Source organism: Scyliorhinus torazame, chromosome 15 (assembly GCF_047496885.1).
Source record: "Scyliorhinus torazame isolate Kashiwa2021f chromosome 15, sScyTor2.1, whole genome shotgun sequence".
Lineage (NCBI taxonomy): Eukaryota > Metazoa > Chordata > Chondrichthyes > Carcharhiniformes > Scyliorhinidae > Scyliorhinus > Scyliorhinus torazame.
Window position 1 is genome coordinate 37,535,366 of NC_092721.1, and position 144,179 is coordinate 37,679,544.

The following is a 144,179-nucleotide window of genomic DNA, read 5'->3' on the forward strand; positions in this document are numbered from 1 at the left end:
ATGTGTTGTGCACTTGCACAAAATAAAAGAGCTGCGTTCAGCTAAAAAAGTCACAATTCTTACCTGAAATGAAGTCCAAGACGAGAAGAGCATAACGACGTCAGAAAACTCAAGAAAGGAACAAAAGAGTACACAGAGATACACATAACCAGTCTCAATGGGGTAAATTTAATCACATTATTATGATATATTCACTTTTACTCCTTGGGCGTCATTCTCCGACCCCCCGCCGGGTCGGAGAATGGCCGTTGGCCGCCGTGAATCCCGCCCCCGCCCCCGCCGAAGTCTCCGAAGGGAGAAAAGTCGGCGGGGCGTTAATGGCGCCGCTGCCGCGGAGAATGTCACGGGTCTGCGCAAGGCAGCCGATTTTCGGCCTGCCGATATTCTCCCTTCCGGATGGGCCGAAGTCCCGTCGACGTGATGACCGTTCACGTCGACGTGAATCAAACCTCCTTTTCATCGGCGTGACCCGGTGCTCCAGGCTCACGCCGACCAGCGAGGAGGTGAGTGACGGCCTGGGGGGTTGGCTCTGGGCAGGAAATGGCGTGGCCGCAGACTGATTGCCTGAGGAGAGGTGTGTCTCGGCTTGTGTGTGTGTGTGTGTGCGGCCGTGGGGGGGGGAGGGGGGAGGGGGGGGGGGGGTGGTTAGAGTAGGTTGGGCTCCGGGGGAGTGCCGGGAGGGGGTCCGTGCCGGGGTGGAGGTTGGGGGGGGGGGGTCCGTGCCGGGGTGGAGGTTGGGGGTTGGGGGGGGGTCCGTGCTGGGGTGGAGGTTGGGGAGGGGGTCCGTGCCGGGATGGAGGTTGGGGGTTGGGGGGGGGGGGTCCGTGCTGGGGTGGAGGTTGGGGAGGGGGTCCGTGCCGGGATGGAGGTTGGGGGTTGGGGGGGGGGGGGTCCGTGCTGGGGTGGAGGTTGGGGAGGGGGTCCGTGCCGGGATGGAGGTTGGGGGTTGGGGGGGGTCCGTGCTGGGGTGGAGGTTGGGGAGGGGGTCCGTGCCGGGGTGGAGGTTGGGGGTTGGGGGGGGGTCCGTGCTGGGGTGGAGGTTGGGGAGGGGGTCCGTGCCGGGATGGAGGTTGGGGGTTGGGGGGGGGGTCCGTGCTGGGGTGGAGTTTGGGGAGGGGGTCCGTGCCGGGGTGGAGGTTGGGGAGGGGGTCCGTGCCGGGGTGGAGGTTGGGGGGGGGGGCGTGCCGGGGTGGAGGTTGGGGAGGGGGTCCGTGCCGGGGTGGAGGTTGGGGGGGGGGTCCGTGCCGGGGTGGAGGTTGGGGGGGGGGGGTCCGTGCCGGGGTGGAGGTTGGGGGGGGGGGGGTCCGTGCCGGGGTGGAGGTTGGGGGGGGGGGTCCGTGCCGGGGTGGAGGTTGGGTGTTGGGGAGGGGGTCCGTGCCGGGGTGGAGGTTGGGGAGGGGGCCCGTGCCGGGGTGGAGGTTGGGGGTTGGGGGGGGTGTCCGTGCTGGGGTGGAGGTTGGGGAGGGGGTCCGTGCCGGGGTGGAGGTTGGGGGTTGGGGGGGGGGGTCCGTACTGGGGTGGAGGTTGGGGAGGGGGTCCGTGCCGGGATGGAGGTTGGGGGTTGGGGGGGTCCGTGCTGGGGGAGGAGGTTGGGGAGGGGGTCCGTGCCGGGGTGGAGGTTGGGGGTTGGTCCGTGCTGGGGTGGGTGATGGGAGGGCAAATGAGTTGGTCCACCTGGCCAGGTGCCAGCCTCCAACAGTTGGACCCATGCGGTCCATGCCACCTGGCTGGGGGGAGGAGGGGATATGGGCAATGATGACATGTCGTCGTTCCCCTCCCCCCCACCAGGCCGTCATGTTTTCAGACCATCCAGCGATGTTGGCCGCCGTGGTGGCAGCCGCTCATGTCTATGTTGCCCTGGATGAGGAGGAGGAGGAGGAGGAGCGTGCCAGAGAGGCGGCGCAGGCTGCCGCATAGGGGCAGGCGGCAGCCGCCCAGGCTGGAGGGAAACGTGACCGACAGGACGAGGAGGGGGAGGAGGACGTCGCGGCCCCACGGCAATGGAGGCACCCGAGGGCGCCCCGTGTGTACCGGCCCCGGCAGTCATACCAGGACCTCACGGACCGGGAATGCAGGAGGAGACTCCGGATGAGCCGGGAAACCGTGGCACACATCTGCCACCTGCTGGCACACCTGTCACCGCGTGGCACTGGCGGGGGACACCCTCTCCCCGTGTCCGTCAAGGTTACGGTGGCCCTGAACTTTTATGCAACGGGGTCATTCCAGGCACCGAGTGGGGACCTGTCCGGCATATCGCAGACATCGGTGCATCGGTGCATCCGGGCAGTGACAGATGCCCTTTATGCCATGGCGCACCGCTACATCCGCTTCCCCGTGGACCGGGCCAGCCAAGATGCCCGGGCCGTGGGCTTCTCTGCCATTGCCGGGTTCCCCATGGTCCAGGGCGCGATCGATGGGATGCACGTCGCCGTGCGGCCACCTGCAGATAACAGGGCCGTGTTCACTAATAGGAAGGGGACCTATTCGATGAACGTACAGGTGGTCTGCGACCACCGCATGATGATCCTGCACGTCTGCGCCCGTCACCCAGGCAGTGTACACGACTCATTCGTGTTGTCGCGGTCATCCATCCCCGGCATGTACGAGGGACGCCATCCCCGGCTGAGGGGCTGGTTGCTGGGCGACAGGGGCTACCCATTGCGATCGTGGCTGATGACGCCTATACGGAGGCCACGCAATGAGGCGGAGAACCGCTACAATGATGCCCATGTAGCGACAAGGGGAGTGATCGAGAGGTGCTTTGGCGTGCTGAAGATGCGTTTCAGGTGCCTGGACCTCTCTGGGGGCGCCCTCCAGTATCGGTCAGATAGGGTCGGCCGCATCATTGTGGTGTGCTGCGTCCTGCACAACATAGCCCAGCAGAGGGGCGATGTGCCGCAGGCAGAGGAGGGCGGAGTGGAGGAGCAGCAGGAAGAGGCCCAGTCCTCCCCAGATGAGGGGGATGGGGGCAATGGTCAGGGCAGACGGGGTAGACACAGGCGGGTGGCTGTCCACCGTTACCGGCTGGCCCAGCGGGCACGGGACAGACTGATAGCCGCCCGCTTCACTGACTAGATGGGCGTGGGAATCGGGTAGTATGGCCACAGACCGCACACCATGACAACAGCCGACCACCCACAACCCCCACCCATCCACCCACCCAGCACCCTCACCCCCCTCCCCTACCCCACACACCCCACCCGCATGCACACCACCCCCCCACCCCCAATTCCCGATCCACCGGCGGCACAACGGGCCGGGCTCACCCAGTTGCGGGTGGACGCGTGTCTATCGCAGGCCATGGAGAATGATGACAACCCGCCTCCGATGAGCTCCTGGCTCTACATCGTTGGACTATGTCTGACCCATGGCCACAGTACCACCATCCACCCGGACCATCCCTGCATGCGGCTGTGACACTGCAGCGCACGGTCCCGTCCTCTGCCCGGGGGATGTTGATGGCGGCCCAGGGGGAAGGGGGCAGACTCACCTGGGGCTGAGGTAAGACCACCCCTCACACACACACTTGCGCTCAACGTACATGACACCCCCCGCACACTTTGGACAGAGCACAAAGGCAGCTTCGGTAGGTGTAACATTGACTTTAATAACCAAAGGAGTTCATGCACGTGCCCTAGCGCCTAAAACTCATCTGTGCCCTGCACCCGTGCCAACTTACTCAGTGTCTAATTGTTTGGCCTTACGGGCCCTTTGACTACGTCTACGTGGTTCCCCAGACGGTACAGCAGAACTGGAGGTGGACTCCTGTGATTCCTGCCCTCTGACACTGGATCCCTTTGGCGGCCGTTTCGTGGGGCGTCCTGGCCTAGATGGGCCAGGCTGCGGCCCGGGCGACTGGGATGGCGAGCTGCCAGCCTGTCCTGGCCGTTGCCCACCCGATGCACCTGGGACGGAAGGGGGGGAGTCCGAGGTGTCGCGGTGTACCGGGACCTCCCCTACAGAGGGAGCCGGGACGGACCACACCACCTCCTCCTCCCTCGGGGTGCCCGATGGCCCCCAGGCCTCTACATGGGTGGGGGATGCGAACGGACTGGCCATCCGACGCGCCCCCGACATCTGGCGCTGCCAGTCCTGGAGGCCCGTGCTGGTATCGACAGGGGTCTGCAGGTTTGCAGCCATGGAGCCCAGGGGGTTGTCGAACCCTGTCTGCGACAGTGCGACGCCAGCTCGCACATGGCCACTAGGGACGATGCCCTCAGCGATGGTCTGCAGACACTGGGCCATGGCCTGCAGAGACTGGGCTATGGCCTGCTGAGACTGGGCCATGGCCTGCTGAGACTGGGCCATGGCCTGCTGAGACTGGGCTATGGCGTGCTGAGACTGGGCTATGGCGTTGAGCGCCTCTGCCATCTGGCGCTGGCACTGGCTCATGGCCTCCTGTGAGAGGGCAGCCATTTCCTGGGCCACAGACGCCGCCTGCACGGAAGGCCCCAGGCCTCGCAAACCGTTCCCCATGTCTGACACCGTCGCACCCATTGCCTCCACCGCGGACGCCACCCGTGCGGTGTCAGCCTGGGTGGCACGCATGACCGGGACCACTCCCAGCTCCTGGACGCGGGTGGACTCCTCCACCTGTGACCGCAGCCGCCGCAAGCCACCCGTCACCCTATTCGCTCGTCTCCGTGTCAGTGGTTGCATCGGATCTATGTGTGGGTGTGGTAACTGCAGGAACCCGGGATCCATCTGGGCGGCAGATGTTCGCTTGGCCTGGGCTGCCCTCCGACCGCCCGGTCCCTCTGCTGCTCCTACCTCCACCTGCTGTACCGGGACGGCTGTGTTGTGCGCACCAGTGAGTGTACCAGACGCCTCATCACTAAAGTGCCCAACCGTGGTGAGTGTTTCTGCGATGGTGGAGGGTGTTGGTGACAGCAGTGGCGTTGTGTCGTGCTCTTCGTCCCACTCTGAGTCCATGGCACTTTGGGGTGGGGGTTCGTCTCCACCCATCCACTCTGAGTCACTGTCCGGTATTTCGTCTTCCCGGGTAGGGGTGTCCTGGGTAGTGCTGTCCCGGGTAGTGCTGTCCCGGGTAGTGCTGTCCCGGGTAGGGGTGTCCTGGGTAGTGGTGTCCCGGGTAGGGGTGTCCTGGATAGTGGTGTCCTGGGTAGTGGTGTCCTAGCTCGGGTGTGACGGGGGCCTGTGGCTGCCCCCCTCATCGCTGGGTGGTCGCTCCCGCACGTGACGGGGGTGTCGTCTCCCTGTTGCTCCAGGTCTCTCCGTCTCCCGTGGTGTGCGAGGGGCATCCTGCGGGCGTCGCATGCTGGAGGGTGCGGGTCTCTACGTCTCCCGTGGTCTCCGAGGGGCATCCTGCGGGCGTCGCATGCTGGAGGGTGCGGGTCTCTCCGTCTCCCGTGGTCTCCGAGGGGCATCCTGCGGGCGTCGCATGCTGGAGGGTGCGGGTCTCTCCGTCTCCTGTGGTCTCCGAGGGGCATCCTGCGGCGGTCTGCATCTGCGGGGATGGGTGCCTGGACGTTTGGTCCTGCGATACACAATGAAGCATGCATCGTTAGACATCAGGCAGTGATCAGGTGATACGGGAGAGGGGGATATAGGGGAGGGGGGATATGGGGACGGGCTGTTGGTGGCTCACTTGCTCGTGGGGCCCCGACCTCTGCATCAGCAACCTCCCGGTCCTCAGGTCCGCCAGCCAGTTCCAGGGCCCTTTCCTCGTGTACGGTCAGTGGCCTCTCATCAGCGGGCCCTCCTCCAGTCCTCACATGCTCCCTATTGTGTGCGCGCTTCTCCTGGGGGGGGGGGGGGGGTGGTGGCAGGGGTAAAAGGCAACAGTGTTAGGCAGGTATATGAATGCACACCATCTGTTGCGCGTGCATTGCAGAGGTTTAGGTTAGGGCTGGATTCACTTGGGGATATGGGGAGGGGGGATATGGGGGAGGGGGGGATATGGGGAGGGGGGATATGGGGGAGGGGGGATATGGGGGATATGGGGGAGGGGGGATATGGGGGAGGGGGGATATGGGGGAGGGGGATATGGGGGGGATATGGGGGATATGGGGGAGGGGGGATATGGGGGTTATGGGGGAGGGGGGATATGGGGGAGGGGGGAATATGGGGGATATGGGGGAGGGGGGATATGGGGGAGGGGGGAATATGGGGGATATGGGTGAGGGGGGATATGGGGGAGGGGGGATATGGGGGAGGGAGGAATATGGGGGATATGGGGAGGGGGGATATGGGGGATATGGGGGAGGGGGGATATGGGGGAGGGGGGATATGGGGGAGGGGGGAATATGGGGGATATGGGGGAGGGGGGATATGGGGGATATGGGGGAGGGGGGATATGGGGGAGGGGGAATATGGGGGATATGGGGGAGGGGGGGTATGGGGGAGGGGGGATATGGGGAGGGGGGATATGGGGGAGGGGGGAATATGGGGGATATGGGGAGGGGGGATTATGGGGGATATGGTGGAGGGGGGATATGGTGGATATGGGGGAGGGGGGATATGGGGGATATGGGGGAGGGGGGGATATGGGGGAGGGGGGATATGGGGAATATGGGGGGGATATGGGGGAGGGGGGATATGGGGGAGGGGGATATGGGGGTTATGGGGGAGGGGGGATATGGGGGAGGGGGGAATATGGGGGATATGGGGAGGGGGGATATGGGGGAGGGGGGAATATGGGGGAGGGGGATATGGGGAGGGGGATATGGGGGAGGGGGGAATATGGGGGATATGGGGGAGGGGGGAATATGGGGGATATGGTGGAGGGGGGATATGGAGGATATGGGGGAGGGGGGATATGGGGGGGGGATATGGGGGAGGGGGGATATGGGGAATATGGGGGAGGGGGATATGGGGGAGGGGGGGATATGGGGGATATGGGGGAGGGGGGATATGGGGGTTATGGGGGAGGGGGGATATGGGGGAGGGGGGAATATGGGGGATATGGGGGAGGGGGGATATGGGGAGGGGGGATATGGGGGAGGGGGGAATATGGGGGATATGGGGAGGGGGGATATGGGAGAGGGGGGATATGGGGGAGGGAGGAATATGGGGGAGATGGGGAGGGGGGATATGGGGGATATGGGGGAGGGGGGATATGGGGGAGGGGGGATATGGGGGAGGGGGGAATATGGGGGCTATGGGGGAGGGGGATATGGGGGATATGGGGGAGGGGGTAATGGGGGAGGGGGAATATGGGGGAGGGGGGATATGGGGGATATGGGGGAGGGGGGATATGGGGGAGGGGGGAATATGGGGGAGGGGGGATATGGGAGATATGGGGAGGGGGATATGGGGGAGGGGGGAATATGGGGGATATGGGGGAGGGGGTTATGGGAGATATGGGGGAGGGGGGATATGGGGGAGGGGGGATATGGGGGATATGGGGGAGGGGGGATATGGGGGAGGGGGGGATATGGGGGAGGGGGGATATGGGGGATATGGGGGAGGGGGGATATGGGAGATATGGGGGAGGGGATATGGGGGAGGGGGGAATATGGGGGATATGGGGGAGGGGGGGTATGGGAGATATGGGGAGGGGGGATATGGGGAGGGGGGGATATGGGGGATATGGGGGAGGGGGGATATGGTGGAGGGGGGGATATGGGGAGGGGGGATTTGGGGGAGAGGGGATATGGGGGATATGGGGAGGCTCACCCTGCCTGCTCTGACGAGGTCGTTCACCTTCTTGTGGCACTGGGTGCCTGTCCGTGGTGTTAGGGCCACAGCGGTGATGGCCTCAGCCACCTCCCTCCACAGACGCCGGCTGTGGCGTGGGGCAACTCTGCGGCCGTGCCCGGGATACAGGGCGTCCCTCCTCTGCTCCACCGCATCCAGGAGCGCCTCCACATCGCGTGACTCGAACCTCGGGGCTGAGCGACGGCCAGCCATCAAGTCGGGTGTTGCGGTCGGCTGTTCCGGTCGGGTGGGGGGGAGCTGCGCGGCCTTATGAGCCGTCACGCCGTGCAGCGCGTATGACGCTGCATGGCGTGAACCACTGCGCAAGCGCGGATCCCGTTACGTCGCTGCTAGCCCATTTCGGGCCGCAGACTATCGGCCCATTTTTATGACGTGACGCAAGTGGGATTTGCGCCGTTTTTTGCGCCGATCGGCGGAGTTTCCGCCGATAACGGAGAATTTCGCCCCTTATTCTGGACACAGAAAAATGTAGCAGATTAAATTTATCAAAGAGAATTTCAATTGATTTGATTGGTTCCAACCATGCAACTTGCTACAATATTGTTTTCCAATGCAGTTGTTGATACAGTGCCATCTAGTTTTGGATGCACCCACAAGAGGAAACATCTTTTCCAGATCCACCTTGTTAAGACTGTTCAGGATCTTGTACACAACAGTGAAGTCATCCTTCAGTCTTATAGCCACCAGTGGAAACAAGCCCAGTCTGTCCAACCTTTCCTCGATGTGGAGATGCCGGCGTTGGACTGGCGTGGGCACAATAAGAAGTCTTACAACACCAGGTGAAAGTCCAACAGGTTCGTTTCGAATCACTAGCTTTCGGAGCTCAGCTGAGTGCACCTGAGGAAGGAGCTGCGCTCCGAAAACTAGTGATTCAAAACAAACCTGTTGGACATTGACCTGGTGTTGTAAGACTTCTTACTGAGCCAACCTTTCCTCATAAGACAACCCATTCATCCCAGGTAACAGTCAAGTAAATCTCCTCTGAACCACCGCCAATGCATTTATAGCCTTCCTTAAAAGAGAAGTACAAGACTGCACACAGTATTCACAAAGTGGGCTGGAATTCTCTGTCTGTTTACGCCAGCAGGATTCTCCGGGCCTTCTGCAGTGAATGGAGTTTTGAATGAATGCAAAATTCTCCGTTCTCGTTGGCAGCGGTGGCAGGGACATCTCGGATTGGAGAATCCTAGCCGTGGACTCCCAGTGGTTTGTACAACTGAAGCATAACGGGAGCGATTCTCCAATAAGGACCCCAAGTGTTCGTGCCGTCGTAAACGCTGTCGCATTTCACGACGGCGTGAACCGGGCCCGGGTACGACTGATTCTGGCCCACAGGGGGCCAGCACGGTGCTGGAGCGGTTCACGACTCAACATGGGGTCGGTGTTCAGGGGCCGGCCGCGCCAGGAAGTAGGCCTGGGGGGAGAGGCCGGCCCGCCAATCGGTGGGCCCCGATCGCGGGCCAGACCCCATCGGAGGCCCCCACGGTGAAGGAGCTCCCCCCCCCCCCGCCACAGGCCGCCCCCCGACCATTCCCGCAGAGTTCCCGCCGGCAGCGACCAGGGATGAACAGCGCCAGCGGGACTCTGCCGTATTCGGCCGCGCCAAACACTCTGGCGCAAATGGCGCCGATTCTCTGCACCTCGGAGAATCGCGCGCCGGCATCGGGGCGTCGTGGCGCGGTTGCGCCGATTCTCCGGCCCAGCACGGCGCTCAGAGAATCGCCCCCAGAATCCTGACTTTTATGTTCAATTCCTGTTATAATAAAGTATTAATCATTTGCTGTTCATCCATGCTTATTGCCCCCCTTTATAACAAACATCCAATATGTCTTCTCATCTACTTTGTCCGACATTGTGGTAACTGTTAGGAGGCTTTTAGAACACTCCAACTAGAGACTTCTTTCCCCTACTATTGCTCATCTTCACCAGAACGATTCTACATCCTGACCTCCTGAACCAAGTTCATCTCTAAATATTTGACCTGCAGCGCTCCCCTTCCACCTTTTCCTATCTTCCCATTCTTCTTGAATGTCATAAACCCCTCAATGTTCAGGACCCAATCCTTGTCATCTTACAGCCACATCTCCTTAATGGCTATCACATTTATTTACTTCAATGTGCACTATCAATGTATTCCATTTGCTATCAGATACAAAGCCTTTACTTCTGTCTTTTTGATATCTTTGTGACGTATGGTGTTGACTATTGGTATATTCTTAGCTTTTATGTCCTGTTCCTTCCTGCAATTCTATGATCCTCATCTCCCATATTACTATTGTGATCTTGTGCCCTGATTTGGTACACCTACCCAGGCTTGATCCCTCACCAGGCACCCACCACTCTCCACCCTTGGATAAAGCCGCTGACTATCCAACTTGTCTATGCCTCTCATAATTTGTAGACCTCTATCAGGTCTCCCCTCAGGACTGTTTTCACTGGAAAAATGGCTGCTGAGGGGAGACCTGATAGAGGTCTACAAAGCTATGACAGGCGTAGACAGGGTGGATAGTCAGAGGCTTTTTCTAAGCGTGGAAGTGTCAATTACAAGGGGGCACAGGTTCAAGGTGAGAGGGGGAAAGTTTAAAGATGTGCGGGGTAAGTTTTTATGCAGAGAGTGGGGAGTGCCTGGAACACGCTGCCAGAGGATGTGGTGGAAGCAGATACATTAGCAACATTTAAGAGGCATTTGGATGGGTACATGAATACGGAGGAAATGGAGGGATACGGACCAAGTCAGGGCAGAAATTTTTTTTAGTTACGGCATCATGATCCGCAATGCTTGGAGGGCCGAAGGGCCTGTTCCTGTGCTGTACATTTCTTTGTTCTTTGTTCTCTTTGTTCTCACCCCCTCAGTTTAATTTAATGCTTTCTCTATCTCCTAGTTATACGATTCACAAAAACACTCATTCGGGTGTAAATAACCCCACCTGTACAGCCCCCACTTTCCCCCAAACTGGTGCCAGTGCCAAACAAATTGGTCTTTGAGCCACGCATTCCTCTCACTTACTGGGTGGAATTTTGAGCCCATGTTAACCATCAGCAAGAATAGCGACGCAGATGGAAAATTCGGTGAGAATTGCGTTTCCCAAATTCTTGCCGGCGAGATCGCATTTTCTGATTTTCCAGGCCCTTTCACCAGTGGCATACCCAGAATTTCACCATTGAGGGTCGGAACCTCATTTAAATGTAATAGCATATCATTAGCGAGCCCTCCGCCGGGACCTACCCCTCACCGAATATTAATCGGCTAGTGCAGTGTTCAGCAGCTGGACGAAGACAAGAACCTGGTGACTTCTCCTTCAAAGGGGATGACAAAGGTGAGTGCTCAGGTTGCCATCACCTTCCAGGTTGTCAATAGCAGAGGGGGCATCGGAAAGGATGTGGGGGACATGGGTACCAGGGGCGTCTCCTTATTAAACGTGTCCGTGTGGGGGGGGGTCTCCCTATCACAGGGGTCCCTGGGGACGGTCTCCTTATTACAATGGGTCCTGGGGGTTCTTCCTATTACAGGCTTTCCGGCAGGGGAGGGGGGCATGTTGTGACACCCCCATGCCTGGGGGTGGGGGGGCACCCAGGTAAACCGGGAGTGGAGGGGCTGCTGTGTGGTGCAACGAGTGGGAGGGGGTGGGGCGGGGGGGGGAAGGGGGGGTGTTGGGACTGTTTTACAGTGTGGGGGTGGGGTGGCCAGCCAGGGGACACCACTATCAGGTCGCCTGCTCAAAATGGTAGCCCGATATTGGAATTTCCTCAGGAATCCTTAGTATTGCATGCCATGCATAAATTTGTGGGCATGGAATATGGAATTGTCTACCAGTTTGTGTTCCTAGCGGGATCAGAAACCGATTGTAGTTCATCTCCGGCAGGAGGATAGTCTCCCAAATGAAGAATCAAGCCTTAGTCTCCCAAAAGGTGAATGTCTCCTGAAGTCGCAGTGTAGGAAAGTACTGTGTCATGTGAGAGTACCTTTAAGAAATGGATGTTTAAGCAATGTACCTTGAAGAAATGGAGCTGATCATATTACTGAAGTGATGTCAGAGGGTGGGGGGAGCTGAGCTCACTTCTGTTTTTTGAGTTTCAGTTTGAGAACGCAGCTGGGAGTGTCTGTGTGTTTTGCTGTGAGCTGCATGAAGAAACACGGAGATGGTCTGTTGATTTCTGCAATCCAAAGACTATAAATATATTGAATGTAACCTAATGTGCTCCTATTTCTGAAGGTTTGAAGTCTTTTGGATGTTTAAAGGAACAGTTTGAAGGATTATTTAGTGTTGTAGTCTTTTTGGGTTATCTTTGAAGTAATGGGTGTTAAGATATTCAATGTTTGTTTTAAAAGGTCAACTTGAGTTCATGGAATAAACATTGTTTTGTTTTAAAAACCACTTGTCCATTTCTGCTGTATCTCACCTGGAGAGTACGCCATGTGCATCCCACACCACAATCTATTACAAGTTGTGGGTCGGTTGAACTCCATGAAACACTTTGGGTTCTGTAAACCCGGACCCATAACAACTGGGAAGACAAACTCGTTTTAATAAGACAAGCCAGTGGAGTTTATTAAAGTGGGAAGAAAAATCATTGTTCCATCTCAGTGGAAGAGGCTCAACAGAGTGTACAGCCTGTTCAGAGGTTGATTGATAAGCAGGTGCCAGAATATTTTAAGCATTTTATTGTGAGGGTAGGTTTTACTTGTGTATATAAGGTGGAGTTGGTAAGGAAATTAAGATCTTAAGGGATACAGGAGCAGGTCTATCTTTAATGGTGAAAGATAAGTGATATGTAGTTCGGAAGACGTATTGCTGGAAAAAGTGGTAATATGTGGAATTAGTGGTGAGAAGAGAAGTGTGAGGTAAGATTAGAGAGACTGGTGAAAAGTGTTGAAGTCCTGGTAGAAGTGAGAGAAAAATTACCTTTTTCAGGGTACAATTTCACTTGGGTAATGATAAAGTTGGATCGCAGGTGGGAATGATGCCTACAATGGTTGAAAAGTCAGTGGAAAGTTAAATGGCTGAGGTGTTGCAAGAAGAATATTTTGGGGTGTTTCCTGATTGTGTGATGATAAGGTACGGGATCCTCCCCTACCCGGCGGGACGGGGGGTCCCGGCGCCGAGGAGTGGCGTGAACCACTCCGGCGTCGGGCTGTACCAAAGGTGCGGAATCCTCCGCACCTTCAGGGACTAGGCCCGCCCCGGAGTGGTTTGCGCCCCGCCGACCGGCGGCAAGGGGCTTGGCGCCACGCCAACCAGCGCTGAAGGGCTTCCGCTGGCCGGCTCGAGTTGGCGCATGCACAGGAACACTAGCGTCTGATTGCGTCATCCCGGCGCATGCGCGGGAGTGTTCGTCGCCGCATTGCCATCGCGGAGGACCACAGTGGCTGATGCAGAGGAATAGAGTGCCCCCACGGCACAGGTCTGCCCGCGATGGCAATTCTCGGATTCTCGGGTGGGCCCCAATCGCAGGCCAGGCCACCGTGGGGCACCTCCCGGGGCCAGATGCCCCGTGCCCACCCGAGAATCCCGGAGGCCACCCGCGCCGCCAGATCCCGCCGGTAAGGACCTATTCCAATTTACGCCAGCGGGACTGGCAAAAAACGGGCGGGACTTCGGCCCATCACGGGCCGGAGAATTTGGGCGGCCCGGGGCCCATTGAGTCGCGCCGGTCCCCGCCATTCTCTGAGGTGGGCGGCGCGATTCATGCCGGGGCGATTTGGGGGGGGGGCGGAGAATTCGGAGGACGGCGGCGGCGGGATTCACGCCGACCCCCCGCGATTCTCCGACCCGGCGGGCGGTCGCAGAATCCCGCCCAAGGTCACAAAGTCATTGGTTGAGACAGGAGTTAGAGGACTTGAGAAGTACTCATAGGGAGGCTGAATTTCAGTTGTCAGAAATTGTGTTTGATCAGATGATTGGTAAAGAACGGGAGCAGGTGGTGGATGACGCAGATATCATTAATTCAAGAAATTTGGTAGAATGAGGGCGATATGGTGGCACATTGGTTAGCACTGCTGCCTCACAGCACCAGGGACACGGGTTCTCTTGCAGCCTTGGGTGACTGTCTGTGTGGTGTTTGCACTTTCTCCCCATGTCTGCAAATGTTTTTTCCGGGTGCTCCGGTTTCCTCCCATGGACCAAAGGTGTGCAAGTTAGATTACGGAATTACTGGGATAGGGCGGGGAAAGGGCTTCAGTCAGGCGTTAGGTGTATTGGCCATGCTAAATTGCCCCTTATTGTCCATAGAGGTAAGCTGTGGTTCGGGGCTAGGGCAGGGGAATGGGCCTAGAAAGGGTGCTCTTTCGAATGGTCAGTGAGACTTGATTCTATGAATTACAGCTGAAAGCTTCAGAGATAAAGCAGTTGCATTAGAAAGCACATGTAAAAATAGAATCTGAGTGTATACCAGTGTTATTACATAAGAAATATTGTATTAATGAGAAAAAGAAGACCTTTGCATATATTCAGGCAGATGAGAAATGGGCAGAAGTTCATCAGGTGCTATTACAATGGGTTATGGAAAGGAGGTTTTTGCGGGTAGCGTATGAGGTGCTAGTAGGAGGTAATTTAGGAGCAAGTAAAACTCAAGCAAAAATACAAAAACATTTTATTGGTCTGGACTGCATAAGGATGAAGTTAAATTTTGCTGTACATGTCACACATGTCAGGTAATAGGGAAACATCAAGTGGTAATCAAACCAGCACCCTTAATACCCATTCCAGCATTTGAGGAAACTTTTACTAGAGTTCTAATTGATTGTGTGGGTCCCCTATCTAAAACAAAAATTGGGAATCAGTATTTGTTGACCATAACAGATGTGTCTACTAGATTTCCGGAGGACATTTCATTACAGCTAAGAGGGTTATAGAATGTTTACCAATTTTTTTTACTAGTGGACTACAAAACAAAATTCATTCAGATCAGGGGTCCAATTTTATTTGAAATTATTGAAGGACGTTAAGGACAGTTTAGGAATAAAGCAATCTAACTCAACTGCATATCATCTGGAATTACAAGGGGGGTTAGAAAGATGACATCAAACTTTAAAGACCATGTTGAAGGCCATAGTCAGGATTATCCAGAGGATTGGGATAAGGAATTCTATTTGTATTATTTGCACTAGGGATGTACCAAATGAATCAACTAAAATCAGTCCATTTGAATTGATTTTTGGTCATGAAGTGAGGGGACCATTAAAATTGATCAAGGAGAAATTGGTGAGTCAGTGTTCAGAGACTACATTGTTGGACTATATGTCAAACTTTAGGAAGAGATGAACTAGTTCTGGTGGGTTGGCTAGGAAATGTTTTAAATTGTCACGATGTGGAGATGCCGGCGTTGAACTGGGGTGAGCACAGTAAGAAGTCTTACAGCATCAGGTTAAAGTCCAACAGGTTTGTTTCGAATCACTAGCTTTTGGAGCACTGCTTCTTCCTCAGGTGAAGGATCAGTGCTCCGAAAGCTAGTGATTCGAAACAAACCTGTTGGACTTTAACCTGATGTTGTAAGGTGGCTTGCTGTAAAATTGTCACAACATGTGATGAAAAACAGACGGATAATAAATCAAAAATTTGTAGTTTTGTTCGTGAGGAGAAGGTAATTGTCAGCAACAGTAGATGAACCACTAAAAGCAAGATTTAGTGGGCCTTATCAAATTGAAAGGAAATTGAGTGGGAATTATTTGATAAGATAGAAGGAAAACTCACAGAGTGTGTTATGTTAATATGCTCAAAAGGTATTTTGATAGAGAAGGAAAGAAGGAGGATGTGTTAGTCATTGCAACTCAGGGGTCGAGAAATATCCAAATGATTCTGAATTTGGCATTCCTCAAATTAGATTGGACAATAAGGAAGTAATAAGAAATTAGGATTAATTATTGAGTTATCTTCTGGAGGAAAATCAAAATGACCTCAAAGAGTTATTACAGTCACGTGGAGCTAGCTGCATGTATAAATTGGGAAGTACAAAAGTAAATATGTTTGACGTAGATGTAGGAAATGCTAATCCAGTTAAACAACACCCATACAGACTCGCTCCACTAAAGTTAGCACAGGTACAAAAGGATCGACAGCATGCTTAAGAATGATATCATCAAAGTGAGTTACAGCGAATGGAGCTCACCATTATCATGGTACCAAACCGGACGGAACACAATGTTTGTGTGTGGAATGTAAAAAATTCAACACAGTTGCATCTTCAGATTTGTATTCTATTCCTCATTTGGAATACTGTGTTGAAAAGGTGGGGCAAGCAAATCTTATTACCAAACTTGATTTACTTAAAGGGTATCAGACAGGGTGAAGGATGTTTTGGCTTTTCTGCCACCAAATGGTCTGTATAAGTTTAAAGTCTGATGAATGCACCAGAAACAATTCAAAGATTAACCAACAAGAGCATTTCTGGACTAAAAAGTGTGTAGTGTACTTTGACGATTTGGTGGTGTTCAGTCAAATGTGGAAGGAGCATTTGGAACATTTAAAGGAATTATTCACTCCACTACAGGAGGCGGATTGTGGTAAATTTGCAAAACTTCAAGTTGTATTCTTCGGCCATATAATTGGACATGGCCAGATGGCCCCACGGAATGTGAAAACAAAAATTATTGGGGAGTTTCCAATACCGTCCATGAGGAGAGAAGTTCTGAATTTCTGGGCGTGAGTGGTTTCCACTGGAAATTCGTGCCAAATTTCAGAACTGTGGTTGCTCCATTGACTGAACTTCTGAAAAAGCAGAGAAAATTTCAGTGGACTGCACGGTAGCACAAGTGATTAACACTGTGGCTTCACAGCGCCAGGATCCCACATTTGATTCCCTACTGGGTCACTGTCTGCGCGGAGTCTACACGTTCTCCCCGTGTCTGCGTGGCTTTCCTCCGGGTGCTCCGGTTTCCTCCCACAGTCCAAAGACGTGCAGGTTAGGTGGATTGGACATGATAAATTGCCTTTAGTGACCACCAAAAAAAAAAGGTTAGGAGGGGTTATTGGGTTACGTGATAGGGTGGAAGTGAGGGCTTAAGTGGGTCGGTGCAGACTTGATGGGCCGAATGGCCTCTTTCTTCACTGTATGTTCTATGTTCTATGACTTTGGAATGTCAGGAAGCATTCGATAATCTGCAAACTGTGTTGATGACACATAATTATGCCAAACAATTTAAGGTGGCAATTGATGTGAGTGATGTGGTTGTTGGTGCTGAATTGAAAGGCCAGTTGGTTATTTTTCTCAGAAACTAAATATTCATCAAAAAAAAATATTCAACCATCAAAAATGAGGCATTGAGTTTGGTATAGGCGTTACAATATCTTAACATTGATCTTGCTAACAATTCATCGGAGACAATACCATGGGCAGTACGGTAGCACAAGTGGATTGCCCTGTGGGCTTCACAGTGCCAGGGTCCCAGGTTCAATTCCACACTGGGTCACTGTCTGTGCGGAGTCTGCACGTTCTCCCCGTGTCTGCCTGGGTTTCCTCTGGGTGCTCCAGTTTCCTCCCACAGTCCAAAGATTTGCAGGTTAGGTGGATTGGCCATTCTAAATTGCCCTTAGTGACCAAAAAGGTTCGGAGGAGTTATTGGGTTACAGGGATAGATAGGGTGGAAGTGAGGGCTTAAGTGAGTCGGTGCAGACTCGATGGGCCGAATGGTCTCCTTCTGCACTGTATGTTTTATGTTCTATAATTGTATATACAGACCATAATCCATTAAAGTGTTTGGAAAAGGTTAAGGGTCAAAATGCAAGACTGTTTAGATGGAGTTTATTGTTACACCAAGTTAACATAGAAATTGGACATGTAGCAGGAGGGGAAAATGTGATTGCCAATGCTTTATCATGGCTTTGAAGTGTGAGAAGACTGGAATGTTGGGAGGTGGAGAAGAAAGACTGAAATTGTCTATACGTTTAAGTTTTCAGGTTTAAATGTAATATGATATGCACATTAGAAACTATTAATTGTGTTTAGTAATGAGACATGTTTAGAGTTAAAAGGCTTTGAGAAAATTAAGCCATCTTTTTATATTGCTGGTTCATTTATTTTTAAGGGAGGAGGTGTGATGAATGTCAGAATTTCAAATGTATTGTATTTTAGGTGTTTGGTGCAGTTAAAATCCTGAGTTAGTATTTGATGCTATAGTCATGTTTTAAAAGAATCGTGGTTGAAAAGATTTTGGGAGCCAGGGATGCAATTAAGGCATCATAAAATGTTTGGTCAAATGCAGTTTTGTTTGGATTAAGGGGGGTTCCCTGTGGAGTTAATAAGCTCTCAGCTTGGTAAAATTATGCAAATACTGGGTGGAGCCAAGGTATCAGGCATTTTGCAGAACAAACAGGTCAGTGGAGTTTTAGATGACATTGTGAACTGATGTCAAGCAGTTTGGCCTTACTGCAGTTCAAGTTAAAAGAGATTAATAGTCTTTCCAAACAGTTCAGCCTTGTCTGAGAACTAAGTGAGCTGAAGCAAGCTTCCGACAAAATGCAGCTTTGTTTCTGCATGTTTCTGACAGGATTAAAGTATTTTCTTTAAAGCATCATGAAACGATCTCTCTTTCTCAAAGAACATTTCTTAACTGCAGGTATTCCAATGCGCTAGTGGTATTTAAAGCAGATTGAGAGCTGAGATGATTTTTCTTGTTGCTTGAGTGGGAATAAAGATAGCAGTTAAGGGTAGTGTATTCACTGTATTGAGTAGCAATTGTTTAAGGGTAATTGTAATTGCAATTGGTAATTGTAAGCTATTTTCTTGTGTGATGTTAAAGTATTTTAATGCTGCTTTAGTAATAAAGTTTGTTTTAACATACCCTCTCCCTATTTCTTCAAGAAATCACTTCTGGAGTGAGGTATCCTTTCCTCAGAGTCTTACAAAATTAAAATAAATTATTCAAGTTTCTGTCCAGTACTTTAGCCGCTGTTGGGGTCTCGTCCGGGCTCGTAATAGCTGGCAATGGGTGAAGTACCTCACTTTGACCAGGGACTCAAAAAATCAACTCTTATTTGTATGTAATGCACCATATAAGAAGAACAAATTAAGGAGGTACTGAATGATATATTGCAATGTTAGCAACAAGTTGGCTTTCGATTACAATTCTGAGTAATAAGGAAAACTGCAAGTCTGGTATCGATGCAGAACATTGCAGCGAGAATTTCTTAACTTAACTAATAGCTTATTCAATGATTGATGAGGGAAGTACCTGATAATTTAGTTGGAGTACAATTGCCTGGTTTAATTGATTGGCAAAGATGTTGAAGTAAATAAGAAAATAAGGACGTTCATTACTATGTGGGGCTGACTATTTCAATCCATCCAAATGCTGTTTAGTCTAAGGAATATTCCATCAAGATCCCCAAAATAGATCAATAAAGTACTCAACATTTTTTTTTCAAATGCTACACTGCCTACCTTAATGACACAGCGGAATTCATTGCTTCATTTGGAAAACAAACCTGAGGAATGTAGGAAACACATGTTTTCAAGAGAGAGCTAGAGCAGCAAAAATCTATAAACACAGAGATACAGATATTTTAAGGTGACTGCATGGGCCAGCAAAAATCATAGAAATGGCCGTTGGTGTTCTGAGTTTTATATTAAGAGGCATCAGTTATAAAAGCAGGAAAATATTGTTAAATTTGTGTAAGTTGTTGGTTCGGCCACAGCTGCTGTTCTGGAAACTCCATTATAGGAATGATATTATTCCTATAGAAAAGGACAGTGAATATACATCGTAATCATATCAGATAAAAGCAAATTATGGCGGATGCTGTAATCTGAAACAATCGCAGAAAATACTGGACAATCGCAGCAGGTCTTACAGCATCTGTGCAGAGAGAAGGGATCTAATGTTTCGAGTCTGGAGGGTGTCATGATATCCATATTAACATATCATGGTGCAATCACACACACACACTGATGGACAGGTAGACGGACCAATCAACACACACGCAACATCACAGCCAATCACCAGTGAGAGCACACGCACTATAAAACAGGGAACAGCACAGTTCCCGCTCAGTCCACCAGGAGATAGCTCAGAGCACAGAGCTCACAGCGTGCCACTCAGACATACACCATGTGCTGAGTGCCTCTCTAAGATAGTGCAAGGGCTGGGTCCACAGGCTATCTGGTGAAGTACCAACCACAGCCAGAAGTTAACAGTAGTTATTGTACAGCATAATAAAACAGAGTTGTACCATCTACAACCGTGTTGGTTCGTTTGTATATCGGAACACCCAACACGACATGATACCAGAATTGGAAACTCCCCAGCAACTGTGAGACCTACCTGCACATCTTCAGCGATCCGCCATCCTGCGCCATGGACACCATCAGCCCGCCGCAGCCGCTCAAATTCACAGGAAATCTCGGCGTCAACTGGAAGCTGTTTAAACAGCGCTTCCAGCTCTTCCTAGAAGTCACAGACAGGGAGAATGCATCGGACACCAGGAAGATTTCCCTCCTCCTCTCCACGGCGGGCAACACGCCATCCACATCTACAACTCCCTGGCATTCGCGGAAGGCGAGGACAAGATGAAGTACAAGATGGTCCTTATAAAATCTGAGCAACACTTCAGCGTCGAAGTGAATGAGAGCTTCAAGAGGTACCTCTTCCAGCAGTGCCTGCAGGGTAAGGATGAGCCTTTTCAATCTTTTTTGACACACCTCCGCATCCTCGCGCTGTCCTGAGGTTATGAGGCCACCTTCGACTCCATGATTCGGGACCAGATAGTTTTTGGGGTCACCTCAGACACCCTACGCCAGCAGCTCCTCAAAATAAAGAGCCTCGCCCTAGCCACCGCCATCGAAACCTGCGTCCTCCACGAAAACGCGACCAGCCGGTACTCCCAATTCCAGGCGGCCGAATCGGCACGGCAGGGGTCCTACGAGGCCGAGCGGGTCCAGTTGATTGAGTTCCTCCTGGCCCGCGGCCCGGACGAGCGCGGCCATTTTGCGCGCTTTCCGAGGCCTCCCGCGCTTGTACGCACCAAAAGAGGGGACGTCGACGCAGAGGGACGTGACGCGCAGGCGCGCTCTACGCAGGACCGAACCGCGCATGCGTGGTGGCACAACGAGCGCCATGACATCACGACGTGCGGCAACTGTGGATCCGCACACTTAATGCGGCAATGTCCAGCCAAAACTCAACAATGCCTCCACTGTGGCAAGATGGGCCACTATGCTGCCTGCTGTCGAGCAGCACCACCTGCCAACGCTCCGCAATTCCACCAGCCTCGCAGGGACGTGCGGGTCATTCAGCCTCCATACACCAAGTCATACCCTGTTGACGTACAGACCGGTGATACAGACGACCGGGAACCCTTCCATGTTGCGGTAATAGACAGAAATCGGATGTCCCCAAATAGGACACACCAGCCGATGCCAGTGCACAGCGTTAATCCGGACGATGAATGGCGTGCCACCCTAACGGTCAACCAACCACCAATCACATTCCGCTTAGACACTGGTGCTTCCGCCAATCTCATTGCATGGTCAGCCTTCTACACCTTGAAGGTCAAACCACCGATTCGGCCATCCCACTGTCAGTTGGTCGATTACAACGTTAATGTTATCCCGGCCATGGGGGCTTGCCAGCTCGACGTTGCACACAAGTCGTACACATCCACACAGTCTTTTGAAATAGTTGGATCCTCGAAGGACTCCCTGCTAGACGCACAGGCGTGCAAGATCCTCCACCTCGTTCAGCGGGTACACACTCTGTCTCCAGAAGGCACGTCCGATTTCCCGGATGCAGACTTTAGGGCACAGCTCCACTCGCTCCTAGCCCACAACCAGGAAGCTTTTGAGGGCATGGGCACACTGCCCTACACTTACAGAATACGGCTCAAACCGGACGCCACCCCAGTCATTCACGCACCTCGTAGAGTCCCAGCACCACCCAAGGACCGCCTCAAGCAGCAGCTGCAGGATCTACAGGACCAAGGAGTGCTTTCCCGGGTCACGGAGCCTACAGCATGGGTCAGCTCCATGGTGTGCGTAAAAAAGCCCCCTGGCGAGCTACGGATCTGCATCGACCCGAAAGACCTGAACAACAACATTATGAGGGAACACTAGTCCATACCCAAACGGGAAGAAATCACGAGCGAAATGGCCTGGGCTAAAATTTTTACAAAGCTCGATGCCTCAAAGGGTTTTTGGCAGATTCAGCTGGATTAGTCCAGCAGGAAGCTGTGCACTTTCAACACTCCCTTTGGCAGATACTGCTACAATAGGATATCGTTTGGCATCATCTCGGCATCCGAGGTGTTTCATCGAATCATGGTACAGATGATGAAGGGCATCGAAGGGGTACGCGTCTATGTTGACGACGTCATCATCTGGTCCACCCCACCACAGGAGCACATCAGTCATCTCCAGCGCGTCTTTGCTCGGATTCGAGAGCACGGTCTGCGCCTCAACCGAGCCAAGTGTTCTTTTGGCCAAACTGAGCTAAAGTTTCTGGGGGACCACATATCCCGGTCAGGGGTGCATCCGGATGCCGACAAAGTGGCAGCCATCGCAGCCATGCCGCAGCCGGCAGACATGAAGGCAGTGCTACGCTTTCTCAAGATGGTCAACTTCCTGGGGAAGTTTATTCCCAACCTTGCCTCGCACACAACGGCTCTTCGCCACCTGGTGAAGAAGACTACAGAGTTCCAGTGGCTGCCGCACACCAGAAGGAATGGGAGGAGCTCAAGATCAAGCTCACCACAGTCCCGGTATTGGCGTTCTTCGACACTACTCGAGACACAAAGATCTCGACTGATGCCAGCCAGTCCAGCATTGGGGTGGTACTCCTGCAATGGGATGACACTGCATCATGGGCCCCGGTCGCCTATGCCTCGCGGGCCATGCCGCCCACAGAACAGCGCTATGCGCAGATTGAGAAGGAGTGCCTGGGTTTGTTAACCGGCATAGATAAATTCCAAGACTATGTGTATGGTCTTCCACCGTTCTCCGTGGAGACCGACCATCGCCCCATGGTCGGCATCATACAAAAGGACCTCAATAAGATGGCCCCTCGCCTCCAGCGCATTCTGCTCAAGCTCCGGAGGAACGACTTCCAACTGATCTACACCCAGGGAAAGGACCTCATCATCGCGGATACCCTGTCCAGAGCAGTGAGCACACCGCCCGAATTGGGGGGGGGGGTTTGTCTGTCAGGTCGATGCACAAGTAGCCTTCACATCGGCCAATCTGCCAGCTACTGATGCAAGTCTGGCACACATTCGCCGTGAGACTGCGGCTGACCCCCTTCTACAACGTGTGATGTGTCACATGACGGAAGGGTGGCTCAAGGGGCAGTGCCCACAATTCTACAATGTCCGGGACGACTTGGCCGTCATTGATGGTGTCCTCCTAAAGTTGGCCCGGATTGTGATCCCACACAGCATGCACCGGCTTGTCCTCGAACAATTGCACGAAGGCCATCTCGGGGTTGAAAAGTGCAGGCGGAGGGCCCGAGAGGCTGTGTACTGGCCGGGCATCAGCGACGACATCGCCAACATGTTGCTCAACTGCCCCATCTGCCAAAGGTTTCAGCTGCCGCAACCCCCTGAGACACTTCAGCCCCATGAGCTGGTAACGTCCCCCTGGGCAAAGGTGGGTGTGGACCTTTTTCATGCGCTCGGCAGGGACTACGTCATCATAATTGACTATTTTTCCAATTATCCGGAGGTCATACGCCTGCACGACTTGACATCATCAGCTGTAATCAGAGCATGTAAAGAAACCTTCGCTCGCCATGGCAATCCGCTTACCGTCATGTTGGACAATGGGCCCTGTTTTGCGAGCCAAGAATGGTCTTCTTTTGCCGCTTCATATGGCTTCACACACATGACGTCCAGCCCTTTGCATCCCCAGTCGATTGGCAAGGCGGAAAAGGGCGTCCATATTGTCAAGCGGCTCTTCTGCAAGGCTGCTGATGCCGGATCTGACTTCTGTTTAGCCCGGCTGGCCTATCGCTCAGCCCCACTGTCCACAGGCCTCTCACCAGCCCAGCTGCTGATGGGTTGCGCCCTCAGGACCACTGTGCCGTCCATTCAGGTTCCTAAACCCGACCATGCTCCAGTGCTGCAAAGGATGCGACAGCAGCGTGCTCAGCAGAAGGTGGCACATGACACCCGGGCAACTGATCTTCCTGCCCTGGCGCCTAGAGACAATGTCCGCATACACCTACCAGAGGGTTCCTGGTTCGCATGCCTGATGGCTCCATTCACCGGCGTAATCGGAGGGCCCTTCGGCTGCTTCCGCGCTCGCTACGTGGTCATGCACCGGTGCCATGCCCTCCTGTTGTTCCTGATGTCGACTTTGTGGAGCATCCTGCCACTATGCTTATTCCTCTATCGCCCGTGGCCAGGCCCATTCCTCAGTCGGTGGATCCTGACCCACCCTTGAGGCGGTCAACCCAAATTTGTCGCCCACCGACTAGACTGGACTTATGAGCCTGTTTGCACATTGGACTCACTGAATTGTTGTGCAACAATGTTAACATGTTTCTTCTTTTGTCGTTCCAGGAGTTCTCTTTCGATATTTGATGATTGCACTTGTTTTGTTTGTGGTACAACCTCGTTGCTATGTTGCACCTGACACCTTCCTATGTATATAGTTTAGTCTCATGTACATGTTGTAAATATTGCACACACATACTCAGCCGCACTCAGTACACACCAATATTTATTACCATGTAGGCACATATTCTTGTGAAAAGGGGGGATGTCATGATATCCATATTAACATATCATGGTGCAATCACACACACACACTGATGGATAGGTAGACGGACCAATCAACACACACGCAACATCACAGCCAATCACCAGTGAGAGCACACGCACTATAAAACAGGGAACACCACAGTTCCCGCTCAGTCCACCAGGAGATAGCTCAGAGCACAGAGCAAATTAAGTTACTGTGAAAAGCCCCGAGTCGCCACATTCCGGCTTCTGTTCGGGGAGGCTGTTACGGGAATGTGGCAACTAGGGGCTTTTCACAGTAACTTAATTTGAAGCCTACTTGTGACAAAAAGCGATTTTCATTTCATTTCATTTGACTCTAATTAGCACTATCGCCTCTCCATCGTTTGCTCGGTTTCTTTCTGTGTCTTGAAATCGTTAAATTCAGATTGTGTTATGTCCACGTGAGGAGGGGTAAAAATTGGATTCTCCTAATTTACCGCTCCAGCTCTGGGGTTTAGATGTGAATTCAGCAAAGACGTGTTTTGCCAATATTGCAGGGGTCCCACTGTAGAACCATAGAAAGGTTACAATGCACAAAGCGATCATTCAGCTCATTGTGTCTGTGTCGGCCAACAAAGGGAAAAAATAAACTAGTCACTTTTTAACATCTTGGGCGGGATTCTCCGACACCCAGCCGGGTCGGAGAATCGCCGGGGGGGGCGGCGTGAATCCCACCCCCGCCGGCTGCCGAATTCTCCGGCGCCGGGGATTTGGCAGGGGCGGGAATCGCGCCGCACTGGTCGGCGGCCAATAGCAGCGGGGCTCCCCGGCGATTCTCCAGCCTGCAATGGGCCGAGTGGCCACCCGCTTTTTGCCGGTCCCGCCGGCGTAAATTAGAGTAGGTCCTTACCGCGGGACCTGGCGGCGTGGGCGGCCTCTGGGGTTCTCAGGGGGGCGTGAGGGGATCTGGTCCCGGGAGGTGCCCCCACGGTGGCCTGGCCCGCGATCGGGGCCCACCAATCCGCGGGCGGGCTTGTGCCGTGGGGGCACTCAATTCTTCCGCACCGGCGGCTGTAGCGGTCCGCCATGGCCGGTGCGGAGGCGAAGCCCTCTGCGCATGCACTGGGATGACGCCAGTACACACTGGAGCTCCCGTGCATGCGCCAACTCGCGCCGGCCGGCAGAGGCCCTTCGGCGCCAGTTGGCGTGGCGCCAAGCCCCTTCCCCGCCGACCAGCGCGGCACAAACCACTCTGGGGCCAGCCTAGCCCCTGATGGTGCGGAGTGGTTCACGCCACTCCTTCCCGCCGGAGTTGCGCACCCCGCCGATTATGGCAGAATCCCGCCCCTCATTTTCCAACACCTGGTCTGTAGTCATGTTGGTTTCAACACTTCAGGTGCAGATCCAAGTATCGTTTAAATTAAAACAGAAAATGCTGGATAAGCTCAGCAGGTCTGACAACCTGTGTGGGGGAGAGAAGCAGAATTAACATTTCCAGTCCAAAATGGCTCTTCTTCAGAGATGGAGAGACGTAGAAATGTGATGGAATATATAGTTGGGGAGCGGTGGGGGGGGGGCGGGGAGTGGTTTGTGTGGAGAAGGTGGAACAGAAGAGAAAGTCAGTGATAGGCGGGAGCTAAGGAGTTATTGGTAAAGATGCCATGGACAAAAGGCAAAAGAAGAGATAGTGGTAGCAATAATGACTGAAGAAGGTGCTGATGGTGGCAGATTTCCAGCATCTACAGGATTTTGCTTCTATTTTACCTTTTAAATGAGTTGAGCATTTTTATTTTTAACTATAAATTTAGAGTACCCAATTCCAGTTTCCAATTAAGGGGCAATTTAGCCTGACCAATTCACCTACCCTGCACATCTTTTTGGGTTGTGGGGGTGAGACCTATGCAGACACGGGAGACACAATGTGCAAACTCCACACTGACAGTGACCCGGGGCCGGGATGGAACCCCGATCCTCAGCACCGTGAGGCAGCAGTGCTAACCACTGCGCCACCGTGCTGTCCAAATGAGTTGAGCATTTCAATCGTAAACACCAAACGTAGGCAATGAATTCCAGATGTCCATCACCCTCTGGATGCAAAAGATTTTCCTCATGGCCCCTTGAATACTTCTACAAATCACCGTAAATCAATACCCCTTGGTAAATGACTTCGCAGCTAGGGGAAACAAGTTTTTCTTGACTACCCTCTCCAGGCCCCTCATCATTTTATACACTACGATGTACACTTTCAGATTATAATGAATTAATGATTCAGAGTTTAAGTCAAAGTTTATTGACTAGATTTCCTAAATTATTCAAACAATTTAAATCATATCCATCATCCATACATCACAAACATTCCCTGGGCCCCATACTACAGATGGTAGAATACAAGGAGCAATTAAAGATTTTTCACATCTTGTAAAAAAAAATCAAAGAAATATATGGTTAATTGCCCCCTGGTTATTCTTTGACACAGTGATTCCACATCATAAACATTTTGTTCTGTTATCTTCCTGGGTGTGGCTGCATGGAGCAGATTTCCATATTTTACCCCCAAAAGACATTGATTTGCAGTCACTTCCTTTTCACACTATATTTTAGAGAGAGAGTGACACACACACACACACACAGCTATACAGACTTTCAGTATATCCTTCCAATCTCTGCTCTGACTTGGTAAATAGCTCTTTAAAAGCCATGTTGGCTGTATATTGCAGAGGAATTTGATTACCATATCTTCTGTACTCGTGTTGTAGATAAGGCTAACTATATTTTCGATGTCTCACCTCTGAAACTTCTGAAGTGTAATAGTGTTAAAGGAAATAGTATATGGGGTCTTCCAAGCTCATCAAGGTGGTAGGGGATGGGGGTTTGAGAATCTATTACTTTTCATCCCACTTGAGATGGAACGCAAATTGTATATTCGGTTGACCGGTAATCTTTCCTTGTATTTATGGGATTACAGTTTATTGAAATGCAGCCAGGAAAAAAAGCCATGAGAAATTGTATATTCAAAAAAAAATCCTCGTAACAATAGAACAAAGTAAATTGAATTCATGCTTTTTAAAATTTTCAATGTGACTTTTATTTGCAGTTAAATTAAAGTTAAATCGAGAGTAATGCCAGTCTAATACCAATAAAAGTGTTGACGTTTCAGTAATTATTGTCATTTAAGTTTGTAAAACAAGTGATGTCTGCATTTCCCTGAACTCACGTTATTGAATGTTATTAAATGTCAAGTTATTAAATATTAACGTTCTTTCAGTCGGTCAGGAAGATCAGAGCACAGAATGTGCATCGTTTTTGCATAATTGACGAAGGTTAGTATATTAAAAAAACAAACTTGTATTTTTATTGCATCTTTCAAGAAATAGTGGGACATTTCTCACACTTCCCATTGTTCTGCATTTATACATTATCCGCGTGAACTCATAACCCCAAAACTCAGTTTTAGTGTCTGTCTAGTTTTCAGAGGTCTAATTAAATTCCCAGCTAATCCCCCCCTTGCATCATAGTAAACACAATTAATATTTGATTAACAATCATTACTAGTTTGGAGAACATCCAGTAACATGAGTTGAGAAATAATTGCAACATGCATTCCGTATCTTACAATTCACTGGACTATTTGCACTGATCTGTCATTAGCTTCAATGAAACTGAAATGCTGCGAACAATGCCTTGAGCATCTCCATTGCAGTTGATTTTGCAACATGAAACTGCTGCATTTATGGAGGTAATTGCAAAATAATCTCATCACAGTTATTTAGGCCTGGTAATTAATATTGTAAGGACTGTGTTCACAGAATCGTTACAGCAGAGAAGGAGGCCATTCGGCCCATCGAGTCTGTGCCATCTCTCGGAATGAATATGTTGTTTGATGCCATTCCGCTGCATTTTTTAATTCCAATTAAGGGGCAATTTAGCTTGGCCAGTCCACCTACCCTTCACATCTTTCGGGTTGTGGGGGTGAGACTCACACAGATATGAGGAGAATCTGCAAACTCCACATGGATAGTGACCCGCGTCCGGGATCGAACCTGGGTCCTCGGTGCCGTGAGGCAGCAGTGCTAACCACTGTGCCACAGTGCCGCACCATTCCCCTGGATTTTGACCATAACACTGCACATTGTTTCTATTCAAATAATCATCTCATGTCCTCTTGAATGCCTTGATTGAATCTGTCTCCACCACAATTCCAGGCAGTGCATTCCAGGCACCACATTTGGTTTTTTTGCAAATCACTTTAAATCTGTGCCTTCTGGTTCTTGATCCTTTTATGACTGGGAACAGTTTCCCCCATCTACTCTGTCCAGAGATTTTTACCATCTCTTAGCCTTATCCTCTCCAAGTGGAACAGTCCCAAACTCTCCGATCTAACCTCATAACTGAAGTTAATTAAGTGATTTATAGCCCTGACATGACTCTCAACCTCGGAGACACAGAGAGGGAAAGTGAAGCTGTGAGGTTTCACATTGGCAGGTGGCATACTTTTCAATCAGGCTTTTAAAATTTCTGTCTACCTCAGCATTATTTTTGCAATAGTGCTTCCAAACATACTGCTGATCTTGTCGGGAGGCCATCATTTTCATGATACAAAGCTGCTTTGACACTCAAGTCAGGTGAATTGCATGGATTATTTTTTTTAATAACTTAAGGATACTGGATATGAACAATTTGAGATATTATGTGAGGTGGGTGTAGCCTGTTTGGGAAGAAAAGGGTTCTCCATGACTGAAATATTCTTCCATTGATTTCTGGGATTGTTGTCGACGAATGGAGTTTGATTCCTGTGATTCGTCAATAATTTTATTTTCAGTGTATCATGGGATTATCTGAATGATTGATGGTGAACTAATGATATTTTTCACCTATCATTTCCTTTGTTCTTACGAAAACAGTTCAGTAGCACACCTACTTCGTATTTGGGGTTGCTGGTACAATTCTTCATGAGTCAAGAATGTTTTCACTTTTCATATAAACATCCCGTCATTCATTAATTCATTAACTTCTCAAAAAACAATACAATCACTCCCACACACAACTCACTTACCAAGTCACCTTCTTCTGCTTGCTCTTTTTATTCTTTTCTTTGTATCTCTTTGTTTCACACTTTATTTCTCATAATTTATCTTCCTTCAGTGAATTTTAATCTGTTATCTTCTCCGCTGTTCACTCTGTTTATTTATATTTTCCTTGCAAAGGCGAAGGAGATAAACCATTGGGCTCAATATCCTTGGTGTCCATTGTCACATTGACGTACTGGCAATTTGTGATGCAAATGTATAGCGATCTGAAGAGTGAGGTAAAAAGTCCGATTAATGCCTTTTGCCATAAAATATGTAATTGCAGAAATTTATGGCCAAATGTCTATAAATGTTAGGCCGAAACCCTACCCGATCGGCTCAGACAGACACAAGACAACACACACTGTCTACTGTAACTCTATTTTATTTGGGTACTACAACCTTCAAAATCAATCACAAGAATGTGACTCAGATTCACAGCTGAACTCTAAGTATTACCCACACTAATGAAGGAAGCTGGATAGGCTACAATCATTTAGCGTGGATGTCTTCTTCTCTCTGAGCTTCGAGCTCATGATTCTTTCTCTGCGATGGTTGCTCATAGGTTGTCACTGATGATGTGTGCAGACGTTCCTTCTTTCGTGCAGGCTCTTCTAGTGCTGAGTCATTATGCACATGCACATCTGGCCTGAGTCTTGTTGTTTCATTGAGACTTAAACTTATTAACAGAAATAAACAGGATACTCCTGTACAACCAGGTGATTTAATCAAGCTCTGAAATACTCATATCTGACCAGTTATGAGCCCATTACGGAGTCTGATGGCCATTTTGTTTCTCATTCTTTGGCTGAAAAGTTGATCTTTACTGTCTCAAAGTTTTCATTCATAGAATTTACAGTGCAGAAGGAGGCCATTCGGCCCATCGAGTCTGCACCGGCTCTTGGAAAGAGCACCCTACCAAACCGCACACCTCCACCCTATCCCCATTACCCAGTAACCCCGCCCAAAAAAGTTAGTTACCTATTCATAGCATGGTCTTATGTCCTTTTGTGTTAACGTGATAACCACTGCAACTGGCTAATCACAAAGTTCTGTATCGTGAAAGTGAGTTTCTGTGCTGACTTGAGTGGTCTGGCAGAAAGCCAATATCAATTCCAACCAGGACCTTATTCGGTAGTTCCTGTCTTTGGCCTACATGCCTTGTTCCCTCTGTCAGCCTGTCCCCAGGACCACAAAATATAGAACAGTATTTTCTTCATTGTATCATTGTTCACATTCTCCAGATGCCGTCTGTTTGTTCAGAAATGTATACATTTTTAAAAATACATCAACATAATAGCTATTTCTTTCATGATGGTGAGCAGGCAACCTTTTTCAACACAGTGCTGGAATAATCAAAAGTCCAAACAGCTGTTGATCAATGAGGCAATTTTTAAACAAATATTATTAGCTGTGAGGGTTGTCCTGATGCCTCACTGTAACTTGAGCAGGAGACCTGCAGGAATCCTCAAGAGTCAATATAATCAGCAGTTCCTGCAGGGATTTCAGCCAAAGATAGAGTAAGAGATTGGGAGAAGTGTGTGAAAATGCAATCGTTATGAAGCTAGGATAAGTAACTGAGCTATTATGAGAACTATTACAACTTACCTTTTAGTACATGACAAAATCAGCAGATTTGTTACCGATCATCGACAGGTTTTGAGCTCAAAGACTGAAAAAGCTGAAAGGAAGAAAATTCATTGCACATTAACATAACATGGTTTGGGGGCTGTGGCACATAATTCTGACATAATTTCAATGAAACAAATATCACTAATGGAACCATAAGGTGGTATTTTCTTGTCCCACTGAAGGCGACGACCCCCCCCCCCCCCCCCCCACACACACACGCACACCTCCACCTATGGTTACCAACCTTCCTGTCAGCAAGGCGGCATGGTAGCACAGTGGTTAGCACTGTTGCTTCACAGCGCCAGGGACCCGGGTTCGATTTGCGGCTTGGGTCACTGTCTGTGCGAAGTCTCCACGTTCTCTCCGTGTCTGCGTTGGTTTCCTCCGTGTGCTCCAGTTTCCTCCCAAAAGTCCCGAAAGATGTGCTGTTTGGTAATTTGGACATTTTGAATTCTCCCTCAGTGTACCCGAACAGGTGCCAAAGAGTGTCGACTCAGGTATTTTCACAGTAACTTCATTGCAATGTTAATGTAAGCCTACTTGCGACAAAAATAAAGATTAATATTATTATTGATAGAAACAGTTCCCCCCCAATCAAAGCCATTCATAGTGTGGAGATTCTGGAAAGCATTCTCTGATCTCAGTGCGCCCCGCTACCACTGCTAGCAAGAACGGAGAATCTGGCAGCCAAAATCCTCATTCACTGTAGCAGGACCGGAGAATCCCATTTGCGTGAACAGGCGGAGAGTCTCACCCTCTGAGGGGGCTTGACAGGGTAGTTGCTGAGTGGGTGTTTCTTCTCATGGGGGAATCTCCAACAAGAGGGGATAGTTTTAAGATAAGGGGTTCCCCATTTAAGACGGTTATGAGGTGGTATTTCTTCTCTCAGAGGCTTGTTAATCTTTGGAATTCTCTTCCACAGATAGCAGTAGAGATTGGGCTATTGAATATATTCAAGGCTAAGCAAGAGAGATTTTTGATCAGGAGCATAGAAAACTCGTAGCAGGAGTAGGCAATTTGACCCATTGAGCCTGCTCTGCCAGTCAAACAGAACATGGCTGATTATCTACCTCTGTACCATTTTACACTTTTACACCACTATCCCCATATGCCTTGATGGCAGAAGTATCCAGAAATCTATAGCTTCTGTCCTGAACATTCTCAATGATTGACTCCCACATCCCTATCGGGTAAAGAATTCCAAATATTCACCACCTCTGAGTGAAGAAATTCTTCCTCATCTCAGCCTTAAATAGCCTGCCCCTTATCCTGAGGTATGTCCCATAGTTCTAGACTCAACAGCCATAGGAAACATCCAATCTACATGTATCCTGTCACCCCTTGCAAGGATTTTGTAAGTTTTAACGAGAACATGGGTGCAATTTAATGGAAAACTTTCTATGTTCATTTGTGGTGTTATTTTCAGGGAGTTTCCCGATGGTTCTGCCGGGGAGTTCCCCTATGCTATTCAATGACACTTAGTCAATTTTTTGTTCCCTAGGGAGTTTCTCACCGGCTTAGCCCACACTTAGGGTTGGATTCTCCGATTCTGCCACTATGTCCGCAGGATCCGTCTGGTCTTAGGACCAAAAGGTCGGCGGCGCCCCCACGCCGATGCTCCGCCCGGTGGCTGGCAGCCACGCCACATCAAGCCCCCAGCTTTACCTGCCGATACGGATGCAGAATGGTCGGGTCCGTGGCCACACATGCGCACAGTGACGGCCTGCGAAGGCAGCACCACACAACAGCACCCCTTGCCAGCGGAACGGCTCCCCCCCTGACTGTGACAGCACTGGACACAGTCTCAAGCTGTCAGGGCCCATCGGGGGAGAGCCTCAGGTACCCCTTAGTAACATCCTTTCATACTGAGAATGACCTGTTTATTCCTACTTTCTGTTTTTCTATCTGTCAACCAATTCTCAATGCATAACATTATATTACCCCAAATCACATGTGTTCTAATATTCAATTCCCGTGTTCTTATCAAAAGTCTTCTGAAAATCCAAATACAGCGCATCCACTGGCTTTTGTTTATCTATACTACAGGTAACATTCTCAAAAAAACTCTAACAGGTTTGCTGAATATGATTTTCCTTTTATAAATCCATAAATGTTCACTCTGCCCAATCATTTCATTCTTTTCTAAGCGTCCATTTATCCCATCATCAATAATGGATTTGAGTAATTTTTCCACTACTGACGCCAAACCTGTTTTCCATTTTCTCCCCCTTCCCTTCTGAAATAGTCGAGTCACTTTTGCTACTTGCCAAACTGCAGCAACCTTTCCAGAATATATAGGACTTTGAAAGGTAACAAACAATGAATCACATTTCTGTCTCGCCACATCATGCAACCCTCTGGGATGTAACTCATCAGGTCCAGGAGATTTACAATCTTTTGAGTACTACCACCTTATTAATACTAATTTATTTCTATTCCTCATGTATATAAGTCCCTTGGTTCCTTAGTGTTTCTGGGAGATTTTCAGTACCTTTCCCCGTGAAGGGAGACAAATTAATTGTTTAGTTTCTTCACCATTTTCCTGTTCTCAATTATGAATTCCCCTGTCTCCGCCTGTCATTGACCCACATCTGTCATGTTAGCCTTTTCCTTTTCACAGACCTAAAGAGGCTTTTTATGGTCTGCCTTCATATTTCTCACTAGCTGGTATTCATATTACCATAGTTTTGCATGTTCAGATTTAAAACCTTAAATTTAGAATGAACTAATCAATTTCAAACTGAATGTCAAATTCTATCATATTATGGTCACTGTCGTCATTGTGCCTATAAGGGAAACACAGCAGAGTAAGAATCATGACCTATGTGATCAATCAGAGCTAAAAGTGTGGAGTCACCCCATGGTGAGAGAGGCTCCCAGACAGAGGCATTTTGGGAGTAAGCTGCAGCCCATGTTGTTGCTGTACAATTCTTTTGTGTTCATTAATTAAGTCTGTGAAAGTGCATCTTTACATCAGGCGATGAGAATAAATTCTTCTGATATTGCCTCTGTCCAACACCTGTACCTATCCTGTTTTCATCAAAGCCTGAAAAAAAAAAGTACTCACCAGAATGCCTCCTTTCAGGCAAATAGACCCATTTGACTCCTCCTAGCAAGACTGGACATATGTCAAGTGCCTTGAGTATTATTTCCAAGCAAACAAAGTAGAGGATGAGGTGAAATGCAAAGCAATTCACCAAAGTATTTGTGGAACATAGACCTATAACCTTATTTGCAGCCTTACAGCCCCAAATGCACCTGACTTCAAATCATTTCGGGAGCTTGTGGATTTAGTGAAGGCCCAATTGCAACCACAACCATCAGTCATACTCCAGAGATTCAAATTTAATTTGAGAATAAGCGCCCCAGGTGAATCGATCACAATTTACACTACTAAACTGAAGCAATTATCTGAACTGTAGGGATTCTAGGATTGTGATTTTGGAGCTACGCTAAATGAGATGTTGTGAGGTTGGTTAGTCTGTGATGTGAACACCAACACTATTCAACGCAAATTGCTTGCAGCGGTCGACATAAATTTAACCGAGACATGGATATAGTGCTGGCCATGGAAAGCACTGAAAAAGGTGCCCAAGAGCTACAGAGGGCACTGCATGGCGCCATTGACAAGTTAGGGCAGGAACCTGCAGCCAGCCGTGGCCCCAACCATTGAAGCAACTGTGAAGGGTGAAACAATTTCACCCACCAACAAAACAAAAAGGTGCTGAAAAGACAGTCAATAATGCTCAAAGGGGAATGTTGTCAATGTGGAGATAACCAGACTCCGGAATCATGTGGGTTTAAGGAGGTTGAAGTTTTTATTGTCACAAACTTGATAAAGTGGGCACAGTAAGAAGTCTTACAACACCAGGTTAAAGTCCAACAGGTTTGTTTCGATGTCACTAGCTTTCGGAGCGCTGCTCCTTCCTCAGGTGAATGAAGACCTCTTCATTCACCTGAGGAAGGAGCAGCGCTCCGAAAGCTAGTGACATCGAAACAAACCTGTTGGACTTTAACCTGGTGTTGTAAGACTTCTTACTGTGCTCACCCCAGTCCAACGCCGGCATCTCCACATCATTGATAAAGTGGTGCAGAGCTCAGTCAGGATTGCTGAGTAATCGACGACCAAGATGTTACAAGTACACAATGTGGAAGAGCACAGCACCAGTGATTCTGTTTAATCTGAAAACAGATAAGTTGGACTCTATTACTGTAACACGCTCTAGGTAAATGGGAAGCCTCTTCAGATGGAAGTGAATACAAGGGAATTGGTACTGTGAAGAGCGAGCATACATTCCAGTCCCTAAAAGGAGTCTAACCATTGAACTTGAAGAGTACTTCTGCCAAGTTGAATAGTTAAACAAGAGCTCTCCGCAAAGCCATCTGCGATGCAAGAGACAATACCAGACTAAGCTAGAGTCACATGCTAACGACATGGACTCACTTTGGTTGTGGCATGGCTTAAACAACATAACGGGCTACAAAGCACAGCCGAGTAAAATCTCCGGTAACAGCACACCCCTTCCCGATGAACTCAAAGAATTCTATGCTTGTTTCGAGCAAGAAACCAATAAACCGTTGTCAACTGCCCCAGCAGCCTCAGGCACACACATACCTACCATCACAGCTTCCAAAGTCAGATCGCCTTTCTTGAAAGTGAACCCTCAGAAAGCAATGCTTCCTTATGGAGTCCTTGATGATGCATTCAGATCTTGCGTGGACCAACTGGCGTGTGTGTTTGTAGACATCTTCAACCACTCTATTATATTCCGAGTTTCCCACCTGCTTCAGGAAGATCATCATCATACCGGTGCTAAAGAAGAATCAGGCAATGTGCCTCAACGACTACTGTCCAATACCCTTGACATCTATCATTGTGAAGTGCTTTGAAGTGTTGGCCCTGAGACACATCAACCACATACTCCCAAAATGCCTTGATCCAATGCAATTGCATACCGCTGCAACAAGTCCACAGCAGACGTTATCTCCCTGGTCGTACACTCATCCCTACCGCACCTTGACAACAAGGACTCCTGCACCAGGCTCTTATTAATTGACTGCAGCTCTGCCTTCAACACCATATTCCCAGCCAAGCTCATTTCAAAACTCCAAAAACCTATAACTTGACTCCTCCCTCTGAAACTGGGTCATCGACTTCATTACCTATAAACCAGAATCAGTAAGGATAAACAATAACACTTCCTCCACGATAGTCCTCAATACTGGGGCCCCGCAAGACTGCGTACTTAGCCCCCTGCTATACTCCCCATACACTCACGACTGTGTGGCAGAATTTGGCTCCTACTCCATCTCCAATTTGCTGATGACACAACTGTAGTGGGTCGGATTTTGAACAACAATGAGTCAGAGTACAGGAGGGAGATAGAGAACCTAATGGTGTGGTGTAATGACAACAATCTCTCCCATAATGTCAGCAAAACTAAGGAGCTGGCCATTGACTTCAGGATGCAAAGTATCGTACACACCCCTGTCTGCATCAATGGTGCTGAGGAGGAGATGGTTGACAGCTTGAAACTCCTAGGTGTGCACATCACCAACAATCTGTCCTGGTCTACCCAGATTGACCCTACGACCAAGAAAGCACAACAACGCCGATACTTCCTCAGGTAACTAAGGAAATTTGGCACCAATTTTTACAGATGCACAATAGAAAGCATCCTATCTGGCTACATCGCAGCCTAGTATGGCAACTGCTCGGCCCAAGACTGTAAGAAACTACAGAGAGTCATGAACATAGCCCTATCCATCACGTGAACCCGCTTTCCATCCATTGACTCTGTCTACACCTCCTGCTACATTGAGAAAGCGGGCAGCAACAATCAAAGATCCCTTCACCCGGGTTATTCTTTCTTCCACGCTCCCCCAGAATTGTCTCTGAAACTGGACCCCCTGCATACCAAGTGGATATGGAGGGATGGATCATTCATAAACACATGGACCACTTGAGTAGAGATACTCCAACAGTCAGTGTTGTCATCAAGAAATGTTTTCAAACCCATAAGCACCAAAGTACCTGATTGACCTGTTATCGGCCGAATTGATGTCTTTGTGGAAGCAAATAGTAATGAATTGCCTGTGCCGGAAGAGGTTAGCAATTACTGTTAACACCAATCCAGTGGAAGCATCTCAGACAACTGAATTCCGTCGCCCCATGGGAAACTATCTCAAAAACTTGATTTATTACTGTTCAACTCATGTGCACAATGTTTGGTTAATATTTAGGACTGAGTGAATTAATTCTTGAAGATTGTACAAAGGAATTAAAGGATGTGGTGATTGTTCCTTTAAGGGCAACATGTTAGTGTCAGGGTCACATGGCCTGGGTGACCATTCTGGACTCAGAGTGTGGAATCACCCCATGGCGAGAGAGGCCATTTTCAGAGCTAGCTACATTCATGAGGCTGCTATACAATTCTTACTAATAAATACCTTTTGTGTTCATGACTGAAGTCTCTCAAAGTGCATCTTTTTTCCTATTTCCTATTTCCTAATCACTATTTCCGAAAGGCTCATCTACAGCAAGGTTAGTAAGAATCCCTTTCTCATTACACGATACTAAATTTAAAATAGCCCGATCCCAAGTCCCGAAGGGAGTCAAAGGTTATGGGGTGGGGTGGGGGGGGGAAGACACACAAAGCACAACATTAAAGCCACAGTCAGATCAGCAATGCTCATATTGCGGGCAGAGTAGGCTCAACGGGCTGCATGGCCTACTCCTGTTCCTATTTCTTATAATCCTACTCTTGTGGAGATGGCGGGGATCTCAGCTATTGCCTGGGGAGTTGACGAGAGTGGGAAGGCCCAGTGAATCCTGTGCCACTCACGCATCTTTCAGACCAGCTGTGAGCCTTCACCCGGGATCAAGGACCCTGGAGGCAGAGGTCCTGCCCAACAAGAGGTGCCAACCAATAAGCGATAGGAGTTGTCTATGGGGAAGTATTTTGCCACTTTGTCAGCAATGTCACTTTAGTTTTTTCTCAGAGGTACAGAGTGTCCACTGCCGTTCATCGGGCAACCTAGGGCTAATGCTTTTTGGTCTGTCTTGATTTTGAAGTTGTTGGAAACTTTCCGGCAAGTAACACACTGGCCAACTGACATTCTGTGCTTGCTAAAATCCTTTCCTGTCAGTTAAACTACCTCAAATGTCGAAGATATTTAGAGCAGCAACAAAGGAACTTATTCAAACATATAATATGAGACATCCATCAATCATTATATCCATTCATATATTTGGTCGCGTGTAACCCATACATCACAAACAATTACGTTTGATCGATGATCTGTCCTGAGCTAACTCATCAGTAAGAACATTATTGGTCTCAAGGCTTCAGGGTTGGGAAGGAAAAAGAAAACTGTTCTGTTCATTCAGCAATGATCCATTTACTGGTTGAGAACAGGAATTAATTTGGCTGTAGTAATTGAACAAATGCCCATGATTGAATAGCCTGCCGAGCCTTATTGCGTAGGCTCCAAGATAGTGGCTGACAACTTTGCCAAGGCTCCAGGCAGCAGCAACTGCATTTGGGAAAATGCTTCAACATCTCAAAAAGCAGTGTATGTATTCAGTGGGGAAGTGACTGAGGGCAACAACAAGAGCAGACAAAAAAAAAGAAAAAATATGGGCCAGTATTTTACATTCTCCCACTGTGGGATTTTAGGCAAGGGGGAGAATGAATTTGAAGGGACAGGCTTACCTCCAAACAGCTGTTTTATGCTGGGGCAGGCAAGGCCTTGGAGGGAAGGCCAGCCTAGATTTTATTGAAGCCTTTACGTTTTCCACCAAGCCACAATTTTTAGGCTGATGGGAGGATTGAACTTCCATTAGGGAAAGCCCAATAAAATACAGAGTTAGATCTCATGCAGGAATTAGTGGGGGAAGGGGCTTGCCTCCAGAAGAAGCCCCCTTCTGAAGTCAGGTGCCCCCACCTTTCAGTCTGGTAGCATCTGGTACTGCTTCCCTCCCCTGCAAGACCACTCCCCCAAAATCGCAATTGCCCCCTTTGTGAGCCACCACAGGCCTTCCTTACCCTTTTCTCCCTGGGACGCCTTGAACTTATCTTGGCCTCTGGTGCCCGGATTTGTATTTCAACGTCCTCCTGATTGGTGGTCAGCTCTCTAAGGCAGGACGTCCACCAAAGTGAGGGGCAAAAGTCCCACCTGCAGCTACTTAGTGCTCACTTGTGTGTGAAATGCCTGTGAGTCACTCGGAGTTGGCAGGGAATTCAGGCTATGAGTGGCTTCCAATTGGGAAGAGAGATAAAGAGACGTGTTTTACATAAGAGTTTCTATTCCCTGTGCATTAAGATGGTGCAGTCACTTCCTTTTCCCAGGTAACTTGGTGCAAATGCAAATTAAATCCCATTGATTTTCTAACTTAAACTAGTGAGGACTGTAAAGCTTCTCTCCTTGTTTTTAATTTACTTGTCATGGTGTTAACGAACCTAATAGAAGTCTCCTTCTCCACAACTGAGATAACAGTCTTGTCAGATATAGTAATTTATTCATTTTTCCAAAGACTTAATTTGAAGATCTCTCAAAATCTGACATTTTGAAATATTACATTTAGAAGATATTGAACATTATACTTTAGTGCTTCAGTAGAATTGAGATATTTTCCCTTGCAGCAGATATTCATATTCTCATCAAGTTACAGAAGGGTATATAAATTTACCAATTAAACCTGAGAATACATTAATGACATAAAGCACTTCTGATTATTCATGTATTAAATTTGTTTGTCTGAGCATGTTAAGGTGAGAGGCCAGGCCACGAGGCGTTTAAGAGCAAGGATGAACATTCCAAAATCAAGGTGTTGCTTAACAGTGAGCCAATGCGGGTGAGCAAGCACAAGGAAATGAGTGGACAGGACTTAGTGTGCGGAAGGACACAGGCAGTTTGTCTGTTTGTAGTTTGGGATGATCTCAAGTCTATGGAGGATAGAAGACGGGAGACCAGCGAGTGGTGTATTGCAGTAGTCAAGTATGGACGTAATAAGGGCATGGCTGAAAAAGATGGAGTTGACAAGGAACTAGGGAATCTGAGTGTTGGCCGGAATCGCATGTCAGGGTCAAGTATGGCACCTGGTTTTCCAATGATCTGGTTCTCCCTCAGACAATTACCTGGGAAAGGGATGAAGTTGTAGCAGTAAACAATCTTCCCAATTTACAAATCAAAGAAATTTCTCTTCCTCCAAGTAAAATATATTAAATTATTATATTTCTTTGTTGCTGCAAAGAGAAAATATAGAGGTGCCACACTCTGCATTCTTATAAAATGTGATACGAGATTTAGTAAGAGGGGTTACTTATTTTGTGGGGCACGGGAGCACAGTGGCTAGTAATTCTGCATTACTGTGCTGGGGAACCCGGTTCAATTCCAGCATTCGGTGATGTGTAGAGTTTGCATGGTCTCCTTCTGTCTCCAGATGCTCTGGTTTCCTCCCACTGTCCAAAGATGTGCAAGTTAGGTGGATTGACAGTGTTAAGTTCCTCCGAGCTAGGTGGGCTCAGGTGGGGTTATGGGGATATGGTGGGGGCATGGGCCTAGGTAGGGTGCTCTTTCAGAGGGCAGGTGCAGACTCGATGGGCCAGATGACCTCCTTCTGCACTGTAGGGCTCCTATGGTGTGAGGGATTCGATAATCAAAGATGATGATCTGCCCAATGCCTGTGCAAACATTCTGCTGACGTCACTACACACCATGTGATGCTAAAGCAGTAGGAATGTGTTCTCTGATAAATAACACAGATCATAGCATTAAAAAACTAAAACATATCAAAGAACAAAGAACAAAGAAATGTACAGAACAGGAACAGGCCCTTCGGCCCTCCAAGCCCGTGCCGACCATGCTGCCCGACTAAACTACAATCTTCTACACTTCCTGGGTCCGTATCCCTCTATTCCCATCCGATTCATGTATTTGTCAAGATGCCCCTTAAATGTCACTATCGTCCCTACTTCCACCACCTCCTCCGGTAGCGTGTTCCAGGCACCCACTACCCTCTGCGTAAAAAACTTGCCTCGTACATCTACTCTAAACCTTGCCCCTCTCACCTTAAACCTATGCCCCCTAGTAATTGACCCCTCTACCCTGGGGAAAAGCCTCTGACTATCCACTCTGTCTATGCCCCTCATAATTTTGTAGACCTCTATCAGGTCTCCCCTCAACCTCCTTCGTTCCAGTGAGAACAAACCGAGTGTATTCAACCGCTCCTCATAGCTAATGCCCTCCATACCAGGCAACATTCTGGTAAATCTCTTCTGCACCCTCTCTAAAGCCTCCACATCCTTCTGGTAGTGTGGCGACCAGAATTGAACACTATACTCCAAGTGTGGCCTAACTAAGGTTCTATACAGCTGCAACATGACTTGCCAATTCTTATACTCAATGCCCCGGCCAATGAAGGCAAGCATGCCGTATGCCTTCTTGACTACCTTCTCCACCTGTGTTGCCCCTTTCAATGACCTGTGGACCTGTACTCCTAGATCTCTTTGACTTTCAATACTCTTGAGGGTTCTACCATTCACTGTATATTCCCTACCTGCATTAGACCTTCCAAAATGCATTACCTCACATTTGTCCGGATTAAACTCCATCTGCCATCTCTCCGCCCAAGTCTCCAAACAATCTAAATCCTGCTGTACCCTCTGACAGTCCTCATCGCTATCCGCAATTCAACCAACCTTTGTGTCGTCTGCAAACTTACTAATCAGACCAGTTACATTTTCCTCCAAATCATTTATATATACTACAAAGAGCAAAGGTCCCAGCACTGATCCCTGTGGAACACCACTGGTCACAGCCCTCCAATTAGAAAAGCATCCTTCCATTGCTACTCTCTGCCTTCTATGGCCTAGCCAGTTCTGTATCCACCTTGCCAGCTCACCCCTGATCCCGTGTGACTTCACCTTTTGTACTAGTCTACCATGAGGGACCTTGTCAAAGGCCTTACTGAAGTCCATATAGATAACATCCACTACCCTACCTGCATCAATCATCTTAGTGACCTCCTCGAAAAACTCTATCAAGTTAGTGAGACACGACCTCCCCTTCACAAAACCATGCTGCCTCTCACTAATACGTCCATTTGCTTCCAAATGGGAGTAGATCCTGTCTCGAAGAATTCTCTCCAGTAATTTCCCTACCACTGAAGTAAGGCTCACTGGCCTGTAGTTCCCTGGATTATCCTTGCTACCCTTCTTAAACAGAGGAACAACATTGGCTATTCTCCAGTCCTCCGGGACATCCCCTGAAGACAGTGAGGATCCAAAGATTTCTGTCAAGGCCTCAGCAATTTCCTCTCCAGCCTCCTTCAGTATTTTGGGGTAGATCCCATCAGGCCCTGGGGACTTATCTACCTTAATATTTTTAAGACACCCAACACCTCGTCTTTTTGGATCTCAATGTGACCCAGGATATCTACACACCCTTCTCCAGACTCAACATCTACCAATTTCTTCTCTTTGGTGAATACTGATGCAAAGTATTCATTTAGTACCTCGCCCATTTCCTCTGGCTCCACACATAGATTCCCTTGCCTATCCTTCAGTGGGCCAACCCTTTCCCTGGGTACCCTCTTGCTTTTTATGTACGTGTAAAAAGCCTTGGGATTTTCCTTAACCCTATTTGCCAATGACTTTTTGTGACCCCTTCTAGCCCTCCTGACTCCTTGCTTAAGTTCCTTCCTACTTTTCTTATATTCCACGCAGGCTTTGTCTGTTCCCAACCTTTTAGCCCTGACAAATGCCTCCTTTTTCTTTTTGACGAGGCCTACAATATCTCTCGTTGTCCAAGGTTCCCGAAAATTGCCGTATTTATCCTTCTTCCTCACAGGAACATGCCGCTCCTGAATTCCTTTCAACTGACACTTGAAAGCCTCCCACATGTCAGATGTTGATTTGCCCTCAAACATCCGCCCCCAATCTATGTTCTTCAGTTCCCGCCTAACATTGTTATAATTAGCCTTCCCCCAATTTAGCACATTCATCCTAGGACCACTCTTATCCTTGTCCACCAGTACTTTAAAACTTACTGAATTGTGGTCACTGTTACCGAAATGCTCCCCTACTGAAACATCTACCACCTGGCCGGGCTCATTCCCCAATACCAGGTCCAGTACCGCCCCTTCCCTAGTTGGACTGTCTACATATTATTTTAAGAAGCCCTCCTGGATGCTCCTTACAAACTCCGCCCCGTCTAAGCCCCTGGCACTAAGTGAGTCCCAGTCAATATTGGGGAAGTTGAAGTCTCCCATCACCACAACCCTGTTGTTTTTACTCTTTTCCAAAATCTGTCTACCTATCTGCTCCTCTATCTCCCGCTGGCTGTTGGGAGGCCTGTAGTAAACCCCCAACATTGTGACTGCACCCTTCTTATTCCTGATCTCTACCCATATAGCCTCACTGCCCTCTGAGGTGTCCTCCCGCAGTACAGCTGTGATATTCTCCCGAGCCAGTAGCGCAACTCCGCCTCCCCTTTTACATCTCCCTCTATCCCGCCTGAAACATCTAAATCCTGGAACGTTTAGCTGCCAATCCTGCCCTTCCCTCAACCAGGTCTCTGTAATGGCAACAACATCATAGTTCCAAGTACTAATCCAAGCTCTAAGTTCATCTGCCTTACCCGTAATACTTCTTGCATTAAAACATATGCACTTCAGGCCACCAGACCCGCTGTGTTCAGCAACTTCTCCCTGTCTGCTCTGCCTCAGAGCCCCACTGTCCCTATTCCCTAGTTCTCCCTCAATGCTCTCACCTTCTGACCTATTGCTCCTGTGCCCACCCCCCTGCCATACTAGTTTAAACCCTCCCGTGTGACACTAGCAAACTCTACAACATAAAATTGTGAAGATGCATTAGTTTGGAGTTCAGTCATTTTGTAATTTTTATTTACTTTAACATTTTTCACGTGATGTTATTATTATTCCAAACATAGTTTACTGAGATACATAATAGCACTCCTAAAAACAATTGTCTTCTCTGAAAGAGAAATACAATGTACACTAAATGTATGGGCAATGTTTGTTGTTACTGATTTGATTGCCACGCAATTTTTGGTCTCCAAAATATTAGAAATGGCAATCTTGGAGGTCCACACTCCAGCTCACACCCTCTCTTAACCTTGCATAGCTGAACACTTGTTGAACAGGAGCAAGAATGAACATGGAGTTGACATCATTTAAAGGGATCGTCAACAACTTTCAGATGAGTTGCAGATCGATTTCTGCTTCTTTTTGCTTTTTAAAAATTCATTCATGGCATATGGACATTGCTGGCTGGACTAGCGAATATTGCCCATCCCCAATTATCCTTGAACGAAGCGGCTTGCTGGGCCATTTCAGCGGACAGTAAAGAGCCAATCACAATGTTGATGATCACATGTAGGCCAGACCAGGTAAGGATGGTAGATTTCCTTCTCTACAGGAATCTTTTAATAACAATTGTTATCATTAAACTTTTAATTCCAGACTTTTTATTGAATCCAAATTTCACCGTCTGCCGCGGTGAAATTCAAACCCGGGTCCCCAGTGCAATACCCTGGATCTCTTCCTACCAATCCAGTGACAATACCACTACACTACACCACCACCTCCCCAATGTGGAATTGTATGGTGGTTTCCGGTGTTGTATAAAAGTGCTGAAGTTGACAGCGAGTGGTGCGGATTGTGCCCTGCCTTCAAGGATTCTGCACAAAAGTTTATCTCTCCCTTGGCCTATAGCACAACAGCGAGAATGAGCAGAGGCATTACCGGACAAGCCACTGGAAGTGGAAAAGGAATGGGATAAAGGCTCTCATTGGAAGGTTGTATCTAACTAGAGGATTCAGGAAACGATTGCCCTACCTAAACCTCAGCAAGAAACGGTATGCCAAATGTCTCCACTTCACTAAAGATGTGTGTAGGGTGATTCCCTTTCCCCCTCGAAAATCCATCCCAGACAAGTTTATGATACCAGATATACAAGTGTATGACTTGGACAGAATGACCAACGAGACACGTTTCTTCTGATAATTCGCAATCGTTGTATTGAATTACACACAGACCTCAGGGCGACACGGTAGCACAGTGGTTCGCACTGTGGCTTCACAGCGCCAAGGACCCGGGTTCGATTCCCGGCTCGGGTCACTGTCTATGCGGAGTCTGCACGTTCTCCCCGTGCCTGCGGGTTTCCTCCGGGTGCTCCGGTTTCCTCTCACATGTCCCGAAAGATGTGCTTGTTAGGTGAATTGGACATTTTGAATTCTCCCTTAGTGTACCCAAACGGGTGCCAGAGTGTGGCAACTATGGGATTTTCACAGTAACTTCATTGCAGTGTTAATGTAAGCCTACTTGTGTCACTAATAAAGATTATTATTATTATAAGAAGGTCTGCACTCAATAATCAAGCAATACTGTTACAAATACAGTTAATTGTGTCCAGTTGGAGGCTAAAACCCGACTCTGTTCCTAATTTAATACAGAACTTTATATCCAAACTTAATACTTACAATAACCCCTCAGTTTGTCTTCTGATGATATTGTGGTTCCACGGTGGAGTTGACCAAACCCTACTGACTTCCTTGAATACCTGCTGCAATAATGGTGTCCTACGATTTCTGTTCCCAATTATACCATTTCTGCTGCTGGCCTGGCCGACTTGTTTCCAAAATTTGACAATGCTCCAAACCTTCTGTTCTAATTGACAGTTTATAATATAATCCTTACTGTTCATTTTTTTAAAAAATAAAGGGTTCTCTGTGAAGGACACAAGTCGCCTATTTCCTGCTGATGATCAGCCTCAAGAATGCCAGTCTTTCACGGCTCCGATTCTTGTATTGACACCACAGTGGAGCTGATCTTCCATTGTCTCGTTCCTGAGGTCATCAGCTGCTCATCTCTGCCCCGACTATGGGTGTGGGACACATATGTTTATTGCGCTTTATTTTTCAATTGAGCTACATGTGATTGTCTATTCCTATCGCAACGTGTAACTTCAGCAGAAGCTAAACAAGGTGTTAACCATTGTTGTCCTCTATATCCTCACTGAACCTGCCTCTTGTTGCAGCCAAAAGTGTCACCTCCGAAAAGCGTGAGGGTGGCATTGCCAGTGGCTGTGAAGGTGATGGTGGCCATGAACTTTTATGCAGTGGACTCCTTCCAGCTGCTGTTGCTGATGGTTGTAGCACCTCGCAGTTTGCCATCTACTGTTGCATGAGGTATGCAAAGAAATTAGAATCCAGTTGATTCTCTCTTGTTGGAATAAAACAGGTGGAGTGGGCACATGGCTTTCCAAGGGCTGGAGACTTCCCCATGGTGCATCAACTGCATACACATTCCATTACGGAGGGCACATTTCAAATCTGAGGTGTAGCTTCGCTGGAAGGGATTCAACTTTCTCAACATCCAGCTAGTGTGCAACCCCACATAAATCTCATGCAGGTCATCGCCCGCCTGACATCATGGCAGGTGTCACGATGCCTTCATTCTGCATCATTCTCTTGTCGAGCCAGTTTGACAAAACAGAGTGTTGTTGCTGTGTGATGGAGGCTATCTGCTGATCACATGGCTCATGTGCTGGATTCTCTGCCGTTGGGATGCTCCATTTTGCCGGCAGCCCGGGGGTTTCCCAATAGCGTGGGGTTGCCCTGCAATGGGAAACCCCATTGACCAGCCGGCGAATCGGATAATCCCTCCGGCGTGCTGAACCAGAAATCTGATGCGGCAGGACGAGAATCCAGCCCCACATCTCAGCGGTGTAATTCACACATGTGCGCAGCATACATATCCCAAATTCCATGATGCCACACAAAATGTGTGGGGGGGCGGTGGAGTAGCGGAATTGTCACTGGACTAATAAACCAGAAACCCAGAGTAATGCTCTGGGGACCCGGGTTCATATCCCAGCACTGCAGAGGGCATAATTTGAATTCAAAATAAATCTGGAATTTAAAGTCTCATGGTGACCACAAAATCAATGGCAATCGTCTTAAAAATCCATCTGGTTCACAAATGTCCTTTAGAGAAGGAATTCTGCCATTCTTACCTGGCCTGGCCTACATGTGACTCCAGACCCACAGCAATGTGGTTGACTCTTACCTGCCCCCTCAAGCCAGCGATGCCCACGTCCCATGAACGAATAAAAGAAACACATTAATGGGGCGCTAAAATAACACTTCTGCTGCCGAGATCACTCTGGAGGAACTCTGCACATGGCAGAGCGCATGTCAAGATTGTTTGTAGTCTGTTGCATGCTGTTGCACTACCTGCTCATTATGAGCACACAGCTATTGGCATCAGATCTACCCCAACCAGCTAAGGAGGATGTGGAAGGGGAAGAGGATGAGGAAGAAAGAAAGGGAGGTAACAACCAAAACTCACGAGGTATTAATCTGTGGTCAGCTCATCTGTTTACGATACAGTGAATGCAGCAATCATTCCCCATTCACTAAAAAGTCCCAAACCTTCCCAGCTCCTGACCATCATAGCAACCTCTTGATTGCAATGCAGAAATAAAAGCTCCCACAAAGCAAATATTCCAAGCCAAATTTATAAACGAAAGCAAGCCACACTGGACACAAAGCCAACCTATCATTCTTGTGCGTTCTTTAGTGTCTGTCTTTTATGTGCCTTTGCCTGGCATAAGAAGTAGGAACAGGAGTAGCCAATTCAGCCCCTCGAGCCCACTCTGCCATTCAATTCGATCATGGCTGATCTCATCTCGGCCTCAACTCCACGTTCCTGCCTGTCCTCCATAACCCTTCAACCCGTTACTAATTAAATATCTATCTCCTCCTTAACTTTACTCAATGTCCCAGCATCCACTGCACTCTGGGGTAGTGAATTCCACATATTCATGCCCCTTTAAGAGAAGTAATTTATTTTCATCTCTATTTTAAATCTGCTGCCGCTTAGACTAAAACTATGGGGCTGGATTCTCCGATTTCCAGGCTATGTCTGGAGGATCCGTGGTGTTTTACTTCAAAAATAACAGCGGCGTCCGAGCACAGATTCTCCGACTGGCGAGGGGCTAGCAGCCGCCGCGCATAAAACGCCCGGCCTCCATAACAAAAACGGCTGGAGAATTGCCAGGCCCGTGGCCGCACACGTACTCAGCGATGACCTGCAGCGGTCGCACCGTACAGCATGGCGCCAGCCGTGCATGGAGCCGAGCTGCCAGATAGTGCTCCCCGGGACACTCCCTCGCCACCTCCCGGCATCACCCAACAGTACCCGCCGGCCCTTGCTGAAATCCCCTGGCCAGCAGCAGCCGTCACGCCGGGTTCCCGACCGCTGAGACCACACGCCCCCCGTGTGGACGGGAACTCGTTCCATCGTGGGAAAGCCTCAGGTGACGTCCTGAGGCTGTCCCAACTGCGTGCGGCGCTCTCCTCAATAACGCCATTTTGGAGGGGGCGGAGCATCCGAAAACAGGTGCCGCCCCTAATTCCATCATAAAAAGGGATAATGAATGGAGAATCCCATCCATGACCTCTCGTTCTAGATTGCCCCATAAGCGGAAACATCACTATAAGTCTACTTTGTCCCAGTGCTCCGACACAATGCTATCCCAGTGGCTGCAGCATTGCCAATGGAAGGCTGCTAAATTTTATCAGAGGCGACTGCAGATGGTCTTTATTAAGACCCAGGAAGCCATGTGGTATGGTAAACATTGATTTAATTATGGTCCCAAAAAGTCTGTCTATTTGCACAGCACAGTCCCGTTGGGCAACCTACATGCCGGCCCCTGTCCGGGCAGGCCTTTTTACTGAGTTTTTATGATCCTCAGCTGGGTTGGCGTCCGCCCACTTGCGGGGACACTCATATTCCACGACTTCCCCCGGGCAGATCAATCAGGGTAGCCCCGTGGGCCTCATGGGGGTTATTGCACCCCTCCTCCACAAGTACGAATGTTCCCATTCTGCCACAAAATGAGGAGGCCCCCTGCACCTCTTTGCCTGCAGCTTTGCTTCAGCCAGCAGCGGGTCTGGGTCAGGTGCCGCATAACAGTTTGTAGATCGCCTTTTTTGAGGCAATCTCTGGAGGGCTATTTCCAGGCGTTCGGTTCTGGACATGGCATCATCTGCAAATTGGACGCTTTGGCGTCCATCTCCGAGCTGGAGTTATAAATGTCTTGATGGTCCGGCCCTTGGGCCACGGCGGGTAACACGCCTTCACGAAGGAGTGGTCCATGAGGGTGTGGAGGTATCGGCATCTCTGACTGGGTGTGCTCTGAGGCGGGCTCTCATCTTTTCAGATGGTCGATATGTTTGTGCAAGGTCTTTCCTTGGGTCTTGACCTTGTACGATATGGGTCCTGTTTTCTCCAACACAACTCCAGGGAGCCAAAGATCACCATCTCCAAAGTTCCGAACATAAACAGCACCTCTTGGTTGAAAATCTCTCTTGATGTGGTAGAGACCGTCCTGTGGTTGTGGCAATTCCTTTGCATATCTTGCTGAAGCTCAACTTTTCTGCTCAAATTTGTGAAAGTCGGACTTGTTACATGTGACATGGTCCTTTAGTGAAAGAGGAACTGCACCAGCCACCTGTCTAGAGACTACATGGCTTGCTCCTGCATGACCCATTTGCACATTTTTATTGCCTGTTCAGCCAAGCCTCTGAGGATGGTTGGTACGGGTCGGTTCCGATGTGTCTGATTCCGTTCATGCGAATGAATGTGGAGAACACCTTGCTCATAATCGGAGTTCCATTATCCAGTACCAGCTGGATTGACCAGCACCTCTGGAATCCCATGGGTGCTGAAGGAGCGCCTTAATTTTTCAACCGTGGCTCTTGATATGTTAGAGGCCATCCTATGTACTTCTAGTCACATGGAATGGGCATCCACAAGAATTAGAAACATGGACCCCATGAAAGGTGCAATGATGTCCGCATGCTGCCTTAGCCAGGGGTGCCCTGGCCATTTCTGGGATGAAGAGAGGCTGAAGGAGGAAGCTTCTGGTATTCTTGACATGGCGGGAAGCTTCTAATGACCCAATCAATATCTCCATCAATCCCTGCCCACTCGCTATAACTCCTTACCAACATCTGCATCTGTGAAGCCCTTGGTGATCACTATGCAGTTACTGCAGCATTAATTCCTGGTCTGACTGCGGGATGACCATACAAACTCCCCACAAGAGGATGCCATCTTTAATACTCAACTGCTGCTGTTTCAAAACTTAGGCATAAGGCTGTAGGGCTACCAGGGGGATGGGGGTGGTCCCCTGTAATCCACCATGCAGTAATGTGTGGCAAAGCTTCACCAGTGTGGGATCTCTCTGCGTCCACGTGCAAATCTGTGAGGCTGTTACCAGCAGAGTATCCATGAAGTTTAAAGTTGCTACGACTTTGTCCGCCACTGGTGGAGATGGGGGGCGCTCACAGGCAGCGGGAGACAGCTCAGGACAATGGCATGGGCTATCTGGACCCCTGGGCAATGCTGAAAAATGTATTCAGACGGTGCCAGCAATAGAGCCCAGTGTTGAATCTGGGCCAAGGCTACAGAGGGAATCCTCTTGCCCTGTTAAAGAGACCCAGTAGTGGTAATGGTCTATGATAATAAAAGAATGCCACCCATGGGCATATTAATGGAAATTCTTTACGGCAATAGTCACAGCCAAGCCTTCTTTTTCGATCTGGATGTAGCAGCATTCCATACCTGCCAACGTTCTGGAATCGTATGTGATGGGATACACTGTGCCATCGTCCCATCTATGGGATAGCACTGCCCTGATGCCGTAGTGAGAACGAGTGGCCGGGACAGATCATAGTAGGCCCCCAGCTGGGAGGATGAATGCCGTCTTTTCCCTCCTGCAAATGCCTCCTCTTGTGGAGAATGACTTTATTGTGAACTTTCACTGTAATATCCAGTCATTGGGCGGCTTCTGCTGCAATGGTAGCTGAGGCATCAGCCATCAGATGTTGCATCATGGATAGGTTCATCAGCCATAGAATCATTTACAGCATAGAAGGAGTCCGCTTGGCCCATTGAGTTCTCATGGAGTTGGCGACCACTTTCACTTTGGAGAAGGTCAGCTCTGTCTGAAGACCCGTGCCCAGCAGATCTTTTCCATGATACTTGACATTGACAGCAGTCTTTCTGGCAGCCTTGCCAACGCATCGGAAATTTCAGTATGCTTGTCTGCCAGTCTTCTTCTGTACGCCACCCCATCAAATTCCTCACCCACAGCAGAATTCATTTACTGGTACCTGCCCCAACCACATTCCCCGTCCTAGCTGCAGCCCACTTGTGCGCATTGTCTCACCATGCCTCAAAGCTAGCCTCTCCTAAACTATTGTGTCAGCATCACACTGAACAGAGCATTTAACATTGAACCAACAGAAGAGTGGTGAACAGAGTCTTAAAAAAAAGAAATCTGCAATGTGCTTGCTGCACAAGAGTTTGCACCATATCCTCTTGGCTTTAAGTTACATGTTGGCCCACACTGGACCTTGTGTTTTGCATACCTCTATTAAATGTTGCCTCAGGCAAGTAAAAATATGAAATAGAAAGCAGCAGCACTTATTTGTGCAAATAACTGCAAATTGTGTTTTAGTGCGGCTGCAAATATGTGGTCCGATTTGAATGAATTGGCTGTGACAACAAAGGAAAACGTTCCAATTAATTTGATTTTATTTCCACCTCCTACCTATCAATACTTGATTACATCTTGAAACAATACTTATTTCCTGAAGAGGTGGGGAAACAGGCCAAAGAATTCCCATGATACTGATGACACTCATGTTCAGTCTACAATGAATTTGACACATGCAGCACAGAATGCTAGCTTACCCACTCACTGTCAACTCAGTCAGCCTTCAGTACTGAAATAAGGGACGGGATTCTCCCATCTCAAGGCAGAGTGTTGACGTCGTCGTAAAGACTGGAGAGTTTAACGACAGCGTCATCGAACCGCTAAGTGTAGCGATCCTCTTGGGCGATCCTCTGCTCTACAGGAGGACGGCAAGGCACTGGAGTGACCCACGCCGCTCCAGCTGCCGATACCGCTGTGACCGGCATGAATGCGCGCATGCGCACTGCGACCGGTTAGCGTCCTTCTCCGCGCCGGCCCTGATGCAACACGGCGTAGGGCTACAGGGGCCGGTGCAGAGCAAATGATGCCCCCCCCAGGAGAGGCCGGCCCGCCGATCGGTAGGCCCCAATTGTGGGCCAGGCCGTGGTGGAGGCCCCTCCCGGGGTCGGACCACCCTCCCCCCCCACCCCACCAGGCCGCCCCCGACAGGATGGATGCCGAGGTCCCGCCGGGTAAGACCAGATGTGAACGGCGCCGGCGGGACTCGGGCTTTTTTGGGCGGCCACTCGGCCCATCCCGGGCAGAGAATTGCCGGGGGGGCGTGTAGAGCGGCCCCCGACCGGCGCCGGAAAATCGGCGGACCGGCGTCGTCGCGCGAATCGCGCCTGGCCCGGCGATTCACCGACCCAGCGTGGGCTGAGCCGTCCAAGAAGTTCCATTTCTGTGTGACTCCCTAACATTCAATATCAGGGGCGGGATTCTGCATTTCGCCAGCCCAGAATCCTCCGTTCCGGCAACCGGCCAATGGGATTTCCTATTGTGGCCATCCCACACCATCGGGAAACCCACGGGCGTCAGTGCACTGCCGACGAAGCAGAGGATCCCGCCGATGGAGAATTCCACAGTAGATGTGCGAATCAACTGAGAATGCATTTTCTGAGTAAGCTTCGGGAACCTTCTTGGAGCATTTACTGACATATAGGACAGAATTCTTCGGCTGTTGGGATTCTTTTTTCTCGCTGCCATCGCACCTCCACCTGTGGGTTTCCCGACAGCGTGGGGTGGTTTCAATGGGAAGCATGCGGCTCGGGGATCAGAGAATCCCGCCAATTGTAAGACTGGTAAGACTGTCAGATGGGTAAATTTGCTTTGTGGTTACAGTTTTCTCATCATGCTCATGACATTTTAAAATAAACAGAATGCTGTTTTATTATTGCATTATACATGTTAACCCTGCACAACATGCACATCACGAAGGCAGGGAACAAATTTTATTGATAGCTGTAACAAGGAGCGTTTAAACTTGGTGGCAAGTGACAGATCTGAGAGGCAAGACAATTCACAGAATTTGGAAGTGTCAAACAAAGAGCCTGAAGCAAGACACTTGACTTGAAGGACCAATACGTTTTTGTTTATTTTGTTTCATTACTGAAAATAAGCCATCCGTTCGAAATATTTTATGACATTCCACGTGTCAGTCAGTCATCACATGGAGACTGTTGAAAGCTTGGCAGCACAGTTTTGCAATGAGTGCACAGAACTCACTGTGCTGCATGAATGATTGGTTCAATAACACGGCTCAATAAAGAGGGAACTTAAGCCTACAATCAGCACCTTTTTGCTTCTTTTCAGGGTGTTGAAATATATGGCGAGATATTCATCTCATCCATCCGTATGAAGAAAATAAGAAAATAAGAAATAACATTTTAAAAATCATGTCAGGATCAACATCAACATTTAAATTTTCTTATGTCCTCCCCTGTGCAGAAACGGGGAAATGCCTCAGAATCGTGCAGGGGTGGCATGGTGGCACAGTGGTTAGCACTATTGCCTCACACCACCAGGGGCCCGGGTTCTATTCTGACCCCATGTGACTGCCTGTGTGGACTTTTCACTTTCTCTCCGTGTCTGCGTGGGTTACCTTCGGGTGCTCCGGTTTCTTCCAACAGTCAATAGATGTGCAGGTTAGGTAGATTGGCCATGATAAATTGCCCCGTAGTATCCAAAGCTTATGTGGGAATACAAGGCTAGAGCGGGGATTGGGCCCAGATAGGGGACTCTTTTGAAGATAGGCGCAGACTCAACGGACCTAATGGCCTCCTCCAGCATTGTAGGAATTCTATGATTCTATGATCTGCCAACTCATCCCAATTATTTCTACCGCTGTGTGAATACTGACTGGTCACAATTTTGAACATGGTAGCATGTTGCTTCACTTTGAGATATCCCTATCAGAGAGTCATAGAACAACAGTATAGAAGGAGGACATTTGGCCCATCGAATCTGCACCAGCCGTTGGAAAGAGCACCCTACTTAAGCCCACGCTTCCGCCCTATCCCCGCAACCCAGTAACTTTGTAGCCACCTGGGTTGGCCAATTGCTGACGTAAAATGGAGAACAGCAAAGGCTGAAGGGAAATTCAGCCAACGCAGGCAAAAACTAGCAGGTGCAAGTTTACTGTGTGTTAGACTCTGCAAAAGCCCAGACAGCATCGATACCAGCAACCATCTGCATTATAATGTAGCAGCCATGTGCATACTCATGAGCGATCACCAGGAACAATCAAAATATTTGAGGTAAACAAGGCCAAGCCAGACTCCTCGGCGCCAGCAGGAGCCAACACAAAAGAGGTTAACGGACACTTAAAGACCGCCCAACGTTCAGGGCTCCAGCATTGGAGAAATTGAACCAAGTGATTGGAACAAAGTCCAATCACTTGAAATCAGGTATGGGGTCCGCCCCGAAAGGCGGGAAGCCCCTGGGGACTATAAAGTAAAGCCCCCAAGTTCAAATCGTCCTTCTTGGCAGGGTCACTCAACAATGCAAACCAACCCTTGACAGTGACCTGTCCAGCTGCCTCCAAAGAACGTAAGTTTCAAGTCAACGCTCGCTATGAGATAGGCACTCCTAGCTACCAGTCCATACCAGCTTTTGAATCCCACAGACTCGGAACCCGAACGAAAGGCCATTTGTTTCCCTGACCTGGTGGGCCAGTTCGAAACTAAGTATAGGCCTGTTAGTTATAGAAATAGCTTAGAAAGTAGGGTTTATGCATGAGTAGCGATTTACTATGTATAATAAATGTGCTTTGATTTGAATCTTACTAATTGGTGTATTGAGTTATTGATCATTACTTGAACTTGAACCTCGTGGCGGTCATAAAGATACCTGGTGACTCTAGAGCAAAGGTTATAAAACAGAGCAAATTGAACCAACCAAAAGTTAGCAACATATTACTGGTGACATCCTGATGGGACCCGATCTAGAAGTGGCTTAATCACTCCTGAGAACCCAAAATTTGAATTAGAAATCCAATTGGGAACAGAAAAACCACATGTGTTCAAGCAGTTCTGATCAATCCTCATAATTCGGAAGTGTGTTAACGCATGCGTAACTAACAGGGCGATAAGGTAACACTGATAGATTTTTTTGTTGCGACAAAACTGTCGGGAGTTTGTATTCCGGAAAATAGCGAAAGCCGTACCCGTAATTAAAGCACCGCCTTAATACCCCTTGTTCCAAATTTCAAGAGAAGCATTCAGATAAGAAAGATGGCAATGCAGGCAATGCAACACTTCATGAACCCCGAAGAATTTGTGGTTGCAGCGACCAGCAGCAGCAGAGAAGGACAGTGTCCCGTTTGGGAAGAGGAAATCAGAAAGTACCTCAAAGGGAAAGGAGCGAATTCTGTGAAAATGAGGAAACAGGTCCGGGAGTATAGGACATACTTGGTGGGAGAACCTGAGCGAGATTCACAAGAAGAGCTTAGGAAAAGCTCACAAGCCGATGGCAATAGTGTCCTGTTTGGCACAATTGCGAGGCACAGAGGAGGTCATTAGGACGCTCCGAAAAGAGATAGAAGGCATACATCGAATGAGCAAGGTCGGTGTCAGTGAGGTAGAGAAAGAGAATGTAGAACATAAGGTTACAGCAAAAGACGGAGAGGTGGATGATGCCAAGGAGGCACACCAGTCTTGTCTGGCGCACTTAAGCAGCTTCCAATCCCAGTACGAAAAGGCCGATCAGCTCACCCAACGTGCAGTCCTGGTACTAGAGGCATTGCAGAGGCAGTGTAGTGACCTGAAGGCAGCGTTAAGAGCACTCCATGCTGCCACCACGGAGCAAAGACAAAGCTCATTAGACCACGCAAAGTGCCGGAAGCAGATTGCAGAATTGCAATCTCTACTTTCAGTTCAAAAAGGATTCCAGGAAACCTTTGGATCACAGCTAGATATGTTCAGGGAACATGTGCGCAGGGAAAGCCCCAGAAGAGAAAAGCGCCCCAACCCCCCACAGAGCAGATAGTTCAGGCTCCAATTAACCCAGTCACCACCCACCGCACAGCCACAACAGACGACATGGAATTTCTGTACACCACCCCCTTAACAGTGACCCAATTACGGGACGCGTGCGAGAAAATCACACCGTTCCTCCCACCTCAGACCCCCACCACTTCATTGCTAGATTAAAGCAGCAGGCGACCATGTACGGCCTGGACAAGCGTGAGCACGTGAAGCTCACAGTTTTGAGTTTAGACCCTTCGGTTGTAGCAGCCCTTCCCGACCCACAGAATGTAGGAGGAGGCACCCTTGCAGAAATGCATACCGCGATCCTAGACGCGATCGGGTATAACCGGGGTGACCCCGTAGATGGCCTCAATAAGTGCAGGCAAAAGAAAACCGAGCACCCCACAGCATTTGCTGGACGGTTGTGGATCCATTTCGCAGCAGTTTTCGGAGACTTAGACCGCGCCCATTTGTCCCCAGACAACATGGCCAAATGGACCCGCACCCTTATCTCCCATGCCACAGAAACAGGACAAAAAGCTTGTACGAATTATGACCCCTCAGAGGAGGCTCATAATGAGAAATGGGTCGTAAAAAGATTGTCCCGCGCCTGGGAGCAATCTATAAAATACAAACCCACAAATAAAATTCCCGAAGAACAGCAGGCAGAAGCAGACATACACACAGTTAAGGCACACCAGAACCCTGCATGGGTAACTGAAGGCAAGAACAGCCCCCCACAAAAGTCACAGGAGTGTTACAACTGTGGACAGTTGTGACACTTTGCAAGAGAATGCAATGCCCCACAAAAGCAACAGAGAGCCCAGCAGACAGGCACTCCAAATAAGAACAGGACAAAGCCATTAGCACTGGTTCAGATCAGATGGACCTGAACGGAACGGACTGACGGTGTTCGGGCTCCCCCAGTTGGGTCTGCGACACCCTTTGGGATAGGTCCGGCTGACCGGTAGTTGCAGCAAAAATACGGGGATAGCCCATTGAGTTTCTCTGGGACACAGGAGGGTCCCGCACCACAATAAATTCCTCCACCATGTTCCAAAAGGACACGTGGCCCACTACAGCCATTATCACACTCAGCGGCTTTACAGGCCACTCACAGCAGGGACACATCACAGCCCCTGTACCCATTCAAATCGGCAACATCACCACCAAGCACCCCATAGTTTTAGTCAACCTGCCCCACACAGCAGAACACATTTTGGGCATAGATTTTATGAATTCTCACAACCTGTCCTTTGGTCCAGTCAACCAGTGTATCTGGAAAATGGCAAAATCTGCAAGAGCCCCCGCAACGCTCACCATAGGAGAATATGCAAACAAGATTAGCGCAGTAGGCGAATTTTGGTTTGACCCGACTACGATCAGCACGGACAAGCAGGTTAGGGCAGTTTTACAAAAGAACAAGACAGCATTCGCGACCCACAAACATGACTGTGGCTGGATGACTGGTTCAGTACAAATCACAGGACCTGAACCTAGACCCCAAAAGCAATATGGATTTCCCCAAGAGTCAGAGGGAGAAATCGCAAAAGTTATCGACAGCTTCTTAGAGCAGGGCGTACTTAGATCAGTAGCCTCTACTAATAATGCCCCAATTTGGCCAGTGAGAAAGCCCGATGGATCATGGCGACTGACCATTGATTACCGGGAACTCAACAAAGTCACTCCCGCAGCAGCCCCCACGGTAGCCACAAGTCCCGAGACCATGCTCAAATCGGGATTCAACTCACGATACTTTACGGTTTTAGACGTCAGTAATGGATTCTGGTCCATTCCATTGGCAAAGGCGTGCCAGTACAAATTTGCCTTCACCTTTAAAAATCAGCAGTACACGTGGACATGCCTTCCACAAGGATTCCACAACTCTTCCTCCATTTTCCACCGACAGCTGGCAAATCGTTTGTCAACATTTTCTCGCCCCGAATGTCTGGTCCAGTATGTGGACGACCTATTACTGCAGACAGACACCAAGGCAGAGCACATCGAGCTTCTGTCCGAACTCCTGGAACTCCTACAAGCAATTGGATGTAAAGTAAACCCCAAAAAGGCCCAGATTTTGGAAAACAAGGTGATATATTTGGGTACAATTATCACACATGGTAAACGCGAGATCGAGCATAAAAGGATTGACTCGATTGCCAAATTGCCCCTCCCCCAGAACGTTTCAGCCCTCCGGTCGTTTTTAGGACTGGTTGGCTACTGCCGAAACCACATTGACGGTTTCGCCAGCAAGGCAGCACCCCTCTCAGACCTCCTAAAGAAAGGAGCCCCCTGGGAATGGCTTCCGCAGCATACGGATGCTGTGGACTCGTTGAAAAGAGCACTCATTGCAGCCCCTGCACTACAGATTCCAGACCCGCTTTCCCCCTTTGCGATAGAGGTAGCAAGCACAGACTGCACTCTTTCGGCCGTGCTCTTCCAGGAACGGCACAAACAGTTAAGGCCCATGGCTTACCCCTCCAGAGTTTTAGATGCTGTGGAGCAGGGATCTTCAGCCTGTGAAAGGCACCTGCTCGCAGTTTTTTGGGCAGTACAATATTTTTCGTACATAACCGGACTAAACCCCATCACAATCCTCACAGAACACACCCCCACCCAACGTTTACTTGACGGACGACTCAAGGACGGTACAGTCAGTCAATTAAGAGCAGCCAGATGGACCCTTCTTTTGCAAGGATGGGACATCACTGTTAAACGGACCAAGACCCACACTTTCTTAGCAGATAACCTACAGTACCCAGGCACCCCCCATGAATGTGAAATCATCTCACCACACCACAATAAGGCCCCTTTATTGCAAAAACACCCCCCCCCCAGAAAGATAGGTAGTTCAACCCAGAGCCCCAAGTACACAGACACGTGCGAACCCATAAGAATATATGTGGATGGATCTTCCACAATATTAGAAGGGAAGCGCATAACAGGATGCGGCATTTATGTCGAGGACGCGCAGGGACGCGCCCTAGAAGAAATAGCAATAAAACTACCAAGACACTTAGGCGCGCAGGCTGCAGAACTTGCGGCCATCGCATACAGAGTGGAACACCCAGATTTCTTCTCCAGCCCAGCAGACATATATTCGGACAGCCTCTATGTCTGCAACAGCCTTACGGAATTCCTACCCCTGTGGAAAGCAAGAGGATTTGTTTCCGCAGACGGAAACCCCCCCCCACCTCAGCCTCATTGCTCCGTCACATTTTAGAAAAAGCACAGGGCAGGACTTTTGGAATAGTTAAAGTTTGTAGTCACCATCGTTCCTTCCCCCTGGTAATGTAAAAGCCGACGCACTGGCTAAAGCAGGTTCCAGGCACGGATATTTTTGAACACCCCCCGAAAGCGCACCAGTGAATGCAGCTCAGGTCTCGCAGACAATATCAAGGATTTAGTACAGGCCCAGAAGTAGGATAGCAATCTCAGGGAGATTTTAAAAGGAACATTTACGGCACCTTACGACAGGTTTAAAAATGCTCTGACCACATATGATGGTGTGGTGTGAAAAGACACCCTTTATATGGTTACTGAACAGGACAGGAATCAGCTCATTTGTTTGTTCCATGACGGTCATGGACATCAGAGAATTGATCCCACTACAGCCCACCTCAGGCAGCTCTGTTGGTGGCCGAGTTTAAGAGACGATGTAACTCACTACGTTGAGAATTGCCTTATCTGTGCGCAGAACAATCCGGACAGATATGCCACAAAGGCTCAGCTTAGTCACACCCGACCCGTTAATGGCCCCTGGACTAACCTACAGATTGATTATATAGGACCATTGCCCCCTTGCAGGAATGATTATAAGTATGTACTCGTGGTGATAGACACGTTTACAAAATAGGTGGAAGCATTCCCATCCAGAACGAACATGGGAAAGACCACAGCCATGATTTTGACCCACCACATCTTTACGAGATGGGAACTCCCCAGCAGCATTGAATCCGACCAAGGTTCCCATTTTACGGGACGTGTCATGAAGAACGTCCTCACGATATTTGGCATTACCCAAAAATTCCACATCGCATACCACCCCAGTCAAGTGGTATCGCGGAGCGCATGAATCGGCCCCGAAAATACACCCTTAGAAAAATAGTCCAGCAAAACAACACCACTTGGGATTCAGTCCTCCCTTTTGCGCTGATGTTTTTTCGAAATACGGTTTCAACATCTACAGGTTACACCCCACACACTCTCATGACCGGACGCCCCATGAAAGGCACAGAAATTTTATTGGGATTAGATTTGACCAGCCCCGAGGTGATGGCCCTCACACACGAGAAAGCAGTAGAACAAGTGGTACAGAATGTTAAAACGGCTCAGCTAGCAGCCACAGTGAAATTGGGCACAAGAAAGAAACAGAGCAAGGACTGTTTCGATAAGACAGTGCATGCGACTGAGTTCAGTGTAGGACAGCAAGTCATGCTCTCCGTATACAACCCCAGTACATTCCTGTCACCTAAATATTCGGGTCCGTACTCCATTGCAGACAAAGTCAGCCCTTCCGTCTACAAAATAAAGTATCCCACCGGAAAGACTGTGTGGTTCCATATCAATCAGCTTAAGGCACATGGACCACAGTCGAACCACACACACCACATCATGCTCGACGCAGCAGACCACGCCCCGCCCACAGCCAACGTAGCCCTCCCCCAACACGTCCAGCCCAGCCACGGACTCAACCCCGACTCCACCCCCGGACTATAGACTCTGCCCCGGAACGCTCACAGACTGCAGCAGCAGCGACAGCGACTGTGACTCGGACAATAGACACAGCACGCCTCCCTACTATCCCCATGCAACAGGACCTACTCCCAGCGAATCTGACCACAATTCGAGTGATCCCTTCATGATCACTTTCCTAAACAACCCCTACCACTGACCACCGACCTACAATGACGACCCCCGATTCCGTCCCCACAGAACTAGACACCACCTTTTGGCACTGAGATAACTCATACAGATTCGTCCGGAATGACGAGAGGGATCCCAAATCACACCATGCAGCCCTATCCGCCGTGATACACTCGAGACTTTGGCATCCGGGAGAAGATGATGACTTTGAGTCTGACTCCCAAAGCGAGAACCCCTTTGCGACCCTGTTCACAACTGATAACTGAGGTGTCCAGATGATGTTGTAAAAAGGAACCGCTTGGGAGAAAACAGTGTCCTTTTCTGATGGAACCTGCAGCATGTTTAATGTTGTTTGTAGTTGTATTGTTAAATGTTGTATGTAAGACCGGAATTTTTTTTTCCACGGACCCACGCCACCACCCTTCTGACGCCCACTGGCAGTCAGAGAATCTAGTTTGTCCCGGACGCTTGTTCAGAGGAACTAGTTTGTCCACAGAGACTTGTTAATGTCCCAGATGCCAGTTCAGAGAAACTCGTCTGTCGACAGAAACACAGACCCCCATTCATAACTGCCCTTTTGGTTCGAAGGAAGAACCAATACGGCAACCCCCCCACGATGACTACATTTCTTGCCCGTTCTTGTCGGTTGCTCAGGCAGTGGTGAAACGGCATTAGGACCTGCCCTGCCTGGGAACCCCCCCTCTGGTCAGCTACGCTCGGGTAGAGCACACACTCATTGGTCCCCGTCCTACCCGGGATTCCATCCAAATCTTACCCGTCGCGGCCCATACGCACCTCATTTCGGCAATTTTCGTTCAAAAAGTTTGTTTGTTTTCAGGCGACCCTTAGGTTGCCAACCCTCTGCTATTTACATCCTCAAACATTTGGATGGTAAATCGCACAGCCTGTGAGACGGCTCGCACTGGTTCAGTATTTTTAAGTGTGTCTTGCCCGAATAGTCGGTTTTTAAAAAAAAAAATGAGGGAGTCACACATGGTGACAAATTGTAAAGGGAAAATTGGCACTGAAGGACAAACATACTAACAGATAAGATATTAAACCAAGATAGTAACAGACACTATGCTTGATCCCACAGAACCCCAGAAGCTCCAGAGAAGAGAAGAGAAGAGAAGAGAAAGAAGAAGAACCATGAGGACATCCTCCATGTTTCTCATCACCCTAATGAACATCTGGTTGCGCGCGAACGCGAACCCCCTAACCCCAACCCCCCCCCCCCAGCCATTAATGATTCACTTCCCCATAGTACCCAGAGCCCAGTCACAAGCGGCACCACACCATCTTGGTGTGACAGGTTTATAACCTGGTACTCCCTGTCCTACTTGATAGAATCTCTACTAATATTGGCGATACTCCGCTGCATCGTGCAGACTATTCGTCTGAGGAAATGGAGAAGGAGAGCCAACCGCGCTCGCACCCCAGTATATAGGATAAGATCCCATATTTTCGGTTATGACCAGACACCCGACCCCCGCGATCTATAACAAAGAACATTCGTTTGCGTTCCTTTTTTGTGAATAAAGAAATGTTTCATGAGCGATTGTACAATCCTGAGCTTGACCGCCAAGCCAGGGAAAATGTCAATAATGCTGCCATGATTTTGGGTGTATTGTTTAAGAAGTTAGTAAGATTGAATGTCTGAGTGAGTGTAGTTTATTAAGGACAATTAGAGGTACCGTTTTTCTTATTTTGTAATGCATGTCCCTGGTTTGACATAGCGCCACTTAGAATTGTCAGTTAAAATTTTCTTGCATAGTTATGGTCAGTATAGAGGCCATAGAAGGGTGCTCGTCGGGTCAGGGAATGAAGACAACGCAGTTATGTGATCCTTTACCCTTCGCGTTCGGATCATAAGGAGGGTGTGTAGCCACCTGGGTTGGCCAATTCCCGACGTAAAATGGAGAACAGCAAAGGCTGAAGGGAAATTCAGCCAGCACAGGCAAAAACTAGCAGGTGCAAGTTTGCTGTGTATTAGAATCTGCAAAAGCCCAGATAGCATCGATACCAGCAACCATCTGCATAATCATGTAGCAGCCATCTACATACTAATGAGCGATCCTAGAGAACAATCGAAACATTTGAGGTAAACAAGGCCAAGCCAGACTCCTCGGCGCCAGCAGGAGCCAACACAAAAGAGGTTAATGGACACTTAAAGACCGCCTAACGATCAGGCTACCGCTCCAGCATTGGAGAAATCGAACCAAGTGATTGGAATGAAGTCCAATCACTTGAAACCAGGTACGGAGTCCGCTCCGAAAGGCGGGAAGCCCCTGGGGACTATAAAGTAACGCCCCCAAGTTCAAATCGTCCTTCTTGGCAGGGTCACTCAGCAACACGAACCAAACCTTGACAGTGACCTGTCCAGCTGCCTCCAAAGAAAGTAAGTTTCAAGTCAATGCTCGCTACGAGATAGGCACTCCTAGCTACCAGTCCATACCAGTTTTTGAATCCCACAGACTCGGAACCCGAACGAAAGGCCATTTGTTCTCCTTACCTGGTGGGCCAGTCTGAAGCTAAGTACAGGCCTGTTAGTTATAGAATTAGCTTAGAAAGTAGGGTTTATGGATGAGTAACGATTTACTGTGTATAATAAATGTGCTTTGATTTGAATCTTACTAATTGGTGTATTGAGTTATTGATCATTACTTGAACTTGAACCTCGTGGCGGTATCATAAAGATACCTGGCGACTCGAGAGCAAAGGTTATAAAACAGAGCCAATTGAACTAACCAAAAGTTAGCAACAACTTGACCTAAACTTTGGAAACTAAAGGGCAATTTAGCGTGGCCAATCCACCTAACCTGCACGTCTTTGGACTGTGGGGGGAAACCCACACAGACATGGGGAGAAAGTGCAAACTCCACACAGACAGTCAATCGAGGCCGGAATTGAACTTGGGTCCCTGGAGCTGTGAGGCAGCAGTGCTGACCATTGTGCCATCCTGCCACAGTATCCCTTATCAGCAAACAAAATGATCTCAAAAACCTTCGCACTCACAAGAAAGCTTCTTTTGAGCATGCAATCCCATGTTCAGGAGCTTTCCTTAGTCAGGCACACAACTCACGACACTTTTAGATGAAAATTGTAAGCTAAGAATGATCTTGCATTGTGACAGTGTTTGAAAATATGTCCTTTGCCACCTTAATAGCTACACTATCAGAGCTATTCAGCTGGAACCAATTTTGTTACTTTTATAATAGTGACATGTCTGGATGGCTTCTGCTCTCAGAGTTGTACAACTTGGTAATTTATCTTTTTCAGTGAGCAAGCCAGAATAAATATACCCTGTGGGAATCTTGTTTAAAATAATTGCGTTATAATATGAAAATTGATTAATTTGAAATTGATTTCATTATTTTTCATTTCTGTGGTGCTTTTATTCTAGTCTGTCAAATAAGCACAACTTTACTTATCCTTTCTGTCTCTGTGGGCAGGGTAAAGTAACAAGGGGAACTTTCATAGAAACAAATAACAATCTTTTCAAGCTGAAAGGTAGCTTCAGAACTAATGACAATCGATGGCAAATAATGATGAGCTGCCTGGCCCATCTCGATTTTTAACGTTAAAATAAAACCTCTTGACAATGTGCTTTCATGATTTCCTGGATATTTTCTGAGCAGTTCATTAGAAATATTGAAACGATGTATACAGCAGGCAATTGCAGAACAAGTGTGCTTTACATCATTGATGTCATCCCCCCCCATAAGTGTTAGAGGCTGTCCAGAGGGAATCAATGAATCTGATCATTGGTATTAGAGCAATGAGCTTTGAGGAACAACTTGGTAAGCTGGGGCTCTTCAACTCTGAAAAGAGATGTCTCATAGGGGACCTCAGTGAGGCATATAATATACTCACTGGGACAGAGAATGTGAACCAGGGGACAAAAAAGTAATTTTCCAAGTAAGAAACAGGAATGACAGGACATCATCCCATTGCAACACCATCACTCGGTGTGTGATATCATGTTGTACGTGTTTACATAGTATTCTTGAGTTAGTTTGCATTAATTTGTGGTGAATCACTTGGATCAACACTTGTTTAGAAGGAAATTGAGAGATATAAAGACATGGCATAGTTTGACCTTTTTCAGTATAGACAGACAAAAGGGTTGTGGTGTGAATGGAACATACACACAGTTTATAATCTTTGGATTTAAAGTCTCAATGGACACTCAGGTCATTGCAATAGACTTCGCCTCACGCGGCTGGATTCCTCAACTTCTAAGTTGGTACTGAGACTTCGTCAATCGATTCTTCCAATTCTTTCTTCCTGGTTGTGCATCGCTGTTGTCTGGCTTCCGTTTTTCATACCTTGGGATATTGTTCTGGGCTCATGCTTTAGCTACCACCTTTATTAATGCCATTGACCACCAGTGCCGATCACCATGGTATTATTGCCGTTGGTCATCAGCACTGATCCCACCACTGCCACCATGTTGTACTTATAGTGCTGTTTGCTGCCACCATATATTATATAAAGGGTTCATTAAATGACTCAATAAGGAGATCTTGAGATGTGCATATGTATAAAAATGAACTGATTATTGTTAGCACTTTACTATTCACACATCCAATATCTTGTCATGCATGGTGTTGTCTTCATCATGCAGGTAGACCGCTTACAGAGAGTTCTCGACAGAATGTTCACCCAGAGTTTATTACCAGTGACTGTATATATCATACGGTGGGCTGCTCAATTCTCCAGTCCTACATCAACCCTTGCTTTGCCAAGCACCTTTACATTACAATGGCATGCATACAATGTCACCCTTTCTTCTCCAAAGATAACTTTACACTCTTTTAACAGAGTATTACAATGCAATCCTTATTTGCTATCCATTGGACGATAAGACATAGGAGGCTACTCGGCCCATTGAGTCTGCTCCACCATTCATTGAGATCATGGCTAATCTGATATAATCCTCAACTCCATTTTCCCACCTTATCCCCATAACCCTTGATTCCCTGATTGTCTTTCTCAGCCTTGAACATACTGAACAACCCAGCCTCTGCAGCTCTCTGCAGTAAAGAATTCCACAGATTCACTACCCTCTGAGAGTAGAAATTCCTCCTCATCTCTGTCTTAAATGGGTGAATCTTTACTCTGATATTATGCCCTCTGGTCCTGGACTCTCCTACAAGAGGAAACATCCTCTCAACAGCTACCCTGCCAAGCCCCCTGAGAACCCTACATGCCTCAATAAGAGCACCTCTCATTCTTCTAAACTCCAATGAGTACAGATCCAATCTACCCAAAGTCTCCTCATAAGAAAATCCGTCTATACCCAGGATGAACCAAGTGAACTTTCCCTGAACTGGCTGCAATGCCAGCATATCATACATCTCTTTAGATAACTCGGCCAAAATCATTCAGTTTTCTACCCCCCGCCCAACCTCGCTGACTTTATGAATTCAGACTGCCTTTAAGCATTAGAGCTCTTCCACACCTCAGTCTGTCATGATTGGAGAAATGGTAGCAGTACTCTGTGTTTCTGGCACTTGGCTATTCCCATTTCATTAGTTTTTTGCACTCCTGAAAGTTGCAGTTCCCTTTGTTAACGACTTGCTTGCTTTTATCAGACACGCTAAGTTTGTGCAGTTCCTTCCAAAAGGAATCTGCGCTCTGTTCATTCCTAAAGTAGACTCAAATCTTCTTTCACTGTGATATCCACCATGTTCTTGCTGGACGTATGTGTTTTGCAAATGCAACCTGAATTTCCATTTGTTTCACAATCACAGCCAAACATTTGTTTTCTGTTTTATTTTCAAGTTGTGCAGCAAGCTTATGCATCCTTTCATTCAGCTCGAATATTCTCAGCATGTCTGAGATGCCCAGTGCCTTTTCTTCTACTAGTGTCTTGTGCATCAGTACGGAATACTCTGCGGAATATTCTGCAGCAGCAGCGGACGGCTCGTAGGTGGCTGGTGGCGGGATCTTCTGGGCCCAACATACCCAACGGCATTTCCCGTTAAATGCACGGCTCACTGCCGTAAAACCCATGTTGGGCTATGCCGCCGGACTGTAGGTTCCCGCCAACGTGAAGGTCTTTGCCACCCAACTGCTTCTTCAGCTCTTCAACCTCTTGTAGCTTTTAGTTTCCTCTTGTAATATTGAACATTGCGGAGTCTTCAGTTTGTTCAGAGTGATGTTGAGTTCATTTTGATTCTCTGTAATTTTTCAGTGGAAAACTTGAACTGGATTAAGTTTACATTGCGAAGCTCGCTTTTTTCATTCTTAACTTTCCTGTAATCAGTAGAGTCACCCCACGTTTCTTCTGCTGTGCTTCTATTCTGCTGTTTAAAACAGTTTCCATTTGTTCAATTTGCTGAATGGTTATACATTTGTTATGCATTGTATCTTGAAAGACAATCAACTGCTCTTTCAACTGTTAATTTTCTTGTTGATCTTTTTTGTACTTTTGCTCACCTGTCTTGTCTTCTCTTACTCAGGATCCTGCAATGGACTTCCGCTCACTCTGGTGGATTTCTAAACTTCAAAGTCAAGACTGAGGCTTCTTCAACTGTTTCTTCAGTTTTTTATTCCCGGGTGAGCAACGCTCTAGTCTGGCTTCCATTTTTCATGCCTTGGGATATTGTTCTGGGCTCATGCTTTAGCTACCACCTTTCCTAATATCATTGATCACCACCGCCAATCACCATGGCACTATTGCCATTGGGTATCATTGCTGATCTCACCACTGCCACCATGTCATATTTATTGTGCTGCTTGCTGCCACCGCATGTTGTATTATGTGTTCTTGAAATGTGTCAGTGAGATCATTGAGATTTGTATATTTAAACATGAACCATTTATTGTTAGTCCTTAACTATTCACAGATCCCAGATATTGTGATGCATGGTGCTGTCTTCATGCAGATAGCTGCTCACAGAGTGTCCTCTATCAGAGCCGATTACAATGCAACTGTATACATCATGTGGGTGGTGCTATTCTCCAGTCCCATGTTAACCCTTGCTCTGCCGAGCAGCTGTTTATTAAAATGACATGCACACAATATCACAACAACACATACTGTGTACTTTTAAGATTGCAAAGGAGAAGTCTGAGACTGAAGCCTCAAAATATTTATTGACACAGTTTTATTATAGCTGAAAGTCATTTATACTTGGTATTGCTCTTGGCTAAATCTTGAAATGGGCAGATGATACGAGGCTCTAAGAATGAAACTGAGCTTCCTCAACTTAACTTAGCACATGATCTTCCATTCTCATTTTTGATTGAATAAAACCCATCCATCCATCCATCCATTGTAGCCATCTGGGATGGCCACTTTCGGTATACAAAATAGACGTTCACAGAGACTCTAGGGAAATGTGGACAATACTAAGCAACAAGCAGGCACAGAGCCTGAATCTATATTTGGGAAGCAGTTACCAGACCAAATCGAAACTCTGGGTCGATTAACATATTGATGGCCCATCTCCGAGGAACAAAGGACTAACACTCAGGTAGTTGATATTGTTACAGACATCCCGGCGCCAGTACTCCAACCGAAAGACACAAACAAAGCAAGGCCAATGGTCACCTAAGACATGCCCAGCCATCAGGGCACCCACCCCTTTATTGGTTAAGATCGATGACAATGATCGAGAAGCTGCCCAATTAATTGGGACCAAGTTTAAGGCCCCCCTAGAAGCGCGCAAAGCCCCTCTAAGTATAAGAAGGAACCCCCACGAGAGATTCACTCTCTTGGGTTTGACTCTCAAGCGGAGAGACCCATCCACCAGCATCACCAGAAGCAAGTACGTTCAAGGTCAACGCTCGCTACCAGATGGACGACCTTAGCTGTTCTCCTGTATCTCTTCGAATCCAACAGCCTCAGATCTGAACAACGGTCATTGTTCCTCTGACTAAGTGGGCACCCAAAGTTAAGTATAGGCGTTAGTGTTAGAGATAGTTTAGTTTGTAGTACTGTTGTGCATGGGTAGGTCTTACTGTGTGTATGAATAAATAGTATTGACTTTGAACTAACTAACTTGTGTATTGGCTCTTTGATCGGTATTCGGGTTTGAACCTTGTGTCGGAATCGAGAGATACCTGGCGACTCTGAAAGTAAACATAATTAGGATTAAGGAAGGCGACCAGAGTGACCACCATATTTATAACCAAATAAACAGAGCAACACCATCCATCTATCTCCCTCTCTATCGTTCCCTCGTTCTATCTTTCCCTCTCTCCGTCTTTCTCTCTCCCTTTTGAATCATTGATCAGCATTTTTTCAAACCCCGTTGCTTGATGGTTCAATAGCGTGGTCCTGAGAAGCAATTGATTCCTAATACCAAAACTAAAATTGGGCACATTTTGCCAACATGATCTATGCCGTTTCACTTATCTCCTGATTGGTTCCAAATAGCATATTTTATTTGGGAATCCAGTAAAAAGAAGAATTTTGGAAACCAGTTCTTAACCCCTTTACTACAACATTGAATACTTGTTTAATGCCTAAACATTTGAGGACTACCTTTTCTGTCTCCTCCTAAAAGAACAATTGTTTTTACACCTTACTTTAACTCTCCAAACTGGGAATTTGGGGATTCTCCCAGTTGACAGTCATCACATCAGAAAAGATCAGGAGAAAGCCTGGACACTAAATACGTTAGAATACTTTCAATTGGTTTGAATTGTTAATTATCCCCATATATTAGCTGGAGAGCTATATGGAGGAACAGGTGGGATTGAATCTAATGGTTTTGTGCAAAGGAAGCTCATAGACAGAGAATGCTAAAATTCCTTTGGCTGTAACTTTGAGGTCAAGAAATGACTCTTGCCAAGACAAGAAAATTGGTTGCTAGGAGACCCACATGCTCAACATGAGAAACTGCTCTCAGTTGCAGCGTTTTCATTGCCTTAAATAACTAGTATTTTGATAGCGTAGTATTAAGCTAGCCGAATAGTACAAAGATCAAGCTTATCCCCTTTGACAATGAAAACCGATAAAGCTACCATAGTTACTACTGTAACAAGGGTTGCTAGTCCTTTAACAATATAAATGATGTCTGTTTCAGACTCAAGTGTTAATCAACAACAAGATTCAATAAATGTTGACGAATAGCAGTATTGTTCTTATACAACGCCTATCTAGTATTGATGTAAATGACACACCAAGAAAATGATGGGGAAGTACTTCTTCTGGTTCCTGGATTCTGGAGTGATCTGGAGTAATCTGTTCCAATGCCTTTGGTAGCTGTTGAACTGTGGACCTCCAAACATCCCAGGAATTATTTCAATCAAGATGTGGAGTTCTTGGAAAATAAAAGTAACGTTCAACAAGGTGCATTCGGAATCAGAAGTGAATATGCTGTTAATTCCTTTATTCTCTTTTGAGACTCCCTCTGCTGGTAGAGTCTGGTAGACTTAAATGGACAAAGTAATTTTCAATGCACCACACGATTCAGCTGCCTTAAGCTTCACAAGCTCATTGCCTGTTCTTATCCTCTAATAATAATAATCGCTTATTGTCACAAGTAGGCTTCAATTAAGTTACTGTGACAAGCTCCTAGTCGCCACATTCTGGCGCCTGTTCAGGGATGCCGGTATGAGAATTGAACCCGCGCTGCTGCCTTGTTTGCATTACAAGCCAGCTGTTTAGCCCACTGTGCTAAATCAGCCCCTTAATCTGCGAAACCAGCCTCTAGTCATTCATTACCACATCATTCCAGATCTGCATAATTGGACGATGATGGGAGAGGTGGCCTCATTCTCTGGTTTATGCTGGAGACACATTCAGTGGGATTCTCCGACCCCCCGCCACCGGTTTTTGGGCGGGGGCGGTGTTCACACCACGCCAGTCGGGGGCCGTTAGCAGCGGCACCCCCCGGCAATTCTCCAGGCCCCGATGGGCCGAGCGGCCGTCTGTTTCTGGCCAGTCCCGCCGGCGGGGATTAGACATGGTCCCACACGGCGGGACCTGGCAGGTAAGTCAGCTGGGGCAATCCTCGGGGGGATCTGACCCTGGGGGGGGGGGAGGGGGGGCACGGTGGCCTGGTCCGCGATCGGGGACCACTGATCGTCGGGCGGGCCTGTGCCGTGGGGGCACTTCTTCCTTCTGTGCCGGCCCCTGTAGGGCTCCACCATGGCCGGCGGTGGAGAAGACAACCCCCTGCGCATGTGCCAGAATATGCCTGTCAGTCTGCACATGCGCGGAACCACGCTGGCAGTTCCGCGCATGCGCAAGATCACGCTGGCCCGTTGGCGCATGCGCTAACTCGCGGAGTCCCTTCGGCACCGGCTGGCACAGTGCCATCCCCTCCAGCGTCCACCTAGCCCCCAGGTCGGAGAATCCTGCTGAATGTGTCTCCCGCATAAGCCAGAGAATAAGGCCACCTCTCCCATCATAGTCCAATTATGCACTTTCGGGAGTGGTTGACGCCGAAGTGGTTCGCGCCGGGTTTCCCGCCGGCGTGGGGACTTGGTCCCCGGACAGGCGAATCCCGCCCATTGAGTCAATTTCGCCAAATACTTTCAGTGCTATGAAGTGTCCAAGATGGCCAAGGTGAGATCTTGAACTGCAACGTTGGTTTAGTCGACCCTCAATGCAAGATGTTATCTTTGTAAAGGATTTAGAACACACTAGAGGCAGCCACCCTGAGCTTTTTTAAGTCAGTTTGACAATCAAAATGCTTGCGTGTGTTCATTAAAGTATGCCGTATTGCTGTAACTAATTATCTTCCCTAACAGTTATTGCTGAGAATTTGTGCCCTGAAAGCCATGTTGAGCTCTCATTGTTCTCTTGCCACTGGAGATTAATTAACTACAATATTTTTGAATAGGACTGTTAAGAATTGGGGAAAATTAAGATAAAAAAACATGAAATTGGAATAAAATGAAATAAATGGAGTTGATGGACGGGATTCTCCCCTACCCGGCAGGGCGGGCCGTGCCGGAGCCGAGGAGTGGCATGAACCCGGAAGGTGCTGTGGGGGCCGTCCTAGTGTGGGTGCAGAGGGATCCGTCTCCGGGGGGCCTCCACAGTGGCCTGGCCGCGATCGGGAGCTACCGATCGGCGGGCGCGCTCATTCCGGTTGGGGCCTATGTTCCTCCATGCCGGGCCCCTGTAGGTCTCCACCATGTTGCGCGGGGGCTGGCAACTACGCACATGTGTCTGCGTGGAGGTGGCGGCTGTGTAATGCTGGCTTTCGGCAGCGGAGCAGCACACAGCACTCTTGCACCATTCTAGCCCCCAAAGAACAGGAGAATTACTGGGCCTGGAGGCCTGGTGACGCCGGCGTCGCTCACACTGGTTTTGACGCTGGCGTCAACACTTGACCAGGATATAGGAGAATCCCGGCCATAAGCTAAAAACCGACTCCACCGGCTGGATAGCGTCAAAAGGAAAGAATGATATATCCAAGCACAATGACTGGGGAAGAAGCACAGTTGTAGCTACGATCACAGTCACAACCAGATACAGAAAAAGACTCCCAAAAAGAAGCAGCAGATTTTTTTCCCAAACGTGGCCACATAACCCGTGTGTGGTAACTATCTGCTGGATTTAGATCATGGGGTTATACAATATTGGTTGTTGGTTGGGAGCGAAGAAGCGTCTCAGAGTTCAAGAAACATAGATAATTGAGAATTAAGGTGCAACTTAATGCAATACTGTGTTTGTACAGTCACAGTATAATTTAGTGTTGCAGTGTATCATTGTCCTTGTCATGTGTCCTTTTTTTAAAGTTAATAAACATTCTTTATTACTTGTTTACAAAGCGACTGAGCCATCCCTTCCTGATTCACATATTTTTTCATACAGTATATCCAATTGAAAATATACACAATTCAGAATGGATGTTCCAAATAATCCTTCTGGAATTTGGGAAACTTTCATATTTCACATCAGTGAAGTTTATAATACGGACCTTTAGAACACGTTGCGTTATTTTCTGTGATACTTTATCAAGACTGAAGCAACAGTCTATCAATAGTTTTCCCAGAAATTCAATGAAGGCTTCACTGAAGAGAGGTGAATACATTGCGCTACCCTACCTTACTGAGGATTCACCAGGAGAAAGGGAATGTTTGGTGATGAGGATCTTGCTACGTTTTCTCCTTTGGTATGGAGGAGGAATGGGAGGCAAATATAAGGTGAAGTAGAAAAACAGCAGAAGAGAAGCACAGGAGGAACAGAGGGCAAGATGGGTCCCTTCCCCTCTGGGGGCATAGGACATCGATCTCGTCCGGACCTCTACCACCAGGATCTGAAGTTCTACCTCCAAGAAACTGTGCATTCTCTCCCACGGTCCCTGAGGCATTCTGAAATATTCTGTTGTGTGCCAGCAAGTGAACTGCACACCTTCAGTGGAAGTAGGTGCCTGGAGTCCTGGTCAAATTGAAGTCAATGGAAATCAGGGGTTAGCTCTCAAGTGGTTGGTGGTCCTACCTAGTACAGTGGCTGATGGTTGTGGCTGTTGGAGACCAATTACCTCATCCCAGGTCATCGTTGTAGGAGTTCTTCGAACTACTGTCCTACATCTAACCAGTGCTGTCAATTTTTGGCTAAGCACTTTATGGGTATGATTGGAATGTGCTTAACTCTCTTTGATGTGATTGATGTTTGCAAACATTGTTGTTACAACACTTAAAGTGAAGAAGTTGAATGAGCAAGGCTAACAGCTGTTTTGTGGAAGCTGTCAATCACAGCCACTAGAAGAAATGAATGAATGGCTCACAGCAAAGGGATCTGTGGGGTTTAAGCACAGGTCAGAGCTGTTCTCTTTCCAGGAATGGACATGTGGTGCTTTCAGGTGAGTGTTACAACTGTATTCTCTTTTCACTGTCCCTGACTGGACTGCTCTCTATTTTCCACACAGGAGGGGGTTTGCAGGGGAGGGGTGGGGGTGGGGGGGGGGTCTATTTAGTCCAGGGGTCCCTGTCAGGTTCCCTTTAGTTAAGAGGTCCCTGTGGGGGGGACACTTACCTGTACACAGTTACAGGGTTACTGGGTTACGGGGATAGGGTGGAGGTGTGGGATTAGGTAGGGTGATCTTTCCATGGGCCGGTGCAGACTCGATGGGCCGAATGTTCTCTTTCTGCACTGTAAATTCTATGTCTATGTCTACATGCCCGACCTTATTTTGCCTGCTTCTGGCCTTCATCGTTTGCTGATAAACACATTATCATGTGAGACTACCTTTAAGAAATGGGTGTTTAAGAAATATACCTTTAAGAAATGGAGCTGCTCATGTTACTGGAGTGATGTCAGAGTGTGGGTGGAGCTGAGCTCTACTTCTGCTTTTTAGTTTCAGTTTGAGAAAAAGCTTGGGTGTGTCTGTGTTTTTCAGTGAGCTGCATCTGAATTTTAACAAAGAGCTGTACTGTTGATCTCTGCCATCCAAAGACTATCTATGGATCACTTGGTGAACCCAGAATTCTAAAAGGTCTCAGTATTGAATGTAAACTAATGTGCTCCTGTTTGAAGATGTGTTAAATCTTTTGGATGTTACAAGGACAGCTTACAGGGTTACTTAGTGTTGTAGTCTTTGGGGTTGTATTTGAATTAATGGTTGCTTAGATGTTCACTGTTTGTTTTAAAAAGGTTAACTTGCATTCATAGAATAAACATTGTTTTGCTATAAAAAATACTTTTCCATTTCTGCTGTACCACACCTGTAGAGTGGGCCGTATGCTCCCCATACCACAATCTATTAACAATTGTGGGTCAGGTGAAGTCCATGATACACTTTGGGGTTCTCTAAACCCTGGCCCATAACAACATCCTACCACACCCTCACAGATGAGCAAACTAGTGAAAAAGTACAAATGTGGAAAATTAGAAAACAGTTTGAGCTGATCAATTACAGGAACTCCCTCTCCAGCAACATGTACGTAGGAAAACAAGCTTGTTGTGTAGTCCAAGGGTTGGAGTGGAAAAATATAGCGAGAGGAACTGTTTTCATAAGCATAATCATATCAACACTTAATTTCCCACATCAAACACCTTTCATTTTTCTTTTTTAAATCTCAGAAGGAGACCTTTTTCTGGAAGTCCTTTACAGTCACAGCATGTGGACAGTTGAATACTGATTGAATTGGTAAGCACATCCTTGAATAAAAAGCCTGTTGTGTTCAAATGGGGATTGGTAAAAGAGGGGAGCCATTCTATCCATCCCCACCTATGGTAATAGAAGAGAGTTCCTGGATTTCGGCCCAGCAACAGTGAAGATGGCAACGTAGTTCCAAGTCAGGATCTTGTGTGGTTTGGAGAGGAACTTGCAGCTGAAGGTGTTCACATATATTCACTGCCTTTGTCCCTCCAAGTGGTGATGTTGGTAGGTTTGGAAGGTAGTGTTGAAGGGGCCTTGGTGAGTTCCTGCAGTGCATACTGTAGATAGTATTCTGTCGCTGTCTGTTGTTGGGCAGGGAGTGAACATTTGTGGGAAGGGCTGCCAATCAAACAGACCGCTTTGTCCTGAATGGTGTCGAGCCTCTTGGATGATGTTGGAGCTTTATTCATTCAGGTAAGGGGAGAGTATTGCGTTCCACGAAAAGAGAAAATGCTGGAAAATATCAGAAAGTCTGGCAGCATCGGTAGGGAGAGAAAAGAGCGAATGTTTCAAGTCCAGGTGACCCTTTTTTAAAGCTAAAAGGCATTGAAAGTGGGAGATACTTATACTGTGGGGTGACGGAATGAAAGATGAGTCATAACCACAGAAACCAAGGGAAAAGAGTGCTCATGGCAGTCCCCAGAGAGAGTAAAATGTGTGAAAGGCCGAACAGCAGAGAAAATAAAATAAGAGGGTGAGCTGTGACAGATGTAGATATGAGGGGAGGGGGGACATGGGTGGGAGAGAGGTAAAATGAGAAAAAGGGGTGAAAAGGGAAGGAAAGGGAGGATAAGATAGCGGAGAAAAAAATAAACACCAAGAAAGACAAGAAAGAAATAAAAGGTAAAAGACAGTTAAAATGAAATTGAAGGAAAACAAAGGGGTAGAGGTGGGGTAGAGCTATCATCTGAAGTTGTTGAATTCGATGTTGAGACCGGAAGGCTGTAGCGTGCCTAACCGGAAGATGAGATGCTGTTCCTCCAGTTTGCGTTGAGCTTCACTGCAACATTGCAGCAGGCCAAAGACAGACATGTGGGTATGGGAGCAGGGTCTTGTGTTAAAATGGCAAGCAATGGGAAGGTCCGGGTCCAGAATGAGCACAGATCAAAGGTGCTCAGTAAAGCGATCACCCAGTCTACATTGGGAGCAGCGAATGCAACAGACCAAATTGAAAGAGGTGCAATAATAAATAAACACTGCTTAACCTGGAATGAGTGTTTTGGGCCTGGGATGTTAAGCATGGAAGAGGTATAGGGGCAGGTGTTACACCTTCTACGATTGCATGGGAAGGTGCCATGGGTGATGGGAGAGGTGTTGGGTATGGTGGAGGAGTGGACTAGATTTCCCCGGAGGGAACAGTCTCTGCGGAATGCTGACAGAGGGAATGAAGTGAAGCAGTGTTTGGTGGTGGCATCATGCTGGAGTTTGGCGAAAATGGCAGAAGATTATGCTTTGCATACGGAGGCTGGTGGGGTGAAATGTGAGAACAAGGGAGACTTTATCCTAGTTCTGGGAGGGAGGGGAGGGGGCGAGTGAAATGGGGCGGGAGATGGGCCGCACACTGTTGAGGGCCCTGTCAACAACTGGAGGTGGGAAATCACAGTTTAGGAAGAAATAACCTATTTTTGAAGCACCACTTTGGAAAGTGGCACCATCGGGAAAAATGCGACCGAGGTGAAGGAGGTGAGAGAAAGAGATGGAGTCCTTACAGGATGTAGGGTGCGAAGAGCTGCAGTCCAGATAGCTGTGGGAGTCAATGGGCTTGTAATGGATATTAGTAGATAATCTATTGCTGGAAATGGCGACAGAAAGGTCAAGGAAGGGAAGGGAAGTGTCTGAGGCGGACCAAGTGAAAGGGACGGAGCGGTGGAAACTGGAAGCCAAGTTGATGAAATTTTCCAGCTCCGGACGAGAGCATGAAGTGGCACCAAAATAGTCATCGATGCACCGGTAAAGGAGTTGTGGGAGTAGATCCAGGTAGGCCTGGAACAAGGAATGTTCCACATAACCCATTAAAAAAAAAGCCATAGCTCGGACCCATGCGGGTACCCATTGTTGCACCTTTGATTTGGAAAAAGTGGGATGAGTTACAGGAGAAGTTGTTGAGAGATACAACGAGTTCAGCCAGGCAGAGGAGAGTGGTGGTGGATGGGAATTGTCCAGGCCTCATTTTGAGAAAGAAGCGAAGAGCTCTCAGGCCATCCTCGTGTGTGATGGTTGTGTAGAGAGAATGCACATCCATGGTTAATAGTGGGTGGTTCGGGCCCGCGGACTGGAAGCCGTCAATATGACGCAGGGTATCAGAGGAATCCCGGATGTAGGTGGGAGGGAATGGACCAGAGAAGTGAGGATGGAGTCAAGATAAGAGGAAATAAGTTTGGTGGGGCAGGAGCATGCAGAAACAATGGGCCTGCCGGGACAGTCCTTGTTGTGGATTTTGGGAGTAGGTAAAAGTGGGCTGTCCAGGGTTGGGAGACTATGAGGTTGGATTGCATCACACTCCTGACTTGTGCCTTGTTGATGGTGGACAGGCTTTGGGGGGCGGGTTGCTGGTTGCAGAATCTCGAGTCTCTGACCTGCTCTTGTAGCCACAGTATTTATATGGCAAGTGGGGCATTTAAGTTTCTAGTCAATGCCAACCCCTATGTACTGGGACCTAGATGATTATTAGGAGCCATAGCAAAGAATGACCTGGATAAGGGATTTTGCAATGAAAACAAAATAAAGCTATGTATATCCAGAGTATGCTTGCAAAATGGCAAGTAAATATGGCAAGTGAGGTATTATCAACAATGTATGTAATATTTTACTTCATGTCAGTCGTGTGGTATATTACCCCAGTTAATGTTCGGTAATACAGCAACAGACAGACTGTTTTGAGAATCCTGTGGGGCTGCAGCAAACATGAAAAGCTATTGTTCAAGTCTCAGGCCATCCTCAAACAATCTCATGGGAGATAAACGGATAATATGTCAAGAACACTGTTAAACATTGAGCAGTGCTTGTTACATTAATTATAGATTAACTGTTTCTGAGTGCAAAGATGCTGAGGCGTTTTAATCGTGTAGCTTTTAAAAATATGCAGATTCTTTCAGACAAACCGGTTAGTAAAAATAGCGCACAGAATCTCAACTCATTCTCATCCAGGTCATTTACATCAATAGTAAAAACCTGCATTGCTATGGTGCTTTTTGCACAGTTCGATGCGCCAAAGCATATCACAACAGCGTGGTCAGATAAAAATGGACACCGAGCAATGTAAAGCGACCTTACAGCAGGTGACTAAAAGCTTAGTAAATGTTTGCAGAGGCATCTTAAAAGAGGAAAGTGAGATCGGAAGAAGGAAAGGTTTAGGGATGGAATTTCAGAGCTTAAGTCTCAAGTAGCCGAACGTATGACCATTAATGGCACAGAGATTAAAATCAGGGGTGCTCAAGAGGCCATAATTAGAGGAACACAAAATCCTTGGATAGTTGTCATGAGGCTCAAAAGGATACAGAGGTAGAGAGGGAGAAAGCCATGGAAGGATGTGAAAACAAGATTGAGAATTTTAAAATCCCTCGCCAATTTATTGGACAAGTTGCCATTGCAAAGATGTTTGTACACACACATGCATGCAAATGATTACCCTGGTATTCTTGTCAAGGTCAGCTAACTCAGTGAAGACCAGGATCTAATGGAAACAAGTATGATTCAGCGATGAGTGAATGAGGGACTGGATTGTGTAGTTGACAACAGGAAGACATTGGAATTGAATTTGCTCAGCTTCATTTTGTTTTGCTTATAATTTAGAGTTTATCATTTGTGGCCCCTTTGATTTTGACTGATACCATGTGTGACGTCCTAATTGGCATTTGTGAAGAGGTAGATTAAGGAACCATGCAAAAGGGCAGTCATGTCATTCTCACAGAACTTTGCACTCCTAACCTACAGATCCACAGACTGCAAGGAAACAGTTTCACATCCAGTGGTGAATTCTTAATCAGAGCTGTACAATAGAAGGGAGGCACCAACATACGTATCCTATGCCAACACAAAGAGGATATTTGCATCAAAATTACCAGTGGCATTTACTGGCATAATTGTCAAGATTAATTCAAGTTGGCATCAGGAAAAATGCTGCAATTACAACAGGGAAATTTGTAGGAACCAACATCAAAATGACTCTCATTAATTTGTAATCATTACAAGACACACTGGCACGAAAACCCGAATGATAGTTGCTGCAGGAGACACTGCTTGGCATTAATAAATGACAATAATCACTAGAGTATCTGTTTGGCATCAGAAAATGATTGATGATTAGATGAGCCATCTGGTGTCACCCAAACACTGGCAAATGACAAGATAACCAGAGAAGAATATCAGGCTCCCACTTGTGCATTAGCTGAGGTAATGGTGAGAACAGTGCTTATCACTTCAGTGATCTTGGGCAACGTAGGATGAAAACTACTTGGGGTTCCTCCTCCCGTGAACTGTCCCAATGAAAAGTGTGTGTGTGTGTCTCTGTATGTACGCATGTATATGTGTGTGGTGATCAAGTGAAGACAGAATCTGTTCCAAATGTGATTCCCTTCATGGGTGGCGAATCTGCCAACAGTCCGTTTAGACTCAGTCATTGCAATTTAGTCTGTATGTGAGGTCAAAGAGAGCACCAGGTGGTCAAGGAATTGCCCTGCACCCCATCAATAATAGTGCTTTGAAGGCAGGAGGAATCAAATAAAATGATAAGATTATCTTTCACCCAAGAAACTGAATTAAGTAATGATGCAAATACATGAATTCCATTTATTAACTGATTACAGTGACAGAAATCATTGGATGAAATCTGCCTGATTTTCTTTTTCAATAACTTAATTGGAAAAGAAAATTATGTACAATGTGTGCAAAACGGGTTGCTCATTCATTACCACCTGAATTGCACAATCGCCCAGGACAGATTCCACACCCAATGTGACGATCAATGGGCATCTGTATTGCAGTCGGGAGCAAAGCACAAATGTGCTGAATTTATTCATCTGTCAATTACTTTGGCTCCTTGGCATTGTATCCCCCTGAAAATGTATTGCTACTACCTCATTATCAGTTCTATTTTAATGATTCCCCCTTTCAGTACAGCTTCATGGACCACACAATCATATATGTTGATGCGAGGTGCATGTAGTATTGATTGAGTTTATGTATTGAAAATAATGAAACAATAGGCAGAATCTTTGGAGCCCTGTGGAGGTTTTGGAGGGAGGAGGTACTTAAAATCAGACCCAGGCGTTTCGATCCACTCCCACCAATATGATTCCGCTTGCAGGAGATTTTTCCGTCCTATCTGCGGCAGGTAGCCAATAAGGTATTTACAAGGATAAGTAACTCTTAATGGTGTGCAGCAATCCAATCTTACGGTGAGCGAATAGGTCCTGCACCATGTCAGGAGTGGGCCAAGGCATTGGAGGCAGCCTCATGTCAGGGGGGCACCAGGGGTTGATATCCATGATGCTATGATGGAGCCGTAAGGCTAAAATGGCAAATGTCACAGCGATTAGTATTCATGTGGAGGGGTTCCCATTCCACACTTAGGGCCCGACAGTCTCTGGGCCTTCGGTTTTCAACTCTCTGAAATCTTTTCCCAGAGCCGCCATGGTGAGGCACCCACACACTTTCCACCTGCTCCAGCAATGCCCGGGTCTCTCCTAGTGGGACTACTGATGGCCCAGCCTTGCAGGTCCTCTTATCGGGCTCCTGCGTCAATCGCCTGTTCCCTATGCTTAATTAGAAAGCAAGTGCGGAGACGGCCTTTTCATCGGCCACTGTGCAGAAGGTCACACCGCAGGGCACAGCTCTGACATGAGCAGAGTCAGAACAATAAATGGTCCCAAAACCTAAAATCTTTTAAAATGGAGAAGTTCCATCCAATGTGAGTTAATTGAATGCAGAAGTCTGGAGCTGTTTTGTTTACAAATCATCCCTGGCTCGTCCTGCATTTATTATTTTCACAATGTTTGCTCATACAAGTCACGACTATTTATGAAAATAGCTTATGGCTATTTTTCCTTCTAAAATATTCACAAGGCATTTATATTCCCGACAACCCTGAGCAGAGTATGCAGGACTCAAAGGAATTTTATCATAAAAATTTTGTCAGTGCAAACATCACTTGGAACATTTTTAGATGTTCTATAATGAAATACATACATCTCAGATGGGAATCATTTTACTAAACTGCAGGTATGATGCATTCAAAATATATACATAAAAAATGAGATGATCAGAGTTCTCAGCACATACATTACAGATCAAGATCACACTCATGAGTGGGTGGATGGGAGCTTTCCATTTGTTCAAGTTTGGAAATGCACTGCACTGGCTCCACTATTTCACCTTCTTCTCCATCCATCCCTCGACCACACACACAATTGATAGGCTCTGTGGCCTTACAAATGAAGAAGGGAGTCTCCCACCATTTGCCACTGTTATTGTTCAGCCAGGCACTTGCAAGTAAGTGTACCTCTTTCTTTGATAGGCAACGAGTATTCCCAAAAGGCGCCTTCCGCACTCTCATCAACTTTCCCACCCGGCATGCTCACTGAGGACTAATTGAGCCAATCTACTCCCCAGTAAACTGCCGACGGATCAATACACTAGCCCTCTCTGCACCTCCCCCCAGCATGTCTGCTCACTAGTGAACAAAGACTATGCCATCCATGAGCCTATTGTGGCTGGCCACATCAACATCTTCTCTTGGGTGAAAATCTGGCTGAGGGTTGATGACACTTCCCCACTAAATGAAACCTCCCCCACTGGTCATATTTTCCACCATTTTCCTTTCGCCAAGGGGGTGATGGAGCTATATTATCAACAGATCATATCTTGATGTGTTCCCATAACTCCTCTGGCATTTTCTCATTGTTTAAGTATTGTATCTTGTTCCACCCCTCTCATTTCTCATTTCACTTTTACTGCAACAAGTTTCTCACTGAGATATCTTCACAGCTTTCTTCCTTCGTCCTCTGTACTGAGCAACCAGTTGTTGTCAGTGATATCAAGCTCCATCTCAACTCAACATTCTCTCTCTTTCCTGATTTCACTGCCTTCCTATTCTCCTCTACCTTAACGTAAACTCCCAACCCATATTCATGACCATTACCTTCACCTTACCATCTCATGTGGTCTTATTACACCTGTCCTATTATTAGAAGCAAAGGCATTCTCTGATCACTCTCAATTCAATACAACTGTATTTTAAAAATGCCAACTCTCCAGCCTTTGGGCCTCCATTCTGCTGGAATTCCAGGTATTGAAGTTGCAATTTAGCAGCCACGATAGGAGCAGGCAGAAATCACGGCAGCACAGTGGTTAGCACAGTTGCTTCACAGCTCCAGAGTCCCAGGTTCGATTCCGGGTTGGGTCACTGTCTGTGCGGAGTCTGCACGTTCTCCCCGTGTCTACGTGGGTTTCCTCCGGCTGCTCCGGTTTCCTCCCACAGTCCAAAGACGTGCTGGTTAGGTGGATTGGCCAAGATAAGTTGCCCTCAGAGTCCACAAAAGTTTGGGTGGGGCTACTGGGTTACGGGGATAGGGTGGAGACGTGGGCTTGGGTGGGGTGCTCTTTCCAGGGTCAGACTCGATGGGCCGAATGGCCTCCTCCCGCATTGTAAATTCTATGATTCTACGAAATCACGTAATGGCCGCTAAATCCGACGAGACTCCAAAAACGCGATTTGCGCCGACAAGATTCAGAACACGATCATCCCAATCCCCCAAAATGAGTCATGTCCTAGGCCCATCCATCGTCAGCTGCTTCATCACATCCCTCCCATCATAAGGTCAGAAGTGGGGTTGTTTGAGGATGACTGCACAATATTCAGCACCATACGTGACTCCTCAGATAATGAAGCGGTCCATGTCTAAATGTAGCAAAACTTGGGCAATATCCAGGCTTGGGCTTACAAGTGGCAAGTTACATTTCCGCCACAATGACCATCTCCTACAATAGCGAACCTAACCATTGCCCCATGGCATTCAATGGCATTAACAGCGCTGAATCTCCCACAATCAACATCCTGGGAGTAACCATTGATCAGAAACTGAACTGGACTAGCCAAATTAATACTGTGGCAACTAGGGCTGGTCGAAGGATAGGAATCCTATGGTGAGTAATTCACCGCCTGATCCCCCAAAGCCTGTCCACCATCTACAAGGCACAAGTCAGGAGTGTAATGGAATAATCACCATTTGCCTGGATGAGTGCAACTCCAACAACACTCCAGAAGCTCAACACCATCCAGGACAAAGCAGCCCACTTGATTGCCCCCCCCCCCTTCCACAAACATTCAAACCCTCCACCACCGACGAACAGTGGCAGCCATGTGTACCATCTACAAGATGAAGTGCAGTAACTCACCAAGATTCCTCAGGCAGCACCACCCAAACCCACGACCACTACCATCTCGAACGACAAGAGCAGCAGATACCTGGGAACCCCACCACCTGGAGGTTCCACTTCACTGTCACTGTGGCAACATCCTGGAACTCCTTCCCTCACAGCAGAGAGGGTGCACCTACACCTCAAGGACTGCAGCAGTTCAAGAAGGCAACTCACCACCACCTTCTGAAGGGCAACAGGGGATGGGCAATAAATGCTGGCCAAACCAGCGACGTCCACATCCCGCAAAGACATTTTTAAAAATTCAGGTTGACACCCGAGTAGGGTGCAAACCTGACTGGATGCATTAGAATACATTATGATACGTTTAGTGGGCTTAACGCTGCTCCTTCCACCCTCAATGTATCTTCCCACCCAGCAGCCATGATGTAATACCAGCGGGCATCACTATTGCGCCTTAAAAATGGGAACCTGGCGACATGACCTCCAAGCGGGAGGTTGGAGAGGAGCGCAAATGTCTCCACTAACCACTGGCGGGTCCAAGGAGGAGAGAGGGCAGTGAACAGCTCAGGAGGGGATCGATCATGTTGTTTCAGTGATTCTTCGCCGTGGGTCCAAAGGAAAAAAATGTCATCGATGTATCTGGTGTATAACGTCGGTTGAAGGTCCTGTGCGGTGAGTAGGTCTTGTTCAAACTTGTGCATGAAGATGTTGGCGTATTGGGGTGCGAATTTGGTCCCCATGGCTGTTCAGTGCATCTGGATGAAGAACTTGTTGTCAAAGGTGAAGACGTTGTGATCCAGAATGAAGCGGATGAGTTGCAGAATTGCGTCTGGAGATTGGCAGTTGTCGGTGTTGAGTACTGAGGCTGTTGCAGCAATGCCGTCGTCATGGGGGATGCTGGTGTAGAGTGCCGAGACGTCCATTGTGGCTCTCAAGACCAACCGCAGCATCGTCATCAAACCAGCAGACAAATGAGGGGCCACTGTCATACTGAACAGAACGGACTACTGCAAAGAAGTATACCGACAACTGAACAACCAAGAACACTACAGACAGTTACCCGCAGATCCGACCAAGGAACACATCCGCCAACTTAACAGACTGATCAAGACCTTGGATCTAGATCTTCAGAGCACCCTACGTGCTCTCATCCCACATGCTCCCCGCATTGGATATCTCTACTGCCTCCCAAAAATACACAAGGCCAACACACCAGGCCGTCCTATCGTTTCAGGCAATGGGACCCTGTGTGAGAACCTCCCTGGCTACATCGAGGGCATCTTGAAACCCATCGTACAAGATACGCCCAGCTTTTATCGTGACACGACGGACTTCCAACAGAAACTCAGCACCCATGGACCAGTTGAACCTGGAACATTCCTCGTCACAATGGACGTCTCGGCACTCTACACCAGCATCCCCCATGATGGCGGCATTGCTGCAACAGCCTCAGCACTCAACACCGACAACTGCCAATCTCCAGACGCAATTCTGCAACTCATCCACTTCATTCTGGATCACAACGTCTTCACCTTCGACAACAAGTTGTTCATCCAGACGCACGGAACAGCCATGGGGACCAAATTCGCACCCCAATATGCCGACATCTTCATGCACAGGTTTGAACAAGACCAACACACCGCACAGGACCTTCAACCGACGTTATACACCAGATACATCGATGGCATTTTTTTCCTTTGGACCCACGGCGAAGAATCACTGAAACGACTACACGATGACATCAATATGTTCCATCTAGCCATCAGACTCACTATGGACTACTCTCCAAAATCAGTTGCATTCTTGGACACACTCGTCTCCATCAAGGACGGTCACCTCAGCACTTCGCTTTACCGCAAACCCACGGATAACCTCACGATGCTCCACTTCTCCAGCTTCCACCCTAAACACATTAAAGAAGCCATCCCCTATGGACAAGCTCTCCGTATACACAGGATCTGCTCAGATGAGAAGGAGCGTAACAGACATCTACAGACGTTGAAAGATGCCCTCGTACGAACGGGATATGACACTCGACTCATCGATCGACAGTTCCAACGCGCCACAGCAAAAAAACGCACCGACCTCCTCAGAAGACAAACATGGGACACAACCGACAGAATACCCTTCGTCGTCCAGTACTTTCCCGGAGCGGAGAAACTACAACATCTTCTTCACAGCCTTCAACACGTCATCGATGAAGATGAACATCTTGCCAAGGTCATCCCCACACCCCCATTACTTGCCTTCAAACAACCGCGCAACCTCAAACAAACCATTGTTTGCAGCAAACTACACAGCCTTCAGAACAGTGACCATGACACCACACAACCTTGCCATGGCAATCTCTGCAAGACGTGCCAGATCATCGACATGGATACCACCATTACACATGAGAACAACACCCACCAGGTACGTGGTACATACTCGTGCAACTCGGCCAACTTTGTCTACGTCATACGCTGCAGGAAAGAATGTCCCGAAGCGTGGTACATTGGGGAGACCATGCAGACGCTGCAACAACGAATGAACGGACATCGCACGACAATCACCAGGCAGGAATGTTCCCTTCCAGTCGGTGAACACTTCAGCAGTCAAGGGCATTCAGCCTCTGATCTCCGGGTAAGCGTTCTCCAAGGAGGCCTTCAGGACGCGCGACAACGCAGAATCGCCGAGCAGAAACTTAAAGCCATGTTCCGCACACATGAGTGCGGCCTGAACCGGGACCTGGGATTCATGTCGCATTACATTCATCCCCCACCATCTGGCCTGCGAAATCCTACCAACTGTCCTGGCTTGACACAATTCACACCTCTTTAACCTGGGGTTACCCCATCTCTGGATCTGTAAAGATTTAATCACCTGCTAATGCTCGTATTCCAAGCATTGTCTGGCATCTTTGAATCTGTCGATATATATGTTTCTGGAACATACCTCTTCATTCACCTGAGGAAGTAGCAGCGCTCCGAAAGTTAGTGACATCGAAACAAACCTGTCGGACTTTAACCTGGTGTTGTAAGACATCTTACTGAACTTAACTGGTGTCTAACATTCTGGCCTTATGGGCCCTAACGCTACATCAAGGTGGATTCCCAGATGGTGATCAGGAGTGGAGGTGGCCTGCTGTGATTCCGACCTGTGACCTGGGTCCTCGATGACGGCAGTCTTCTGGGGAAACAAGGCCTGGATGGGCCCGGCTGTCCTGTTCTGCCCGCTGCCCACCAGACCCGCCATGGACAAGGGCGGGGGAGTCCGAGGTGCTACCGTAACCTGGCACCTCCCCTGCGGGAGTTGCTGACATGGGCTCCATCACCTTCTCCTCCCTTTGTTACCCGTTGTCCCCCGGGCTACTCCATGTGACGGGGGTACGAGTGGAGCTAACCCCTGAGGCTCCCCCATCACCTGGCGCTGCCAGTCCTGGAGGCTCACTGCAGGCTCGGCCAGGGTCTGCATTCTCATGGCCATAGAGCACAGGGAGTGGACCACCTCCATCTGGGACTGTACCACATCACACCGTGACTGTGTCATCTCTCCCTGGTTCTGGGCCACCTCCCTCTGTGTCTGTTCCAGGTCGACAAGCGCCTGGGTAATGCCGCCAATGCTCTCAGCCATGGCCATCTATGACTGGGTCACGCTCAGGAGCGCGCCTGCAATGTCCAGCTGGCACTAGCCCATGGCTGCCTGTGAGGGTACAGCCCTGTCCTGACCATCGGCCACCGCCTGCACAGAATGCTGCAGGCCTTGGACATGCTGATGCATAGCCGAAACCCTTGTCCACAAAGCCTCCACCATGAACCCCATCTGTGCAGTGCTGACCTGGGTGGCACGCATGGTCCGCATCACTTCCTGCTCCTGCGCATGGTTGGACTCCTCCAACTGCACCTGCAGGTGCGGGATGCTCGCCAGCAACCCCTCATGTAGTCCCTGACACTGTGTCTGCATCTCCGCAATTGATGGGACTGTCCGTTCCAGAAGTCCGAAACCTGTCTGGATGGCAGCTAATCCCTGCAGTCGGTCTGCCTTCCGACTTTGGAAGTTCCTACCTCAACCTGCTATACTGGAGTATTTGTATGGTGCACACCAGAGGGTGTCCCAGGAGCCTTTTCACTAAAGTTCGCAACCAAGGTGAGTGTCTCTGGGATGGTGGAGGGTGTTGGAGCTGTGATGAGAAATCTGTGTCATGCCGGGACTCCGGGGCGTCCTGGATCTCGGTTACATGGCTCACGCCCGTGTCGGGGTCCTCATCGCTGCTCGGCACCTGGGGCTCTGGCCGGGATGTGGCTGGGGGCGGGGAACACCAGAAGAACCCGCCCTATCACTAGCAGGTTCTGCAAGACGCAAGTCAAGATGTGTATTTATTCTGCTGCTCGGCGGGGGGGAGCAGGGATGGTGGCGGTGTGTGGTGTGGGAATGAGGGAGTTGTGTGGGTGTGGGGGAGGTGTGCGGGTGGTGTGGGAGTGAGGGTGATGTAGGGATGAGGGTGGGTGTGTGGATGATGTGCGGGTGGTGTGGTGTGAGGATGGTGTGGGGTGAGGGTGGGGTGGGGGTGAGGGTGGGTTTGAGGGTGGTGTGACAGTAGTGTGGTGTAAGGGTGTTGTGGGGTTCGGGCGGTGTCGGGGGAAGGGGGGGGGAGGGAAACAGAAAATACACAGAGTTAAACAGTCCGACACATACATCCCAGGGAGTGGGTAGCTGATGGCTTCACTGGCCAGGACATCCGGCCATGGAGGCCGGTATGGGTGTCAGCATGTGGTGCAGGGTGGGGGTTTGGCTGCCCTCCTGGTGGGGAGGGATAGGGTTACGGGTGTGTGAGATGGGTGTCGAACCCTGGTTGCCCTGAGGATGTCATGCAGTTTGTTACGGCACTGCTGGCCAGTCCAGATGGTGTTGCTTGTGGCACTGACAGCCTCTGCCACCTGCGCCCAGACATGGCGAACAGTGGCGGCTGGCAGCCTCCTTCCTGGGCCGGGGTACAGGGTCGCCTGCCTCTTCTCCATGGCATCCAGCAGGGTCTCATGCTCAGCATCCGTAAAATGGGGTATCGCTCTCCTGGCTGCCATCTTGTTGGCGGGATGGTGTGTGTTGGGAGTGAAGTGTATATATGCGGCTGCACTTTGTCAGCCTCCTGAGTGTCAATCGCGAATCTGGCGAATCCGGCATCGTTTCTCATTGGAATCGATTGTGTTCTATGTGGTGCCGGTGCTCGCCCTTCAGTGGTCGCTAAATCAGTCCAGGTGCGGGGCGAGTTTTGCTTTCGTAGAATTTCACGAATCCTGCCCCGGCATCAACCCTTGGGGCTGGATTCTCAGTCGGTCGGATCCTCGGCTTTGCCGGCAGCGCACTTACGCCCACGGTTTTCCCAACAATGTGGCGGTGCCCACAATGGGAAACCCCATTGGCCGGCTGCCGGGACAGAGAATCTCGCGCTGACGGGGACATGCTGCAGCAGAAAACAGCTGCGTTGGGGCAGAGAATGCCACCCTTCATCTCAGGAACAAAGTTTTCCCTGCATGTATTTCCATGCTAACTATTTGCAAGGTTGCATAAGACTAATATAGTAGCTCGAGCCGCTCTCTGAGATGCCATTTAGACATCCTTGGCTGGATTCTTGGGTCCACTAGCTGTATGTATCCCGGAGGCATTCCAGGATTCACTCTTCCCGCTCCTTGTCGTTGCCGGCGGGAAAAGAGAATCTCAAAGGCTACAGTATTCCGGTCCCTGTCTCAGTGAGTGACATCACTGTCACGTCGCTTCTTTTGCACATGCTCAGTATGCTCTTATTAGAGTTAACCTTTTATTCTACAAGGGGTAGGCAGAGGAGAGACCATCTGCTGGATTTTACATGCCCCTCTGCCTTCAAACCCACCAGCAGGGGGAGCATATAATCTAGCCCACAGTAATAATGTTTACTGATGACAATTAGTTATATTGTGTTCAGCATAAGTAAGATTCAACACATATTAGTATCTGATCAGGAGTATCAAAATTCAACAGCATTACCATGATGGTTTTGGTGGAAGCGCAATCTTCATGTAAATGCTTAGAGGTCATGCCCCAGATACTGTTGCATTAGTTGATGCAATGTGTAGTATCTCCTTCTAATCCCTGGGTGGGGCAAATTCTTTCTTCGACATTCTTTCATTATCAAAGCCAACAGATATTAATTTAACCCAATTGCTATACCTCACCAAATTTGAATGGCCCAATTGCAGAAGATGTCATTCACCCAATGTCTTGGCATTCCATGCTCAGAATGTTTCCATTCGTAAACATTTTAGTACGTGTGCCTGGCCAAATGGTGGCTATAGCACCCAAGTTACTTTGGCTTGAACTTGCTGCGTCGCAGCCTACAGGAGCTGCCTAACCTTCAGTTTCCACACAGCAAACTCTCTGCTTTCACACTTTGCTGGATTGTTGTTGTTTCAGTGGACTGCCTCATCACAAAAACCTCCTCAATTAAGTTACCACTGAAGTTGCAGTCACAGGCCGATGATGGTGGGCCGCCTATTGAATGTATTTAAAGAAGGAACCTGCTGGCTTCAGGCCCTTACCCTCGATGACTGTTCAGGTTCATAGGGGGAGCGCAGTGACACAGTGGTTAGCACAGCTGCCTCACAGCACCAGTGACCCCGATTCAGTTCTGGCCTTGTGGAGTTTGCACGTTCTTCCCGTGTCTGCGCGGGTTTCCTCCGGGTGCTCCGGTTCCCTCCCACAGTCCAAAGATGTGCAGTATAGTGGGTTGGCCATGCTAAATTGTCCCTTCGTGTCCAAAGGTGTGCAGATTAGATGGCGCTGGGGAGGGGGGTTAGTGGGGGAAGTGGGCCTGGAGGTGGGGGAGGGGGTGAGTGAGGGGAGTGGACCTGGGTAGGGTGCTCTTTCAGATGGTCAGTGTAGACTCGTTCGGCCCCAAATGGCCTCTTTCTGCAATGAAGGGATTCTATTGCTATGGAAAACCATGGGATTGACGTGGGGTTTGGTGGTTAACTGAGTTGGGCAAGTAGGTTTAAAATCCACATTTAAACAGTTAATGTCATCACTCACATTACCAAAGTGTGATTTAATTTTTTTACAGGTAAGCAGGTAACAACAGAGCTTTTATTATACCAAATATTCAGAGGGGATCATTTTATTTCAAAAAGTTCATATTTTCAATAGATGCCTCAAATTCTTTGTTTAGTTATGAATTATCAACAATTATATTTTTTTCACTGTTAAATTCATAGTTGAGATATTAAGATGATACCAGCAATGGATAGCATCAAATTTATGCCACATTAATGGAATCTGAAGCAAAATGTGAGATTTCTGATTAATTTGTAACAGTCAGTGAAGTTGTCATTAATTTACTTTGTTAACTCAACTTGCTGCCGAGTTGTATCTTGCTGTTGGGAGTTGAATCTTGACACAGCATGAGTTCAGGCACATTACCAAGGAGAAAATGTTTTATCCTATAATAGTTCAGGGTTCAGGAGGCAATTATAATACACTTCTTCTGAATGTGCAAATGGTCTCACTCCAGATGTCATTTAACTTTCCCCCCTGACGACATGACAGTCCTCTGTGGATGCACAACATACGTGACAGAAGCAAGATAGCGAGGACTGGTTTTTAAGCTCATTTGCATATGCTTGGCATGACGTTCGAAACAGGTGCAAAATTGGATGCAGGTTTGGGCACAAAACTTAGGAATGAAGCAATCCAAATTAAATAGTCTCCTGATTGAATTTTGTATCCAAACCTGATTTGCATCATATGCCCAAGCAACTAAAAACAAGCTTAAATAATCTCCTGCTGCGCAGTGCATAATGTAGGATGTTTGACAGCAGCAAATCTTCTCTTATCAAGTGAAGGGCAATCAACTCAGATTCAAGGCACATTGTCTGTTCATCATTAACAGTGGAAGAATGGGTTGCTTCTTCATTACTCTGAAGCTGCTTTGTTTGACTTGAGGTTCGAAGGATTTAGGGTGGTGACAAAAATGGAGAGTTCTTGATCAGCACCTGAAACTGATGAGTAACACGACTTTCTGACCAGCTTTGAGCAAAGGGAGCATTTTTGGCAAAACGTTATTGGAATGCATAGGAACATAGGGATACAGGAGCAGGATTAGGCCATTCAGCCCATCAAGCCTGTTCTACCATTCAATACAATCACGGCTGATCATCCACTTCAATGCCATTTCCCCCACGCTGTCCCCATTACCCTTTGTATCATTGGTATTTTAGAAATCTGTCAATCTCTGCTTTAAACATACTCAATGACTGAGCTTTCACAGCTCTCTGGAGTGACTTCATCTTGATCTTAAGTGGCCTTGCCCTTATTTTGAAATTTAGTACCCTGGTTCTGGACTCCTCAATCCAGGGAAACATCTTACATGTATCTACCATCCTATCCCTTTAAGTGTTTGGTAAAATTCAATGGGATCACCTCTCATTCTTCGAAAATCTGGGGAATACAGGCCCAGTTTCTCCAATCTCTATTCAGAACACCATCCCACCATCTTGGAACACGCCTATTGAATCTTCGTTGCACTCCCTTTATGGCAATAATATCATTTATGAGGTAAGGGTACCAAAAGTACACAGAGTACTCCAGGAGCAGTCTAATCAAGGTTCTATACAATTGAAGCAAGTACTCCTGTACTCAAATCTTCTTGTGATATGACTAACATATCATTAGCCTTCCTAATTGATTGTTGAACCTGCATGTTAGCTATCAGTAACTGATTGACGTGGACAACCAGATCCTTTTTGTAGAATCATAGAATTTACAGTGCAGAAGGAGGCCATTCAGACTCCTTGGAAAGTGCACCCCACTTAAGCCCACACCATCACCTGTAACCCAGTAACCCCACACAACCTTTTGGAAACTAAGGGCAATTTAGCACGGCCAATCCACCTAACCTGAACATCTTTGGACTGTGGGAGGAAACCGAAGCACCCGGAGGAAACCCACGCAGACACGGGGAGAAAGTGCAAACTCCACACAGACAGTCACTTGAGGATGGAGTTGAACCCGGGTCCCTGGAGCTGTGAGGCAGCAGTGCTACATCACTGTGCCACCGTGATATCTCCATTTTCTAATTTCTTACCATGTAAGAAATGCTATGAACATCTGTTCCTCCTGTCACAGTGGATAACCTCACATTTCTCCACATTATATTCCATCTGGCATGTACTCGTCCACTCACAAAGTCTGTGCAAATCCCCTTGAAGTTGGTTTGCATCTTCCTCACAACGCACATTCCCGCCTAGCTTTGTCTCATCCATGAACTTGGAAATATTACTTTGTTCCTCACATCCGAATCGTTGTTATATACTGTGAACAGCTGGGGCCCCAAATATTGATCCTTGCGGAACCCCACTAGTCACAACCTGGTGACGCAAGAATGACTGGTTTATTCCTACTGTCTGAAATCTGCGCATTAACCAATCCTTAATCCATTGCTAGTATATTACCACCTACTCCATGTGCTTTAATTTTGCTGGCTAACTTCCTGTGGGGAGCTTTCACAAAAGCCCTGCGAAAATCCAAGAATGCTCATCCACCAACTTCCATTTATCAATTCTGTTAGTGACATCCTCAAAAAGCTCCAACTGGTTAATCAACTCTGACTTCCCTTTCATAAATCCACGATGACTTTTAGGCCATAAGACATAAGAGTAGAAGCAGACCATTCGGCCCATCAATTCTGCCCAGGATTCAATGAAATTCAAGATTGATTGATATGATAATCCTGCCTTTCCGCCTTATCCCCGTAACCCTTGATTCCCTGACTGATTAAAAATCTGTCTATCTCAGCCTTGAACATACTTAATGACCCAGCCTCTACAGCTCCCTGCAGTAAAGAATTCCACAGATTCACTACCCTGTGAGAGACAAAATTCCTCCTCATCTCTGTCTTAAATGGTGAACCCCATACTCAGAGATTATACCCTCTGGTCCGAGACTCTCCCACAAGCGGAAACATCCTCTCAGTATCTACCCTGTCAAGCCCCCTGAAAATCCTATATGTCTCAATAAGGATGCCTCTCATTCTTCCAAACTCTAATGAGTACAGGCCCAACCTACTTAATTTCTCCCTTTAAGAAAATCCCCCCAAACTGGGAATCAACCTGGTGAACCTTCTCTGGACTGCCTCCAATACTGGACTGTCAGGATATCTTTCCTCAGATAAGGGAAGCAAAACTGCCCAATCAGTTCGTCCAAGTGTCCATTTATCACATACTGTAAATTAGATTCCAGCATTTTCCTTTCTTCTTATGTAAGGCTAACAGGTCTGTAATTCCGTGTTTTCTCTCTCCTTCCCCACTAAAATAATGGGTATCCTTTGCTACCTCCTAATTGGCAGATTCAAGAATCCAGAGAATTTTAGAAGATGATGATCAATGCATCTACTAGCTCCATACCTACCTCTTTCAACACTCTGGGATGTAGAACACCAGGGCTCAAGGACTTATTAACCTTCAATCCCATTAATTTCCCCAAAACAATATCCTTAATAATACTAATTTCCTTCAATTCCTTAATCTCCTGAGTCCCTTGAATCCCTAATTCTGGGAGATTTCTAGTATCTTCCTCAGTGAAGAAAGGTAGTAAGTAACAATTTAGCTTCACAGTCATATCTCTATTTCCCATTGTAAATTTTTCCGACTCTGCCAGTAATGGGCCCACATTTGGCTTAGCCGAGCATTTCCTCGTTACATGTAAATAGAAGATTTTACAATCTGCTTTTTGTTTTTTGCCAGTTTACGTTCATCATCTTTTTTCCCTTTCTTTATCAGTTCTTTGGTCCTCGTTTGCTGTATTCCAAAAGCCTTCCAATCCTCAGGCTTTTGCTATTTACGGCAACTTTATGGGCCTTCATTTATTTGGTACAATCCTTATTTGTCTGTGCGGAGTCTGCACGTTCTCCCTGTGTCTGCGTGGGTTTCCTCCGGGTGCTCTGGTTTCCTCCCACAATCCAAAGACGTGCAGGTTAGGAGGATTGACCATGATAAATTGCCCTCAGTGAGCAAAAAAGGTTAGGAGGGATTATTGGGTTACGGGCATAGGGTGGAAGTGAGGGCTTAAGTGGGTCGGTGCAGACTCGATGGGCCGAACAGCCTCCTTCTGCACTGTATGTTCTATGTTTTGCTTCCTCTTTTAATCACAGTTGACTGACTTTTCGTTTGGGGATTTTGTGTCTTGTCGGAATGTGTATTTGTGGTAAAAATGTAATAATTCTTTAGAGACTATCCATTACCTCTGCATTGTCATGCCTTTTTGATTTTCTTCCCCCGATCCACCTTCGTCAATTTTTTGTTAATTGCTAAATACATTTTTTTTTCAAACCAGGGGCGGGAATCCAGCCAGGTCGGAGAATCGGCGGGGGCTGGTGTGAATCCCGCCCTCGCCGGTTGCTGAATTCTCCGGCACCGGATATTCGGCAGGGGCGGGAATCGCGCCGCGCTGGTCAGCGGGCTCCCCCCCCCCACCCCCCCCCCCCGCCGGCGATTCTCCGGCCCGCGATGGGCCGAAGTCCCGCTGCTGGAATGCCTGTCCCGCCGCCGAGAATCAAACCACCTCTCTTACCGGCGGGACTAGGCGGCGCGGGCGAGCTCCGGGGTCCTGGGGGGGGCGCGGGGTGATCTGGCCCCGGGGGGGTGCCCCCACGGTGGTCTGGCCCGCGATCAGGGCCCACCGATCCGCGGGTGGGCCTGTGCCGTGGGAGCACACTTTTCCCTCCACCTCGGCCACAGCCTTCACCATGGCCGATGCGTAAGAGAATGCGCGGGAATGACGTCAGTAGCTGCTGATGCTCCTGCGCATGCGCAAACTTCCGCCAGCTGGCGAAGTCCTTTCGGTCCCGGCTGGCGTGGCGCCAAAGGCCTTTCCCGCCGGCCGGCGGCGTGTCAACCAATCCGCACCTTTGGGGCGGCCCGAAGCCGGAGTGGTTCACGCCACTCCATCCCGCCGGGACCCCCCGCCCCGCCGGGTGGGGGAGAATCCCGGCCCTGGTTTTAGGTCGAATTTAACCCTTCAACTTCCCTCATTCACCACACTCAGCAGATCTCAGTAAAGACTCAGAAGGCAACCGTACACCGCCTGTGCTGGAGTGGCCTGAAGGGCAAACCCTTACTTTTTCCCTTGACTGAGGTAAACGGACATTTTCAGAATGTTCAGCAGGGTTTGCAAGTGAGTGAGTGAATTACATAGAATGAGAAGTTCTCAGCCTTGCTCCAATTTCTTCTGTGATCCCACCTGAAATCAGGCAGGGTGCAGGCAGAAAGCAAGGCAAACTTAAACAGTGCAGCCTATATCACCGCCTCCCCTCATGATTGTAATACTCTTTCCTTCCTCATTGCCAGCACCGCCATGTCCACCCCTTCTCCATTGGTCGCCAGCCAGGAAAGCAGAGTCACGTGTCCCAGTTGGCATCCCCACTTGGCAGTGGTGGGTTCTTTGTTGCCATTAAGAGGGGCCAACAGTAGCCCATCCTGCATAATAAATGATGGCAACTGCAAGCAAATTGATCAGGATAACAGGGTGTCAGGGCATCGGGTAGAAGTTCCTCCCTGCACCAAGGAGGAACACATGCCTCTGCTGAATTAGCTAATCTCAGGCAAGATCAGGACAATCAGCCTCAAGTCCCGGGGAAAGGAGAGAAAAATCAAATATTTGAGATCTAGGGCCCTTCTACAGGATCTGATTCAATTGCATTGCCTGAACCAGAGCCTGCAGTGTTGAATCAGAGAATTAAGTTGGATGCACTCTCTGTGGCTAGAATTATCTCAGCCTGTTGGGAGGCAGGTTTGACAGCAAATGGCATAGGAAGGTCTTAGATCCTGCTGCCGTCCCGTGGTGGCTATTTCCAAGGTGCCTAGTGAATCCAGTAGAGAATCCCTATGGATCTGGAAGCAAGTCAAATATGGTGACACAAAAAGACAATTTTAAAATGTGGAATCGCTCTTTGCCAACAGCGCACAGGTTACTGGCTGTGTCTGGAACTCATCAAGTTAAAGAAGGTGTTAGCAGCGCAGGATCTGATGTGAGTATTATTACAAAGGATGAAACTGGCAAGCCTGTGGTCAGGCACAGTGAAAGGCGGGTGTGACAGGATTATTTCTTTCAAGCTAATTTTGCCGATTTCATTGGGATGAGCAACTTTGTGCAACTTATTTCAAACTGACTGGAAACGTTTCTGTAGGTATGTGAAGAGAAAAAGATTGATAAAAACAAAGGGTCGGCACAATGGTTAGCACTGCTGCCTCACAGCTCCAGCGACCATGGTTCAATACCAGCCTCGAATGACTGTGTGGCGTTTGCATGCTCTCCCCGTGTCTGCGTGGGTTTCCTCTGGGTGCTGTGGTTTCCTCCCACAGTCCAAACATATGCAGGTTAGGTGGATTGGCCATGATAAATTGCCCCTTAGTGTCCAAAAGGTTCGGTGGGGTTACTGGGTTTTGGTTACAGGGTAGAGGCGTGGGATTAAGTAGGTTGCTCTTTCCAGGGGCCAATGCAGACTTGATGGGCCAAATGGCCTCCTTCTGCTCTATAAATTCTATGATACTATGATACCTGCACAGATACCATCAGCATGATTTGCGACAAGCTACTGACATACCTGTGATGTTCTTTGTTCAGTTTCTCAGGATGGATTCAAGTTGTACTGTTGCCAAAGAATATCAAGCTATGTTATCAAACAAAGCTAGTTTATTTACACTACATGATTCAAACACATTACTAATAAATAAGACTATACTATATGTATGCCACAGAATTCTATACTACTGATATATCTTAACTCACACCTACTCTAAGCTTCTCCTCACTCTTTCTCAACCTCCCAGAAGTCTGAGAGGCATTACCTTTTATAGGTCTGTTCCCCAGCTCCATCTGGTGGTAGAATATAGTATCACATCGACTCTTAATGTGCCAGACATTACACATAATGCCACAGAACCTCCCAGATAAACCTGCAACACTCTCATCCAATCAGTTAAGAAGTGTGCCTGCAGCATTGAAATCTTTCCTCCATGACATCTGTGCTAAGCAGCTAACCTCCTCCCTTCAGACACAGGTCCACTCATCACATTCACAGCCTTACCTCCTCATGCCATCCATCTACATTTAACTGTGAGGCATCCAACAAAATGGACATCATGAAAACAAATAGTGCACAAGATGCTCATTCTTTTATTCAAATAAAGAGCGTCAATTTAATACCAACAATAAGGAATAAGCACTCAAGTGAATTCCTTTGTGCAACTCAGGCCTTTTCCTTGAACATTTTCTGCAATGCTTGCGACCAGAAGTCAAACCTATGCCCCAACTGCGAATCGGAAGAGCAGAAACAAGAACTTCAATCAGAAGCAGAAGACTGAAACGACAACATACTGAACTGCTCTGTCTCCTCTCTCCTGCTCCAACAGTTTTTACCCCTTCACCCGCCATTGAAGCAAGATTAAAACCTGTTGCAAGTTTTTGCCTTTGTACAAGTCTCCAAGTGAGCTGAAGAAGAATCATATTTGGCTCAAATCGTTAATGCTAGTTCTCTCTTCGTAGGTGCTGTTAGACATGCAGAGTATTGGGGCAGCACAGTAGCACAGTGGTTAGCACTGTTGCTTCACAGCGCCAGGGTCCCAGGTTCGATTCCCGGCTTGGGGCGCTGTCTGTGCGGAGTCTGCACGTTCTCCCCGTGTCTGCGTGGGTTTCCTCCGGCGTCCTCCCACAAATTCCAAAAGACGTGCTTGTTAGGTGAATTGGACATTCTGAATGCTCACTCAGTGTACCTGAACAGGCGCCAGAATGTGGCGACTAAGGGCTTTTCACAGTAACTTCATTGCAGTGTTCATGTTAGCCTACTTGTGACAATAATAAAGATTATTATTATTTCCAGTACTTTCTGTTCCCAATTCAGATTTCCACCATCTGCAATATTTTGCTTTTATTCATCCGATTAAGCTCTTAGCTTTTCACCAGATGCTGCTGATAATCAGCTCTCAGCTTTTCATCCGATACAGTAAGGGGAAACTGAACTCACAGACCCTTGACATTCCTCGGGATGTGTGTGCTCTACGTTGTGGCAAGGCACTCCTCGGCTCCACACAGGGATGCGTAAAGACACATCAAAGAGCAGATTAAAACTGTACCTCTGTTGAATTGACATGAATGAGTAGAAAGGACTGCATGTTAATGGTGCAGATATGCACTATTTTGCTTTACCAGCTTTTTGACAGGAGTCCCTGTAAGGTTCATAGCATTTGCTATTCCCTTTGTGCTGAAAAGTTTATTATGCGCAGTAAACAGAGGCAACAGCATTTCATTATCAATCTGTTGTAATTTTAATTTGCAATGTGAGCTTTTGAAGTAGGGAGCAAAGTTCAAAATCTAAGTGTTGTGAGACTGATGGAAACAACAGCAATTCTGACATTGGCATTGAGCATGTTGATGAGCTGTCTGATGTCGGGTAAATTGTTTTGTTCGAGCATGAAAAATATAACAGATAATGAGCCCATGCTGGAGCAGTTTGTTTTAGCTTTCACTTGGAAATAAATCCTGCCATCCACCCCTCAATTTCAATAAAAGTGCACAATTCGATGGATCATTATTTGAAACTCCCTCTGCAAATTAATGTTAATTTATGGATGACTGGTATTTGCTCGATGATTTATTTATTCGGTGCACACTCAGCTATTAGAAAGCACAACATCTGCAGAAGCACAACAGCGAATATGTGTGTTTAATTTTGCTTTAAAATTCTCTGCACTTACAGGTTCAGTCGAAAACACGTCAATAGCATTTCTCAGACTCAATCCCACATTGTCGTTCTAGTCAGAAGCTGCTTCTACCAACTATCGTATGCAAAGGCTGCCCTGGAATAACAAGATGATTCCTATTTGTGACTTAGCAGAGCAGTCTGAGCAGCACATAATTGTTTCTGCTCTCATTTGTTTCAGCGATAAGTAGAAACAGAGAGCATTCCTGGCAGGGTGATGATATCCTCAAGGTGTCTATTGATGAATGGCACACTGATACCCAATAAATCACGGGACTCAAGGTACCCTTCAGCCAAAGAGGAGAGTCATTCATTAACTTGATTCTATCTTTCTTTTATTCAATGTGAACAGTCTCACACAGCGACTAGAAGTCGCAGATGGGTCACTCAGCAATCAAGGGAGTGTTACAAAACAGCTTTGCAAGAATGGGGAGATGGTAGTGTAGCGGCAATGTCAATGGATGACCAATCCAAAGGTCCAGGCTGGGGATATCGGCACAAATTCCAACATAGCAGCTGGTGGAATTTAATAAAGTCTGTAATTGAAAATTAGTCTCAGTAATGGCAGCCATGAAGCTATCGTTGATTGCCCTAAAAATCCATCTGGGGTTCACTAGTGTCCTTTAGGGAACGGAATCAGTTATCCCTACCTGGTGGGGCCTACACCTGACTCTAGATCCACACCGGTGTAGTTAACATGGTAGGGGGGCACGGTGGCAGAGTGGTTAACATAGTTGCTTCACAGCTTCACGGTCCCAGGTTCGATTTCCGGCTTGGGTCACTGTGCGGAGTTTACACTTTCTCCCCGTGTGTGCGTGGGTTTCCTCCGGGCGCTCCGGTTTCCTCCCACAGTCCAAAGATGTGCAGGTTAGGTGGATTGGCCATGCTAAATTGCCCTTAGTGCCCAAAAAATGTTGGGTGGGGTTGCTGGGTGTCAATGGGGATGGGGTGGAGGTGTGGGCTTAGGTAGAGTGCTCTTTCCAAGGGATGGTACAGACTCGATGAGCCGAATGGCCTCCTTCTGCACTATACATTCTATGATTCTATGACCTCTTAACTGCCCTCTGAAATGGCTGAGCAAGCCATTCAGTTCATGGGCATGCTGATCTTGCCTGTGATGCCTGCACCCCATGGAAGAATGAAAATAAAATACGCGTTTCATGCTTATGTAGGATCCAGACTCTCAAAATCGAATTATGTGCGCTGCATGGCTTTGGTCAAAAACAGCCACTCAGTTTTAGAAATAAATAAATAATCTTTATTGTCATAAGTAGGCTTACATTAACATTGCAATGAAGTTACTGTGAAAAGCCCCTAGTCGACACATTCCTGCGCCTGTTCGGGTACACAGAAGGAGAATTCAGAATTCTCAGCTGGCATGGGAATTGAACCCACGCTGCTGGCCTTGTTAGGCATTAGGCATGGGTAAAGCATAAAGAAACCAATTCAATAATGAGAGTATAAAACTGATGCTTTATCATGTTACAATCATGTAAACAAATCTCAAACAAAATGTGACTCCTGTAAAATCATTGGTGCATCTCATATCTTAAATATTAGTCAAACAAATTTATCTGTCGAAAAAAGTGACCATTAATAAGGCAATTGCAACCCACAATGCCAGAGACCTTTGACAGTACTATTTGATTGTAAACCTATTTGGATATTTGTGGCTCTCAAACTATTAATGCACAAATATTAAAAATCAGTAAAGCCCTGTGATCTCGTTATCGCCTGTGCGTAATGACTAAATTGTCACTGTACATTGTGATTTATCTTCCTGGTAACACAGGGTGCAGTGACAAGCATGACGGGCTGGTCTTTTATCTTTCATATCTAAAGATAGAGTAGAGGAAGCTTTTCAATTCAGATGTTCTTTCTCTTCTAATCGCCCCCTTACCGCTGGTCTTCTGAAAGTAGAAACTTAATTGTAGTGGGCACAAACAAGTCTCAATACCGAACCCAAGTCAAGAAAGGACAAAGATGTGAGTGGGCTATTCATTCTACTGAGTTACAGACTGACCTTCTTAAGCAGCCTTCTGTGTGCGCTAATTGAGTAGCAATAAGGAGCAGAAAAAAACTGCACGGATTTTCTCTTTCTCCATTATGTGGTAACATTTCTTAGAGGCTGGATAATTTCACAGTTATTCAATTTAATGGTTAGAAAATTGGCAGAGCTTTAAAGTAGGCACTAGACCACTGTGACTGATTCTCTAATCGGCACTCCCGCTGAGTAAGATTCCTGTCAGGCACAGAATTCCTGCCACTTTCGTCTACTAAGTCCAGTTACAGCATGTTTTTAGCAGTGTGGTTCAAAGATGTGAAGAGCACACTGCTGGAACTTTCCTGATTTGAAGGAGTTGATTGGGGTTTTTTTTAGTTACAAGGCTCTGTGTCGGTGGTGCATTTGATATTCTTAATGGCTCAGACTACGGTATCCGCCATGTTTGCCCAAGAAGCCGTTGAGGAGCCGACAATACAACAACAGCTGGCAATCGCAGTGAAACATTCCAAGGAACCTCACAGTGGCCGCCAATCATCTGTGACTGGCAGAAGAATCTGACAATACTCTTTTCATTCAAATTCTGACATTCTGGAAAAGTGAAAGATTAAATGCTGCAAACCTTTATATGTGCAAATTAGACTTTCCCATTAAAAATGTATATATGCACCAAATATAGCGTTGATATTTGCGAGTAGGATTCAACTGGTTGAATCTTTTCATCATGCATAGTTCTGATGCTGCAAGTTGAAATTCAATTGTTCTTCACAATCTTTGCTGCACTCTTCACCATGGATCTTGCATGGGAGCCAATTTACTTCGACTTTGTTGATCCAAGTGACCACCAATCATCATATATCTTGGAATTAATGATGGTATGCTATGTACAGTTGGGCAAACTGGCGTATGTGGCAATCCCTCAGAGGGCAAGGTTCTAGATGAGTTGTGCTTCAGAAGACACAAATTCGGGTTTAGATTGGACACTATGCAGGGGATAATTGGTTGGCAAGCTGCTTGCCAAAGAGCCGGTCAAGGATCATTGAGGATTCCAGCTCCAGCATGGTTTAGAGCTTTGTGCATGGTAGCATGATAGTCGTCCCAAACTCTATGAAAGCACTTGAAAGTCCAACTATATTGCAGTTGTGCTGGGCAATATTTTAGCTTCCTTTGCAACACAGGTAGAAGACACCCAATATCTGAGGACTTCTGCAAAGGTCAGACCAAAGACAGGTGATTGATGCTTATTGCCGTGCAAGTCCACTTTGAGGCCATGCGAGCTCAGACTGCTGCCATCTTGGCTGTGGATATCAGTGCTCCAAGTAGAATGGGGGCTTTCACAGCCGTCCAGTAACTGGCATTTCAGCAGTGTACAACAATTCTGAACATGGAGTGACAGCACCTCCACAGTGCATAGAGCTGCTGTCCTCTCCCAGGCCGACAACAATCAGGTTCACACCACTGCCATTCCACCAGTGCCCTTGTTGATGCCTGTCAGCCAGCCGCCAAGGATGCTGCACCCTCATGCTCCAGTCCAAAACTGGGCCTTCGATGTCCAGAGCTGCTCCAGAGTAGCTGGGTGCAAGACCATCTACAGCCTCTGCCTCTGGAAGTCAGCAACCATCTGTGCCAACCATGTTGCAGACATTGGGGTAGAACTATGTAGGAGAAATAAAAGACAGGCAAAGGCACTCACAAAACTGGCACCGAAGGAATGCGCAAGGGTGAATATCTCATCTTTGTAAAATAATTCAAAATGCTGTTGGATCAAGTTATTATGATAAAAGCTCAGGGGGCCCGAGAAGGTAAGTTAAACAACATTTAATTAGTTAACATAAAGTAAAGGCCGCAATGCAGTTCAGCGCTCTAAGGCCCCTGCCGGAACTGCTGGAAATGCCTTCCTTTTTCCGGTTCGGGTTTTAAAGGGTGAGTTTACAAACTCCACTGGGTGGGCCTCCATCCACTAGTAGGGAAGCTCGTATTCTACAAGTCCCACAGGGAGATCGATTGATGAGCACCCGTGAGTCTTGTGAGACTTATTATAATTATGGATTTTCTCTTCATATCTGTCATAACAGGATTTTGGCCATGAGGATGCTCCAATGGCACACAGCAAAGCAACAAAAAGATGGATAACGTTTGAGCATTGGCACTCAAGGAACTGGGGCTGGATTCTCCGCCCCGCCATGCAAATTTTCTGCCCCGACCCGCCGGTGACATTTTCCGTTACACCGGCCAGTCAATGGGGTTTCCTATTGTGGGACAGCCCCACGCCATCGGGAAACCCCTGGGCGCCGGCAAAACAGAAAATCCCATCTGCGGAGAATCCAGCCCTGAGTCTGATCAACCACACGTGGAGAGCCTGTCCAGAGCATTGGCATCCGCTGTCGCAGCGCCTGCATGGTCTCGCCAATGTATCACGCTTCGGGACATCCTTTCCTGCAGCGTACGAGGTAGACAACGTTGGCCGAGTCGCACGAGTATGTACCGCGTACCTGGTGGGTGGTGTTCTCACATGTAATGGTGGTACCCATGTTGATGATCTTGTATGTCTTGCAGAGAATGCTATGGCAGGGTTGTGTGATGTCATGGTTGTTGTTCTGAAGGCTGGGTAGTTTTCTGCAAACAATGGTTTGTTTGAGGTTGCGCGATTGTTTGGAGGAAAGTAGTGGGGGTGTGGGGATGACCTTGGCAAGATGTTTGTCTTCACCGATGATGTGCTGAAGGCTGCAAAGAAGATGTTGTAGTTTCTCCGCTCCGGGGAAGTACTGGACGACGAAGGTACTCTGTCGGTTGTGCCCCGTGTTTGTCTTCTGAGGAGGTTGGTGCGTTTTCTTGCTGTGGAGCGTTGGAACTGTCGATCGATGAGTCGAGCGCCATAGCCCGTTCATCCGAGGGCATCTTTCAGCGTCTGTAGATGTCTGTTACACTCCTCCGCGTCTGAGCAGATCCTGTGTATACAGAGGGCTTGTCCATAGGGGATGGCTTCTTTAATGTGTTTAGGGTGGAAGCTGGAGAAATGGTCCCTCTCTCTGGATCTGTAAAGACTCAATTACCTGCAAATGCTCGCATTCAAAGTATCGTCTTGCATCTTTGACTTTGTCCATATATATGTTTCTGGAACCCATCTGTTCATTCACCTGAGGAAGGAGCAATGCTTCATAAATAACTTCAGCTGGAGCAGGAATTGAACCCATGCTGCTGGTCTCGCTTTGCATCACGAACCAGCTGTCCAACAACCGAGCTAAAACATCCCATGGTCAAGTAGATTAGTGGAATCATAACCCATGTTGAGAACAGGTTGTTGTAGTCACCAAACATCTGAGGCCTGGTTCATTGTGGTGGTTCAAATATGCCAGGAACAGCCGACTGGCACAGGATGAAACATTATGGCTGATGCAAATATAACAGGAAGACACCAATATGTTAGTCTATGCAAGGCCGCATATCAATGACACATTAAGGGAGTGTAAACTTTGTGCTTCCAAGACATTTCCTCGTTGAGGTGTTGAACAACATTTGTGCACTGGATGGTTCTCTGTACCTTTGAGAATCCTACTTTCCTGGCAAAATCAGTCCCACTTCTCACATTCGTTCTCACATTTCATCCCACCAGCATCTGTATGCAAAGCATAATCCTCCGCAATTTTCGCCAACTCCAGCGTGATGCCACCACCAAACACACCTTCCCTTCACTCCCTCTGTCAGCATTCCACAGAGACCATTCCCTCCGACATAATCCAGTCCATTCCTCCACCATACCCTGTACCTCTCCCATCATCCATGGCACCATCCCATGCAATCATAGAACGTGTAACCCCTTTACCTCTTCCATACTTATCATCCCAGGCTCAAAACACTCATTCCAGGTTAAGCAGCGTTTCACTTGCATCTCTTCCAATTTGGTCTACTGCATTTGCTGCTCCCAATGTGGTCTCCTCTATATCGGAGAGACCAAACGCAGACTGGGTGATCGCTTTGCTGAGCATCCTCACTCTGTGCGCATTCAGGACCCTGACCTTCCCGTTGCTTGCCATTTTAACAAAAGACCCCCCTCCCATGCCCATGTGTCTGTTCTTGGCTTGCTGCAATGTTCCAGCGAAGCTCTACGCAAACTGGAGGAACAACATCTCATCTTCCCATTAGGCATGCTACAGCCTTCCGGTCTCAACATCGAATTCAACAACTTCAGATGATTAGCTCTACCCCACCTTGACCCATTTGTTTTCATCCCATTTCATTTTAACTGTCATAAGAACATAAGAACTAGGAGCAGGAGTAAGCCATCTGGCCCCTTGAGCCTGCTCCACCATTCAATGAGATCATGGCTGATCTTTTGTGGACTCAGCTCCATCTTCCGGCCCGAACACCATAACCCTTAATCCCTTTATTCTTCAAAAAACTATCTATCTTTATCTTAAAAACATTTAATGGAGGAGCCTCTACTGCTTCACTGGGCAAGGAATTCCATAGATTCACAACCCTTTGGGTGAAAAAGTTCCTCCTAAATTCAGTCCTAAATCTACTTCGCCTTATTTTGAGGCTATGCCCCCTAGTTCTGCTTTCACCCACCAGTGGAAACAACCTGCCCGCATCTATCCTATCTATTCCCTTCATAATTTTATATGTTTCTGTAAGATCCCCCCTCATCCTTCTAAATTCCAACGGGTACAGTCCCAGTCTACTCAACCTCTCCCTGTAATCCAACCCCTTCAGCTCTGGGATTAACCTAGTGAATCTCCTCTGCACACCCTCCAGTGCCAGTACGTCCTTTCTCAAGTAAGGAGAAAAAAACTGAACACAATACTCCAGGTGTGGCCTCACTAACACCTTATACAATTGCAGCATAACCTCCCAACCTTAAACTCCATCCCTCTAGCAATGAAGGACAAAATTCCATTTGCCTTCTTAATCACCTGTTGCACCTGGAAAACAACTTTTTGCGACTCATGCACTAGCACACCCAGGTCTCTCTGCACAGCAGCATGTTTTAATATATTATCAATAATAATCCCTTTTGCTGTTATTCCTACCAAAATGGATAACCTCACATTTGTCAACATTGTATTCCATCTGCCAGACCATAGCCCATTCACTTAGCCTATCCAATTCCCTCTGCAGACGTCCAGTATCCTCTGCACTTTTTGCTTTACCACTCATCTTAGTGTCGTCTGCAAACCTGGACACATTGCTCTTGGTCCCCAGCTCCAAATCATCTATGTAAATTGTGAACAATTGTGGGCCCAACACTGATCCCTGAGGGACACCACTAGCTACTGATTGCCAACCAGAGAAACACCCATTAATCCCCACTCTTTGCTTTCTATAAATTAACCAATCCTCTATCCATGCTACTTCTTTCCCCTTAATGCCATGCATCTTTATCTTATGCAGCAATCTATTGTGTGGCACCTTGTCAAAGGCTTTCTGGAAATCCAGATATACCACATCCATTGGCTCCCCGTTATCTACTGCACTGGTAATGTCCTCAAAAAAGTCCACTAAATTTGTTAGGCACGGCCTGCCCTTTATGAACCCATGTTGCGTCTGCCCAATGGGACAATTTCCATCCAGATGCCTCGCTATTTCTTCCTTGATGATAGATTCCAGTATCTTCCCTACTACCGAAGTTAAGCTCACTGGCCTATAATTACCCGTTTTCTGCCTACCTCCTTTTTTAAACAGTGGTGCCACGTTTGCTAATTTCCAATCCGCCGGGACCACCCCAGAGTCTAGTGAATTTTGGTAAATTATCACTAGTGCATTTGCAATTTCCCCAGCCATCTCTTTTAGCACTCTGGGATGCATTCCATCAAGGCCAGGAGACTTGTCTACCTTTAGCCCCATTAGCTTGCCCATCACCTTAGTGATAACAATCCTCTCAAGGTCCTCACCTGTCATAGTCTCATTTCCATCAGTCACTGGCATGTTATTTGTGTCTTCCACTGTGAACACCGACCCAAAAAACCTGTTCAGTTTCTCAGCCATTTCGTCATCTCCCATTTTAAGTCTCCCTTCTCATCCTCTAAAGGACCAATATTTACCTTAGCCACTCTTTTTTGTTTTATATATTTGTAGAAACTTTTACTCTCTGTTTTTATATTCTGAGCAAGTTTACTCTCATAATCTATCTTACTCTTCTTTATAGCTTTTTTAGTAGCTTTCTGTTGCCCCCTAAAGATTTCCCAGTCCTCTAGTCTCCCACTAATCTTTGCTACTTTGTATGCTTTTTCCTTAAATTTGACACTCTCCCGTATTTCCTTAAATATCCACGGTCGATACTCCCTCTTTCTACAGTCCTTCCTTTTTGTTGGTATAAACCCTTGCTGAGCACTGTGAAAAATCACTTGGAAGGTTCTTCACTGTTCCTCGACTATTTCACCATAAAGTCTTTGCTCCCAGTCTACCGTAGCTAGTTCTGCTCTCATCCCATTGTAATCTCCTTTGTTTAAGCACAAAACATTAGTGTTTGATTTTACCTTCTCACCCTCCATCTGTATTTTAAATTCCACCATATTGTGATTGCTCCTTCCGAGATGATCCCGAACTATGAGATCCTGAATCAATCCTGTCTCATTACACAGGACCAGATCTAGGACCGTTTTTTCCCTCGTAGGTTCCATTACATACTGTTCCGGGAAACTATCGCGGTTACATTCTATAAACTCCTCCTCAAGGCTGCCTTGACCGACCTGGTTAAACCAATCGACATGTCGATTAAAATCCCCCATGATAACTGCTGTACCATTTCGACAGCATCAGTTATTTCTTTGTTCATTGCCTGCCCTACCATAATGTTACTATTTGGTGGCCTATAGACTACTCCCATCAGTGACTTTTTCGCCTTACTATTCCTGATTTCCACCCAAATGGATTCAACCTTATCCTCCATAGCACCGATGTCATCCCTTACTCTTGCCCGGGTGTCATCCTTAAATAACAGAGCTACACCACCTCCCTTACCATCCCCTCTGTCCTTCCGAATAGTTTGATACCCTCGGATATTTAACTCCCAGTTGTGACCATCCTTTAACCATGTTTCAGTAATGGCCAGTAAATCATAGTCATTCACGGTGATTTGCGTCATCAACTCATTTACCTTATTCCGAATACGACAAGCATTCAAGTAAAGTACACTTATGTTGGCTTTTTTTACCTCTGTTCTGAATCTTAACACCTCGATCAGTAACCTCTCCTAAGTTATATTTACTCTTAACTTTTCTCCTAATTTTCCTTGTCGTTGAACCCATATCTTCATGTAACAAACTGCTGCGTCACTTACCATTAATGTTTTCACTTCCCGTTTTATTCCTTTTAGTATTCCTGGTCATATTTACTGAGCTCCCCTCAGTCACTGTACCTTGTACTGTCGCCCTTTTTGGTTTTTGACTATGGCTTCTCTGCCTTACACTTTCCCCCTTACTGCCTTTTGTTTCTGTTCCTGTTTTACTACATTCCAACTTCCTGCATCGGTTCCCATCCCCCTGCCACATTAATTTAAACTCTCCCCAACAGCTCTAGCAAACAGAGCTACACCACCTCCCTTACCATCCCCTCTGATCGGACATCAGTTCCAGTTCTGCCCAGGTGCAGACCGTCCGGTTTGTACTGCTCCCACCTCCCCTAGAACCGGTTCCAATGCCCCAGGAATTTGAATCCCTCCCTCTTGCACCATCTCTCGAGCCACACATTCATCCTATCTATCCTGACATTCCTACTCTTACTAGCTCGTGGCACTGGTAGCAATCCTGAGATTACTACCTTTGAGGTCCTACTTTTTAATTTAACTCCTAACTCCCTGAATTCAGCTTGTCGGACCTCGCCCCGTTTTTTACCTATATCGTTGGTGCCTATGTGCACCACGACAGCTGGCTGTTCACCCTCCCCCCCCCCCCCAGAATGTCCTGCAGCCACTCTGAGACATCCTTGACCCTTGCACCAGGGAACAACATACCATCCTCGTGTCTCGATTGCGTCCGCAGAACCACCTGTCTATTCCCCTTACGATTGAGTCCCATATCACTATAGCCCTGCCATTCTTCTTCCTGCCCAGCTGCGCAGCAGAGCCAGCCACAGTGTCATGAACCTGGCTGCTGCTGCCTTCCCCTGGTGAGCCATCTCCCTCAACAGTATCCAAAGCGGTATATCTGTTTTGTAGGGAGATGACCGCAGGGGACACCTGGACTGCCTTCCTAATCTTGCTCTGTCTTTTGGCCACCCATTTTCTCTCTCCCTCAGTACCTTTCACCTGCGGTGTGACCAACTCGCTAAACGTGCTATCCACGGTCCTTAAAGGTTCCTTAACCTTTCTCCTCTTTGCTTCCCCCTTCCCCTCCCTCCACATCTACAGTTCACCCTCTGATGTTAGTTTCCCTGCTGTTTGGCCGTTTACATCTTTTGTTCTCTCTGGGGACTGCCATTAGCACTCTTTCCCCTTGGTTTCTGTGGCCATTAGCACCCGGTTTCCCTGGGTTTGTGTGGCTATGACTCATCTTTCATTCTCACTCCACAGTATAAATATTTCCCACTTTCTCTGTCTGTTAGCTTTGACAAAGAGTCATCGGACTCGAAACGTTAGCTCTTTTCTCTCCCTACAGATACATCCAGACCTGCTGAGATTTTCCAGCATTTTCTCTTTCATTTCAGATTGCAGCATCCACAGTAATTTGCTTTTACCCACTTCTTCTGGTTAGAGAGAAGACAAGGTTTTCTCTCCTTGTGCACAGGGTCTTTGTGACCACCTTGATGTAGCACTGCACATTGGTGATGTCACTGGCTCTAGCCTAAAAGGATCCTGAGGTAAAGGAATTGAGGCCCACCGTGATCTCCACAGCCACTGGCAGTACCATCCAGACCCTGCCGTACAGCTATAGACTTGGTCAGAAGAGATGGCATGATGGCACAGTGGTTAGCACTTGCTGCCTCACAGCACCAGGGGCTTGGGTTTGATTCCAGCCTTGGGTGTCTGTGTGGAATTGCATATTCTTCCTGTGTCTGCGTGGGTTTTCTCCGGATGCTCTGGTTTCCTCTCACAATCCAAAGATGTGCAGGTTAGGTGGACTGGTCATGATCAATGCGCAAGGTTACAGGAATGTGGCGGGTGAGAGGGTCCAGCTAGAGTGTTCTTTCAGAGGATCGCTGCAGAATCAATGGGCTAAATGGCCTTCTTCTGCACTGTAGGGATTCTATAGAATTCAATGACCACCATCTTGGTGAATTGCAGCTGATTTGTTATGTTGTAGGTGTAACATAAGCGGCTTCCTTGTGGTGCACTTGACAAAGGAACGTTCAGATGTGGAGATAACTTCAACACGCTTATTAAACTATTTACACTTTTATTACTCGGGTTTGACACTACTGCTAATCCTACTATAGCTACCCAGATTGACTAACCAGTTGCTGCAATCCACGTGGTGGGTGTAATATTGAATCAACCCTGTGTCTCGACTCACTGACTGTCTCCACTGGAAAGAGGCAGATCATGTGTGTGGTGTCCTTTATATATGGGTTGGTGTAATGCCCCCCTGTGGTATTGTGAATGTCTATTGGTCGTGTCCTATCTATCTGATCTATTCGTTAAGTATGTGTGTGTGATGTTTCTAGTGCTCCCTCTAGTGTCTAGCTAGCCTACACGTATTTACATTGATGCACATCACCACATCCCCCCTTTTTTAATATGTTCATATTTTCTGTTCACTTTAAGAAAATGGAACAAAGAACAGGTAGCTAATGTAAGGTATATACAAGTCATGGGAACAGTAATTAAACAATAAGTGTAAATCATTCGTGTGAGTCCAAAAACTATCAATCATCATGGTCAAATGTCTCTCTTGGTTATGAATGCCATCAACGTCCCTGTGCCACAGGAACCAAGAAGTGGTCAAATCACTTCGCTGTGTGATTTGGAGTCCCTTTCTTTTTTCGATGTTTGTGATGGTGCTGTCGAATGGCATCTTGTAGGTGAGAAGGTGTTGACGTTGAAGAGGTATTATCAACAGTATCATTCGAGGTCATGGATGTGCCATATGGTGAAGTTGCATAAGACTGTACATACTGGTTCTGGCCACGTGCTGTGCAGGAAGGGTGATCCTGCTGAGAACCGTTGACGTTTGTTGAATTGGAAACAGAATTGCTGCTCGCATAAATACCTGGTGATGGTGTGAAACTAGAACATTGCATCTGATAGGAATATGCCGTCTGGCCAGGCTGGGGTGCATCAAATTCTGGGCTGTAACTAAGGCATCCAGTCTGTAGTGCAGATTGCGCTTGCAGTAGTCCTCCTTCCGTCTTGATTCTATTAGTGGGCAATCCGTAGTGCTGGCCTGTTTGAGAATATGCTGCATAGACTGCTTGCTGCTGTATTCCTGAATACTGGGCTTGTCCAGCATGAGCTGTCATTGGCTGCACTTCTGGTGTGGAAAGAATGTGTGGATACATCTGTGGTGAATATTGGTGTATTCCTCTTGGACTGTAGCCACTGCTTGTTATTACTGACCCAGTGTAATTGTTAAATGATCCATCTCCTGTTGTTGTGGCATCTGCTGTCACCCTGAGCGTGCCATCACTGAGGTTGCGGCACTCCCTGTCTGGAGTAAAGTCCGGCTTACGTGAATCAGAGTCAGCTTTTGGTTGCTCCCCATCTGGAGTCTGGTCTGTTTTAACTGAGTCAGTGGTGGTTTGTTGATGCTCCCCGTCCGGAGTCTTGGCAGGTTCACTGGAGTCAGCTGAGATTTCTTGAAGCTGCACGTCTGGAGTCAGAACATGCAGGAATGCATTGACTTGTGGAGAGGTTTGAGCGAATGTGGGTGGAAGTATCATGGTGTCACCGGAGTCACCAGTGGTCTCACAGTGATCGTCGAGTGCCTCTGTACACACTAGCCGAGGTCTGTCACTTTTCACATCTTGCATGGGAAGTGGGATGCTGTCGTCACTCGTCTCACATACCGTGGATAGATCCTCAGTAGCTGCTTGTTGTTCACTTGGGTTGGGTAAATTGTCAGAGTCTTCATCTGGTGGTGCAAACAATGTGGGTGGACTGTCATTGTCTTGCTGTTGTCCTTCATTTGGGCTTGGACTGTCATTGTCGCTTTGTTCTTCACTGTAGCATGATAGACCGTCATGGTCGTCCTGCTGTGCACTGGAGCGTGGTAGACTGTCATAGTCTTCTTGCTGTTTACTTGAGCATGGTATACTTGCATCGTCTGCTGCTAGTTGGTCAGAGGAGGTTGCTAGACCCTCATGGTCTTGTTCCTGCAAGAACTGCGCGTCGGAGTCTTGCGTTGCTTCTATCATGGAGGCTGTCCACGAGCTTGCTGCGGAGGCTTTTAACACTGGAGTCACGTCTTGTATGTGCAAGGACTGCGCTCTGGAGTCTTGCGTGTCTTCTTTCTTAGAGTCAGGAACCCTGAGCGGTGCATGGACCACGCTCTGTGTGGCATCAGGCCACTCTCTGTGGGCTTGTATCGCTCTGCCTCTTGGTTTCAGGCTGCAGCATTGTGCTGTCATCCCAGGTGAAGGAAGGTTGTTTTACTGCTATAAAAGATTTTTTCTTTGATTTGGGATGTTTCCCCTTTAAATGGGCATGGTCCAGGGCCTCTGACGTCATGACGCATGTGACATAGCACATTGGAAGCGGTTGCGCGCTGCTCCTTTACCGATGGCCATTTTCGTGATTGCGTATGCGCAAGGCGCCACGCATGCGCAAGCGGACCTTCCCATTCTGTGCGATTCTCGCGCAACTGCGCAAGTGCAGTCCCTGTAGAAAGATGGCTGCCGATCAAAATCGTTCTCTGCTCTGGGATTTAGGCCTTGAGGTGAGTACTGGCGCTTCTCTTTCATTTTCTTGCTGGTTGGAGTGTGTTTTCCTCACAGTATTTGCCGAATATGCCCAGGACTGCCTGGAAGTCGCTCCTGTTTTGCTCCTTGGAGAACTTGTATTTTTTAAAGATTTCTTCTGCTCTGGCACCGGCAATGATGAGGAGAAGCTCTGTTTTTTCAGGATCGGCCACTTCTTCTAGTTCGGCTGCCACCAGGAAGATTTCAAACTTTTGCCGGAATGCCCATCAGTTTTCACGGAGATCGCCGTGGAACTGGAGCTGCTGCGGAACCCGGATCTCGAACATCTTGCCTGGGTATCATTGCTGGTTGTCACTGTACGCTGAGGTATGGCTATGTGGATTGAAACAGTTCACTCCTGGTATCATGATTTGTTATGTTGTAGGTGTAACATAAGCGGCTTCCTTGTGGTGCACTTGACAAAGGAAGGTTCCGACGTGGAGATAACTTCAACACGTTTATTAAACTATTTACACTTTTTTACTCGGGTTCGACACTACTGCTAATCCTACTATAGCTACCCAGATTGACTAACCAGTTGCTGCAATCCACATGGTGGGTGTAATGTTGAAAGAAGATTTAATTGAGAGGTATAAATTATGACGACCCAGATGGAGTGGATAGGAAGGATCTTGTTTCCTTGTCAGGGAGTTCAATAACCAAGGAGGCATAGGTTTTAAGTAATTGACAAAAGGATTAGAGGAAAATTGAGGAGAAACATTTACATTTACATTTCCTGAAAATGTGGGAGAGGCGGAAACCGTCATGGCATTTGGACATGCACATGTGCTATAATCTATCCAAAGACCAAGAGCTGGAAAATAAGTTTCGGCTGGATAGCTTTTTTGGCTGGCATAGACATGATGGGCTGAATGGCTTCCTTCTGTGTACAAGCTTTCTATTTTCAGTGATAGTCTTTTGTATTGTATGGTGGTTAAGAGACATGGGGCTCGAGCAGGTAGGTGCAGCCGAGGTAAGAGACCAGCAAGGTCTCTGCCATCCTTACTGCCTGCATTGGTGTGCGTCGGTCAGATTTGCTGGTGGATAATCAACCTATTTGGCTGCGTTCCGAACACACCTTCCTTGGTCATCAGGTCTTGGGGTGAGACTCGAACCGGGAGCCTCTGACTCTGAGACAGGAACACTGCGCTGTAAGACCTTCCTCAGAAGATACATAAGGTCAAACTATTTACAACACCATTTCAAATCTGAAAACTAGCAAAACCCGCCAGAGCTCCTTCAGTTTGTAGTAGCATAATCATTATCCATTAATTCCCTGTCATTTGCAACACTGACCATATGCCATCAGAGTAAACTATTGATCATTCTGACATGGAATCTAATTATAATGAATTCAATTCAAAGATTCTTCCCTGGCTAAATGGATCATGCTCCAACATTTATTACTTGGCAATTCATCTTTTTAAGAATCGTAATTAGTTAGGGTTTTGACTATCATGCTTACTTTATTAATTTAGGTTTTTTTTAATTGACATTGTTAAGAACCTGCAGCATCTTGGCTGTAGGATGCATATTGATTCTCGGAGAGATATCACAGCAGATATGTTCATTTTCCACAAACTCAGCTATGAGAACACTGCCGTTCTCTTCCTATTGTTATATTCGAAGGTTGCTGAGCGCTATTTCAACTAAAATGAGATCTCTTTTTCAGTTGATCAAGACTGTTGTGTATTTTTCCTGTAAAACATTATACTTTGAGAAGGCATTCATAAGTATTAACAAGTTTCCACAGCAATGTTCACAGTAGATTGGATGAGATACAGCCGTTTAAAGACAGCACAGTTACACAATACAATACACAATATTTGATTTCATTGCTAAGTTAGGCCCATATTGAAAACGATCTGTCCCTTTAAAGTCTTATTACTAAAAGTAAACAGATTTGTTTTTGTAAGGGGACTAATAAATTGAATGTGCCTATCAAGGGCAGGCTATAACTTGAAGAACCCAATGCTGGAGTCTCCGTGACATGGCGCCGAAATCGCAAAACGCGATCGGACAGAGAAATCGGGTTTGACGCCGCTTTCGCGCCGCTTTTGGATTCTCCGGACCCGCCAACTCGATGAAATTGCAGCGCCTGCCGCGTGTTGTGTTATGCTTCTTCATGTAGCATAAGCTGCTTTCTTGATGTATACTCTGACAGAGGAATGGTGAGCAGAAGCTTTATTTTCGCTGCATCCGCCACGCCATCTAGGTCGGATGCTACCAGGTAGATCTCAAATCTCTGCCTGAATGCACGCCAGTTTGCACTGAGATTGCCATGGTACCTGAGCTGCTGTGGAACCGGAATCTCAAACATCTTGCCTGGGTGCTGTTGCTGGTTGTCATGGATATGTTGAGTTTAACTATATAGATTCAACAGGCACTCCTGAAACCATGTTGTGTTATGCGTCTTCATGTAGCATAAGCTGCTTCCTTGATGTATACTCTGACAAAAGAAGATTCAGACTTGGAGATAGGTTTAACACATTTATTGAACAGTTAACAATTCTCCGACTTGAGTTCGACTCTCCTGCTGATCTTGCTATAGTAACTCAGTCTAACTAACCAGTCTGCTCTAATCCACGTGTGGGTGTGATGCTTCCTGATCTGCCCCTGTGTCGCCTGTGGAAAGAGGAAGAGCATGTGTGCCCTGTCTTTTTATATGGGTTGTGTTTTTGAAAACCCACCACGATTCTTAGAAGTCCCCCTATACCAAAAAGGGCCGACATTCTAAATGGTGATCAAGGGTTCTCACTCCCCGACTCCGATGCAAGCTTCAGTGGGTGCTATTCAGGTCAAACTATATTTTCAAGTTATCCCCCGGTATAACCCATACCTTCACCGAAGATTTCATCTACTTACCACTTAGTAGCATCGATTACCTAGCATTGCTAAGTAAGTAAAGTAGACTAATAACCACTGTTTCAGGTTAAAACTTTAAAGTTATTTTATTATTATACATTTTGTTCTCTTTTTCTAAAAAATGCAATCACTGTCTTTACAGAAAAGTAAAAAGATCTTGCTTCTGGATCCTTCTGGTTGGTTGAAGGGACCTTCAGGCCCAACTTGACAATCAATCTTCTTTAAAGTCTGGTCTTCTTTAGATGTATCAGCTATTTTAGCTCGGCTGCTCTGCCCTGTCCATTTCCCATGGCCGAGCTGATTGTAATCTGAGTCCAGCTGCTTGTTCCTTCTCTGCTTCTCTCTCTCTCCCTCTGAGCTCTGGTTTTCGTTCTGGTTCTGATAGTTCCTGCCCTGATCTCGAGGTTTATATTTGCTTTCTAACAATTACGTTTTTTGATGTTATTGTAAAGTAACTCTTATTTTCTTTGATTGTAAAAAGTACCTTTTGATCTAAACCTTTTAATCCAACTAAGTATACATTTTGACATGAGTTCATCTCATAGATCTGATTACATTGTTTCCTTTGTGGTGTTCAAAATGCTTTGGTTTCAATAGGTGTTACTTTTAATTCCTGTCATTTCTATAGTTTTATTTTCCAATTGTGTCCTCAGCTCAATTTTGACTTTGATTTTGGCTTTGATATTATGTTTCTCGTAGACTGAGAGCCTCCAGTTTTCTTTAATTTGTCTGGTCTTCGCAAATTTTCACACCTAGAACCTCATCCATTCTTTTCCAGATCCTTACTAAGTTAGTTACTTTCAATGAAGGTGTGAGCCATTGTCTTTGGCTTCATTCAAAATCCTGTTTGTCTTGTTTGCTGAGACTGCTTGACCAAGGATATCTGTATTTTACAATCCTTCTCCTGGCAGCTGCTGTTAACCCTTTGTGGGATCTTTCCCTACATCCTATCATGTTTCTCTCAGACCAGATATTGCCAGGCGTCCATGTTTCAAATTACACATTTTTCCATATTATCAATTACAGTTGCCCCCTTGTGGTAGTGTCAGCTCTGGGTGTCTTGACTGCCCATTGGTCATGTCCTGTCCTACTAACCTATTGGTTTAATGTCTGTGTGTCATGATGTCTCTGGTGCTCCCTCTAGAGTTTATTTAGTTCTTGTGTATTTACATTAACCACTTGTGTATTTACAGTGATGCATATCACCACACCGTGCGGCCCAGAAGTACAGTATGCATATCATTATCTGCCCTGACGACTGATTCTCCGCAGCCCCATAGGGGCCGATTTCCCGATGGCGTGGTTCTAACCACCTTTTAAAAATCGTGGAGCTAGCGTGTTGTTTGAGGCGGCTGTGAGAGGAGGTAGGAGTTGGCGTGGAGGGAACACGGGCTCCCGTAATGGACACCAGCCGTGCTTTCTGTGGAGGGTTGGGCCCTGCTAGTGTTGGGGAGGGGAGGGGGAGGAGGCGGACAGTCCGAGAAGTCAGGGAGCCCCCGACATATGACAGGGCGGTGCCCACACACCCAGCCCCATTTTGGCGGCCATCTTGTTGGCCACCCTCCTCGGCCCCTGGGTGAACACAGGGTTAATGGCCATATGGGTGGGTGAACACAGGGTTAATGGCCATATGAATGGGTGCACCCCTCTCCCAAAGCCACCCCACTCAACCAGTGATACCCACCGGCGGACTACCCAAGGCCACACCGACGGCAGCCCCCAGTGAGGATAGTGCCATCAAACGGTGGCCCTGGCAGCTGCGACGGTGCCAGGAGTGGGGACACTGATGGGGCGGGGTGGGGGAATGCATGGCCAGGGCACGCGGTGCCAACCGGGGCTACCATGTAGCCCATGGTACCTGGTTGTGCACGGGTGTATGCGTCATGGTGACATGATTTCCCCTCACCCCCTGCAGATTATCATGTTTGGTCGCAACCAGTGATGTTGGCCACCGTAGCGGTGGTCGCTGCCCTGCATGCAGCCCTCTGGCAGCGTCAGCGGAGGCGGCGCAAAGAGGAGGCGTAGGCGGAGGCAGAGGAGTGGGCTGTAGAGTGGCAGGTGGCAGCCACTCAGGCTGGAGGGCCACCTGCCCAACAGGCCGAGGAGGAGGAGGAGGAGGAGGTGGTGCAAAGAGTCGCCGGGTGAGGCCCCGCGTATGCCGGCGCCTCATGTTCTTTGAGGAACTCGCGGACCGGGCATGCAGGAGGAGACTGTGAATGAGCCGGGAGATGGTCAGACACATCTGCCACATGATGGCACACCTGTCACCGTGTGTGGATAGTACATAGAACATAGAACATTACAGCGCAGTACAGGCCCTTTAGCCCTCGATGTTGCGCCGACCTGTCAAACCACTCTAAAGCCCATCTACACGATTCCCTTATCGTCCATATGTCTATCCAATGACCATTTGAATGCCCTTAGTGTTGGCGAGTCCACTACTGTTGCAGGCAGGGCATTCCACACCCTTACTACTCCCTGAGTAAAGAACCTACCTCTGACATCTGTCCTATATCTATCTCCCCTCAATTCAAAGCTATGTCCCCTCCTGCTAGACATCACCATCCGAGGAAAAAGGCTCTCACTCTCCACCCTATCCAATCCTCTGATCATCTTGTATGCCTCAATTAAGTCACCTCTTAACCTTCTTCTCTCTAAAGAAAACAGCCTGAAGTCCCTCAGCCTTTCCTCATAAGATCTTCCCTCCATACCAGGCAACATTCTGGTGAATCTCCTCTGCACCCTTTCCAATGCTTCCACATCCTTCCTATAATGCGGCGACCAGAATTGCACGCAATACTCCAAATGCTGCCGCACCAGAGTTTTGTACAGCTGCAACATGATCTCATGGCTCTGAAATTCAATCCCTCTACCAATAAAAGCTAACACACCGTACGACTTCTTAACAACCCTCTCAACCTGAGTGGCAACTTTCAGGGATCTATGTACATGGACACCGAGATCTCTCTGCTCATCCACACTGCCAAAAATCTTACCATTAACCCAGTACTCTGTCTTCCTGTTATTCCTTCCAAAATGAATCACCTCACACTTTTCTGCATTAAACTCCATTTGTCACCTCTCAGCCCAGCGCTGCAGCTTATCTATGTCCCTCTGGAACTTGTAACATCCTTCCGCACTGTCCACAACTCCACCGACTTGAGTGTCATCGGCAAATTTACTCACATCCTTCCACGCCCTCCTCCAGGTCATTTATAAAAATGACAAACAGCAGTGGCCCCAAAACAGGTCCTTGTGGTACACCACTAGTAACTGACTCCAGTCTGACACTTCCCATCAACCACCACCCTTTGTCTTCTTCCAGCTCGCCAATTTCTGATCCAAACTGCTAAATCTCCCTGAATCCCATGCTTCTGTATTTTCTGCAGTAGCCTACCGTGGGCAACCTTATCAAACGCTTTACTGAAATCCATATACACCACATCAACTGCTTTACCCTCTTTTGTTTGGTCACCTTCTCAAAGAACTCAATAAGGTTTGTGAGGCACGACCTACCCTTCACAAAACTGTGTTGACTATGTCTAATCAAATTATTCCTTTCCAGATGATTATACATCCTATCTCTTATAAACCTTTCCAAGATTTTGCCCACAACAGAAGTAAGGCTCACTAGTCTATAGTTACCGGGGTTGTCTCTACTCCTCTTCTTGAACAAGGGGACAACATTTGCTATCCTCCAGTCTTCTGGCACTATTCCTGTTGACAATGATGACTTAAAGATCAAAGCCAAAGGCTCAGCTATCTCCTCCCTAGCTTCCCAGAGAATCCTAGGATAAATCCCATCTTCCCCGGGGGACTTATCTATTTTCACCCTTTCCAGAATTGTAAACACTTCCTCCTTATGAACCTCAAGCCCTTCGAGTCCAGTAGCCTGAATCTCAGTATTCTCCTCGACAACATTGTCTTTTTCCTGTGTGAATACTGATGAAAAATATTCATTTAGCACCTCTCCTATCTCCTCGGACTCCAAGCACAACTTCCCACTACTGTCCTTGACTGGCCCTACTCTTACCCTCGTCATTCTTTTATTCCTGACACACCTGTAGAAAGCTTTAGGGTTATCCTTGATCCTACCTGCCAAAGACTTCTCATGTCCCCTCCTGGCTCTTAGCTCTCTCTTTAGGTCCTTCCTAGCTAACTTGTAACTCTCGAGCGCCCTTACTGAACCTTCATGTCTCATCTTTACATAAGCCTCCTTCTTCCTCTTGACAAGTGTTTCGACTACCTTAGTAAACCACGGTTCCCTTGCTCGACCACTTTCTCCCTGCCTGACAGGTACATACTATCAAGGACACGCAGTAGCTGTTCCTTGAACAAGCTCCACATTTCCATTGTGCCCATCCCCATCAGTTTTCCTCTCCATACGATGCATCCTAAGTCTTGCCTCATCGCATCATAATTGCCTTTCCCCCAGATATAACTCTTGCCCTGCGGTATATACCTATCCCTTTCCATCACTAAAGTAAACGTAATCGAATTGTGGTCACAATCACCAAAGTGCTCACCTACCTCCAAATCTGACACCTGTCCTGGTTCATTACCCAGTACCAAATCCAATATGGCCTCGCCTCTCGTTGGCCTATCTACATACTGTGTCAGGAAACCCTCCTGCACACATTGGACAAAAACGGACCCATCTAAAGTACTCGAACTATAGCGTTTCCAGTCAATATTTGGAAAGTTAAAGTCCCCCTAAACAACTACCCTGTTGCTTTCACTCCTATCCAGAATCATCTTTGCAATCCTTTCCTCTACATCTCTGGAACTTTTCAGAGGCCTCTTGAAATCCCCTAACAGGGTGACCTCTCCTTTCCTGTTTCTAACCTCAGCCCATACTACCTCAATCGACGAGTCCTCATCAGACGTCCTTTCTGCTACCGTAATGCTGTCCTTGACTAACAATGCCACCCCTCCCCCTCTTTTACCACCTTCCCTGAGCTTACTGAAATATCTAAACCCCGGCACCTGCAACAATCATTCCTGTTCCTGCTCTATCCATGTCTCCGAAGTGGCCAGGTACCAACCCATGCCGCAAGTTCACCCACCTTATTTCGGATGCTCCTGGCATTGAAGAAGACACACTTTAAACCCCCTTCCTGCCTGCCGGTACACTCCTGTATACTGGAGCTACAATTCAGGTTCCCAAGCCCCTGCTGAACTAGTTTAAACCCTCCCGAAGAGCATTAGCAAATTTCCCCCCCAGGATATTGGTACCCCTCTGGTCCAGGTGTAGACCATCCTGTTTGTAGAGGTCCCACCGACCCCAGAATGAGCCCTAATTATCCAGAAATCTGAAACCCTCCCTCCTGCAACATCCCTGTAGCCACGCGTTCAACTCCTCTCTTTCCCTATTCCTCATCTCGCTATCACGTGGCACGGGTAACAACCCAGAGATATTAACTCTGTTTTTCCTAGATCTAAGTTTCCACCCTAGCTCCCTGAATTCCTGCCTTACATCCCTATCCCTTTTCCTACCTATGTCGTTGGTACCTATGTGGACCACGACTTGGGGCTGCTCCCCCTCCCCCTTAAGGATCCCGTAAACACGATCCGAGGCATCACGCACCCTGGCACATGGGAGGCAACACACCAACTGCGAGTCTCTCTCGTTCCCACAGAATCTCCTATTTATCCCCCTAACTATGGAGTCTCCAATGACTAATGCTCTACTCCTCTCCCCCCCTTCCCTTCTGAGAAACAGGGACATACTCTGTGCCAGAGACCTGCACCCCATGGCGTACACCTGGTAAGTCCCCCCCCCCCCCCAACAGTATCCCAAGCGGTATACTTGTTACTAAGGGGAACGACCACAGGGGATCCCTGTACTGACTGCTTCTTCCCAGCCCCTCTCACCGTCACCCATCTATCTTTATTCTTCGGAGTAACTACATCCCTGAAGCTTCTATCTATGACCACCTCGGCCTCCCGAATGATCCAAAATTCATCCAGCTCCAGCTCCAGTTCCCTAACGCGGTTTCTGAGGAGCTGGAGATGGGTGCACTTCCCAAAGATGAAATCAGCAGGGACACTGTCGGCGTCCCTCACCTCAAACATTCTGCAGGAGGAACATTGCACTACCTTCCCTGCCATCCCCTCTAGATAAAAAATGAAAAAGAAAGAATGAGCTTACCTGTTATTCACTCCCCTTCTCAGCAAGCACTCACTCAGCAACCTCTGTGCCCTGCTCGATAACACCTGCGGGAAAATAAAAGAAAAACTACTTACCGGTCACCAGCCAATCCCTTACCTGCAGGCTGTGGCGTCACGTTTCAACTTCTTTCTACTTCTTCCTGACTTCGAGCCTTCCTCGTGATCTTTACAGCGGTTGTTTTTTTTTTTGTTTAGAGGAGGGGGTAGGGAGGGAAACACTGAAGAAGTGTTTTGGGTTTAAGTGTCACTTGACAACAGCTCCTCCACAAACCACCTTCAAGTTAGGGTGACCACAACGCAGGTATGCAAATTTCTCTTGCAACAGCCTATCAGCAGCTCTGCTCTACTGCCCCCTGCTGGATGGGGAGGACATCTGCTCCTGGTGGCCGTCAAGGTGGCGGTCGCCCTAAACCTTTACGCGATGGGATCTTTCCAGTCGCCAAGTGGGGGCCTGTCCAGGATTTCTCAGACATCAGAGCACAGGTGCATCCATGCTGTGATGGATACCCTGTATGCCCTGGTGGACTGGTACATCCAGTAACCTTTGGACCACACCCTCCAGGATGTCCGGGCACCAGGCTTTGCTACCATCGCCAGGATGCCCCGGGTCCAGGGGATAATTGATGGGATGCATGTCGCCCTTGGGCCACTGGCGGATAACAGGCCGCTGTTCACCAACAGGAAGGGCTATCACTCCATGAACATTCAGGTGGTCTGTGACCATCAGAGGAGGAACCTGCAAGTTTGCGCCCGATATCCAGGCAGTATGCATGACTCATTCATACTGGCACAATCTGTGTTTGAGGGACACCCCCCCAGAGCGGGGCTGGTTGCTTGGCGACAGGGGTTACCCGTTGCGGTCGTGGGTGATGACGCCTATATGGAGGCCACAGACCGACGCGGAGAAACACTACAATGCTCCCGATTGTGCAATCAGGGGTGTGGTTGAGAGTTGCTTCTGGGTCCTGAAGATGCGCTTCAGGTGCCTGGACCGCTCTGGAAGGTCCCTGGAGTACCAGGCAAGGATGGTCGGCCGCAATGTTGTGGTCCACCCACTGAGCCTCACTCGTCCACCATCCCTCACTCCTAGTGGCCTTCACTGCCCGCCCCACCCCGCACCCATCAGACAGAGCACAGATGGAGGATTCAACGGTTTTAACAGGTATTTAATGTGAAGAGGTATATACAGTCTGTGCCCTAGCCCCTATAACTAAACTGTGCCCTGCACCCGTGCCAACTTAACTGGTGTCTAACTTTCTGTCCCGACCACTATATCTTTGTAGTTCCCCAGGCGGTACAGCAGGAGTGGAGGCGGCCTGCTGAGACTCCTGCCCTGCGATTAGGGTCCCCGTTGGCGCACACCTCCTGGGGCGGCCCGGCCTAGGTGAGCCTGACTGTTCTTCGGGTGTCCCGGCTGGCGTGGTGCGCCCTGTTGTGCCCGCTGCCCACCAAATGCACCAGGGACAGGATGCGGGGGGGTGGGGTCAAAGGTGCTGCGGTGTTCCTGGACCTCCCCTGCAGGAGTCACCGGCGCGGGCCTCAGCACCTCCTCCTCCCTCGGGGTGCCCGATGGCCCCCGGGCTTCTCTATGGGATGGGGGTGCGAACGACGCCAACCCCGAGGCCACCCCGAGACCTGGCACTGCCAGTCCTGGATGCCCGCTCTGGTATCGACAAGGGTCTGTATGTTAACGGCCATAGAGCACAGGGAGTGGGCCACCTCCCTCTGGGACTGGGCCATCTCCCTCTGGATCTGTGCAACGCTGGCCAGCACCTGGGCAAAGCCGCCGATGCTCTCAGCAATGACCTCCTGTGACTGGGCCACACTGAGGAGCACTGCTGCAATGTCCAGGTGGCAGGGCACATGGTGGCCTCTAAGTGGGCAGCCCTGTCCTGGGCCACGGCCCCCGCCTGCACAGAATGCCCCAGGCCTTGCACAACCTAACTCATGTCCGACAACGTGCCTGGGTGGCACGCATGACCGGCACCACTCCCTGCTCTTGCAAGCGGATGGACTCCTCCACCTGCTCCTGCAGGTTCTGGAGGCTGGCCGTCATCTCCGCCTCTAGTCCCTGGGTCTCTGCCTGCACCTGACCAATGGGTGGGACTGAATATCCCAGGAGCCCGGGACTAATCTGGGCGGCAGCTGGTTGCTGGAGCCGGACTGCCCTCCGACCGTCCGGCCCCGTGCTTGGTCGTATCTCCACCAGCTGTACCGGAACGGCTGTGTGGAGCGCACCAGTGAGTGTCCCAGAAGTCTGCTCACTAATTTGCCCAATCGAGGTGATAATCTCTGAGATGGAGGAGGGTGTTGGAGACAGCAGTGATGGAAAGTCAATGTTCTCATCCAACCCGAACTCCAGGGTCTCCTGTGTGCTGGTCTCCTGTATGTTGGTCTCCTGCATGTTTGTCTCCTGTATGTTGGTCTCCTGTATGTTGGTCTCCTGTGTGTTTGTCTCCTGTATGTTGGTCTCCTGTGTGTTGGTCCTCTGTGTGTTTGTATCCTGTATGTTGGTCTCCTGTATGTTGGTCTCCTGTGTGTTTGTCTCCTGTGTGTAGGTCTCCTATGCCTTTTTCTCCTGTGTGTTGTTCTCCTGTGTGTTGGCCTCCTGTGTGTTGGTCTCCTGTACGTTGGTCTCCTGTGTGTTTGTCTCCTGTGCGTTGGTCTCCTGTGCCTTTTTCTCTGGTGTGTTGTTCTCCTGTACGTTGGTCTCCTGTGTGTTTGTCTCCTGTGCGTTGGTCTCCTGTGTCTTTTTCTCCTGTGTGTTGGTCTCCTGAGTGTTTGTCTCCTGTATCTTTTTCTCCTGTGTGTTGGTCTCCTGTACGTTGGTCTCCTGTGTGTTTGTCTCCTGTGTGTTGGTCTCCTGTGTCTTTTTCTCCTGTGTGTTGTTCTCCTGTGTGTTGGTCTCCTGTGTGTTTGTCTCCTGTGTGTTGGTCTCCTGTGTCTTTTTCTCCTGTGTGTTGGTCCTCTGTGTGTTTGTATCCTGTGTGTTTGTCTCCTGTATCTTTTTCTCCTGTGTGTTTGTCTCCTGTATCTTTTTCTCCTGTGTGTTGGTCTCCTGTGTGTTGGTCTCCTGTGTGTTTGTCTCCTGTATGTTGTTCTCCTGTGTGTTGATCTCCTGTGTGTTTGTCTCCTGTGTGTTGGTCTCCTGTGTGTTTGTCTCCTGTGTGTTGGTCTCCTGTGTCTTTTTCTCCTGTGTGTTGGTCTCCTGTGTGTTTGTCTCCTGTATCTTTTTCTCCTGTGTGTTGGTCTCCTGTGTGTTGGTCTCCTGTGTGTTTGTATCCTGTATGTTGGTCTCCTGTATGTTGGTCTCCTGTGTGTTTGTCTCCTGTGTGTTGGTCTCCTGTGTCTTTTTCTCCTGTGTGTTATTCTCCTGTGTGTTGTTCTCCTGTGTGTTGGTCTCCTGTACGTTGGTCTCCTGTGTGTTTGTCTCCTGTGCGTTGGTCTCCTGTGCCTCTTTCTCCTGTGTGTTGTTCTCCTGTGTGTTGGTCTCCTGTGTGTTGGTCTCCTGTACGTTGGTCTCCTGTGTGTTTGTCTCCTGTGTGTTGGTCTCCTGTGTCTTTTTCTCCTGTGTGTTGGTCTCCTGTGTCTTGATCTCCTGTGTGTTGGTCTCCGGTGTGTTGGTCTACTGTGTGTTTGTCTCCTGTGTCTTTTTCTCCTGTGTGTTGTTCTCCTGTGTGTTGGTCTCCTGTGTGTTTGTCTCCTGTGTGTTGGTCTCCTGTGTGTTTGTCTCCTGTGTATTGGTCTCCTGTGTCTTTTTCTCCTGTGTGTTGGTCTCCTGTGTGTTCGTCTCCTGTGTGTTTGTCTCCTGTATCTTTTTCTCCTGTGTGTTGGTCTCCTGTGTGTTTGTCCCCTGTATCTTTTTCTCCTGTGTGCTGGTCTCCTGTGTGTTTGTCTCCTGTGTGTTGGTGTCCTGTGTGCCTGTCTCCTGTGTGTTGGTCTCCTGTGTGTTGGTCTCCTGTGTGTTTTTCTCCTGTGTGTTGGTCTCCTGTATGTTGGTCTCCTGTGTCTTGATCTCCTGTGTGTTGGTCTCCTGTGTGTTGGTCTCCTGTGTGTTTGTCTCCTGTGTCTTTTTCTCCTGTGTGTTGTTCTCCTGTGTGTTGGTCTCCTGTGTGTTTGTCTCCTGTGTGTTGGTCTCCTGTGTGTTTGTCTCCTGTGTATTGGTCTCCTGTGTCTTTTTCTCCTGTGTGTTGGTCTCCTGTGTGTTGGTCTCCTGTGTGTTGGTCTCCTGTATCTTTTTCTCCTGTGTGCTGGTCTCCTGTGTGTTTGTCTCCTGTATATATTTTTCCTGTGTGCTGGTCTCCTGTGTGTTGGTGTCCTGTGTGCCTGTCTCCTGTGTGTTGGTCTCCTGTGTGTTGGTCTCCTGTGTGTTTTTCTCCTGTGTGTTGGTCTCCTGTATGTTGGTCTCCTGTGTGTTGGTCTCCTGTGTGTTTGTCTCCTGTGTGTTGGTCTTCCTCCTGTGTGTCTGTCTCCTGTGTGTTTGTTTCCTGTGTGTTGGTCTTCTGTGTCTTTTTCTCCTGTGTGTTTGTCTCCCGTGTGTCTGTCTCCTGTGTGTTGGTCTCCTGTGTGTCTGTCCCCTGCGTGTCTGTCTCCTGTGTGTTGGTCTCCTGTGTGTTGGTCTCCTGTGTGATGGTGTCCTGTGTGTCTGTTTCCTGTGTCTTTTTCTCCTGTGTGTTGGTCTCCTGTGTGTTGGTCTCCTGTGTGTTTGTCTCCTGTGTATTGGCCTCCTGTGTGTTGGTCTCCTGTGTGTTTGTCTCCTGTGTGTTTGTCGCCTGTATCTTTCTCTCCTGTGCGTTGGTCTCCTGTGTGTTGGTCTCATGTATGTTGGTCTCCTGTGTGTTTGTCGCCTGTATCTTTTTCTCCTGTGTGTTTGTCTCCTGTGTGTTGGTCTCCTGTGTGTTTGTCTCCTGTGTGTTTGTCGCCTGTAACTTTTTCTCCTGTGCGTTGGTCTCCTGTGTGTTGGTCTCCTGTGTGTTTGTCTCCTGTGTGTTTGTCGCCTGTATCTTTTTCTCCTGTGCGTTGGTCTCCTGTGTGTTGGTCTCCTGTATGTTGGTCTCCTGTGTATTGGTCTGCTGTGTGTTTGTCTCCTGTGTATAGGTCTCCTGTGTGTTGGTCTCCTGGGCGTTGGTCTCCTGTTTGTTTGTTTCCTGTGTGTTGGTCTCCTGTGTGTTTGTCTCCTGTGTGTTGGTCTCCTGTGTGTTGGTTTCCTGTGTGTTGGTCTCCTGTGTGTTTGTCCCCTGTGTGTAGGTCTCCTGTGTGTCTGTCTCCTGTTTGTTGGTCTTCTGTATGTTGGTCTCCTGTATGTTTGTCTCCTGTGTGTAGGTCTCCTGCGTGTCTGTCTCCTGTATGTTGGTCTCCTATGTGTTGGTCTCCTGTGTGTTGGTCTCCTGTGTGTCTGTTTCCTGTGTCTTTTTCTCCTCTGTGTTGGTCTCCTTTGTGTTGGTCTCCTGTATGTTGGTCTCCTGTGTGTTTGTCTCCTGTATCTTTTTGTCCTGTGTGTTGGTCTCCTGTGTGTTGGTCCCCTGTGTGTTTGTCTCCTGTGTGTTTGTCGCCTGTATCTTTCTCTCCTGTGCGTTGGTCTCCTGTGTGTTGGTCTCCTGTATGTTGGTCTCCTGTGTATTGGTCTCCTGTTTGTTTGTCTCCTGTGTATAGGTCTCCTGTGTGTTGGTCTCCTGTGCGTTGGTCTCCTGTTCGTTTGTTTTCTGTGTGTTGGTCTCCTCTGTGTTGGTCTCCTGTGTCTTTGTCTCATGTATGTTGGTCTCCTGTGTGTTGGTCTCCTGTATGTTGGTCTCCTGTGTATTTTTCTCCTGTTTGTTTGTCTCCTGTGTATAGGTCTCCTGTGTGTCGGTCTCCTGTGCGTTGGTCTCCTGTTCGTTTGTTTTCTGTGTGTTGGTCTCCTCTGTGTTGGTCTCCTGTGTCTTTGTCTCATGTATGTTGGTCTCCTGTGTGTTGGTCTCCTGTATGTTAGTCTCCTGTGTGTTGGTCTCCTGTGTGTTGGCCTCCTGTGTCTCTGTCTCCTGTGTATTCGTCTCCTGTGTGTTGGTCTCCTGTGTGGCTGTCTCCTGTGTCTTTGTCTACTGTGTGTTGATCTCCTGTGTGTCTGTCTCCTGTGTCTTTGTCTCCTGTATGTTGGTCTCCTGTGTGTCTGTCCCCTGCGTGTCTGTCTCCTGTGTGTTGGTCTCCTGTGTGTTGGTCTCCTGTATGTTAGTCTCCTGTATGTTGGTCTCCTGTGTGTTGGTCTCCTGTGTCTTTGTGTCCTGTGTGTAGGTCGCCTGTGTGTCTGTCTCCTGTATGTTGGTCTCCTGTGTGTTGGTCTCCTGTGTCTTTTTCTCCTGTGTGTTTGTCTCCTGTGCCTTTTTCTCCAGTGTGTTGGTCTCCTGTGTGTTGGTCTCCTGTGCCTTTTTCTCCTGTATGTTGGTCTCCTGCGTATTGGTCTCCTGTGTCTTTTTCTCTTCTGTGTTCGTCGCCTGTGTGCTTGTCACCTGTGTGTTGGTCTCCTGTATGTTGGTCTCCTGTGTGTTGGTCTCCTGTATGTTCGTCTCCTGTCTGTTGGTCTCCTGTGTGTTGATCTCCTGTGTCTTTGTCTCCTGTGTCTTTGTCTCCTGTTTCTTTGTCTCCTGTGTGTTGGTCTCCTGTATGTTAGTCTCCTGTATGTTGGTCTCCTGTGTGTTTGTCTCCTGTGTCGTTGTATCCTCTATGCTGGTCTCCTGTGTGTTGTTCTCCTGTATGTTAGTCTCCTGTATGTTGGTCTCCTGTGTGTTGGCCTCCTGTGTCTCTGTCTCCTGTGTATTGGTCTCCTGTGTGTTGATCTCCTGTGTGTCTGTCTCCTGTGTCTTTGTCTCCTGTATGTTTGTCTCCTGTGTGTAGGTCTCCAGTGTGTCTGTCTCCTGTATGTTTGTCTCCTATGTGTTGGTCTCCTGTGTGTTGGTCTCCTGTGTGTCTGTTTCCTGTGTCTTTTTCTCCTGTGTGTTGGTCTCCTGTGTGTTGTTCTCCTGTATGTTGGTCTCCTGTGTGTTTGTCTCCTGTATCTTTTTCTCCTGTGTGTTGGTCTCCTGTGTTTGTCTCCTGTGTGTTTGTCGCCTGTAACTTTTTCTCCTGTGCGTTGGTCTCCTGTGTGTTTGTCTCCTGTGTGTAGGTCTCCTGTGTGTCTGTCTCCTGTATGTTGGTCTCCTGTATGTTGCTCTCCTGTATGTTTGTCTCCTGTGTGTAAGTCTCCTGTGTGTTGGTCTCCTGTGTGTTGGGCTCCTGTGTCTTTTTCTCCTGTGTGTTTGTCTCCTGTGCCTTTTTCTCCTGTGTGTTGGTCTCCTGTGTGTTTGTCTCCTGTGCCTTTTTCTCCTTTATGTTGGTCTCCTGCGTGTTGGTCTCCTTTGTCTTATTCTCCTCTGTGTTCGTCGCCTGTGTGTTTGACACCTGTGTGTTGGTCTCCTGTACGTTGGTCCCCTGTGTGTTGGTCTCCTGTATGTTAGTATCCTGTCTGTTGGTCTCCTGTGAGTTGATCTCCTGTGTCTTTGTCTCCTGTTTCTTTGTCTCCTGTGTGTTGGTCTCCTGTGTGTTGGTCTCCTGTATGTTAGTCTCCTGTATGTTGGTCTCCTGTGTGTTGGTCTCCTGTGTCTTTGTCTCCTGTATGTTGGTCTCCTGTGTGTTGGTCTCCTGTATGTTAGTCTCCTGTGTGTTGGTCTTCTGTGTGTTGGCCTCCTGTGTCTCTGTCTCCTGTGTATTCGTCTCCTGTGTGTTGGTCTCCTGTGTGGCTGTCTCCTGTGTCTTTGTCTACTGTGTGTTGATCTCCTGTGTGTCTGTCTCCTGTGTCTTTGTCTCCTGTATGATGGTCTCCTGTGTGTCTGTCCCCTGCGTGTCTGTCTCCTGTGTGTTGGTCTCCTGTGTGTTGGTCTCCTGTGTGTTGGTCTCCTGTATGTTGGTCTCCTGTGTGTTTGTCTCCTGTATCTTTTTCTCCTGTGTGTTGGTCTCCTGTGTTTGTCTCCTGTGTGTTTGTCGCCTGTAACTTTTTCTCCTGTGCGTTGGTCTCCTGTGTGTTGGTCTCCTGTATGTTGGTCTCCTGTGTATTGGTCTCCTGTTTGTTTGTCTCCTGTGTATAGGTCTCCTATGTGTTGGTCTCCTGTGCGTTGGTCTCCTGTTTGTTTGTTTTCTGTGTGTTGGTCTCCTCTGTGTTGGTCTCCTGTGTGTTGGTCTCCTGTGTGTCTGTCTCCTCTATGTTGGTCTCGTGTATGTTGGTCTCCTGTGTGTTTGTCTCCTTTGTGTTGGTCTCCTGTGTGTTGGTCTCCTGTGTGTCTGTCTCCTGTATGTTGGTCTCCTGTATGTTGGTCTCCTGTGTGTTGGTCTCCTGTGTGTTTGTCTCCTGTGTGTAAGTCTCCTGTGTGTCTGTCTCCTGTGTGTTGGTCTCCTGTGTGTTGGTCTCCTGTATGTTGGTCTCCTGTGTGTTTGTCTCCTGTATCTTTTTCTCCTGTGTGTTGGTCTCCTGTGTTTGTCTCCTGTGTGTTTGTCGCCTGTAACGTTTTCTCCTGTGCGTTGGTCTCCTGTGTGTTGGTCTCCTGTATGTTGGTCTCCTGTGTATTGGTCTCCTGTTTGTTTGTCTCCTGTGTATAGGTCTCCTGTGTGTTGGTATCCTGTGCGTTGGTCTCCTGTTTGTTTGTTTTCTGTGTGTTGGTCTCCTCTGTGTTGGTCTCCTGTGTGTTGGTCTCCTTTGTGTCTGTCTCCTCTATGTTGGTCTCGTGTATGTTGGTCTCCTGTGTGTTTGTCTCCTTTGTGTTGGTCTCCTGTGTGTTGGTCTCTTGTGTGTCTGTCTCCTGTATGTTGGTCTCCTGTATGTTGGTCTCCTGTGTGTTGGTCTCCTGTGTGTTTGTCTCCTGTGTGTAAGTCTCCTGTGTGTCTGTCTCCTGTGTGTTGGTCTCCTGTGTGTTGGGCTCCTGTGTCTTTTTCTCCTGTGTGTTTGTCTCCTGTGCCTTTTTCTCCTGTGTGTTGGTCTCCTGTGTGTTTGTCTCCTGTGCCTTTTTCTCCTGTATGTTGGTCTCCTGCGTGTTTGTTTCCTGTGTCTTATTCTCCTCTGTGTTCATCGCCTGTGTGTTTGACACCTGTGTGTTGGTCTCCTGTATGTTGGTCCCCTGTGTGTTGGTCTCCTGTATGTTAGTCTCCTGTCTGTTGGTCTCCTGTGAGTTGATCTCCTGTGTCTTTGTCTCCTGTTTCTTTGTCTCCTGTGTGTTGGTCTCCTGTGTGTTGGTCTCCTGTATGTTAGTCTCATGTATGTTGGTCTCCTGTGTGTTGGTCTCCTGTGTCTTTGTCTCCTGTATGTTGGTCTCCTGTGTGTTGGTCTCCTGTATGTTAGTCTCCTGTGTGTTGGTCTCCTGTGTGTTGGCCTCCTGTGTCTCTGTCTCATGTGTATTCGCCTCCTGTGTGTTGGTCTCCTGTGTGGCTGTCTCCTGTGTCTTTGTCAACTGTGTGTTGATCTCCTGTGTGTCTGTCTCCTGTGTCTTTGTCTCCTGTATGTTGGTCTCCTGTGTGTCTGTCCCCTGCGTGTCTGTCTCCTGTGTGTTGGTCTCCTGTGTGTTGGTCTCCTGTATGTTAGTCTCCTGTATGTTGGTCTCCTGTGTGTTGGTCTCCTGTGTCTTTGTCTCCTGTGTGTAGGTCGCCTGTGTGTCTGTCTCCTGTATGTTGGTCTCCGGTGTGTTGGTCTCCTGTGTCTTTTTCTCCTGTGTGTTTGTCTCCTGTGCCTTTTTCTCCAGTGTGTTGGTCTCCTGTGTGTTGGTCTCCTGTGCCTTTTTCTCCTGTATGTTGGTCTCCTGTGTGTTGGTCTCCTGTATGTTTGTCTCCTGTCTGTTGGTCTCCTGTGTGTTGATCTCCTGTGTCTTTGTCTCCTGTGTCTTTGTCTCCTGTTTCTTTGTCTCCTGTGTGTTGGTCTCCTGTATGTTAGTCTCCTGTATGTTGGTCTCCTGTGTGTTTGTCTCCTGTGTTGTTGTATCCTCTATGCTGGTCTCCTGTGTGTTGTTCTCCTGTATGTTAGTCTCCTGTATGTTGGTCTCCTGTGTGTTGGCCTCCTGTGTCTCTGTCTCCTGTGTATTTGTCTCCTGTGTATTGGTCTCCTGTGTGTTGATCTCCTGTGTGTCTGTCTCCTGTGTCTTTGTCTCCTGTATGTTTGTCTCCTGTGTGTAGGTCTCCAGCGTGTCTGTCTCCTGTATGTTTGTCTCCTATGTGTTGGTCTCCTGTGTGTTGGTCTCCTGTGTGTCTGTTTCCTGTGTCTTTTTCTCCTGTGTGTTGGTCTCCTGTGTGTTGTTCTCCTGTATGTTGGTCTCCTGTGTGTTTGTCTCCTGTATCTTTTTCTCCTGTGTGTTGGTCTCCTGTGTTTGTCTCCTGTGTGTTTGTCGCCTGTAACTTTTTCTCCTGTGCGTTGGTCTCCTGTGTGTTGGTCTCCTGTATGTTGGTCTCCTGTGTATTGGTCTCCTGTTTGTTTGTCTCCTGTGTATAGGTCTCCTGTGTGTCGGTCTCCTGTGCGTTGGTCTCCTGTTCGTTTGTTTTCTGTGTGTTGGTCTCCTCTGTGTTGGTCTCCTGTGTGTTGGTCTCCTGTGTGTCTGTCTCCTCTATGTTGGTCTCGTGTATGTTGGTCTCCTGTGTGTTTGTCTCCTTTGTGTTGGTCTCCTGTGTGTTGGTCTCCTGTGTGTCTGTCTCCTGTATGTTGGTCTCCTGTGTGTTGGTCTCCTGTGTGTTTGTCTCCTGTGTGTAGGTCTCCTGTGTGTCTGTCTCCTGTATGTTGTTCTCCTGTATGTTGCTCTCCTGTATGTTTGTCTCCTGTGTGTAAGACTCCTGTGTGTCTGTCTCCTGTGTGTTGGTCTCCTGTGTGTTGGGCTCCTGTGTCTTTTTCTCCTGTGTGTTTGTCTCCTGTGCCTTTTTCTCCTGTATGTTGGTCTCCTGCGTGTTGGTCTCCTGTGTCTTTTTCTCCTCTGTGTTCGTCGCCTGTGTGTTTTTCACCTGTGTGTTGGTGTCCTGTATGTTGGTCTCCTGTGTGTTCGTCTCCTGTATGTTTGTCTCCTGTCTGTTGGTCTCCTGTGTGTTGATCTCCTGTGTCTTTGTCTCCTGTGTCTTTGTCTCCTGTTTCTTTGTCTCCTGTGTGTTGGTCTCCTGTATGTTAGTCTCCTGTATGTTGGTCTCCTGTGTGTTTGTCTCCTGTGTCGTTGTATCCTCTATGCTGGTCTCCTGTGTGTTGGTCTCCTGTATGTTAGTCTCCTGTATGTTGGTCTCCTGTGTGTTGGTCTCCTGTGTCTTTGTCTCCTGTATGTTGGTCTCCTGTGTGTTGGTCTCCTGTATGTTAGTCTCCTGTGTGTTGGTCTCCTGTGTGTTGGCCTCCTGTGTCTCTGTCTCCTGTGTATTTGTCTCCTGTGTGTTGGTCTCCTGTGTGGCTGTTTCCTGTGTCTTTGTCTACTGTGTGTTGATCTCCTGTGTGTCTGTCTCCTGTGTCTTTGTCTCCTGTATGTTGGTCTCCTGTGTGTCTGTCCCCTGCGTGTCTGTCTCCTGTATGTTGGTCTCCTGTGTGTTGGTCTCCTGTGTCTTTTTCTCCTGTGTGTTTGTCTCCTGTGCCTTTTTCTCCAGTGTGTTGGTCTCCTGTGTGTTGGTCTCCTGTGCCTTTTTCTCCTGTATGTTGGTCTCCTGCGTGTTGGTCTCCTGTGTCTTTTTCTCCTCTGTGTTCGTCACCTGTGTGTTTGTCACCTGTGTGTTGGTCTCCTGTATGTTGGTCTCCTGTGTGTTGGTCTCCTGTATGTTCGTCTCCTGTCTGTTGGTCTCCTGTGTGTTGATCTCCTGTGTCTTTGTCTCCTGTGTCTTTGTCTCCTGTTTCTTTGTCTCCTGTGTGTTGGTCTCCTGTATGTTAGTCTCCTGTATGTTGGTCTCCTGTGTGTTTGTCTCCTGTGTCGTTGTATCCTCTATGCTGGTCTCCTGTGTGTTGTTCTCCTGTATGTTAGTCTCCTGTATGTTGGTCTCCTGTGTGTTGGCCTCCTGTGTCTCTGTCTCCTGTGTATTTGTCTCCTGTGTATTGGTCTCCTGTGTGTTGATCTCCTGTGTGTCTGTCTCCTGTGTCTTTGTCTCCTGTATGTTTGTCTCCTGTGTGTAGGTCTCCAGCGTGTCTGTCTCCTGTATGTTTGTCTCCTATGTGTTGGTCTCCTGTGTGTTGGTCTCCTGTGTGTCTGTTTCCTGTGTCTTTTTCTCCTGTGTGTTGGTCTCCTGTGTGTTGTTCTCCTGTATGTTGGTCTCCTGTGTGTTTGTCTCCTGTATCTTTTTCTCCTGTGTGTTGGTCTCCTGAGTTTGTCTCCTGTGTGTTTGTCGCCTGTAACTTTTTCTCCTGTGCGTTGGTCTCCTGTGTGTTGGTCTCCTGTATGTTGGTCTCCTGTGTATTGGTCTCCTGTTTGTTTGTCTCCTGTGTATAGGTCTCCTGTGTGTCTGTCTCCTGTGCGTTGGTCTCCTGTTCGTTTGTTTTCTGTGTGTTGGTCTCCTCTGTGTTGGTCTCCTGTGTGTTGGTCTCCTGTGTGTCTGTCTCCTCTATGTTGGTCTCGTGTATGTTGGTCTCCTGTGTGTTTGTCTCCTTTGTGTTGGTCTCCTGTGTGTTGGTCTCCTGTGTGTCTGTCTCCTGTATGTTGGTCTCCTGTGTGTTGGTCTCCTGTGTGTTTGTCTCCTGTGTGTAGGTCTCCTGTGTGTCTGTCTCCTGTATGTTGTTCTCCTGTATGTTGCTCTCCTGTATGTTTGTCTCCTGTGTGTAAGACTCCTGTGTGTCTGTCTCCTGTGTGTTGGTCTCCTGTGTGTTGGGCTCCTGTGTCTTTTTCTCCTGTGTGTTTGTCTCCTGTGCCTTTTTCTCCTGTATGTTGGTCTCCTGCGTGTTGGTCTCCTGTGTCTTTTTCTCCTCTGTGTTCGTCGCCTGTGTGTTTTTCACCTGTGTGTTGGTCTCCTGTATGTTGGTCTCCTGTGTGTTCGTCTCCTGTATGTTCGTCTCCTGTCTGTTGGTCTCCTGTGTGTTGATCTCCTGTGTCTTTGTCTCCTGTGTCTTTGTCTCCTGTTTCTTTGTCTCCTGTGTGTTGGTCTCCTGCATGTTAGTCTCCTGTATGTTGGTCTCCTGTGTGTTTGTCTCCTGTGTTGTTGTATCCTCTATGCTGGTCTCCTGTGTGTTGTTCTCCTGTATGTTAGTCTCCTGTATGTTGGTCTCCTGTGTGTTGGCCTCCTGTGTCTCTGTCTCCTGTGTTTTTGTCTCCTGTGTATTGGTCTCCTGTGTGTTGATCTCCTGTGTGTCTGTCTCCTGTGTCTTTGTCTCCTGTATGTTTGTCTCCTGTGTGTAGGTCTCCAGCGTGTCTGTCTCCTGTATGTTTGTCTCCTATGTGTTGGTCTCCTGTGTGTTGGTCTCCTGTGTGTCTGTTTCCTGTGTCTTTTTCTCCTGTGTGTTGGTCTCCTGTGTGTTGTTCTCCTGTGTGTTGGTCTCCTGTGTTTGTCTCCTGTGTGTTTGTCGCCTGTAACTTTTTCTCCTGTGCGTTGGTCTCCTGTGTGTTGGTCTCCTGTATGTTGGTCTCCTGTGTATTGGTCTCCTGTTTGTTTGTCTCCTGTGTATAGGTCTCCTGTGTGTCGGTCTCCTGTGCGTTGGTCTCCTGTTCGTTTGTTTTCTGTGTGTTGGTCTCCTCTGTGTTGGTCTCCTGTGTGTTGGTCTCCTGTGTGTCTGTCTCCTCTATGTTGGTCTCGTGTATGTTGGTCTCCTGTGTGTTTGTCTCCTTTGTGTTGGTCTCCTGTGTGTTGGTCTCCTGTGTGTCTGTCTCCTGTATGTTGGTCTCCTGTGTGTTGGTCTCCTGTGTGTTTGTCTCCTGTGTGTAGGTCTCCTGTGTGTCTGTCTCCTGTATGTTGTTCTCCTGTATGTTGCTCTCCTGTATGTTTGTCTCCTGTGTGTAAGACTCCTGTGTGTCTGTCTCCTGTGTGTTGGTCTCCTGTGTGTTGGGCTCCTGTGTCTTTTTCTCCTGTGTGTTTGTCTCCTGTGCCTTTTTCTCCTGTATGTTGGTCTCCTGCGTGTTGGTCTCCTGTGTCTTTTTCTCCTCTGTGTTCGTCGCCTGTGTGTTTTTCACCTGTGTGTTGGTGTCCTGTATGTTGGTCTCCTGTGTGTTCGTCTCCTGTATGTTTGTCTCCTGTCTGTTGGTCTCCTGTGTGTTGATCTCCTGTGTCTTTGTCTCCTGTGTCTTTGTCTCCTGTTTCTTTGTCTCCTGTGTGTTGGTCTCCTGTATGTTAGTCTCCTGTATGTTGGTCTCCTGTGTGTTTGTCTCCTGTGTCGTTGTATCCTCTATGCTGGTCTCCTGTGTGTTGGTCTCCTGTATGTTAGTCTCCTGTATGTTGGTCTCCTGTGTGTTGGTCTCCTGTGTCTTTGTCTCCTGTATGTTGGTCTCCTGTGTGTTGGTCTCCTGTATGTTAGTCTCCTGTGTGTTGGTCTCCTGTGTGTTGGCCTCCTGTGTCTCTGTCTCCTGTGTATTTGTCTCCTGTGTGTTGGTCTCCTGTGTGGCTGTTTCCTGTGTCTTTGTCTACTGTGTGTTGATCTCCTGTGTGTCTGTCTCCTGTGTCTTTGTCTCCTGTATGTTGGTCTCCTGTGTGTCTGTCCCCTGCGTGTCTGTCTCCTGTATGTTGGTCTCCTGTGTGTTGGTCTCCTGTGTCTTTTTCTCCTGTGTGTTTGTCTCCTGTGCCTTTTTCTCCAGTGTGTTGGTCTCCTGTGTGTTGGTCTCCTGTGCCTTTTTCTCCTGTATGTTGGTCTCCTGCGTGTTGGTTTCCTGTGTCTTTTTCTCCTCTGTGTTCGTCGCCTGTGCGTTTGTCACCTGTGTGTTGGTCTCCTGTATGTTGGTCTCCTGTGTGTTGGTCTCCTGTATGTTCGTCTCCTGTCTGTTGGTCTCCTGTGTGTTGATCTCCTGTGTCTTTGTCTCCTGTGTCTTTGTCTCCTGTTTCTTTGTCTCCTGTGTGTTGGTCTCCTGTATGTTAGTCTCCTGTATGTTGGTCTCCTGTGTGTTTGTCTCCTGTGTCGTTGTATCCTCTATGCTGGTCTCCTGTGTGTTGTTTTCCTGTATGTTAGTCTCCTGTATGTTGGTCTCCTGTGTGTTGGCCTCCTGTGTCTCTGTCTCCTGTGTATTGGTCTCCTGTGTGTTGATCTCCTGAGTGTCTGTCTCCTGTGTCTTTGTCTCCTGTATGTTTGTCTCCTATGTGTTGGTCTCCTGTGTGTTGGTCTCCTGTGTGTCTGCTTCCTGTGTCTTTTTCTCCTGTATGTTGGTCTCCTGTGTGTTGTTCTCCTGTATGTTGGTCTCCTGTGTGTTTGTCTCCTGTATCTTTTTCTCCTGTGTGTTGGTCTCCTGTGTTTGTCTCCTGTGTGTTTGTCACCTGTAACTTTTTCTCCTGTGCGTTGGTCTCCTGTGTGTTGGTCTCCTGTATGTTGGTCTCCTGTGTATTGGTCTCCTGTTTGTTTGTCTCCTGTGTATAGGTCTCCTGTGTGTCGGTCTCCTGTGCGTTGGTCTCCTGTTCGTTTGTTTTCTGTGTGTTGGTCTCCTCTGTGTTGGTCTCCTGTGTGTTGGTCTCCTGTGTGTCTGTCTCCTCTATGTTGGTCTCGTGTATGTTGGTCTCCTGTGTGTTTGTCTCCTTTGTGTTGGTCTCCTGTGTGTTGGTCTCCTGTGTGTCTGTCTCCTGTATGTTGGTCTCCTGTGTGTTGGTCTCCTGTGTGTTTGTCTCCTGTGTGTAGGTCTCCTGTGTGTCTGTCTCCTGTATGTTGGTCTCCTGTATGTTGCTCTCCTGTATGTTTGTCTCCTGTGTGTAAGTCTCCTGTGTGTCTGTCTCCTGTGTGTTGGTCTCCTGTGTGTTGGTCTCCTGTGTCTTTTTCTCCTGTGTGTTTGTCTCCTGTGCCTTTTTCTCCTGTGTGTTGGTCTCCTGTGTGTTTGTTTCCTGTCCCTTTTTCTCCTGTATGTTGGTCTCCTGCGTGTTGGTCTCCTGTGTCTTTTTCTCCTCTGTGTTCGTCGTCTGTGTGTTTGTCACCTGTGTGTTGGTCTCCTGTATGTTGGTCTCCTGTGTGTTGGTCTCCTGTATGTTAGTCTCCTGTCTGTTGGTCTCCTGTGTGTTGATCTCCTGTGTCTTTGTCTCCTGTTTCTTTGTCTCCTGTGTGTTGGTCTCCTGTGTGTTGGTCTCCTGTATGTTGGTCTCCTGTGTCTTTGTCTCCTGTATGTTGGTCTCCTGTGTGTTGGTCTCCTGTATGTTAGTCTCCTGTATGTTGGTCTCCTGTGTGTTGGCCTCCTGTGTCTCTGTCACCTGTGTATTGGTCTCCTGTGTGTTGGTCTCCTGTGTGGCTGTCTCCTGTGTCTTTGTCTCCTGTGTGTTGATCTCCTGTGTGTCTGTCTCCTGTGTCTTTGTCTCCTGTATGTTGGTCTCCTGTGTGTCTGTCCCCTGCTTGTCTGTCTCCTGTGTGTTGGTCTCCTGTGTGTTGGTCTCCTGTGTGTTGGTCTCCTGTATGTTAGTTTCCTGTATGTTGGTCTCCTGTATGTTGGTCTCCTGTGTGTCTGTCCCCTGCGTGTCTGTCTCCTGTGTGTTGGTCTCCTGTGTGTTGGTCTCCTGTGTGTAGGTCTCCTTTGTGTCTGTCTCCTGTATGTTGGTCTCCTGTATGTTGCTCTCCTGTAGGTTTGTCTCCTGTGTGTAGATGTCCTGTGTGTCTGTCTCCTGTATGTTGGTCTCCTGCGTGTTGGTCTCCTGTGTCTTTTTCTCCTCTGTGTTCATCGCCTGTGCGTTTGTCACCTGTGTGTTGGTCTCCTGTATGTTGGTCTCCTGTGTGTTGGTCTCCTGTATGTTCGTCTCCTGTCTGTTGGTCTCCTGTGTGTTGATCTCCTGTGTCTTTGTCTCCTGTGTCTTTGTCTCCTGTTTCTTTGTCTCCTGTGTGTTGGTCTCCTGTATGTTAGTCTCCTGTATGTTGGTCTCCTGTGTGTTTGTCTCCTGTGCCGTTGTATCCTCTATGCTGGTCTCCTGTGTGTTGTTTTCCTGTATGTTAGTCTCCTGTATGTTGGTCTCCTGTGTGTTGGCCTCCTGTGTCTCTGTCTCCTGTGTATTGGTCTCCTGTGTGTTGATCTCCTGAGTGTCTGTCTCCTGTGTCTTTGTCTCCTGTATGTTTGTCTCCTATGTGTTGGTCTCCTGTGTGTTGGTCTCCTGTGTGTCTGCTTCCTGTGTCTTTTTCTCCTGTATGTTGGTCTCCTGTGTGTTGTTCTCCTGTATGTTGGTCTCCTGTGTGTTTGTCTCCTGTATCTTTTTCTCCTGTGTGTTGGTCTCCTGTGTTTGTCTCCTGTGTGTTTGTCACCTGTAACTTTTTCTCCTGTGCGTTGGTCTCCTGTGTGTTGGTCTCCTGTATGTTGGTCTCCTGTGTATTGGTCTCCTGTTTGTTTGTCTCCTGTGTATAGGTCTCCTGTGTGTCGGTCTCCTGTGCGTTGGTCTCCTGTTCGTTTGTTTTCTGTGTGTTGGTCTCCTCTGTGTTGGTCTCCTGTGTGTTGGTCTCCTGTGTGTCTGTCTCCTCTATGTTGGTCTCGTGTATGTTGGTCTCCTGTGTGTTTGTCTCCTTTGTGTTGGTCTCCTGTGTGTTGGTCTCCTGTGTGTCTGTCTCCTGTATGTTGGTCTCCTGTGTGTTGGTCTCCTGTGTGTTTGTCTCCTGTGTGTAGGTCTCCTGTGTGTCTGTCTCCTGTATGTTGGTCTCCTGTATGTTGCTCTCCTGTATGTTTGTCTCCTGTGTGTAAGTCTCCTGTGTGTCTGTCTCCTGTGTGTTGGTCTCCTGTGTGTTGGTCTCCTGTGTCTTTTTCTCCTGTGTGTTTGTCTCCTGTGCCTTTTTCTCCTGTGTGTTGGTCTCCTGTGTGTTGGCCTCCTGTGTCTCTGTCTCCTGTGTATTGGTCTCCTGTGTGTTGATCTCCTGAGTGTCTGTCTCCTGTGTCTTTGTCTCCTGTATGTTTGTCTCCTATGTGTTGGTCTCCTGTGTGTTGGTCTCCTGTGTGTCTGCTTCCTGTGTCTTTTTCTCCTGTATGTTGGTCTCCTGTGTGTTGTTCTCCTGTATGTTGGTCTCCTGTGTGTTTGTCTCCTGTATCTTTTTCTCCTGTGTGTTGGTCTCCTGTGTTTGTCTCCTGTGTGTTGGTCTCCTGTATGTTAGTCTCCTGTATGTTGGTCTCCTGTGTGTTGGTCTCCTGTGTCTTTGTCTCCTGTATGTTGGTCTCCTGTGTGTTGGTCTCCTGTATGTTAGTCTCCTGTGTGTTGGTCTCCTGTGTGTTGGCCTCCTGTGTCTCTGTCTCCTGTGTATTCGTCTCCTGTGTGTTGGTCTCCTGTGTGGCTGTTTCCTGTGTCTTTGTCTACTGTGTGTTGATCTCCTGTGTGTCTGTCTCCTGTGTCTTTGTCTCCTGTATGTTGGTCTCCTGTGTGTCTGTCCCCTGCGTGTCTGTCTCCTGTATGTTGGTCTCCTGTGTGTTGGTCTCCTGTGTCTTTTTCTCCTGTGTGTTTGTCTCCTGTGCCTTTTTCTCCAGTGTGTTGGTCTCCTGTGTGTTGGTCTCCTGTGCCTTTTTCTCCTGTATGTTGGTCTCCTGCGTGTTGGTTTCCTGTGTCTTTTTCTCCTCTGTGTTCGTCGCCTGTGCGTTTGTCACCTGTGTGTTGGTCTCCTGTATGTTGGTCTCCTGTGTGTTGGTCTCCTGTATGTTCGTCTCCTGTCTGTTGGTCTCCTGTGTGTTGATCTCCTGTGTCTTTGTCTCCTGTGTCTTTGTCTCCTGTTTCTTTGTCTCCTGTGTGTTGGTCTCCTGTATGTTAGTCTCCTGTATGTTGGTCTCCTGTGTGTTTGTCTCCTGTGTCGTTGTATCCTCTATGCTGGTCTCCTGTGTGTTGTTTTCCTGTATGTTAGTCTCCTGTATGTTGGTCTCCTGTGTGTTGGCCTCCTGTGTCTCTGTCTCCTGTGTATTGGTCTCCTGTGTGTTGATCTCCTGAGTGTCTGTCTCCTGTGTCTTTGTCTCCTGTATGTTTGTCTCCTATGTGTTGGTCTCCTGTGTGTTGGTCTCCTGTGTGTCTGCTTCCTGTGTCTTTTTCTCCTGTATGTTGGTCTCCTGTGTGTTGTTCTCCTGTATGTTGGTCTCCTGTGTGTTTGTCTCCTGTATCTTTTTCTCCTGTGTGTTGGTCTCCTGTGTTTGTCTCCTGTGTGTTTGTCACCTGTAACTTTTTCTCCTGTGCGTTGGTCTCCTGTGTGTTGGTCTCCTGTATGTTGGTCTCCTGTGTATTGGTCTCCTGTTTGTTTGTCTCCTGTGTATAGGTCTCCTGTGTGTCGGTCTCCTGTGCGTTGGTCTCCTGTTCGTTTGTTTTCTGTGTGTTGGTCTCCTCTGTGTTGGTCTCCTGTGTGTTGGTCTCCTGTGTGTCTGTCTCCTCTATGTTGGTCTCGTGTATGTTGGTCTCCTGTGTGTTTGTCTCCTTTGTGTTGGTCTCCTGTGTGTTGGTCTCCTGTGTGTCTGTCTCCTGTATGTTGGTCTCCTGTGTGTTGGTCTCCTGTGTGTTTGTCTCCTGTGTGTAGGTCTCCTGTGTGTCTGTCTCCTGTATGTTGGTCTCCTGTATGTTGCTCTCCTGTATGTTTGTCTCCTGTGTGTAAGTCTCCTGTGTGTCTGTCTCCTGTGTGTTGGTCTCCTGTGTGTTGGTCTCCTGTGTCTTTTTCTCCTGTGTGTTTGTCTCCTGTGCCTTTTTCTCCTGTGTGTTGGTCTCCTGTGTGTTTGTTTCCTGTCCCTTTTTCTCCTGTATGTTGGTCTCCTGCGTGTTGGTCTCCTGTGTCTTTTTCTCCTCTGTGTTCGTCGTCTGTGTGTTTGTCACCTGTGTGTTGGTCTCCTGTATGTTGGTCTCCTGTGTGTTGGTCTCCTGTATGTTAGTCTCCTGTCTGTTGGTCTCCTGTGTGTTGATCTCCTGTGTCTTTGTCTCCTGTTTCTTTGTCTCCTGTGTGTTGGTCTCCTGTGTGTTGGTCTCCTGTATGTTGGTCTCCTGTGTCTTTGTCTCCTGTATGTTGGTCTCCTGTGTGTTGGTCTCCTGTATGTTAGTCTCCTGTATGTTGGTCTCCTGTGTGTTGGCCTCCTGTGTCTCTGTCTCCTGTGTATTGGTCTCCTGTGTGTTGGTCTCCTGTGTGGCTGTCTCCTGTGTCTTTGTCTCCTGTGTGTTGATCTCCTGTGTGTCTGTCTCCTGTGTCTTTGTCTCCTGTATGTTGGTCTCCTGTGTGTCTGTCCCCTGCTTGTCTGTCTCCTGTGTGTTGGTCTCCTGTGTGTTGGTCTCCTGTGTGTTGGTCTCCTGTATGTTAGTTTCCTGTATGTTGGTCTCCTGTATGTTGGTCTCCTGTGTGTCTGTCCCCTGCGTGTCTGTCTCCTGTGTGTTGGTCTCCTGTGTGTTGGTCTCCTGTGTGTAGGTCTCCTTTGTGTCTGTCTCCTGTATGTTGGTCTCCTGTATGTTGCTCTCCTGTAGGTTTGTCTCCTGTGTGTAGATGTCCTGTGTGTCTGTCTCCTGTATGTTGGTCTCCTGCGTGTTGGTCTCCTGTGTCTTTTTCTCCTCTGTGTTCGTCGCCTGTGCGTTTGTCACCTGTGTGTTGGTCTCCTGTATGTTGGTCTCCTGTGTGTTGGTCTCCTGTATGTTCGTCTCCTGTCTGTTGGTCTCCTGTGTGTTGATCTCCTGTGTCTTTGTCTCCTGTGTCTTTGTCTCCTGTTTCTTTGTCTCCTGTGTGTTGGTCTCCTGTATGTTAGTCTCCTGTATGTTGGTCTCCTGTGTGTTTGTCTCCTGTGTCGTTGTATCCTCTATGCTGGTCTCCTGTGTGTTGTTTTCCTGTATGTTAGTCTCCTGTATGTTGGTCTCCTGTGTGTTGGCCTCCTGTGTCTCTGTCTCCTGTGTATTGGTCTCCTGTGTGTTGATCTCCTGAGTGTCTGTCTCCTGTGTCTTTGTCTCCTGTATGTTTGTCTCCTATGTGTTGGTCTCCTGTGTGTTGGTCTCCTGTGTGTCTGCTTCCTGTGTCTTTTTCTCCTGTATGTTGGTCTCCTGTGTGTTGTTCTCCTGTATGTTGGTCTCCTGTGTGTTTGTCTCCTGTATCTTTTTCTCCTGTGTGTTGGTCTCCTGTGTTTGTCTCCTGTGTGTTTGTCACCTGTAACTTTTTCTCCTGTGCGTTGGTCTCCTGTGTGTTGGTCTCCTGTATGTTGGTCTCCTGTGTATTGGTCTCCTGTTTGTTTGTCTCCTGTGTATAGGTCTCCTGTGTGTCGGTCTCCTGTGCGTTGGTCTCCTGTTCGTTTGTTTTCTGTGTGTTGGTCTCCTCTGTGTTGGTCTCCTGTGTGTTGGTCTCCTGTGTGTCTGTCTCCTCTATGTTGGTCTCGTGTATGTTGGTCTCCTGTGTGTTTGTCTCCTTTGTGTTGGTCTCCTGTGTGTTGGTCTCCTGTGTGTCTGTCTCCTGTATGTTGGTCTCCTGTGTGTTGGTCTCCTGTGTGTTTGTCTCCTGTGTGTAGGTCTCCTGTGTGTCTGTCTCCTGTATGTTGGTCTCCTGTATGTTGCTCTCCTGTATGTTTGTCTCCTGTGTGTAAGTCTCCTGTGTGTCTGTCTCCTGTGTGTTGGTCTCCTGTGTGTTGGTCTCCTGTGTCTTTTTCTCCTGTGTGTTTGTCTCCTGTGCCTTTTTCTCCTGTGTGTTGGTCTCCTGTGTGTTTGTCTCCTGTCCCTTTTTCTCCTGTATGTTGGTCTCCTGCGTGTTGGTCTCCTGTGTCTTTTTCTCCTCTGTGTTCGTCGTCTGTGTGTTTGTCACCTGTGTGTTGGTCTCCTGTATGTTGGTCTCCTGTGTGTTGGTCTCCTGTATGTTAGTCTCCTGTCTGTTGGTCTCCTGTGTGTTGATCTCCTGTGTCTTTGTCTCCTGTTTCTTTGTCTCCTGTGTGTTGGTCTCCTGTGTGTTGGTCTCCTGTATGTTGGTCTCCTGTGTCTTTGTCTCCTGTATGTTGGTCTCCTGTGTGTTGGTCTCCTGTATGTTAGTCTCCTGTATGTTGGTCTCCTGTGTGTTGGCCTCCTGTGTCTCTGTCTCCTGTGTATTGGTCTCCTGTGTGTTGGTCTCCTGTGTGGCTGTCTCCTGTGTCTTTGTCTCCTGTGTGTTGATCTCCTGTGTGTCTGTCTCCTGTGTCTTTGTCTCC